The 144,179-nt window shown below is 30.0% G+C and overlaps 10 protein-coding genes and 1 long non-coding RNA gene across 17 annotated transcripts in view; 4 read left to right on the top strand and 7 right to left on the bottom strand.

Annotated features, from left to right (window-relative positions):
- Positions 1–13,432, top strand: part of LOC119667788 (protein phosphatase 1 regulatory subunit 3B) — a 24,871-nt gene extending 11,439 nt beyond the window's left edge. For 2 of the 3 annotated variants that reach the window (XM_038077103.1, XM_038077104.1), the window contains exons 4-6: positions 10,021–10,224; positions 10,680–10,854; positions 12,216–13,432. In XM_038077103.1, coding sequence (XP_037933031.1) covers positions 10,021–10,224; positions 10,680–10,854; positions 12,216–12,605 — 769 coding nt within the window. In that variant the 3' untranslated portion in view covers positions 12,606–13,432. The remainder of the gene's footprint in view (positions 1–10,020; positions 10,225–10,679; positions 10,855–12,215) is intronic. The other variant, XM_038077105.1, reaches the window with a different exon arrangement.
- A 3,609-nt stretch (positions 13,433–17,041) lies between these two features.
- LOC119667812 (phosphate carrier protein, mitochondrial) lies at positions 17,042–20,159 on the bottom strand. Of its 2 annotated transcripts, none has more exons than XM_038077140.1 (4): positions 20,052–20,159; positions 19,337–19,745; positions 17,476–17,816; positions 17,042–17,407 (listed from the first exon to the last, which is right to left on the bottom strand). In XM_038077140.1, exons 2-4 carry the CDS (start codon positions 19,718–19,720, stop codon positions 17,059–17,061), a joined length of 1,074 nt encoding a protein of 357 aa, XP_037933068.1. In that variant the 5' UTR covers positions 19,721–19,745; positions 20,052–20,159; the 3' UTR covers positions 17,042–17,058. The 2 variants fall into 2 exon arrangements, with proteins under 2 accessions (XP_037933068.1, XP_037933069.1); XM_038077141.1 differs by lacking the exon at positions 20,052–20,159 and adding an exon at positions 19,968–19,992.
- Positions 20,160–23,761: 3,602 nt separating this feature from the next.
- Positions 23,762–31,014, top strand: LOC119667807 (putative U5 small nuclear ribonucleoprotein 200 kDa helicase). The gene is made up of 8 exons (XM_038077133.1): positions 23,762–23,887; positions 24,004–24,461; positions 24,515–24,749; positions 24,808–29,554; positions 29,646–29,820; positions 29,879–30,161; positions 30,216–30,458; positions 30,518–31,014. The coding sequence occupies exons 1-8, from the start codon at positions 23,843–23,845 to the stop codon at positions 30,755–30,757; spliced, it is 6,426 nt and encodes a 2,141-aa protein (XP_037933061.1). The 5' UTR covers positions 23,762–23,842; the 3' UTR covers positions 30,758–31,014.
- A 34-nt stretch (positions 31,015–31,048) lies between these two features.
- On the bottom strand, positions 31,049–32,014 carry LOC119667808. Its single transcript, XM_038077134.1, has 2 exons — positions 31,646–32,014; positions 31,049–31,584 (listed from the first exon to the last, which is right to left on the bottom strand). The coding sequence occupies exons 1-2, from the start codon at positions 31,752–31,754 to the stop codon at positions 31,064–31,066; spliced, it is 630 nt and encodes a 209-aa protein (XP_037933062.1). The 5' UTR covers positions 31,755–32,014; the 3' UTR covers positions 31,049–31,063.
- Positions 32,015–39,005: 6,991 nt separating this feature from the next.
- LOC119668714 (E3 ubiquitin-protein ligase NRDP1) lies at positions 39,006–42,431 on the bottom strand. The gene is made up of 6 exons (XM_038078317.1): positions 42,317–42,431; positions 40,320–40,415; positions 40,106–40,248; positions 39,548–39,992; positions 39,300–39,465; positions 39,006–39,235 (listed from the first exon to the last, which is right to left on the bottom strand). The coding sequence occupies exons 2-6, from the start codon at positions 40,407–40,409 to the stop codon at positions 39,132–39,134; spliced, it is 948 nt and encodes a 315-aa protein (XP_037934245.1). The 5' UTR covers positions 40,410–40,415; positions 42,317–42,431; the 3' UTR covers positions 39,006–39,131.
- A 6,473-nt stretch (positions 42,432–48,904) lies between these two features.
- Positions 48,905–75,218, bottom strand: LOC119667813 (26S proteasome non-ATPase regulatory subunit 2-like). Of its 3 annotated transcripts, none has more exons than XM_038077144.1 (5): positions 75,127–75,218; positions 52,061–53,109; positions 51,028–51,994; positions 50,291–50,802; positions 48,905–49,855 (listed from the first exon to the last, which is right to left on the bottom strand). In XM_038077144.1, the coding sequence occupies exons 2-5, from the start codon at positions 53,099–53,101 to the stop codon at positions 48,920–48,922; spliced, it is 3,456 nt and encodes a 1,151-aa protein (XP_037933072.1). In that variant the 5' UTR covers positions 53,102–53,109; positions 75,127–75,218; the 3' UTR covers positions 48,905–48,919. The 3 variants fall into 3 exon arrangements, with proteins under 3 accessions (XP_037933072.1, XP_037933073.1, XP_037933071.1); XM_038077145.1 differs by lacking the exon at positions 75,127–75,218 and adding an exon at positions 57,902–57,975 and having other exon boundaries at positions 50,291–50,634; XM_038077143.1 differs by lacking the exon at positions 75,127–75,218 and adding an exon at positions 57,902–57,975.
- Positions 54,641–62,889, top strand: LOC119667815 (glutactin-like). Its single transcript, XM_038077147.1, has 7 exons — positions 54,641–54,893; positions 59,928–60,074; positions 60,134–60,646; positions 60,706–60,841; positions 60,931–61,121; positions 61,181–61,499; positions 61,557–62,889. The coding sequence occupies exons 1-7, from the start codon at positions 54,678–54,680 to the stop codon at positions 61,682–61,684; spliced, it is 1,650 nt and encodes a 549-aa protein (XP_037933075.1). The 5' UTR covers positions 54,641–54,677; the 3' UTR covers positions 61,685–62,889.
- Positions 68,508–79,518, top strand: LOC119667814 (glutactin-like). Its single transcript, XM_038077146.1, has 7 exons — positions 68,508–68,789; positions 77,678–77,830; positions 77,897–78,409; positions 78,477–78,612; positions 78,697–78,887; positions 78,951–79,269; positions 79,331–79,518. The coding sequence occupies exons 1-7, from the start codon at positions 68,562–68,564 to the stop codon at positions 79,456–79,458; spliced, it is 1,668 nt and encodes a 555-aa protein (XP_037933074.1). The 5' UTR covers positions 68,508–68,561; the 3' UTR covers positions 79,459–79,518.
- A 4,065-nt stretch (positions 79,519–83,583) lies between these two features.
- On the bottom strand, positions 83,584–89,188 carry LOC119667821 (Golgi apparatus protein 1). Of its 2 annotated transcripts, none has more exons than XM_038077161.1 (8): positions 88,293–89,188; positions 87,148–88,221; positions 86,952–87,078; positions 86,509–86,894; positions 86,008–86,376; positions 85,421–85,793; positions 84,122–84,228; positions 83,584–84,052 (listed from the first exon to the last, which is right to left on the bottom strand). In XM_038077161.1, exons 1-8 carry the CDS (start codon positions 88,980–88,982, stop codon positions 83,882–83,884), a joined length of 3,297 nt encoding a protein of 1,098 aa, XP_037933089.1. In that variant the 5' UTR covers positions 88,983–89,188; the 3' UTR covers positions 83,584–83,881. The 2 variants fall into 2 exon arrangements, with proteins under 2 accessions (XP_037933089.1, XP_037933088.1); XM_038077160.1 differs by having other exon boundaries at positions 86,497–86,894.
- A 2,519-nt stretch (positions 89,189–91,707) lies between these two features.
- On the bottom strand, positions 91,708–92,106 carry LOC119673513. The gene is made up of 3 exons (XR_005252063.1): positions 92,063–92,106; positions 91,883–92,010; positions 91,708–91,774 (listed from the first exon to the last, which is right to left on the bottom strand). It is a non-coding gene; the product is annotated as an uncharacterized LOC119673513 (long non-coding RNA).
- Positions 92,107–119,016: 26,910 nt separating this feature from the next.
- Positions 119,017–134,536, bottom strand: LOC119673277 (zinc finger protein sens). Its single transcript, XM_038084537.1, has 4 exons — positions 134,270–134,536; positions 130,168–131,201; positions 122,098–122,248; positions 119,017–119,279 (listed from the first exon to the last, which is right to left on the bottom strand). The coding sequence occupies exons 1-4, from the start codon at positions 134,439–134,441 to the stop codon at positions 119,065–119,067; spliced, it is 1,572 nt and encodes a 523-aa protein (XP_037940465.1). The 5' UTR covers positions 134,442–134,536; the 3' UTR covers positions 119,017–119,064.
- Positions 134,537–144,179: the final 9,643 nt, after the last annotated feature.

A 144,179-nucleotide genomic window follows, 5' to 3' on the forward strand; every position in this document is an offset into this window, starting at 1 on the left:
TCAATGCAACACCGAAAACCAAAAATAAACTGATACGGATTCACAATGTCATAATTACATTCTGTCTATATATTTTTGATTGCGGTCGATTTTTAATTTTTCATTTGTATACATATATGTATTAAGAAATGATACCATCATATATTTATAGATGTAAAAAGATGTATTTACAAAGTACATAGTAAATATTTTCACAATTTTCTTGTAAATCACCTTCTGCTATATTAATTTAATTTTTTAAGATTATGTATACTGAAAAAAATTTTTTTTTAATTATATTTAAAAACAGTGTATGAACTGTTAAATTTATAGAAATGGTAAAAAAATATTAATCTTATATAGTTTTAATTATTTATCACAAATAAGGGAATTAATAAGAGAATTTGTTAAAAGTAAAATAGTATCAAAAAAAAATTATATATAATAAATTTGACAGGATTGCAGAACAAAAACGAAGTATACACAATTAAACGAATAGTGTTTCCAAAGACCACTTAAGAAATAGCTGCACGACCAATTTTTAAAGTAGTATATTTTTTCACAGACCAATAATGTTTGATACTTAGCAGTATTCGAAACAGCTGTATCAAGAATCAAGAATTCACTTGATTAAAAATTAAATAATTATTTGGATTGAAAAATGTTCTCATTATTACCCCTTATTATATTTGAAATATCTATCTTACCTACGTTTTCGATTAGATATTAAATTATTTTATTTTACAAGCGAGCATTGTATACAATTGTAAGAAGAGTCTCCAATAAAACCAATATATTTTTTTAGAGACTATTAATGTAGGAAATTTAGTAGTATCCAAAACAGCTGTATGGCCAGATCAAGAATTCACTTATTAAAAAAATTAAATATTTATTTGGATTGAGAAATGTTCTCACTTTTTCTAACCCACATCGTTTTCTATTTAAAATAGATCCATATTATCTACATTTTCGATCACCTAATAAATTATTTTATTTTGCAAAGGAGCACTTTTAAACAGTATGCTATGTAAGAAGCGTCTCCAACAATATATATGGTTCAAGCCTACTAAAATTTTATTAAAATTTTAAAATATTGTATAAAAAACCTTAAATTTATTAAATTATATATATAAAACATTTTTATTTTTTTTGTTTTCATAAATTAATTTGTACATACAATGCTTCCCAAGGTTTTTCTGTATCTACATCTTTAAATATAAAGCACAAATAACATAAAAACTATTAATTATATACAAAACTAATAACAAAACAAATAAATACGTTATTGTAATTATATATAAAAATTATATAAATTATTATATAGCTTTATAGAAACAATTGTATAGAAGAGAAAAAATCAACTCTTTCACTAAGTAAAATTTTAGAAAACGTAGATCAAATAATCAATTAAATAATAATCAATTATAATTATGAGAAGACCTTCGCATAAACTGTTTAATGATCTTTAGTAAATATTTGACTGATGTGGACACATATATGTATATTACATTTAAGTATAATTCACATTCACGACAGAATTTTTAACATTGTCAAAGACAAACAAAAATAAATTGTTTAAAAATAAAATCGAAAATTTTAATTACAAAATGTCTCAGTGCCATTAAAAAAAACTTACAAGATCTCATGAAGATCACGTGTTACATGCATGAGTCTGCCTGTCTCTCAATCTGTTGGTCTTAGTTATAAATATTTGTAGTCTTCATTTAGGTGTATGTATCTTCAAATATTTATAGGGCTGTGTGCTACTTTTGCTTACATACCCAACAAGGGCATATTGCAGTTAATGATGGAGAGAGTGTTCAGGGTATGACATTACAGATAATGAAAAATTATATGCGCCACATATTATAAACCATTATATATTCTATTTTCTAGCTGTCACTCTCAGAGTTTTATATTTAATAAAATTTTGTTAATCCCCACCTTCCCCTAAACCATACGATTTTACATGATTTTACGAAATTTTTTAAATTTTTAATTTTTATTCGTAATAAATTAACTTTATTAACAAATCTTTAAATATTATACATAAATATTGTGAATATGTATTTTCATATACATATATACGATAATTTTGAAAATATTTCAGGGCAAGCACACTTTCTTCGCTATATTTTTAAAGAATTTTATAAAAAAAATATACAGTTTTCTTTAAATATTATTACTTCAGCCCCCGCATATTTTATTGATTGCCTGTTTTTGTTGTTGAAACACCCACGTATTAGCACTGTATTTTAAATTTTATTTTTGAAACAAAAAACAAATGATTTCAAAATTTGATTATATGTTCCAAAGTAGCCAATAAAAAATACGAAAATTATATATATATATTTTTTTTTTTAATGTTTTTAACATTATACATACATATAAAATAAATAAAAACAGATATAATAAAACACAGGGATAATATTTATCTAAGTTCAATATTGACATTATTTATCCAATAACCAAATTATTTACTCATGTTATTGTATTTTTATAGTTATCTGTTAATAGATAATTGGAGTAGTTTTTTTTTTGAGAAGTAATTATTTGGTACAAAATTTATAAGAATTAGTTGAAATTTTTAAATCTGGATACATCAAAACAATAATAATATTACGTATAAATATATTATATATATACATTGTAACTTGTTAATCAAAAAGTAGCTTGTTTATGGGATAAATAATTATATATTAAATTAAATTTAAATTTTTTGGGTGCATGTACCTCTTTCATTGGTCCAGAGCAGGGTAACAAATAGCTTCAAATAACAAATAACTTATTATGTGAACGGGAGAACAAAATCTATTTGAAGACTGGAGAGCCCGATCAGGCATGCAGTAGTCAAGAAGATTGAGCAATCAAAAAGATCTTTTAGGTCGGGGTGCATTCATAGCCTATTATTTAATAAAAATAAATAAATTTTAAAATATAAATAAATTAATATAATTATTATATGTCATAGAAATTCAAATTAGAATTTTACAAATTAATTTAGGTAATAATGAAATTCAAATTTTATTAATATTAATTTATGTTTATTAATTTTAGATCCTGAATCTCAAAGAGAGTCGAAATATAGAATATATTAAAAAATATTAAACAAACGTTTCATTATAATTTTAACAAAAAGGTGAACTTAATAAAAAAAAGTTGATATAAAGAAATGTGAAAAAATTTGGTTTAACCCGACCAAATTAGAATAAATGAAATTTTTTTAATTAAAATTTCAATTTTTAACAATTAATATTAAATTTTCTTTTTATCATACTTTAATCTAAACTTTGTGCGCATATACAACCAAACATTACAGCAAACGTAATTAGAAATTTTTATGTAAATTCCGTCATTACACGCAGTTAATGCTCAATTTAACTCAAATAAACAAATGCCAGATATCAGCACTAAAACGTCAGAGAAGATAAAAAATTTGTAAAAAAAATAATAATTTTAGATAGTAATATTTCAAGACTAAAAACGATTATTTCATATGTTTTTTTAATTCAAATTTGGAGAGAAAGATACGTAAATTCCAGTCTCCGCTGCTTTTTGGTGGAACTGTTACACTGTACTCACACTGTTATTATTATTAGAGACCAAGATGCACTACTAGCAGAATATTTATAATATAATATATAATATTATGCTTATATGGAGTTTTGTTTAGACATTTTTTAAATTTTAGCACATTAGTGTCAAGTAATTAAATAGTAAATAAACAATAATAATAAATAAATAATTATATCTACTAGTATTTAATAGTTCAGGTCGCAATGACCTGTAAAGTACCCGAAAAAGATCTTTGAGCCTATCCTACTTAACTAAAATTGCTTATTTTATTTTTCTTTCCCTGGTATGATTAATTATTTTGCTATTATTTTGCATTGGTCAACACTATCAAGAGTCATCAGTAAATTTATTTTCCTCCAACTTCTCTCATTTTTTGATAATTGCATTAGAGTGTTTTTTTCTGAGTTTCAAAACTTCATATAAGTGGATTGTTGTGAGTTCAGAGAGAATGGTTGTTTGTGAGTTTATAAAAAGGTTCAGAACCAATTAAACATAAATATTGTAAAATATTTGTTTAAATTATTTGATTGTAATTTGCAAGTAGTCAAAGTTGACTTCTTATGTTAAAAAAGCTGGTTCCTTGAGTATCTCTATACTTGAATCGATCCTAATGTATTAAAGTTGTTGAAGTAACTTTTCATATATTGAAAAAATAAATGAAATTATCATTTGTGAGATGACAGAATCGAAATACTATTATATATCATACTATTTTTCATAGGTACTTATAATAATAATTTATTTTTATTACTATTTTTATTTATTATTATTACTATTTTTATTTATCATATTATTATTTATTGATTCGAAACAGCACTTACTTATATTCTTACTTATTATTCATAAATTCTAATTTATAGAAACAAAAAAAAATTCTCAATGATGAAAGTACATTGAAATTCTACAATCTTTAAAGATAACTTTGTATATGAACTATCCACAGACTATCATTTGTGTTATATGTAATATTGTGTTATATGTAATATTGTGTTCCAAAGTCACGCCATTTACCGCAGCCGGTTTGGTCAGATAGACTTTTACTTGAAGTTACTTGAATATTGAAATAGTTTCAAAATTAAAATGAACACGGCGTTGAGACTACCTGAGACTACACGATATAAATTATAGACTGTTAAGATAATTAATGCACACTAAATCAGGTTGACAAACTTTATACCCATAAGCGTCATAAAGTGTTTCGAGAAAAAAAAACTGGATTCCGTATGCAATTATGTTGGTTAATATTTGTTTGTGTTTTAAATGCATAAATGCACACAACTCGCTTCCTAAAACATTTTCCAATTCAGGCAGTGCATGCCTGCAGTTTCGGGCACAAGAGACCACGCCTTAATAATGTACTGTTATATTTTTGTTGCAGTGATAATGTCCGATTAATATCTCTCCTTCCAAACAAATGCAAGATTGTATTAAAACTCAGTTTATGTAGGAATAAGAAACCGGCAGTGCTGAAAGTCACAAATTTTGTTCAACTTAAAAAACTGACATAAATTTAAATAAAATTAAATATGAAAAAATATAAATAAAATAAAAATATTAAATATGTAAGTGTAAAGTGAAGTTTTTAAAACAGACTGAAAAATTTCTTTAAAACTAAAAATATTTTATAAAAAAAAAAAACTACCGAACACTAAAACGTGTGCCGCTGGTAACAATGAAAAAGCGCACCGCAGTAGGTGGCGACGGTGACGGCGAAGGCAACGACGGCAACACCAACAACGCCAACAACAGCAACTACAGCAACAACAACAACGACGGCAACTGTGACGATGATAACAATGACGAAACCTGTTGCGTGTGAAAAATGCAGCATGCGTTCTTCGCGTGATCGATCGAAAGCTATAAAAGCCGCACAACCGACCAGATCGTAACTGGCTGTAGCTTGAATTGCTCGATCGATCGCTTGATCTAAATTTGTACCGAACAGCTCCATTAGCTCCCATCGCATAGCAACGATACACGACAAACACAAATTGTTTGCTTTGCTTGCATAAAGTAGCGCATAAATATATCAATTTTTTTTATTATTGTTGTTTTTATTACCATTTATTAACGAAGTTTTTATATATTTTTTTTTTGTTCTCTTTTATTGTATATAAACAAAATTATAAAATCGTTAATTTATTTATTTTAATAATTTCTCTTACCTTTTGATATAAAAAATTTTAACTTTATGCACTTTGCTGTGTTTGTTAAATTAACGTGCTACACGTTTTCGATTTTTTCACATTTATTTTTAATTTCTCAATTTTATTACACTTTATTTATATATATATATATAAATATATATCACGTACAAGCAAAAATTTAATTATATCAATTTATTGAATCTTCACAAAAAAAATTACCAAAATTCAATTTCGCATTTGAATGTGTTCTGGTAGCTCTTCTCATATTCGAGTCCATAATATCACTCCCCTGCTACCAAAACAAAATACTTACTTACTTTATTGAAAGAGTGATATATACATAACATATATATATAAGTATTTACCATATATATACAAAGATACATGCATTAATTTCAATATTGTGCGACTTAATTTTCTGAAATAATTTTATTATTGATTGAATTGAATCTTTAATAAATCTGACAAAAAAGTTTAATTGAGATTGAACTCTCTTTGTGGCCTGATAGCACACGAAATTCATTTGATTTGCAAAAATTTATATTTATTATGTTTTCACCAGTCTTTTTTTAACACAATAGGTCAATTTCAGATGACTGCTCAGATGTCTACAATCAAATAATTTACACAGATGTTCAGTATAACTATTAGTTCCAGTCATATTCCTATTCTTTATTATTGTAATTTAATTTTATTATTATTTTTTTTTACTTTATTTATATAGCATAATGAAACAAATTTCTCTTAATTAAATTATTTCTAGCTTGTGTTGAATTACAAATATCAACATTCATTAAAAAATTTTAATTGATATGTCTTTATGTGTCACTGTTATAATTATCAACATTATTAGTATGATATTGCGTGGGGGGCGCAATAGACTTGACTGTCGCAGTGCCACATCCCTTAACAATAATAATTAGTGTGATTATGACATTATAGGATGGAGCAATGCTTTATCTACAACTTTCTCTACTCTTGCAATCCTATATTCCTTGTGTTTAAGAGTAATAACAACAAAATCAAAATATTGTTTTTAGACATATATCAATATAATGATCTAATAAGATTTAAGATAAGATTTAAGACATAAGATTTATTGTATATAAAAATAATAATAAATATATGATTCTATATCATATAAATAATATATTTACTCGTAATTGAGAAAAATTTAAATAAATAATATTTCTTGGATTAATATTGTTTCCGATATTTTTTTGCCATTTCTGATATTTCAAATGCATTTTAAGTGCTTGAACTTATTACATAAATATATCACGTTTTTATTAATATACTATTTTAACAATCACTGTAATAAGTGAGGTTTTAATTTATATATATATGAATTATTTTTTATATTAATTGATTATATCAATTAAAAGGCATGCAGCAGTTAAAACTGCTTATTATCGTGAAATATGAAAGCTAAAGCTATTCTGAACTTAGTCAGTTTTGAGCCCTGAACACCTAGTTAAAATACGGCCAACAATAGTGACAAAATTCTTTAAAAATGTGGAATTAGACTAATTGGGTGAAACACTGCACAAAACATCTTTCAGGTCCCACAGCCTGTCCATAATAATAATAATGATATTAATTAATCCTATTTTCAGTAACGTCCATTTGTAGTCTTATATGTGCTCATTCTCTATTCTTATTTCTATAAATTTATTCCCTTCACGCTCTTCTATAAAATTATTCTCTTCACGCTCTTCACACATATTCCAATTTGCTTTACGCCTCTTTTTAAAATTTTATTGGAATTACCTGATCATGAGTGAATTGCAATCATTAATGTTTTAATATTGGCATATAGACTGCAATGAACTATAATAGCTAATTATGATATATGAATAGTTCAAATCCATAAATGGTTTTATTACCAATTCCTAATATTGTTATTGTAACCAGCGCAGATCTGCTGGTATAGTCCGTTTTAGAAGTGATGATTCACACTTGATCATTCAAATTGACGAGTAGCTCAATTTATTAAAGCGTTACCTTAAAAGAGAAAACCCAAACAGGTTTTCTATATAGGAATAGGAGACTAAAGAAACTGTTACTTATTTTTGGTAGTTTTCTAGTTAATCCGATTCCATTACACCAGTTTTAGCAATGTTTTTCTTCTTCCTGACCACTTTTCTTTAATATCCGGAATATATTGCTTATACGTCTTTCTAACCTTTTCTTTCTTTCTTTGTTAATGTTTATTATAAAATTTAACATAATCTCTACAATAAAAATTTAAATAGATGTAAGTATAATAAATAAAATGATAATTTGATTAATATTCAAAAAAAAAAAAAAATAACGGTGTATACATATAAAAATTATATAAACAACAAAATCATACGTTCCGTGAAGTTCTGTCTTACATTGGGGGTCATTTCATTTAATTACAAGTATTTTATTTGATATAGCAGCGCTTTTTTTACAGATTTTTGTTATCAGCTTGTTCCAAATTAAATTACTGTGAAATAATAAATATATATATATAATAAATATAAATTTAACAAATAAAATGAAAATGTATCTCATTAAGAAACAATAAAATTTGATAAACTTTTGCACCTACGACATAAAAACCCCAGCTAGCATTTATTATATTTTTTTACTTTAATTAATTATTTGTTAACATTTATGTATTTATATGTAGACAAGGTTTAAGATTAAATAGTATTCATACAAATTTCCCTTAAATATATATTTTAAAATTTGACTTATTTATAACATCTATTTATATAACTAAAATTTGGGTAGAGCTGAAATAGTGGAACTAGAGATTGAATTATCACAAAAAATTATCTCGGTAATAAAGAGTTTAAATTGTATATAATCTGTTTATCATTTATCAATATAGACTGTAAAACTTTTCTTATCGTGCAACTACTGTTCTTCAACGACATTTTTGCTCTCTCAAAATTTTATAATAATTTATTTAAATTAAATACGAAGTTACCATAAAAGTAAATAAATAAAAAAATACGTGATGTAAATAATATTTATAGATTCAAATGAAATTTTTTATTTCATTAAATTTAATCTTAAAAGAAAAAGAAATATTAAATTAAAAAAATAATTATATATAATCAATTGTAATTAATTAAGTTACAATTAATTCTAATTATATAAAAAGAGTTTTGTTGTTGTAGTTCACTACTTTTCGAAACCTCCCTATGATCAATAATTAAATTAAATTATTAATTATTAAACATTAAAATAATCTAAAATAAATTTTAAAAAATGTTCAAATAGTGTAATCATTTAAAAATATTTTATTGAATTTTCAAAATTTTGCTCATAAAAATAATATCCCTATGCAAATATATATATATATATATACATATAAATAACTCTAGACAAACATATAGAAAACTATTATTATATTAATATATTAGAATTATTTTATGATAAATATATACAGTGGAAAATATTCGTACAATTTTCAAATCTCGTACCGCACTTATTGGTCCAGAGCCCTTCTGAGGGTAACAAATAGCTTCACATATAAACATTTTAAAATCATTAAATGTTCAAAATCTTTTCTCATTACTTAATTTTATTAAGGAATTTTTTTTTTAATTCAAACTGTTCTAAAACGAATAAAAAAGCAAATGTCACACATTTTTAATAAAATCATTAAAATAAATAAACAACAAAAAAATGCATAGCGTTTTTTTTGCATATAAACTTGTGTAAAAAAAAATTTAAAAAAAAATGTTATAATATATTTTACTACTATACAATAATCAAGTAGCAATATTTTTCTTTACAATTCACAAAATCAGAATTTTCTCACTTTCTTTGTAAATTTATCTACAAATATATTAGCTGACTAGCTGACGTTAATGACAAATACAAACACTTAAATCCACTGCAAATATTTGCCTTGATAAACGTGAGTTCAATTGCTCATTGCATTTATAAAATACGGTCTCGTCCGCTATACGCCATACGCCATACACCGTACGCCATACGAGCAATCATCATACGCCATGTTAGCCGAATTGCGCATTATATAGCATTATAATGCTATTTATTTAAGACTTTTATTGGTTTTACTATTTATTTGCTATTTACTTTCTGTCTACATATGCAGTTTTTTTGTTTATATAGCATTTGTGACAATATTACATTATTATATTTTTGAAGCACAGATATTCTTCACATTTCAAGGTTAAACAAAATTTAACCTTGATCAGAGACGCTGAAATTAAATTTAATAAATTTTATATAAAATTATTTTTTTTATAATAAATTTATTTTAAAAAATTTCAAATTTATACAATATATTAAATTTTTTTTTTATTTTCAGTCGATCCCGTAAAAAGGTGATCTTTGCTGATGACGAAGGACTTTCATTAACGGAAGTACGCGTTATGTCCGAGCCATCAAATGTGCCACCATATTGGAGTATGAAATTCTTAGAACAAATTACTCAAGGCTTAGTTAGCCCACATCCAGCGGATCAATGGACGGTGGACTTTAAGCAACCTGCATCTGATTATTTGACATTTAGGTAATTTTTTATTTAATCCATTTTTATTTTTCAAATTAAATTTTAATAAAAAATAATTGAAAATAGCAATAAATATTTTAACATATTTAGTAGCAGTTTAAAAATGTTTACTTAAGTTACCCTTAATTTTTGATACCGGGCCTTAAAGTGTTCAACGACACTTAAGTGTGCATTGTAGAGTTAGCCCTTAAACTTTTTTATTTTGAATTGTTTATATTTAAAAAGATAAAAATAATTCATTAAAGAGTTTTAAATATTTACTTTAATTCTATTTAGTGTAATAATAAAATAATAATATATTTTTATTTAAACAATAAAACAAAATTTTTAACTCAATTTGTTCTAAATTTTTAGTTCTATTATTATATACATTCGTATTTATTTTTATTATTATTTTTTTATTATTTATTATTATCAAAAACTAATATTGAGTTCGTATTTTAATATATTTGTAGACAAAAAATTGACAGTAACTTCGTTTCTTTGGAGAATGTTATCGTGAAAGATGAGGAGTCAATTGTCGTAGGCACTGTTAAAGTGAAAAATATTGGCTTTGAAAAGGAAGTAATCGTTCGTGTAACGTGGGACGATTGGAAAAGTCAGCAGGATATATTTTGTACATTTGCACGGGTAAGTTTGACTGTCAGTACATTAAATAGGTTGAATGAAACATAGAATTATATGTTAAGTAAAAATCATTTTTAAAATATCATTAATTATTTAATAGTAATAATTTAACACAAATTTGTAAGTGTAATTTTTTATTTCAAAAAAAAAATATTTTTAATTTTTATGTGTTAAATTAACTACATAGACCCAGTAATAATAAAAAAACCTATTAAATATTGAAAGCAATAACAATTTATTAATAATAAATACAAAATCCATAAATTTTTAGAATAGTTTTACTTCTAAAAATTTACAATTATAACATTTAACTAATAAATACATTACTAAAAATAAAATCTAAACAATTAAAACGTTATAAATTATTTGCTTTTTTATCAAAAATTTTATAATAGTAAAGCAATTAATTTATTATAATTAAATATTAAATATATATATAAAAAGAAAAAAATTATCAACACAAAATTTTATAATAAAAAATTTATAATTATAAAAATAATTATAAAAATTATAATAAAAGCGAAAATATTTTTAATAAAATTTAGTAATAAATATTGTCATTGATATTAAAAGAAAATGAAAAAACAAACTTATATTATTAATTATAAGTTTATAAGTTTTAACATAATATTAAGCATATGTTATGCTGTTAATGTAATTTAAATTATAAATTATAATAAATTAATAATGTTTGTTTCATTATAATTTTTAAATTTAATAATTTAATTCTTATTTATTTATTAAAAATTCATGTAATTAAAAACATATTTTTATAATTAAAAATTTAATCATCATGACCCACTTTTCTCTTTAGAAATTTTTTAGTTTTTATTTAGATATAATATTTTAATGTTTATATTGGTGTCAACCTCAACACTAATAAGTGTTTAATTCTTCTAGACTTAAAGTCCTTTTTTTTTAAATTATATTTTTAAATAAAAACTTTTTGGGATTACTCAGCTGCTGTGTGCTCAGCCAGAAATTCATAATTTAAAATAATATAAAAATGAATTTTTGTTGTTGTGATTCACTTTTGAAAACCTCTATATAAAAATTTTTATAAATATTAATTTAAGATCAAATAAAAAATATCACCGTTGTTAATTTATTTATATATTTTTTAACGGATATTTCGGTCTACTTCGTGGACCATCTACAGTGTTATTAAAAATTTTTTTAATTCTAAAAGTTTTAATATAAAATACTTTATGTATATTTTTATATTTATATATTATATCGTTTTAAATTGTTTAAATATAAAATACTTTATATTTATTTTTTGTTTTTTTTATTATATTGTTTAAAATTATTATTACAACAATTTAATGTAATATATAATAAACCTTTTATATGCTTTATTGCAGGCTTATGGTCCATCCACTTGCGCTCATGTAGTTTTTGATACTTTTGCTTTTAAAATTACCTTACCCCCTTCATCCAAACGACTTGAATTTTGCATTTGTTTCCGTGCTAAAGATAAGGAATACTGGGATAACAATGATGTAAGTAAAAGATATATATTTACATTATATATTTTTTTTAATAAAATATTAATCTTTTTACAGGGTACAAACTACACCATAACTAAACGTTCTCCTTTCTACTACAATGCACTTTCTCCATACGATAAAAATCCTACACGTAATAGTTCCCAAAGTAATATTATGTCAACTTTAAGCGAAGCGCTTGCTAACAGTCCCGAAAAACAAACAACAAAGAATGAATGGCCACAAGAACCTAGTCCTTATTGGTAGATGAACGGACTGGAGTGAAGAATAATTGGTTAAACAATAGAAACAAAATTGGTAGAAATGACTTCGGTCAGCAAACGTTGAGGATTCAAAAATATCTAAGCAAAAAAATTTGCCTACTAAAGAACGCAGAGACCCGATAATGCCATAAGAATAGAAAAAAATAAAGAAAAAGGATTTATTAGGCAACTATGTATATTAAAACTTTAAAAATCCTTAAGTAATGGATGAATGCCATTTAATTTGTTATAATGTGGCCTATTTAACTGCTAACTATATAGGATTAAGTAAGCTCTTTATAACTAAGCAGTTTTAATGGTTTGCATTCATACAAATGCCATAAAAATATTTAAATATTTTATGTTTTCTGTTAATGACTTTATAAATGTTCTAAATGTTTGTGTTTGTTTTTGTACAATTGATTTATGAGAACTACTTGCAAACTGCAAGATCTGCAGAAACTAAAGATTTTTTATCCTATATTATAATTTCCTTTCTACTATTACTTTAGGCTATCTATATTCATTAGAAGAGAAGAATTTGCTTTGCATATTAAATACCACTAAGTCAAGCAATCAAATCACTTTGCTTCGAATCGCTTGTTCGATTTTATTGCTATTTAATTTTAAATTGTAGCCTTTTAATTAGTTTTAATTTGATATTTGATATACTTGAAATGTGTATGTCCTTTCAAACTATGAACTTCGTAATCCTTTTGTATGAGTTTTTATGATGGTCGACAAAAAATTTGTGGCCATTTTATTTGTTAAGTTTGTGACCATGTGCCTTACTATTTTACTATTTAAGTGTGACTACAGAGATGTTTTTTTTACCATTTAGACACTACGTTATTTTATATAGATTAGCTTAAGGATATAATATATAATAAAATATTTTGTTTCTTTTTTCAATATCATCTGCAAATGAAATTGTAAAAATTCGAGTCGAATAATGTTGCCATATATGTTCTTTATTTATCATTATTATTTTATTATTTTATTTTATTTAAAATTACTTTAATGCCAGTAGAAAACAATAACGAAAATTAAAACAATAAAACAATAAAACAAATTTAACAAATTTAACAACTCTAAAAAACTATTTGAATAATCACAATAAATATTACAATTGATATTGTGTTTTGAAAATTTAACTATTTTTTTTTTAAAATATTTGAAACTTGTAAGACTGAGATGGTTGTTGATCAAGGAAACACGAAAGTCCCCGACTTTCATAAAATAATACAAAAACAACTATAATTTTTAAACAAATGTGCCTTTGAAATCAAAACGTGAATTATATGTTCATTGACTATAAAATCTGAATCAAATTATGGAAATAATATATATAATAGTATATAGTAAATATTACTTCATATTTTTTAAATAATTTTAAGATAATTAATTTTTGTAGTTTTAAGAGAAAACGCAAACAATGATTTTAATTTTGTAAACAAACTAAGCTATAAAAATGTAAATAAAATAATGATTTAAATACAAAAATAATTTAGTTTATTATCTTTTATATATGTCTAAATGTTTTTTTTTTTTTTTGATAAATAAATTTTTTTTATTGATAAGGAAAGACAATCACTTCACAATAAAACCTTACTTAACATCGACGTAGAAAAACTACAATCGTTATACAATACACTTAAGAACTCTCTCTCTCTCTCTCTCAAGTATATATAAGTTACTATACGATAAAGACTTCAATATAAATACAGTCAATCTTCTATCACTCAAATCTTCTATAACTCTAACTAAAATGAGTGCAACAGGGTTTTAGAGAGCAAATTACATATAATTCTGCTTCCATAACTCGAACTTCTAAAACTCCAATTTCTCTATAACTCGAATAAAAATATTGTCGCTTGCCAATAGGAATATGGAAAAGTGCATTCTATACGTCGAAATTTTGTTTTAAGTATGAATCCATTTTGGTGTTAGAGGAAATCCTATGTTTCCAAAAAAAATGTTTCAATTTTTTCTTTCTTATGTTGCTTCTTTGTGCAAATGTCAGTCCTTAAACGAAAAAGACGACATTCCTTTAATTTTCTGGAATAACATTGATGAAGACAGTGATATGACGTAAAAGTAAAGTAAATAAAATAACTTCCAATGCTACTCTGTCCCATTATATTATGTTGAACTTGGCAATGAAATTTTTACATCAAGCTTTCCTACAGATGATGATATTATTAATGATGAAGGTTCGGTGGATGAAATTGTTCATCAGTCTTCCAAGAATGAAGTAGAAGACTTATTCAAAATTGTGAACTTTTATTTGCAAACGAATAATACTACAACTGATGATTACTATAACAGTTCGAATAAATTGGAATCTCTTTTTACTGAAAATAAGAAAAAAAATTAAAATCCCAAACCATAATTTCTGAATATTTTATTTCACTATAACTTCTGTGATTTATTTAATTGCAGATAAATAAATATTTTTGTAAGAAATATTTTGTATGGAAATTTGACGTATTTAATAATTGCCGAAGCACTTATAAACAAAAATAGCAATTCTAACAGCAAATTCAGTTAGAATCAAGAGTTGAGTTATTGAGTTAATAAATGAAATTACTAAATTTAATCAAGATTTAATCATGTATATGTACATATACGATACTACACAATAAAGATTTCAATATAATTATTTAATAATTACCAAAGCACCTATAAATAAGAACAACAACTCTAACAGCGAATTCAGTTAAGAGTTAAGAGCTGACTTATTGAATTACTAAATCTAATTATAAAATTTGATCAAAATTACAATAAGCTTAACATTATATATAGAACTTTCTATATATAATAATAAAATAAAGTGTTACCAAGCTATTATTAAAAAAAAATTTATTGTTATTAAATTTTTATATTCTCGTTTGATACCGTCGTAAGTTGCTTATCCACTGGCTATTTGTTAGACACGCTGTTAATGTGGGAATTCCCTCTCATTAATATCGTAGAAGTTTTAACAATGAGGTAGAGAAAAGAACAGTCAAAAACCTCTTCTACAGCTGCCCAACTCTAGTCATAAACGCAGCGAATTTCTTAGGTAATTATTACTTCGGCTTTCTTATAGGAGAATCAAACACAGAGGCAACCTGTGTTTTTTAGGGTTTTGGAATAGAACCATAATTAAGCTCTCATCCCTCACCTTGCAATGAGAGCTCAGAACACCCATGGCTTCAGCAATCGCGAATTTGGTAGAAGGATTTAGAAAAACACTGGCCTCTGAGTTATCAGCTATTATTTGTTTCCTTCTTCACACATTTTGAGGCATTCCCAGGCATATTGGCATTACATTAACCACTCTGCAGTTAGTCATTATTACCAACGCTCAAATGAAAAAAAAGCACATAATGAGGTGGGATGAGGGAAATAAGGTGATGTAAGACAAAAGTAGGGAGATCATAATGGGTGGATAGGTATATGTTATGAAATCTTTTCGCCTTAATAGGAGGCATGAAAATAAATGGTCGACGTCACGAGGAGTATAACTGCAGTTATAGCACACATTGTGAATAAACATTATGCGTAACAAGTAACTTTAATATATGATTACTCTCTGACTTCAGTTTAGCGAGAATAGTTCTCATTGTATGATGAAATCGTGTTTTTTTCACCTCAGTAGTTAGTATTACACTTAGTGCATAAATATTTGTTGTTACACATTTACTAGAATTGAATTAATGAAATACTTTAAATGCTTTAACTTCATCCCCATTTCTGCATATTACAAATAATGTGAATAAAATAATTCTAAAGTCATTTTTCATCAAACAATATTATATGCTATATACAATTATTTTAGTACTTTCCTTTTTTCGGATCATTTTTATCAGTATTATGTTTAAGAAAAATAATGAAATTTAAATTAATTTAAATAATTTATTACACACTTACAATTGGTATAATATACAATTGATCTTAATTTATAACACACAAGTAAAATATAAGTATCGTTTTCATAACCGAACAAAAGCATTTCATTAAAATATATAGACAGAGAAAATAATATATACATTAAAATTATATATACGAATATTTGACTATTTTATACAATATTTGTTTCATATGTAGCAGTTAAAAATAAAACTGGCAAAGAAAATGCATAAATATATTAAATAAAAAATTAGTTATTCACTGTATATGGAATGCCATTCAAAATGCATTAATATATGAAATTCTCTAAATAAAGAATTTCATTTAGATCAGAGCAAAATATACTTAATTACTTAAATTAACTAAAATGCCTTTGTTTATTCCATTATTTCGTGTTATTTTGCATAAATAACCAACTTGCCAATTAGTGTGTTTGTTGTTAAAGGTAATGCAGTATTCCGCTGTTGCTGTAATTTATCCGTTATAATCATTTTACTGTAGTTCGAATTTTAGCTCAATGAGTTTCTACGATTTAAATTTTTAACTAAAACTTATAAATTAATTTAATGTTGCTTCTCAAGTTTTTGTTTAAGAGAAGCTGGCATCTCTGGTGGTGGTGGGCGAGGGATACCCAAAGCTACTTTGACGCCATCATAGATAAACCATTGTAAGGCAGTGAGCGTACCAATCATAATAATACGTGGCATTAAACCATTCCACATGCCCATGAAGCCCAAAGATTTTGCAACTTGTACAGCAGAAGAGCCCTTAGCTTGATTCAATTTAGAGACAACAACATCAGCTGGATGTGAGACAATAGCACAAAAAACGCCAGCAATATAACCAGCAGCAAATGTAACAACCAACTGTTCACCTTTTGTACAATCAGCACGTGGTTTTGGTACAACATGCCTATAAATACATTTCATACATTATAGAATAGTATTTTAATTATTGGGATATAAATTTTAAATGCTTACTTATATAATAATTCAACTGTTTTCTCAAAGCAAGCGAACTTCATCATGGTATATGGAATCTGTCTCATCCATAGAGGCACTAATCCCTTGTAGAATGCGCCTACTCCTTCTTCTTTCATCATTTTAGGTACAGCTTCACGCATGGTATTAGCAAATCCAGGTATAGTTTGGATTTTTACCTTAGCAGCTTCAAGTGGTGCCAAAGCAATATCGGCGAAGAATTCAGCCGAAGCTGAAGCAGCCAAGTACAACCAAGTACGATACAAGTATGCGTTTTCTTCACCCAACATATCATGGTAGTATACTTTAAAGACTTCATAAAGACCGAATTTGCAGAGACCCTTTTAGAAATAAAAAGAAAATTAATTTGAAAAATTAAATTTTAAAAAAATATTTAAAATAATTCATGAAAATAAAAAACAATACATTACAGCTTTACATAACTTACATAAAATTTATAATTGTTTTGTATTTTTGTTACAAATCTAATTATTTAAAGTCATTTTGCCATTAAGGAGATTACAATTTCTAGACTGATAAGCATTTCATTACGTTTTTAACGAAAAGTTAATGCCACTATGTCAGGTATAAATAAGCACATAAATAAATAGGTATCCATTATATAGATTTGAAGGTATATATATAGATATATAGGTATAGGTAGATATATAGATCTATATGTCTACCTATTTTAAAACATGTCTACCTATATGTCTACAGTATGACCTGAATTAATGCAACCCTCGAATATCGCAACTCCTCGGTTATGGCAACCTCTTAAATTTTCCCTGTATTACCTTTGTAATGCGAAGAATGCAACTTTTGCTAATTATTTTCCTCTTTTGCATTCTTAATATTTAATTTATCATGTGTATTTATTTGGTCTCCTATACTCAATCATAAAAATTTGCGAACACACTCCCGGTGCATAAGAATGTTATGAAATCATGAAATTATTTCAGATATTTTTTTTAAACAAGAAATGGATGAGTGGATCAACGAATTTTCTATGGAAAATGTGTCTCTTGCAGAATAACTTGACATCGATTCCGACTTGGAAACTGAGGTCATGTATTTACACTTAAAATCAAAAATATCGTGCCAAAAAATGCACTTAACACAGGCATACAATGGGCTGAGGAAAATTCCATACCTCTTGTAATGCAGTTACAGTTACAATGAATCTTAATTGCAATAAATAGCAAGCTGAAATAACAATTATGTTGTTATAGATAAAAATAAGTAATCATATTATTTTCTAATAAACTTTGTGTTAATGTCTCTTTATTTGTTTTAACAGCTTTAGATGCACTAAATAAACTATACTCGATTATTGCAACAACCTCAATTATTGCAACACCAACGAATTCTATTAGTTGCATTAATCGAGGTCATACTGTATATATATTCCAATCAATATACTATGATTGTTTATTTTTTCTCCTTATCTTTTCAAAAAAATATATTCTGAATGAGAAATAATTATATATCATTCAAGTAAGATTAAAAATAATTCAATAAAAAAAAGAATATTCTCTCAGTGATACTTTAAAAAATTGAGTAATTTTTGGCAACAAAGCAGATTCCAAGTCTTCAGTCTTCACGTGACAAATAAATAAATTAGCTGAATCACGTTTTTTGGATTAACACAATAACATTTTTAATGATAAGAAAACCTGAACTTTAATTCATATATTAAAAATGTTATTTTTGTGTTTGTATTCAGGAAAAATTCAATTAGCTTTTCACTTCGTTTATCGACAAAAAAAAAATCAATAGTTTGACTGACAGAAGCATAAATTGATTTGTTGTTTTATGACGGATAATTAAATAAACATATTTTCTGATTGATTTTGCTTACCTGTGCAGAGTAACCGAAAAATGTTGGCGCCCAACCTTTGACCAACCCACGGGCGCCTTCCTCCGCTACGGTGACTTTAAATCCATGTACCAGATTCTTGTATTTCTTTGGGTCAACTTGTAAACGGCACTTCACCAAATCCAATGGCACTACAAATGTGTGTGTGGAACCGCAAGACAAAATACCACCAATACCGCACAGCATAAAATACTTCGCACTGCCGAACTCACAGGAATCTCCAGGTGATGCTACAGGAGTAGATGCAGCTTGAATCTCCCGACCCACTACTGGCCCATTACTTTTAGCAGAGTTGTCACATTGCACTTTGGAGAAAGGCGTCCGGAAGGGTGAGTTTTTGGCAGCTTCGATTAGTGATGAGAACATTTTATCAGCAAATTCTTGTCAAACGCTAAATTTTGAAATATACCAGAAATAAATACTTTTTACAAATTTTTATATTTAAATGTATGACCAAGGTCATTTATTTTCTTCGAAATCTAGAATTTTCACTTGCTGCTCAGTGCAACTGCATTTATAGGTTACATAACGTGGGAAAGATTTCCAATTTTAATTTACATAAAATTTTATTTTTTTTTTGCTTCATAGTCATAGACTTGTCAATTTTATCTACCTTTATTTTATTATAACAGATTTATTAAAAGTTGTTGTTTTATAATCAGTTTATTATGCAATAAAATTTATTTCGATCACTTACAATAAGTCGGCACCAGCGGACACGAGCAGAGGTCTACGAAAAGAAACACTTTGGGTATAATTTCTGATAGACAGAACAAGCGCGCTCTACCTGCAATTCGCAAAAATTAGTCATATGTCGTAGGGTATTGCCAGTTGAAAAATAATTTTCACTTTTAAAATTTTAAATCTTATTATATATTAATTATAAATAATATATAAAGACATATTTTTAAATTAATTTTTCAATGTTATAATAACTCTACAGACTACAAACATTGTTTACAAACCTATTGGTGTATATGTATTGAGTAGAATGCGATAGAGTAATATGGCATTTATACAGTGACCTCAAATGACTGATTTGAGTCAAAAATCACAAATGAGAAGCAAATGACTGATTTCCACACTCGCGCAATGGATCTCATTTTGTATAAATGAGTTCCAACGATTTTCAAATGAGTTACAAATGCAAATGAATACATTCCACATACCCTAAATAAAAGTTTTTCGTGGCATTTTGACAGCTAAACAAATATTTGATATTTGCATTTCTTTGAAAACGATACACCACTTTTTGGAATTTCTATTTCTCAAAAAAATACTTAAAAAATATCTTACCTTCATCTAACATTTTTTTGACACAAGGCGAAAATCAAATCACAGGCACGTTGTTAAATCAGCTGTTTGATATGAGAATAAATCAATAACAACGAATGTAAACACTTTCAAATAGGTAATTTAAAATAAGACATTTGCAGCCAGTGTAAACGCCGTATAAATGTACTATTAAAAAGAAACGAACGTATTGAAATTCAATTGAACTAAATTTATGTATTTTTTAATAAAATACATTTAAATATATTAGTCAAATACTTTTTATGGATATGTATTGATATTAGTATAATAATCTAAACGTGTACTTTTTTTGAACTATGCAACTAAGAAATGGAGTTAGCGATTAATAGGATATTACATATCAATCTTTACAATAAAGCAATGAAATAAGCAAACAGCTAAACAAAACGACAATAATATGGCGTTTACATTGGCCGAAAATGGCTCATTTTGAATGAGCCATTTGAAAGTGTTTACATTCGTTCTATTTCATTTGTTCTCATTTCAACAGCTGATTTTTTAACTTGCATGTTGATTTGATTTTTGGCCTGTGCCAAAAAAATGTTGCATGAAGGTTAAATATGCCTTCAAACCTTACATTAGAAACTTAAAACATATTTTTAACTTCGATTAATTCCTTTTTGGGAAGTAAAAGTTCTAAAAAGCAGTGCATCGTTTTCAAGAAAATGCAACCACCAAACATTTGTTTACCTTTTTTTGTAAATATGTTAAAAACAGCTTTTTCAAACTGTCAAAATGCCATGAAGAGCTTTCATTTAGGGTATGTTCAATGGATTCCTTTGCATTTGGAACGTATGTGGAATGCATTCGAACGTCATTCATACAGAATGTGAGAAAATTGCTCATTTTTGTGCTTGAAATTTTATATGCAAGAATGAGCCATTCGATACTCATTTTCGATTTTTGACCAAAATGAGCCATTTTCGGCCAATGTAAACGCCGTATAACAAAGCAATAAATAATATTATTTAAATTATATTAAATGTAATTAAGTTTTTATTCTTTGAAAATTAAAAACTATATAATATAAAGTTAAGTTCAAGTTGAAATAATTAACTACTATTATTTTTTAATGTATTTGTTTATTGTTTACTATATGTTTAAAAATATTTATTGTTGTATAGCTGAACGATTTTAATAAAATATTTTTACAGGCTAAATAGTGAAATTTTTAATAGTTGTTAAAATAAAAATTAAGAAAAAAAACTTACGATTTGTTTTATAAAAATTGTTATCATCATCATAATATTAACTTTAGACTTTACAAAGCTGATATATCAATAAAATAAAAATTAATGTAAAATAAATCGTGGTTTCGTTTTCTTTATATTTATGTTACGTGGATCGCGAGTGTGGTAAAAAACAGCATAACAATAACACTATTTTCTTTACTTTAGCACCTAGTTGTGAAGTGGTCAAACATTTTGGCAAGTAAAAAAAAAGTGTTACTAACGCAATGACCGAACTATTGTGAACCTTTATTGGAAATTTCAACGAATATTCCAATCTTATGTCAAAAGTTATATGTAAACAAATATTCAAACAAAATTCTAAAATTTAATGAATTTGAAAATTATAAAAATGAAATATCTAAAAATATGCAAAATGGTGGAAAATAAATATTTTAAAAATATGTAGTTACAAATATACAAAAATTTATAGAAGTGCACGAAGAAAATTTAATTGAAAATTATAAAAAATTTAACATTGCATTAAATTCATTTTAATTTTCAATTTTATATAAATTATTTATTTTTATGTAAAATATAATTATAATGTTTGCATTATGTGCACGTATGCAAGATTTGCTGATTACCAAAATTTAATATTGGACAGATTGCAACAGTGATACCAATGTCTCGCTTAGCGAATGCAGGCCAGCAACTTGTTTTATGTTACACTTGCGAGCTGCCGAAAGCACTTATTGTTTAATTTAAACTATGACCAAATGAAAACTTGAAAATAGTTACAGCTATACTATTTTGCACTGATACGAAATGAAATGTGCATATTTATGACCTCTTTTCAGAAATGTTTAAAAAAACGTAAGCAATTATTGTGTTTATAATTTCCGAAGTTAAGGACGTGTGCGAGTTAGGCTAAGTTAATGCTAAACCAAATGGGAAATTTTTTGGGATTTTCTGCACTGCACACATTTAGCCACTTATCAACACGTATCGTCATATCACTACATTATCGGCACAACTTAGAATTTCCCTCATTTAGAACGCAACTTAGCCTAATATGGCGTTTACATTGGCCGAAAATGGCTAAATGAGTAGCGAATGGCTCATTCTTGCATATAAAATTTCAAGCGCGAAAATGAGCAATTTTCTCACATTCTGTGTGAAAGACGTTCGAATGCATTCCACATATGTTTCAAATGCAAAGGAATCCATTAAACATACCCTAAATAAAAGCTTTTCATGGCATTTTGACAGTTTGAGACATATTTATAAAAAAAGGTAAACAAATGTTTGGTGGTTGCATTTTCTTGAAAGCGATGCACCTCTTTTTAGAACTTCTACTTCCCAAAAGGTAATTAATCGAAGTTAAATATATGTTTTAAGTTTATATTGTAAGGTTTGAAAGCGTATTTAACCTTCATGCAATATTTTTTTGGTACAGGCCAAAAATCAAATCAACAAGCAAGTTGAAAAATCAGCTGTTTGAAATGAGAACAAACGAATTACAACGAATGTAAACACTTTCAAATGGCTCATTCAAAATGAGCCATTTTTGGCCAATGTAAACGCCGTATACCTCGCACACGTCCTAGGTGGAATTAGGAACAATCTTTAGTATATCATTTATTATGTTCAATTCTAAGAACAATTTGTAGGACATGCAATGAAATATTCTATCAATTGCAATTAAATTTTGTATATCCTGTTTAATTCTATTTAATTAATTATTTACTATGAATAAAATATTTAATTCTATTACATATTGACACGAGATTTTGAGATTAAAGACAAATTTTTACCTAAAAGCATTTTTTACCCTCATTTATTCTTTGCTCGGAAATTTATAGCATCCCTGTTTCACAGAAAACGTGAAAACAGCGAATGAAAACAAAAAAGAGTTAAAAAGCGGGTGCGCTTTTATGAAAAAGTATATAAATAAATTATATTTAATAAATTTGTGAAAACTTAGTTTTGATAAGTTAAAACAATGGCTGATGCTGCTGCCCGCCAGCTGCAATATGAATATAAAGCGGTAAGTATAATATTTTTCTGGTACTTAACACCGTAGACAAAAGCAGCTTGGTGCAAAAATATAAATTTCACAATGTAATGTTTGCTTGCAGAAATAATTATATTGATCTATTTTAGAATTCCAATCTTGTGTTGCAAGCTGATGTACGTTTAATTGAACGTCCACGAAGAGATGAAGCTACCGGTGAAGTTGTGTCCCTTGTCGGGAAGTTAGATGGAACACGTATGGGTGATCGTTACCAACGCACCAAGCCTGAAAAGACAGAAGAACGCAAAGTAAAAAGACAGAAACGCGATGAAGCACAATATGATTTCGAACGTATGAAGGGTGCAACACTTCTATCGGAAGGTATTGATGAAATGGTGGGCATAGTTTATCGGCCACGTACGCAAGAGACTCGACAAACCTACGAGGTGCTACTAAGTTTTATACAAGAGGCACTTGGTGATCAACCGCGAGATATATTGTGTGGTGCTGCAGATGAAATTTTAGCTGTATTGAAAAATGATAAATTGAAAGAACGCGAACGCAAACGAGAAATCGATAGTTTACTTGGCTCAGTTACCGATGAGAGGTATGTAGTGAAATCAAGTTTTTATTTATAAATGCTTAATACTAAAATTCTAGATTTGCGCTCCTAGTTAATTTGGGCAAAAAAATAACTGATTTTGGTTCCGATGCTGTTAATGCTTTAAATTTACCTACCAATGATGAACAAATTGATGATACCTATGGGATCAATGTGCAATTTGAAGTATCAGAAGAAGAAAGTGATAATGATATGTATGGCGAAATACGAGATGAGGATGGCCAGGAAGAAGGCGAAGAAGCTCGTATTGATCACACGTTGCATGCTGAAAATGTAAGTATGAATTTCGCTTTTACTTTACAAAACTATAATATTCTTTGTGTTATTTTAGTTATTGGCTGAAGAAACTGCAAATGTCAAGAAAGAGCGCGGCCTTCATCCGTTAGATATTGATGCTTACTGGTTACAACGTTGTCTTAGTAAATATTACAAAGATGCTATGGTTTCACAGAGTAAAGCAGCTGATGTGCTCAAAATTTTGAAAGATGCCGCAGATGAAAGAGATTGCGAAAATCAATTAGTGCTTCTATTGGGATATGATTGCTTTGACTTTATAAAGCAATTGAAAATAAATCGTCAAATGATTTTATACTGCACAATGTTGGCTTCAGCTCAAACTGATAGTGAAAGGCAACGTATACGTGAGAAGATGCGGAATGACAGCCACTTGGCAAAAATATTGCGACAACTTGATACTGGTAAATCGGAAGAGGATGAATACGGTAACTCACGTGATTATGAAAATAAGCGTGGGAAGGAGGAGAATGAGGATAGTGGTCAGGGTATGGCTGGTCAAGTAGCAGGTGTTCGCAAAGTTTTGGAACTTGACGAGCTCTCTTTTACACAAGGTTCACATTTCATGGCAAATAAACGTTGTCAACTACCTGATGGGTCATTTCGTAAGCAACGTAAAGGTTATGAGGAAGTACATGTTCCAGCTTTAAAGCCGGCACCGTTTGATGACAAAGAAGAATTGCAACCAATAGATAAATTGCCAAAATATGTGCAACCTGTTTTCGATGGGTTCAAAACACTTAATCGTATACAGAGCAGGCTATGGAAAGCGGCATTAGATAGTGGAGAAAACATGCTTCTGTGTGCACCTACTGGTGCTGGTAAAACGAATGTTGCATTGCTTACAATGATGCGAGAGATTGGTAAACACATCAACGAAGATGGCACTATTAATGTAGATGAATTTAAAATTATATATGTTGCTCCAATGAAATCACTGGTACAAGAAATGGTGGGAAATTTTGGACGGCGTCTGGCCTGTTATAATCTAACTGTGTCCGAGTTGACAGGGGATCATCAGCTAACTCGTGAACAAATTGCTGCAACGCAAGTTATTGTTTGCACACCCGAAAAATGGGATATAATCACGCGAAAAGGTGGTGAAAAAACCTTCACCACATTAGTTCGTCTTGTAATTATTGACGAAATTCATTTGCTGCATGACGAGCGCGGTCCTGTGCTAGAGGCTCTGGTAGCACGCACCCTACGTAACATTGAAACAACTCAAGAACCTGTTCGTCTAGTTGGACTTTCAGCTACATTGCCAAATTATCAAGATGTTGCAATGTTTTTGCGTGTCTCACCGGATAAAGGTTTATTCTATTTTGACAACAGTTTCAGGCCAGTAGCTTTGGAACAGCAATACATCGGAGTTACAGAGAAAAAAGCATTAAAACGTTTTCAAGTAATGAATGAAATTGTTTATGAAAAGACAATGGAACACGCTGGTCGCAATCAAGTATTGGTGTTTGTGCATTCACGTAAAGAAACTGGTAAAACCGCCCGTGCTGTACGCGACATGTGCCTAGAGAAAGATACACTTGGCAGTTTTCTGCGTGAAGGTTCAGCTAGTATGGAAGTTTTACGTACTGAAGCGGATCAAGTAAAAAATCCTGAATTGAAAGAGTTATTGCCCTATGGATTTGCTATACATCATGCAGGCATGACACGTGTGGATAGGACACTTGTGGAGGATTTATTTGCTGATCGTCATATACAAGTTTTAGTATCCACAGCTACGCTTGCTTGGGGTGTAAATTTACCCGCTCATACCGTAATTATAAAAGGCACACAAGTTTATAATCCTGAAAAGGGTCGTTGGGTTGAGCTTAGCGCACTTGATGTGCTGCAGATGTTAGGTCGTGCTGGTCGTCCACAGTACGACACTAAGGGTGAAGGTATTTTAATAACAAATCATAGTGAATTACAATTTTACTTGTCATTGTTGAATCAGCAGCTTCCGATAGAATCGCAATTTGTATCCAAAATGCCTGATATGTTAAATGCAGAAATCGTGCTGGGTACCGTGCAAAATGTCAAGGATGCTGTTATCTGGTTGGGCTATACTTATTTGTATATACGAATGCTACATAATCCTACATTATATGGCATCTCTCATGACAGCATAAAAGATGACCCATATTTAGAGCAACATCGTGCTGATATCGTTCATACAGCAGCCTTGCACTTGGATCGCAGTGGTTTAGTAAAATATGATCGCAAAAGTGGTCATTTTCAAGTAACCGAACTTGGTCGTATTGCTTCTCATTATTATTGCACACACGAAACTATGATGACTTACAATCAACTTCTCAAACAAACACTTAGTGAAATTGAACTTTTCCGAGTCTTTTCGCTTTCTAGTGAATTTAAACACATAGCTGTTAGGGAGGAGGAAAAGTTGGAATTACAGAAACTTATGGAACGTGTGCCAATCCCAATAAAGGAATCTATGGAAGAAAATAGCGCTAAGGTGAATGTGTTACTGCAAGCCTATATATCACAACTTAAATTGGACGGATTTGCACTAATGTCAGATATGGTTTTCATAACTCAATCCGCATCAAGACTGATGCGAGCAATATTTGAAATTGTTTTATATCGTGGTTGGGCGCAACTAGCCGACAAAACACTAACTCTATGCAAAATGATCGATAGACGAATGTGGCAGTCTATGACGCCACTACGACAATTCAAAAAAATGCCTGATGAAATTGCCAAGAAACTAGAGAAGAAGAACTTTCCTTGGGAACGATTGTATGATTTAGAACCAAATGAGATTGGTGAGTTAATACGTGTACCGAAATTAGGCAAGACGATTCATAAATTTGTGCATCAATTCCCAAAACTTGAACTTTCCACACATATACAGCCTATCACACGCGCAACACTTAGGGTAGAACTGACAATTACACCAGATTTTCAATGGGACGAAAAAGTTCATGGGCAATCGGAAGGATTCTGGATTTTGATAGAGGATGTCGACTCTGAGATTATATTGCATAATGAATTCTTTTTGTTGAAGGAAAAATATGCACAGGATGAGCATCAAATAAAGTTTTTCGTTCCAGTTTTTGAGCCTCTTCCTCCACAATATTTTCTAAGAATTGTTTCAGATCGTTGGATTGGTTCAGAAACACAATTGCCGGTATCTTTCCGACACTTAATATTACCAGAAAAAAATATGCCACCAACAGAATTACTTGATCTGCAACCATTGCCTATTACGGCATTGAGAAAACCTAAATTCGAAGAATTTTATGTAGATCAATTTCCACAGTTCAATCCTATACAGACGCAAGTATTCAATGCGGTGTACAATAGTGATGACAACGTTTTTATTGGTGCGCCCACTGGGTCCGGAAAAATGACAATTGCAGAGTTTGCTATCATGCGGTTGTTTGCACAGAATGCGGATGGTCGCTGTGTCTACTTGGTATCAAAAGAAGATTTAGCCGATTTAACTTTCTCCGATTGGCAAGCTAAATTTAGTTCTATAGGAGTAAAAGTAGTGAAACTAACTGGCGAAACAGGCACAGATTTAAAATTACTTGCAAAAGGTCAGATAATAGTTACCACCGCCGATAAATGGGATGTGCTCTCTCGTCGTTGGAAACAACGTAAGAATGTACAAAATGTACATTTATTCATAATCGATGAACTGCAGCTTGTAGGTGGAGAAGATGGACCGGTTTTGGAAGTTGTGTGTTCTCGTATGCGCTACATATCCTCACAAATAGAAAAACAAATTCGTATTGTAGCGCTGTCCTCCTCATTGGCTGATGCACGTGACGTGTCGCAATGGTTGGGTTGCAATGCAAATGCTACTTTTAATTTTCATCCAAGCGTACGCCCCATACCATTGGAACTGCATATACAAGGTTTCAATGTAACACATAATGCAACACGTATAGCAACAATGTCAAAGCCTGTTTATAATGCTATCATCAAATACAGTCCACATAAACCCGTACTGGTGTTTGTATCATCGCGTAAACAAGCCCGTTTGACAGCAATTGATATTTTGACTTATAGTGCTTCAGATTTGCAACGTAATAGATTTTTCCACGCTGAAGAGGAAGATATAAAACCATTCCTTGACCGTATGTCTGATAAAACGTTAAAAGAAACGTTATCGCAGGGAGTGGCCTATTTACACGAAGGCTTAACTGCTTCCGATTCACGTTTGGTGGAGCAACTGTTCGATTCGGGTGCCGTACAAGTGGCGGTTGTCGCTCGCGATTTGTGCTGGGGCATGAGTATTTCTGCTCATTTGGTTATAATAATGGATACGCAATTCTATAATGGCAAAAATCATTCATATGAAGACTATCCCATCACAGATGTTTTACAAATGATAGGACGTGCAAACCGTCCAATTGAAGATGCCGATGCTAAATGCGTGCTTATGTGTCAGTCATCTAAGAAAGACTTCTTTAAGAAATTTTTAAATGAGCCTTTGCCAATTGAAAGCCATTTGGATCACCGCTTACACGATCATTTCAATGCGGAGGTTGTGACCAAAACCATAGAAAACAAACAAGATGCTGTGGATTATTTGACCTGGACTTTCCTTTACAGGCGTTTAACACAAAATCCCAATTATTATAACTTACAAGGTGTCACACATCGTCACTTGTCGGATCATTTATCTGAATTAGTAGAAAACACATTAACAGATCTGGAACAATCCAAATGCATTAGTATTGAGGACGAAATGGACACTCTACCATTGAACTTGGGTATGATTGCGGCGTACTATTATATAAACTACACAACTATCGGTTAGTATATATACTCAATTATTTGATAATTCATTTCTATTATTTAAGTCTACTAAATTGTTTTTTTTTAATATTTTTTTTTTATTTATAGAACTCTTTAGTTTGTCCTTGAACAACAAAACCAAAGTACGTGGTCTATTGGAAATCATATCTTCAGCAGCAGAGTACGAGGATATTGTGGTACGACATCATGAAGAAAATATATTACGCAGCTTGTCGCAACGTTTACCAAATAAACTAACTGGACCCAATGAAACTGCACCTAAGTAAGTTTATTGTTATTAAATTTTATCTAAAATTATTTAATTGATTTTGTTTTTAAAGATTCAACGATCCACATATAAAGACAAATTTATTATTGCAAGCGCACTTATCGCGTTTACAGTTGGGACCAGAATTGCAAGGCGACACAGAAATAATACTTGGCAAAGCCATACGCTTGATACAGGCTTGTGTGGATGTGCTGAGTTCTAATGGTTGGTTGTCACCTGCTGTAGCTGCTATGGAACTTGCACAAATGGTAACGCAAGCCATGTGGAGTAAAGATTCGTACTTAAAGCAGTTGCCACACTTTAATGCAGACATCATCAAACGTTGCACAGACAAGGTTTGTGAATGCATTTTTGGACCACATTCAGTCTATTTAATATTTTAATTTCAGAAAATAGAAACAGTTTTTGATATAATGGAACTTGAAGACGATGATCGTACACGTTTACTGCAGCTGTCGGATGCACAAATGGCAGATGTTGCAAGATTTTGTAATCGTTATCCAAATATTGAAATGGACTTTGAAGTTCTTGAGAAAGATCGTATACATTCAGGTTCAACAGTAAATGTTGTTGTGCAGTTAGAGCGTGAAGATGAGGTGACCGGTCCGGTAATTGCACCATTCTTCCCGCAGGTAATACGAATTCTACATTTAGTTATATTCACACTATATTATTTATTATTTGCTTACAGAAACGTGAAGAAGGATGGTGGGTAGTTATTGGCGACCCGAAAGCAAATTCATTACTTTCTATTAAGCGTCTAACACTGCAACAGAAAGCTAAAGTCAAGCTTGATTTCATAGCTCCTAGTCCAGGACGTCATGAGTACACTTTGTATTACATGAGTGATTCATATTTGGGCTGCGATCAAGAATACCAATTTTCTATTGAAGTTGGAGACTTCCAGTCAGATGAGAGTGACTCTGATTAAATTAAATATCTCAAAATATTGCTAGTGATTTTTGTAAATCACCAATGTTTTAATTTACATTTTAAATTAATGAAGAATTAATTTAAAATAAAAACTTGTTTAGCATTCACATAATAATTTAATTAAGCAGTAAGACAAGAATTTGTAAAAAAAGGTATATAATTCGCGGACGCGCGTAAAATACCGCATGTTTGAAAATGTATTTCGAAAGAAAATTTTAAGACTTTCCGAATAAATTTATTTTTTATTTTAGTTTACATTTCATTTTATTATTTTATGAGACATTAAATGTCTCATTTGATAGTTTTAGTTGATCGGTTGACTTACGGAAACTGAGCTTCCACGGCTGTTCGCATTAGCTAAAGGAGAATTAGCAAAACTGTTTGTCGATGCGAAGTTAATAGTTTGTCTATTTGGTAAGGTATATGTTTGTGCCAAAGATGCTCCAGCAGAGTTTTGTATACCGAACTTGTTGGCGTTCAAAGCTTGTGTGACAGAACCAGCAGACGAAGCACCGAAAGACCCACTAGGTCCTTGTGCATTAAAGGCTTGGGACTGTGCGTTTGCTTGCGATGCACCAAAACCGAAAGGATTCTGATAGTTATTGTTGGCAGCAGCATTCGCAGCCGCTTGAGATTGTCCGTATTCTGGTTGTTGGAACGCGTTGTTTTGTCTTCGAGGTATACGCTTCACACGTTTGTGCTCTATAAGCGAAGCTAATTCAATATTAGGTATGCTACGTATTCTTCGAACATTTGGTTTAGGCTTTGGTTTTATGTAAAGCGATGATTCAACCACAACCTCATCAACAGCAGCACCAGTGGAAGCTTCAATAAACAAACAAAAAAAAATTCATAAATTTGAAATGTTTTTAATTGTTGGACTTACGCAATGGTGCACTTGGTACATTTTCATCCTGACTAATCACACTCAAGTGTGCAGCTTTTGCTGTAGCCGCAATCAGCGTTATAAGTGCCAATTTAACAAATATATTCATTGCTTTGCTGTGCGACGTTCGATTTTTAAAATTGCTACTCTATTTCGCAAAGTTCAAATGAAGACTGTAGCAACAAGAGCTTTAAGTTTGATGAGATCGATGAGCACTCTTACTTTTTTGTTTGCACAAGAAAGTCTCAATTCGCACTCAATAATTGGCAAAAGATAAACTTCTCTATTCTTTACTCCGTACTGTTCGAAGCATACTTCTTAAATTTACTACATTTGGAAAATTCAATATTATTAGCTGGGAATCTAGTTTAGTGTTGATTCACTTCGACATATACCAAGCGTATGTATTGAAACACATCAAAAGAATATGAAGAGCATCTGATTTTCTTACCTGAGCTAGTAACTCTCATTCAAACAACCCAAATAGCGTCATTGTTTACTCAAACAATGCAGAACTGGTTTCTTTGAGCTGAGATTAAACTAGTTTTCAGTGAACGATTTCCTATCAAATTTTGTGCGTCATAACGCTGTTCAAAAACAGATGATCATTGCGTAGGGATGTGTCTCACAGCCAGTTTGAGTTACTATGGAAAAGTAATGTGTATTTACATGGTATTTTACAAGGGAAAGGAAGTCAAGCAAATGTTTTATGTTTATCATTTTAGTGGTAATTAAATTTTAAATAAGTAATGTTTTTAATAATAGCTAAACTCACATATGGGTATTTATTTTAGATGACTATTTATAGAATAAGAAAGGCGAATGATATGTACTTTGAGGGATGCAACTGATTCCTAAATCAGCATTTTTTTCTTTAAAATAAAGCGCTTTCTCATCTTAAAACAAAAAATTTAAAGTAACTAAGATAGCTTTTTGATAGAATGGTAGAATTGTCTATTAAGATTGCATAACTTGAATTACTAAAAAATCCCAAAAACCTGTAAACGAAGATATACATATGTATATAAATATAGATAGATAGTTGAAGTGGAAGGAGGATCGAATCATTCTCAATAAGCTAAACAAGCGCTTTTGATCGCACATTGTTCCTAATTCTGGATTTAAAGTTGGACATATTTAAAGTTGGATTTAAAGCTGGACACATGAAAAAATTCAAGTATCTGGCCAATATCAATGTTGGAAATATCGACGATTGAGTCAAAAAATGAGATTCCTTGGTATATTAGAACAATAGACATGTACACAGATCTAAGGATCGACTCAGTGAAAAAATATATCAAGGACAGAGTCCTAAAATTATTCACAAAAGTTGATACCTTGCTTAACCCCGCCCTAACAAACCTTAAGTCCACCTCATTTAAAAGATAAATAAATGATAATAATTCTAGTATAGTTAAAGTTTAGTGTGGGGCAGGGATAAGCCTCCCAGTCACAAAAGAGTAAAAGTGCGCAATAGCGCTAACTCAAATCACAACAACAAATATGTTGATTTTCCTCTAAGGAAATTTTCTTAGCTGACTAATAGTCCATTTTCTTCCGTAATTAAAGTTTTTGATTTCATACCTGAGATGTTGCAATTCATTTAATTCAGTTTTTATCATATTATTCAACTGGACTCCAGATATGACCTAGCGCTACATCAGTCATATATATATAAAATAAAACTCTACGAAAACAGTTAAAAATTTAATGTTCTATAGATAGAAGAACGCATAATAGTGCGAAAATATCGAATTAAAAAACTTTATTTTTAATCATTCTCTTTCTCTCTAATATTTCAGATGACTGACTGGTTTTTGGAAATATTTATTGGTTGAATTGTCAGTATTTAATTTTGGGGATTATAAGTGCCGGAAATTGAAGCCAGCCAAATTTAAACAGCAGTTGTAAAAAAATGGAGCCTGGAAAACGAAACTTCGGATAAAAGAAATTGTTTAACACATTTAATATTGATATCATTTCCATAAATTAATATAGAGTGGTTTCGAAAAGTAGTAAAGTACAACAACAGATCTTTTTATTTATTTTAAGTGAAGTTTTGGCTGACTATACAACTGATTCGAGTATTAATATATATAATAGAGTTTTTCTTAACAAGAAAAATAGCATCAAATATGGGAGAACATTTAGTATATAGTGGTCTAATTGTGTATAGGACAATAATTTACATAAAAAATTGGAATTTCTTATTTTATCAGGCCGGACTATAATATATCTCGTCTAAAAATTTTTAATTTCTTTTATCGTTTCTATCTCTAAGTTTTTATTTTGACTCTTTTTAGCGATTAGATGAACCAATTAATAGTAGAATTTTTTGAATAAATAACGATAATATCAAATACCATTTTTCTACTACAACAAATAGTATTCAAATGAATATACAATTGATTACCATACTTATTCTACAAGCATATGTTCTATGACATGTTAAGAAATGGTCTATATCGCATGATGGCTTAATCTTTCAGTTCTGTACTATTTATATAAATATAAACTGAACTAATTTGTAATATCAATCAATTGTATTTAATGAAAGCTGAGTAAGCTATTGACAATCAATACAACTTCAAAATGTTAGGATTTGAGACCATATAATTATAGCTTGTATATTAATATAAAATTGCTTTCCCAAGAGAGCAATTATAACTTTATAAATAATTTATTAATTAATTATTTGACAAGCTAAACAATCCATGCTGTAACAATCAGAAGCTAGAACTAGAGAGCTACTATTGCTGAAAACAAGTGGCATCCGACTTGTCACAGGGTTTCTCACTGGGCATTGCGGATTTGAAAAATTTTACTAGAGACGATAGCTGCAGACTTTGTTGCGAAGAAGAGAAAACAGCAGCACACATTTTGTGTCATTTCGGTACTTATTCACTATTTATCCACTTGTAACGGAATTAGGCAACATCTCTCCAAAGGACATAATGATGTTATTAACTGCTACTCGTCTATAGAACTGAAGTAGGTATGTCACAATAATCCTCAAAGGATGCAGTGACGTGGTGACAAGTTCCCAATCCGTTTTTAAAATCCTAAATCTAATTTACTTATTAATTAAGTAGTAAAACTGAGCACATCTATTGACGTAGAAATCACACAAAAATGATTTTCAAAGTAAAATAGTAAGCTACGCTTAAATTAATTAAATATTACATAAATTTTTAAATTTGTGCTCCAATCAAATCAATCAATTATTATTCATACAATTGACATGTGATGTATAATGAATTTTAAATCTTCTGATGCACCTCCCTAATTTTATTACAAACACAGTATTTAATATTCCAGACAATTTTTCTCATATATTATTTAATTGAATATAAACTATATTATTTATAAACTAGTCACGTATATCAGAGTAATTAAAATAAATTTTTGCAGTTTTGACATTTATGTATATATTAATTATTAAACTAAATTATAAAATAAACAATAATAATCAATTTAATGCAACAAAAGTGAGAAATAGTTTTCATCTTGAGATCGCTTAACCAACTCTGAGTAGTGAAAAAGGAAATGTTTATATTATAAACTAAATTTAACTTAGTGTAATTTGTTTATTTATATTAATATAAAAATGATAACATTGAAATACTAAAATACTAAAACCATATAAAAGCACTATAAAGAAAATAACTATCTTTGTAGTATAAATCATATTGAATAAGATATATGGAATAGAGTAAATGATAAGTGTAAAAATGACACATATTATGCCTTTTCGTGGTTGTTTATACCATGTATATCTGCCATGTATGCTCGGATAAAATAAATAAATAAATAATATATAAGTTTTAAGGTAAATAAAATAATAAAAATGGTTAAAACCGATTATGTTTGGAACTGCTGTTATGGTTGTAGCCTATTCGATAAGCATATGCCTGCTTGGCAAAGTAATGATGGAATGGTTTCGGGAATTGAATTTTGATACTCCAGAAACTACTAAAAGCAAACAGACAACCCGTCAAACAAGCATATACGTGTTTGGTAAAGTGATGACGGAGTAGTTCCTGGTTTCGGGAATTGGATTTTGACACTCGAGAAACTACTAAATGCATACAATCAAAGCCTGCTTGGCAAAGTAATGATGGAATAGTTTCGGGAATTGGATTTTGACACTCCAGAAACTACTAAGTAAACAGACAACCCTTCAGACAAGCATATACCTGCTTGGTAATGTGATGGCGGAGTAGTTCCTGGTTCCGGGAATTGGATTTTGACACTCGAGAAACTACTAAATGCATACAATCAAAGTCTGCTTAGCAAAGTACTGATGGAATGGTTTCGGGAATTAAATTTTGACACTCCATAAACTACTAAGTAAACAGACAACCCCTCAGACAAGCATATACGTGCTTGGTAAAGTGATGACGGAGTAGTTCCTAATTCCGGGAATTGGATTTTGACACTCGAGAAACTATTAAATGCAAACAATCAAGACAAAATTTTTAATTATTTTATTCCATGAAGGGAAGACTAACTATTATATGTAAAATTTAAAACAAAGACTTGTCACGTATTGAAATGTCAAAGAAGATTTTATGCAATTAACTAGTTGAGGAGAGTATTGGTATGGTTATAAAAATATTCTAAAAATATATAAAAATAGTTCAATTAGTGTTTATTAAAATATTCCATAATTTTGGAATATTAAGTTAAATCTCTTCTACAATTTGTAACAATTTTAGAAAAATAAATAAAATAGTTTGTTATATGTAATAAAATTGTAAACTAAGATCTAACACTATTTTCTTAGGCTCATGTGGATGATAACATATTAATCATAATAGTAACTTCCACTTACTAAACTAGAAAAAAGTTATTTATAATTATCATTAGCAAACTGAAGACACACTGCAACTAAAAAAATAAATGTTTAATATTGTTTATTGTATTCTTCACATAAAGGGCATAACTTCATCAAAATGAAATATGAAGAAGAAGACGGAGTTAAAAAAAATGTTTTTTGTTTTAATATATATTACAAGATTAAAAATTAATGCTTCAAATATTCCCCAATTTGATTATCAAATAGCTGGAATGTCTTCGAGCATAGCTCGAGCATTTTTTGACTCAAACAAAGAAAACGGTAAAGATGTAAAGCTATAAAAAATCAGCAGACCAGTTCAACTTTTAAAAAACAATACAAGTTAAGTCATAATTTCATAATCACAATTAATTCTAATTATTAACCCCCATCAATTCATAATCATACATAGACGGTCAGCGCTTTGCCAGATAATTTGTATCGGCAAAAATAAACAAAAACATCCGTTGGACAGTATTTTGTCTCAAGAATGCTTTTCACAAAAAATGCTTAAAATGCAATTTCAGATTTCTTTGCTTCTCTTTGAATTATGATTTTAATAATTTTGATTCTAAGTTTTAGTTTTTAAGTGATTCTAAAACTGAACAGACGTTCAGAAAATAAAGTGTTAAAAATTCAAAAAAAATTGTTTAATTTTTTTTAGTTTAAATACCAATAAAAATTATAATTTGTATTCGATTATACGCGCTAAAGAAAAATTACGGGAAGATATGAAAATCAATTGAAATTTTGGTTTTCATAGTAAGTGTAAGGAAAATCTTATATCAAGTGATACCAACATTAAGCGAAGTATTTAGTGATCGGGTTTAACTTGTGTTGTTTGTGTTTTTATGTTGTTTTGCGTTGCTTGCACTCTGTTATAATTAAACACTTTTCTGCATTTGTCTATTTTTATGCTCTACGTGCGCTGCATCTACAACAGCTAATTCTACCTTAATGCTAAAACAGCTTAAATTACTAAAAAAAATCAATTTAGCAATTTATAACTGTTTGTGTGTCGATTAATAATTGCTTAACTAATCAAACTTAGTACAGTGTCTATATCAAGGAACATGCATACGCGTAACTGTCCAAAATGACACATATACATAGTGCGTTGAATTATTGTCAACCCAGTTAAAAACAGATCAAACCGTCACCGAATACGTCATCAAGGTATAGGGACATACATAAAAATCGATTGATCCGAATGTTTGGCGGTTTTCAAAGACGAATTAGCCAAAACTTTTCCAACCGATTGTTAAGTTCGTGGTCGTTTAAGAGCACTACCCTGGGCTCTACCCATTACCTGAATTGTTGTTTTCCCTCAGGTGTGACGTAATACATCCATGTTTATTAATTTTCATTACTCGACGCTTACAGTCAGCTAGATTGATACATATATAGATACATAAAAATTGATTGACCCGAATGTTTGGTGGTTTTCAAAGACGAATTAGCCAAAACATTTTCAGCCGATTGTTGAGTTCGTGGTCGTTTGGGAGCACTACCCTGGGGCTCTACCTGAATTACCTGAATTGTTGTTTTTCCTCAGGTGTGAAGTAATGAATCCATGTTTTATTAATTTTCATTACTCGACGCTTACAGTCAGCTAGATTGTGCATAAACATTTTCAAGCAATGTTTTATATGATGAAGTTGTCGTATTTGGTCAATTGTTAGCAAACACCTATCTTGGCGAAAGCTTTTTCATACCCAAATATTCATGTAAAATATTCGACACACTTTCATTAGATATGTTTGTCATATCTGCTATCTGGATTTTTAAATATTTTTTTTTTAGTGGTGACCTCTTTTGGACGACCCGGACGCTCTTCATTAAAAACACTCGTACGATCACGTTTAAATGCAGTTTTGCAATATTTTATTATTCTTAACGATGGTGCAAAGTTGCCGTAATCAGAATTCATTTCCAATTTGATTGAATCACAATGATGAAATCAACAATCATTCATTTCCAATCTTATTACTGAACGATATTCAATTTTATCCATTTTATAAAAAATTAACAAGGTGCACTATTTGAATTATTTGCTTTTTCATACAATGCACTCTCATAATAAATTTCTGTTAAATATTTAGTTAAAATGATCTCGAATATCTACTGTATGGTTAAAGTAGACGTTTTGAAAGGTCATATTTTGTATCAACAGTCAACTGTGTCTAAAATATTATTTTGTTTCAATAGAAAATTCTACTTAGTATATAACATAATAATAATAAATTTTATATAGAAATTATATTTTAAAATTGTTAGCATGCGAGTTTCTACGGTTTTAGCTTGTACCCATATTATATAAAGAACAATAACTGGAAAAGAACTTTTACACTCAGCCAAATTAATTACTACATAACATAGAGAACTGACGTATGTTGCGTTTGTGCTATGGTTTTCGTTTTTTAATTATATTTCTTTTCTATTAAACAAAAATTATATCACAAATAGCGCTTTTTTTCTAGTTTGGAACCTTTTTGTACAAAACTGAATGAGAAGCCCTTTCTGTTTACTGTTCTTTTATATATATATATATTCAATAGAGTTCTTTTAAACTTGCAGATAAAATAACTTAAACTATATTACATATAATTAATACAATCGATACTCAAACAACACTTATTTCATATATTACTATTCAATGCCGTGAGCAAAAATCATTACTAAACCAGGCTCCACCATAACATCCTCTGACATATGCGCATTGTCACAACTTAAAACCAGAACGGCTTGCTTACCTGGAAAATTGAAATAATTGTTAACAAATATATAAAATATATAAATGTATATATAGATATATACCAGGAATGCGTCTACAAATATAGCTATCATATATACGTCTATTATTTTGGCGGGTTTCAAGTGAACTTAATCCACGTGGCCAACGACGTTCATGACAATTTTCCATTAAATTATCTAGAATGTGTGGGGGACAGCCTGATTCAGATAAAGCACGTTTGATCATCATCTAAATTATAAAATTATTCAAAAGTATATTACATTTTAATTTAAGTAAAAAAAACCAGTAAACAATGAATTGAGAAACATACCTGTAAAGCCTCATCAGGCGTAGAAATCATACCACCCCAGCGTGTTACTCTGGCACGCGATAATGTGCTACTCCAACGTATAACCTCATCTCTTTCCATTTGATCAGCAATGGCTCGGACTGCTGGATTGGAAACGCGCATAGCGCGCATAAAATCTTTAAAAAGTTGCAATTCACGTTTTAATTCATTAATTGTTAGATGATGATCAGAGATCTCGGTTTTAAAGTCAGTTAGTTTTTGTTGTTGCGCATGGATCATTGTACGTAACTCACGTACGCAATTATGATCTTTTAGTTCATCTTTTGGTATAACAAATCCGCAACCTTTCTCGCACGGCAAGGGACGTTTAGGATTATGCTCACATTCTTCTAAGTGCGAGTTAAGAGCATCCAATTTTAGAACTAATGTACAACCATAAGCCACATTCTCACAAGTTATAGACAAACTACAATTAAACACAAATAATATATATTAATTAATAATTTTAAAAAATAAAATTAAAAATCAGGTATAGATTTTGAATGTGATAGATCTCTGTTTTTTATTAAAATAACTTACCGAGATAACAAATTTCTTAAAATTCTTGGAACTGCACGTAAATTGGTTGGAGTTAGCGATGTGCGATCAACAGGACAGGTTGGTTGGCGGGATAACCATTCCGTTATACAGCCACGGCAAAATGCATGCTCACATATAGCAGCCTAGTGAAGAGTAATTATATATATTAATCGAGTGTATTTATTATATTAATAAGTTAATAAAATATATATACCTGAAGAGGTTCCTCGAGCACACCAGAACATATAGGACATGTCAACTCTTCATCTACTTCTCCAGTGAATCTATGTAAATCGTAACCCATTGATACCTATAAATTTCAAAATTTTTATTTATATATAAGTACAATAAAACTTTTAAAAGAATGTAAACTTTAGCAACATACTTAACAAGATAAATAGATAACCGAGTTTATGTATTATATGTAAACGGAATCAATTGAGTTCTTTTTAGAACTCATACTTATTCTAAGAATGAGCACAATATAATATTAACTCACGTAGTTGTCTAAATCATAAGAAGTTTTAAATTTCTACAAAGTAACTTTCTGCCATATAATGATACATGATCTATTTAGTTATGGTTTATTGAAAGATTGAAAACTGACAATAAATTGTGGGTTATTTGAAATGATATCTGCTAGAATTTTTACTTTCTTGTCTACTGTTCCTGTTCATCTACAATTTTATTCTGTTATTGGGTAATAGAGCAAATAATTCAAATAATTTAAATAAAGCGAACTGGGACGGTAAAGCAGAATACACTAATACCCGGATTTGTGTTGATTTGAATTGCGTAGCCAAAACAAAAAGTTTTGGTTTCATTTTGACCCATTTTATTTCTCGTAGGTCATATTTTGGCCGTAGGACCATAAATTGTGTGGTGAAATGGAAGTGCAAATTTTTGCTTACAATGTATAAAAATAAGTCAAAAGCGAAAACAAATTTCCTTGGATGAGAAGTTAGACATTTTAAAGCGCTTTAAACTTATATAAAAACATTGGGAGAATTCTGGGTTTAGCTCCAACTACTGTAAGAACATTTTGTTATAGTGATGCGGACAAGATAAACGACTATGGAAAAATTGTCACACATTTAGCCGAAGAAGTTACAAAAATTAGAAGTCCAATAATTGTAAAAATAGAGTCGCTTCTTTCCATTTGGATAGAAAATTAAAATCAAAGAAGAATGTCATTGAGCGAAATGCTAATTCAGAATAAGGCTCTGTCAATATTCAATGAGTTAAAAGGTAATTCTCCATTAACAACTGGTCAAACACCGGAATATTTTTGGAAATTAAATATGTGGAGCAATGTATCGCATTTTGTCGATCACAATTAACAACGCAAATCGGGGCATTAGTTCCCTCATTAAAGAAGGATCGGAACGCAAGTGTTAAAATATTTGAGAAACGCTAGCAAAACTACGACAATCTTTTAAATAGAAGTTTACGAAATAAATAGGTATGGTTTCTTTAACTTTGAATTTATCAATCAAAAGCCTTCCTGCTTGTGGCCCAAGACAGAGAAACTAACGTTTATTTACTTATTTAGAAAAGAGAATTAAAACAGAAGACTATACTGGAACAAATTAATAAGAGCGATCGCTAAAAAAATCGCTTGAAGGAACCTTCCATCTAAAAGCTTTTAGGATTGTATGAAATAAATTGAAACTATAATTAAAGAATAATTATTGGAATTCTGACAGATTAATGGAGGTTGAGTTGTCAGCTAACGAAGCTGCTGATGTTGTAATGGAGTTGTAAGTCTTATAGCAAAGATGATAGGACTTCGAAGCACATACTATTATTTATGTTCTTTTGGAGGAACAAATCAAACTGGGCAAAGTAAGAACACTCTTAATCTATACAAATGGCAAAATATACATTTAGGTCGCAGAGCGAGTTTTCTAATATTTAATATAAATAACAGAGTATGTTTTTTGTCATTGAGTTTCCCGATTCATGGGAATATTACAATACAATAACACAAGCAAGCTATATGTTTATCAAATGTAAATTCAACTTACTTTGCTGTTCATAAATGTATTATTAGTAAATTTTTAAGATTTGAGATTATATGTAAAAATTTAGGAAAGAATTGGCACACTAATTCTGCATAATAACATCTCCATATTTTGATGTTATGAATTTTAATTTTAAAACTTTACACAATCAAAATACATAATTTTGGATTTTTTTAATGTCACTCACCGGTTGTTATTAATTTAATTACTAAATTAGCAATTTCTTCTACAAGTTCTTTCACCAAAATGCATTACTTTAAAAAATAAATCAATTATTTATATTTTATTAATTATTCTTAAAAATTGATTTTTGCTGATTTAATTTTATTTTAAAATGCACAAATTTATGTGTAAATAATACATATATATATTTTTAACAATTTTTGTAATGACTTTTCAATGAAAAATCTAACATATTAAGCAACCAACAACAAATGCTATTTTCTACACAACGAGTTGTCAATCAAAATTTTATGTAGAGTTGTGAAGTGTCGATAACACAGTTTAATGTTGGAACTTGTTGAACATTTTGCAACAGCCGTAATTTCTTAAAGTCAGTTTTGTTTTTTAATAATTTAAGTTCATTATTTTAGATTATTATTTTGCGTATATTACTATATATATTTCGACAAATTCTAAATGAAGGCAAAAGCGAATTTGCCGAAATACGTATACAGAGATAACGATCGAAATAAAAGCTAAAATTAGGCCTTTTCGGTGGCTTGCAAGTATGGCAAAAAACAACAAGTTACTGGCTTATACTGTTCGAAATGTATGCAAAACAACAACACTATTTTCTCTACCTCGGCCAGTATAGGTATACTGGCCAAGCACATCGATCAGTAAAAAAAGTAAAGCAATAAGCGAACAATTGTGAACCTTCATTGGAAACTCCACGAATATTGCAATCATATGTCAAAAATTATATGTAAATAAAAATTCAAAAATTTCATAATTATGAAAATTGGAAAAAAAGAAAAATTTCAGTGTTTTATTTTGAAGTTTTCAACATTTTTACCATTCCTTTTAATTCTGTATTCAATTTAATTTTCAATTTATGTTAATTATTTATTTTTACACACAATGTAATTTGCTTGCATTATGCTATTTTTGTAATTTGTCAAAACATACTTTAAAATATTTTCGATGTAAAAACTTGTAGTGGTTTTTTATGTGGGGGTTTATTTCGAATTTAACACTCCGTATTGGTAATGGATAAGTTAATTTAACACTCCGTATTGGTAATGGATAAGTTTATTTATTTCTTATACTTAGTTATTATAAAATATTCTTAAAGTTAAGATTTATGTTTTTACGTCTTATTCACGTGCTGCTTTTTCTTTTTCCAAACTACTACTGGCGGGAACTGCGGCTATTGTTGTCTCCTTTGTGCCTTGTTGACAGTTCTTTTATTTATATTTTTTGGTGCTGCCACAGTACTCCCCCCTAAGTGATGGAGTCACTGAATTTGGTTGGAAAGCGAACGTTGCGTCCTGATTTTGTCAGGTTAGCTGTTGTATTTGGTCGCACAGACTGGTCGCCATTAACGTTGTTTGGAGTGTGGTATACCATTGATTTGTTGTGGATGTCAATGTCTGTATCGGGACATATGAAAGCAGCTTTAAGACGATCTATGCTAACTGTTTGTTCTTTGTTTTCGATCAGTATTCTAAACGTCTTGTCATTTCGCTCTAGTATTTGGTAAGGACCATCGTAAGGTTGCGTCAATGGTGGTTTTACCTTGTCATTTCGTATAAATACATGCGTGGCTGAGCTTAGAGCCGGTTGGATGTGGTAGCCTCGGTCTATATGATGCGATACCAACGTTGCCTTGACGCTCTGCATTTGTTCTCTTAGCTTGGTTATGAAATCGTGTTGATTTATATTTCTGTGGCTAGGGTTGCTTACTATTTCGCCCGGTAAACGTAGAGTTTGGCCATATAGCATTTCAGCAGCAGAAGCTCCAATGTCTGGTTTAAAAGTCGTGCGTAGACCTAACAATACTATTGGTAAAACTTCTGTCCAAGAAGTTGTTTGGTGGCACATTAAGGCTGCTTTTAATGTGCGGTGAAATCGTTCCACCATTCCGTTACTTTGAGGATGGTAACTCGTAGTTCGTAAGTGTTTGCAACCGATAACTTCAGCTAGTTGGTTGAACAATGAAGATTCAAATTGTCTTCCTTGGTCTGTTGTGATACGTAAGGGTACGCCAAAACGTGCGATCCATTGAGTAATCAGTGCGTTTGCGATGGTTTCCGCTGTTTGATCTGGGATCGGAATTGCTTCTGGCCATCGGCTGAAACGGTCGATGATGGTTAATATATATGTGCAGTTGTTTGATGGTGGTAGCGGGCCGACGATATCTATGTTTATATGTTCGAATCTGTGTTCAGCGAGTTCATATTGACAAATAGGTGAACGGTTGTGACGTTGCACTTTAGAACGTTGGCATGGGATACATTGTCGGGTCCAGTTTCTGATATCAGCATTTATAGAAGGCCAGAAAAATTTTTCAGCTATCATTTTTGTTGTGCCCCGAATGCTGGGATGAGACAACCCATGCGTAGCTTTAAAGATATGTAGCCGGTATTTCTGCGGAATGTAAGGACGAATTCGCCCAGTTGAAACTTCGCAATAAATTTTATCTGATATTGTTGGTAAAGATAAAAGTTTGATTTCGATGGAATTGTTGTTTTTGATATCTTGTAGTTGTGGGCAACATCGTTGTAATCCAATTATACAATCGTAGTCGATTTTTGGGATGCTAATACTATCTATCCGCGAGAGAAAATCTGCTGGGATGTTGTCTTTTCCGCTGACATGAACGATATTCGTTGTAAATTGACCTACATAATCAAGCTGACGGACTTGACGTGGTGAAGCCTTGTCGGACTTTTGCTGGAATGCGAACGTGAGTGGCTTGTGGTCAGTTATTAATACGAATTCACGACCTTCTAACATATGTCGAAAATGTTTTATGCCCTGATATGCGGCTAACAACTCACGATCGTATGTGCTGTATCGTTTTTGTGTATCTGTTAATCGTTTAGAGAAAAAACCGAGTGGTTGGAACGTGCTGTCTGTCACTTGATGAAGAACTGCGCCGAGAGCTTTATCCGAGGCGTCTACTTGTAATGCAAGCGTAGCAGTTTTTGACGGATGAACAAGTAGTGTCGAGTTTGTTAGTTCATCTTTACATTTTTGGAAGATTGTTTTGTTCACTTCGGTCCAGCATAACGGTGTGTTGTCGTTCTTCTTGTTTCCTTTTATCATTTGTTGAAGTGCAGTTTGAGAATCTACAGCGTTTGGTACGAACCTGCGATAAAAGTTAAGTAATGCTAGAAATCTTCTTAATTCTTTTGTTTTTGTTGGAAGCGGGTACTCGCTGATGCTCTTCACTCGATCTGGTAGAGGTTGAATGCCCTTTTCACTGATGAGATAACCAAGAAATTTTACTGTGTTTTGAGCAAAAACGCATTTTGATACGTTTATTATTAAACCATGTTTTCTGAATCGTTCGAATACTTGTTGCAAGTGTTGCCTGTGCTCTTCCTCGTTTGCTGATGCAATAATGACGTCGTCAATATAGGCAAAGGCAAATTCGAGATCTCGTAATACTTCGTGAATGAAGCGTTGAAATGTTTGACCTGCATTGCAAAGTCCGAATGTCATGTTAGTAAATTCAAATAATCCAAATGGAGTTATGATCGCCGTTTTTGGAATATCCCCCGGTTCAACTGGTATCTGGTGATATGCCTTAATCAGGTCGATGGTTGAAAAAACTTTTTGGTTATATAGCATGTGTGCAAAATCATGTATGTGAGGAACTGGGTAACGATCTGGGATGGTGATTGCATTTAAGCGACGGTAATCTCCGCAAGGTCTCCAACTACCGTCTGGTTTTTTTACCATATGTAAGGGGCTAGCCCAATTGCTGCTTGATGGACGGCATATTCCGGCTGTGACTAAGTTTTGGAATTCTTCTTTTGCTGCTGCTAGCTTGTCTGGAGGTAACCTACGTGGTCTCTCACATATTGGTGGACCTTTTGTTAATATGTGGTGAGTGACTTTTGTCACCTGGCGATTTGTCGGTGTTGGTTTAGTGATGTCGATGTATTCTTTTAGTAGATCTGCAATTTTGCAAGATGTGTTCACAGTTGATATTTTTTGCGCATTTACCTTACGTTCGCTTGCGGCTGAGAAAATCTTTGTTGATGTGTCGATCAATCGTTTCATTTTTATGTCTACTATTAATCCGAAATGATTTAAAAAATCTGCACCGATGATTGAAGTGTTTACATCTGCGATAATAAATGGCCATGTGAAATTTCTTCGTAAGCCAAGAGCTAGAGTTATCTCTATTTCTCCAAATGTTTTGATCGTAGAACCATTTGCTGCGTAGAGTATTCTTTCGTTCTTATTGTTTGTATTTGAATTTTTTTGTTTGGCGGCAATAAGTGAAACATCTGCACCCGTGTCTATTAGGAATGATTTTTTTGTCTTATTGTCATAGACGAACAGTCTTGTAGATGTTTCGTTTACAACTTCCTCTGCCGCCGTAGACGAAGTCGGTTTTAGTTTTTTGTGCCATATGTGCATGGCTGCTTGCAATTTTTTGCATTTGACCCATATGTTCTATGATACCAACAATTTGTACTGGTCTTTTCTTCACTATCATCATGACATTGCCGGTTTCTGGATGTTGAACGTGAACGTTGATTTGTTCTTGAGCGGTGTTCGGTTGATAATTTCGAGACCATTTTCGTCAGTCTGGTCACTTCTCGTTGAAGTTGTTCGATTTGTGCATCACGTTGAATATGAGCTGCTGCAGGGACGTTAGCTGCATTGACGTAAGTTCCTTGCATTGTTGAGTTTATACGGATTGTTTCGGTTATGTTGTCTGCCAATTCCGCCATCTTAGGTAGTTCCACTTGAATTGTGGCTAGACATGTCTGTACTTCTACAGGAAGACGTTGTAACCATAACCCTTTCAGTAATTGTTCGTCTTGTTTGCTTCCACTAATACGTTGCAATTCGCTTAAAAGATGGGATGGCTTTTTATCCCCAAGCTGTAAACCACTAACTAATTTTTGTATGCGTTTTTGTTCACTATCCGCAAAGTTTTTTATTATTGCTTGCTTGATAGCTTCGTACTTCTGAGCTGCTGGTGGATTCTGTATTGTGTTATAAATTTGTTCTAACAGCGATCCATCCAATGCTGCGATAACTGTGCCAAACTTTTGAGTATCGCCCTTTATGTTGTTGACTTGGAACCAGTAGTCCAACTGAATAAACCAAAGGTCAATGTTGTTTTTTATTAATGTTGGCATCGGCAGCTTTATTGCAGTGATTGTTGCGTTTTCATTGATTGGGTTAGTGTCTTCGGTTATCTTTTGCTCTTGAGTAGCCATTTTTTTTTTATATATTCGACGTCGGCTTGGTCACCAATGTAGTGGTTTTTTATGTTGGGGTTTATTTCGAATTTAACACTCCGTATTGGTAATGGATAAGTTAATTTAACACTCCGTATTGGTAATGGATAAGTTTATTTATTTCTTATACTTAGTTATTATAAAATATTCTTAAAGTTAAGATTTATGTTTTTACGTCTTATTCACGTGCTGCTTTTTCTTTTTCCAAACTACTACTGGCGGGAACTGCGGCTATTGTTGTCTCCTTTGTGCCTTGTTGACAGTTCTTTTATTTATATTTTTTGGTGCTGCCACAAACTCAAAGGTTAAAAAACAAAATTGCACATAGACTGTGTGAGAGCTCGAGTAAATTGATAAGTCTTAAGTTTTAGTGCAGCCAAATTCAGAAATCAGTATATTGTGAATGTTCACTGCAAATATAGCCGTAATTTTTTCTTTCAGAGTTGTAAATAAACAACATTAACCCTAGTTGAAGCAAATTAGCAAAGAAGATAGAGAAAAGAAACTGAGAGGAAATTTTGAGTAATTGTGCCTCTTTGTGTAATAACGCAAAAAAGTCTCTCTCACTTGTTCACCATACCAGAATTGTCGAACGAGAAACGAAATTTCTCAGAAAGTGCTCTTACTTTAGCAAATATCGTGGCGAGTAGGGACCGGGTGGGCAAAATAACAAGACCGGATGGGGAAAATATTCACGCGCCATTATGTAGCATTAGGTTTTTTGTTTTTGTACTGCGTGATATTTACACCTTATTACACAAAATTTCGAATATTATTTGAATAATCCAGTTTCTTTTCTTTATCTTCTTTGCAAATTAACACACTTTAAAGATAGGTTAAATGCTTTTCTTGACATATTTTTTTGTGCTGTGTATAATAGGAAATATAAGAATTCTAAACACTAAAAATTAATTAATTTAAATAAAAGATATATTGCAATTTATTATATCTGCTCATATGATATAAACGGATGACTGGAATTTTGTAATATATTTTCAGTAAACATTCACAATAGAGTAATTTTTAAATTTGGCTGTACTAAATCTTTAGTACACGATTATTTCCCCTAGTCCAATTTATTTGCGATTCAAATTGTAACCCGTTATTGTAAAAAAAGCAGATACATTGGTGAAAAACGGGTTGCAAATTTCCGCTTAATGGACACAAATCAACCCAAAACCGTTCAAAAATCATTCGCATAGTCATTCGATAAATCGCCTAATTAATATTCAGTAAAATATTTATACTTACCTTCTTAAAAAATTACATTAATATTAATCAAACAGTAATACTATATATTTATTATTTTTTTATTAAATTAACATATGAATTGTATGTAAAAATTGTAATAGAATAAATTATATATCCATATAACTTGGATTTTTACGTAAAATGACAAATCCTTCTAGAACTGCACTCAAAGATATATATTCATCTGTGGTAAGTTCGGCGCGCTCTCCCATTGATAGCAAAATTGGTGTGGTTTGAGTTTGAAAACCTGTAATTAACTTTGGATTACCGGCCTGACCAACTGTATCCACTGCTATCCCAACGCGAACTGACACTTGAAGTTGATTCATGTTTTCATCAAATGTCATTAACATACGGGATTGTATAGCAGGAACAAGTGCATACAGTAAGTAATGTGAGTGTCCCATTATCAAATTTTTGGTGTCTAATAAAGAAAATAGAATAGTTAATAAACCAGCTACAGCCATAGGATTCATTATTTGTCGATCGCTATGATACGGGCTAAGTGTTAGAGTTCCTTTACCAAGATGATTGAGTCCCTGTGCAATACGCACCATAAATAGGGTACTTGGTACTTTAGCATAATATTGAGCTAGCTGACGTAACATGGCAGCATTGCGTGCATTATTAGTTCCTGCGCATATAAGACCCATAGCAAAGATGGCGCTTTGTGCCACATCGGTATCGCTATCATGTGAGTATTTACTCAACATCTCAAGTATTATCATTTTAGGGTTTGATGCATATAACAATCCAATTGCAAGTGGAACGGCTCTTCGTACACATGGTTCGCAATATCGCAAAAGAATTCCGAACATACGGGTGCTCATTTCAATGCCGATATCTTCACCCATTGCAATTAAGGCTATTCCCACGACCGTTATTGATTGAGAAGATGAAAGATCGGTTCTGATCTGATTCAGTTTTTTGGCTTCATGTTTTTGCTTTAGTTTCTTCTTTTCCTCTATTGTTTTATGAATCTTATCTTCCATTTCTATTTTTTTCTTTTCATATACTTTCTTAATTTTTTCATCCAGTTTTGTCTAAGTAGCAAAAGATTCAACAAAATATTTTAGTAAATTAATATGTGCATTACTAATCCAGCAGCTACACTGGCAAGATTTTGGCAAAATTTTTGCATAACATACAAATTTTTTGGAACTTGCCAATGTGTAACGAAAATTTATAATGCAGCTTTTTAGTAGGAAAATACGAATATTCGAAACTTGCCAAAAACTTCCGGATGTGTATGCTGGGTAAAATGAACTACCAATTTTTAGTTTATCATAGATAGATTACGTTCCTTTAAAAGTGTTCAATATAAGAAAACATTTAAGAAAGGTGTGGATTGGACATTATAATATGTGGATGAAAATAGTTATTAATCAGGTTGAAAGAACTCGGTGGTGTAGTTTAAGAGAGATAAATTAATTAATTTGTTTTTTGAAGTTATTTTTTAAACTAAATGTGTAACTAACTTGAAATTTGTTGACGTCCTTTGTTTGAGGCATAGTTTGAACTCCTTGGTTGTTAACTAGTACAGAAAGCAAGGCTTTTTTGTTTTCTGTACATTCTGTAACGAGTTGCGCATTTTCCTTGACATTCTCCTCAAATTTTTCCATATCAGTACTGGCATTGACTTTCATCACTGTATCAGTTTGTGTACTAACTTCAATTTTTCTTCCACTATTGTCTTCTAAACGAAATTCAACTACATCTTCGTTTTCCTTAATAACGGCCACATTGTCTGTCTGTGTACAAGCTTCAGTTTTCTTTATAATTTTTTCTTTTGAACCTTGGAGTTCCTCTGTATCATTCTCAGCTGTAATAATTTCATATATATCATTATTTTCAGTTTCTAAACCAACCCTGCATTCAACTACATCTTCGTTTTCCTTAATAACGGCCACATTGTCTGTCTGTGTACTGGCTTCAGTTTTCGTTATAATTTTTTCTTTTGAACCTTGGAGTTCCTCTGTATTATTCTCAGCTGTAATAATTTTATATATATCATTACTTTCAGTTTTTAAACTAACCCTGCGTCTCCATTGGCTGTTTTTGGCAAGTTTTCTCCATACATTATTGCATTTTCACTAACACATATAACTTTGTTCACAGTTAAAATCAGAAAATAATGCATATATGTTTTCGAACAATAAAATCTTGTCAAAGTCTAGCCAATGTAGTCGCTGAGTAAAGTGTGCGCTTTTGTTACCATTATTTTTATTTTCCATATACAAAACATTTATGGTCATATCTATGAGGACATCATTTTTCTTACTCTGTTTCTTGTCCTTATCATGTCGTCTATGTTTAGTTTTAACTTTTCGGGCATCATGTTCAACGCGTTCATCTTTGTTGTCTGTGGGTTGTTTGGCGATTTTCTCTTTACAGGATTTATGCTTTGAGGGGTAGTGTTCTAAGCATATATGCAATAGTTTTTGAATTTTAAGCAAATTCCCGGTACCAGCATAAGCACAAATTTCAACTGTAGTAGTTGTTAGAGATTTAAAGGGTTGTTGTAATTTTTCTAATCTTTGTATAAGTGCGTCAGCAGATTTTTGTTTGCCTAAATATATTAAACCTAGAGCCAACCACAAAAAACGTGAAAAACTGTTTTCTGCTTCCCTGATCGGTAAATTACTTATGATACGATAGAGAAGTTCAGTAAGTTCCACATTGCATGAACCAACACTTACTAATCCCAATGATAAAGCGGTAATACCTAACACTTCCATACAAGGTTCCATCATATTTTCAAATACAGATTTCAATGTTTTAATAACTAAGTTGCGATTTGAACCAGCATAAGCAAGGCCTAAACCGAAAATTGCACTAACTTTTATAGGCTGTTCTTTTGATGCCACATGCTCAGATAACAGTGCATGAGCTGCATCTACTTCACTGTTTATGCCGCAATTTACAATTCCACAACCAAGTAACGCACCAGCCTTAATGTACACCTGTTCGCAGTACATATACTTATCCAGCATTGTCAAACCCCCTTCAATATCCCATAAGTATACCAAGCCATATGAAGCAGTTGCTGACAACATCGCATGATCCTTATTTCTATATATCCACTTGTTACCATCTTCTGAGAGTAATTTTTCTACACAAAAGCCGGTATTTACAAAACCATTCACGAAACTAGCAGCAAGATTTTGCTTAGCTGAATCAATCTATTTAAACAGAAATCAATTATATATATAATCAATTATGGAGTTTTGTTAACTTATTCAACTTACTTTTCTAACTTGCAACAATGTTCTGGTACTTTCCAAATTAGTTTTGTATATGTTATCAGGTGTTTTTGGTTCCATTATGTCAAGCTCGTGAGCAAAACTTAGGAAATATCTACTATAATTTCCATTTGACATAATTTCTACAAGTGCTTCATTATCCGATTCTTCTAAGTCCAAGTCTAGGCATATTTGTTGACGTGCCAACATTAAAGCCAGTTGTTGACGTTCAGTGTAGTCTTTAGTTTCGTTAAACACTTCCTTCACTTTGTCTATATCATTCAGGAGAAAGGCACAAAACATGGACTGTGAAGCATTTTTGAATTTACGAGTTAATTTATATAATGTATTTAGTGCCAGTTTTTTTTCCGGCTCTGTAACATAGGAATGACAGGACTGCAAATAAAGTGCAACGCGTGGAAATGATGAACTATCTACATAATCATGTAGAAGATGTAAATGATCAATTTCCATTAGGAGATCACATGTTTCAATCTCGGCATTATGTTTCAAATTATGAACTACAATTTGCTTAACCAGTTCTATAAGTTGTAAACGTTTTACGCTTGGCGTTTGAAAATAACCATGTGTAATTTGAAAAGATAAATGACGCACATATTCATGACCCCAATCGGTGATTCTGCTATTTGCATTACATTTCAGGCGATACAAAAGGCAATCTTGTTCACGTTTTGAAGTTATTGATAGAACGGATAAAATTTCAGCAAAAAGTTCACGACTATCTTGATCAATAATAAGTTCAAACACCGCCTTCATAGTCTCATAATGGGGAGCTAAATATTTTAGTGGCTTGGGAACAGAAGTCATCGTCACGGTAGAGGCGCGTATGTAATAGGCCAGTCTCTCAAGTAACTGCTTATATGATATATTTAATGGATTTTTCAGAGCTATTATAATAGATTCTAATTCATGTTGTAACAGCATCTCATCCTTCTCCAGTTCCATTGAGCAATTTTCCATTTCCACATCACCTTTATTTGTATGTATTGCAAGAGTTTCAACTGCTTTTTCTTCTTGCCAAGACATTTTTAACTCTAATGAAAAAATATATTTTATATTAAAAAGAATAATTTAAACTTATATTTGATTTTTTATAAAATGTTGATTTGATTGCAGTCGACTCTGCTTAGAAGCAGACGAAACTTCCAGTCACATTGTATGTGACGGTCCAGCCTTGATTTAGGCCAGGAGGAGGTCACTGGGTTGAGAATTACTTTCCCCTTTTGACATTAGGAGGTCTTCAATGGCTAACATTTTAGCTTTCATTCGAAAAGTGGAATATCTTCTGTTCGGTTAAGGTCTGTAGCAGCACGAAAGATCAACCATGGTCGCAACTATGGTTCCCTGTTTATTTCTATTCTATTCTAAATTCTATCGTAATTTTATAATAAATAATTTTAAGGTGAATGTCTGACATTACGACTGTTTTTATCAAAAATGAATACTAGCCATGCTATGCAGATAGACATATGACGAATGATCGAGGCAGTATAAGATTGTTTCTGGACGTAACCAAGAAAGAGAGTATATTCTGCACAGAATCACATCACAACTGTCAACTTCCTACTTTTATTAATATTTTAATACTTTATGGTTGTACTAAAATTTGAAAAGTTATGAATATTGAAATATAGCCCCACAATATTATACTTTTTTGCTTTCTTAAGGCGTAAATTCGGATAGTTTTTATTGAGCAACAATATTTTGATAAATGTGACGAGGTCATAAAATCTCTCTGACGTGACAAAAGTTCAATTAAAATTAATTTCTTGCAATTATTCCAAAATTTTTAATTTGTTAAAATGTTAGTAAAATAAAATGAATTAAACTTTTAACGTGATCATGACTGTATGCATAACATCAGAGACGACCGCCTATTTGTACCGCTTAAATTAAAAACGATAAATTGAAATATATGAGATGTCTTATTAATAATAACCATATTACATTAGGCAACAATATATTCACAAATATATAAACAAAATAAGGCATTAAATAAATTAAATTAGTAGGTTATATATATGCGTTACAAGTCTGCGTTACAAGTGTGCGGCCAACTTTTCCGCACGGCTCATCAAGTATGTATGAGAAATGCAAATAAATTGACGAACCAGTTTTGAGATACTGCAATTTTTTAAAATGAACGTGTTTTTTAAACTGGCTCATCTTTGATATCCTGTATCTCGACAAATATATAGAATGCATTCATCTTCATTTCGATACAATTATTCCCTTCCTCAAACCGAATTATCTTCTGACATTTTTAGGAAAAATTCTGTACTAAAGTTTATAAATATGAACATTATGAATATTAAGATAATACTTATAATATTTCAAATTATAAATAACTGCAATAATATCTACAAGACTAAAAAGTGTAAGTCATCCATCTGGTGTCATGTTATGATTACTAAACAAATTAATACACGTAACTTTATTGTTCCTACTGTGTCATTTATTAAGTAACGAAGTCTGTTGTAGATTATGAAGATAAAATTATTTTATTTTATAAATATAATATATTGTGATTATGATCTGAATTTTGATAAGATGTGAATAGCACGTTCAAAATAAATTTAGTTGCATTTAAATTCTGAATGAAATGAGAGGCCTATTCGTCGGATTCTTACTCGTCATATTCGTGATAAATTCGATTGCCGTACCTGCCCAATGGAAGAGACCGACTATAACTGTTGATATAAAGGGACAAGGTTCTGTCTTGGGAAATTTTGGTACGACATTGTGGACAAATCAAAAATATATGCGATTTCGCGGTATTCCATACGCTGAGGCACCTAGTGGAAATTTGCGATTTAAGGTAAACACTCATATTTTTGTTTTTGTATTTTAGTGTAATGTGAGCTAATTTTAAAATTGGAGCTTTATCTTAAATTTAAACAATTTTTAAACGATTTTTATAATTTTTAAGGAATTACTATTCATTTAAGTAAGTACATTACTTTGGACGATAATATATTTTATAATTGAAATTTCAGTTAATGTTGTTGTTGTTGTGATTTGAGTTAGTGCTATTGCGCACTTTTACTATTTTATAGCTGGGGGCTTTTATCCCTGCCCCACCGTAGATAAGCATATCTTACTGTGTGTTCTGAGGTGAAGTTAAGGTTTGTTAGGGCAGGGTTGGGCAACGTATCAACGTGAATAATTTTAGAGCTCTGTCCTTGATATATTTTTTCACTGAGTCGATTCTTAGATCTCTATGCATGTCTGTTTTTCTAATATACCAAGGAATCTTAATCTTCTTAACGCCAAATTTTGTGCTATTTGTAATTGTTTTATGACAGTATTTGAGGTTTTGCTCTATGTTACACATCCGTACAGTAGTGCGGGCCTAAATATTTGAATATTGATATTAACTTTAAGAAGATGTAGAATTTTAGAGCAATTGTTCCGTTTGCATTTCATATGTTTATACCAATTAAGCCATTAGTCAAAAGTGACCCCTAGATATTTTATGCTTTCCTCCCACCGTATCTCCGTGTCACCGACGCTCCCTCCTGAAGGACGCTGCCTGCTCTTTCGTGTTTTGAATATAGCCTTGGTTTTGTCGTTGTTAATTTTAATCTTCCATTTCTGGATGTATTCACCTATGAGGCCTATAGTTCTCTGTACATATATGGCATCCAGGTCAGAGTAGATCAAGCACGTGTCATCGTGTTAATGTTATTCTTTGATTTTTTACAAAATCCTTAATCACAGTTACCTTGAATTAATAGGAATTACACATGTCAACTCTTCTTTGTCACCCATCAATTATTTAACGAGTATATAACAATTGGTTCAAGGGCCTGTTGGGTATATACCCGTATAAAAGTATGTCCAAACAGTAGTGGTACGGTACAATATACGATATATATAACTATTTAGGTATATAGGATTGCGAAAACAAATGCGATACGTTATTTAATTGTATCACTGCAGTACTGCATTCAGGTGATGTTTTTGACAGATGTTTTTGTTAAAGAGGTGACTGTTTAAAATGATTATAAAAAGATTGTTGAACATGGAAAAAGTGATCTATATTATATAAAAAAAACTTATATAATTACATTTTTAAATGAGTAAAAGCCAATAATTAATTTAAATGAATTTATTTAAAATATTGCTAAATTATACAAAGCATAAAGAATTTTGAGGGTTATGTTATGTAAAGTGTCAAGGGATTGTCATTGAGGAAGAGAAAAACAAATTTGTAGGTTCTAATTTGGTCATGAGAGCTGAGGCTATCTGTGCCTCGTCATTTAGGCAAAGCATTGTTACACTCTACATAACATGGTCCTTACTGAGCCAATTTCACAGTTGTAACGTAAGTCTGTCATAAGTCCTGCTAGAGTCATTAACTTTGCGAACTTAAATGATACTTAGAGTTTTCAGACTTAAATTATGACTGCCAAATCGGCCCTTACAGTACTACACTGTTCCGCATATGTTTGCCATTCCTTGATTATATCGTATCTACAGAACATATGAGATTATATATGTACCGCGGTACCATACCGTACCGCATCTGTTTGAACGTACCTTAATACGTGTACTGTACTTTATTCAAATATATGTATGCGTATATTTGCGACTTATTTTGAAATAAAGCAAAATTTTTTTTTATCGTTATTACCTATTAATATTAAAATTATATTTACTTAATTATTTGTTACTAAAAAAGCACTGCAAAACAAATGTAAGAGATAGAAGGATTGTGTGAAATCAATGGAATTTGGTTTTATTATTAGTTTACTAATAGAGAATAATAGAGAATAACGAAAGACCTTTTAAACTTTATGCTATGGGCGCGATTGCGGTTATTAAAACAAGTGAAAGATCTCCACCATACAATGCAGTACTACTTTGTGGTTACACAACTAAAAATAATGTAGACTAAACTATATTAAATTGATGTAGTTATGCGAACGGAAGCCATTCCAGCTTTAACTCAATAACGACATCCGAGAATCGAAGGACGAAAAACGAACCAAGTCGTCACATGATCTACTTCGGCTAATCTTTTACTTCAGTGGGGCCACTTTTTGAACGGTGCGCTATCCCAACGTCCCACAATATGTATATTAATCTGGATGTCAGTAAGCTATACATAGGCTAACTGTCTATATAGATGTTAAAGATTGTATGACCAGGTTTCATTTCTTCAAGATACACTTCTGTTTGATTGTATTTCTGAACCATTTTTTCCATTTAAGACACGGAGTCATTTAGTCTATATAAGTTAGACTATTGCGCTATGTTTTGTCTATTGAGTTATTTTAAATTGTTCTAAGAGCAAATTCGCATGTCATCATCAGCATTCCCACATATGTTGCGAGAAGGCTTTTAACAGCAAGTTTGATATACCCTTAGGTATTATTGCCAGATCAGACATCGCAGTTGTCTTTAAAGATACCGTTGTGCAGAAAGCAGCGAGAAGTTGAATATTTTTTATTGATTTGAGATGTATCAATTTCCATATTGTGATCCACCACATCAACGCATTATAGACAAAGATTAGACTATAGATTATAGAGTAAGTTGTTGCTGTGTATCACCAATCTACTAAATCTGAAGATAGATTCTGACTAACACCTACCATTGTTTTATATATTTCTGGTGGTAATAATGGCCAGAGGTAGCTGTATGAATTCTCATAGGCTTTTAAACTCACATGATAGAGAAGATATTAAATCAAATGTTCTCAGTACACAATTTTAGAAAAATCTTAAGTTTTGATAAAAGAATTTATAATATATATAAATATTTTAATATATGACATATAACATTAATGTACAAAATAAATATAAGTAATATTTAACTTACAGACTGTTTGCTGATGATTATTAACACCTTTCCCTCAAATTCTTTTAAACACTAATAAAACTGATAAATGATTTGTAAGAAGAATAATATATTTTTGAATATTATATGATATTTATATGACATTTAATTTAATGACAGTTGAATCAAATATTAATGGACTTGAATATTTTAATGAGTGTTTTTAAATTGTAAATATTAAATCGTTATATGTCATACAAAGTAATTAATATAAGTTCAAAATCAATAAATTTAAATAAATTTTTGGAATAAAAAATGGCTATATTAAATTCACCAACTAATCGAATAATTTCATATATGACGACTGTATTTGCTTGTTTTTACATGGTGCAATAAATTGTATAAATTGTATAAATATGCCGCAATACTGGATTCACACGAGAGTTTTGTTTGTAATTTTAGCTGTCAAAAATTTTCATTCTGCGTTGAAAGCAAAAACAATTGAAAGCTAAAATTAGAAACATGACAGCTAAAGTTACAAAGAAAATTCTCGTGTGAATCTAGTATATAAGAGGAGTTCAAAGCGAAAGTTGCAGTTACAAGTTCGATAATAAAATTTTTTGTTATATCTGCTTTATCAACAAAGTAAGTTTAGTTTAATCTAAACGACTGCTTATTTATACATACAATTATCGAACCTCATTAGCATTGTTTTGTATGGATTTTAAATAAAAACTAGCAATTATTGGTGTTGGTGTGAACGTACTTTTCAAAAGGGACTATTGTAATATTTAGTATTTTGGATTTGGCTTTAAGTGAGTAAGTATTGGATATGAGACAAGAAGTTTTACAATAATGAAACAAATTATATGTGTGGCGACCTCACATATCTAGTCAAATTTTACTCAACTCACTCACATATTACAATATTACAATCTGTAGTTAAACGTAAATTTGCTATATTTGATTAAGTTTTATTATAGTAGAACTGTTTTCTGTTTTTCGATTGATTCTAAAAAATTTAATTTGCAGAAGTTGTTTAGCTTTTCTAATTGCTACCAAATAAATGATCATACACTACGTTTATTTGAACTACATTCCGAATTTTGTCAAATTCCGAATATCATGCAATTTAATATTGGAGAGCTTAAAAAAACGTTACCAGCTATAAATATATTATGTTGAAGCTGTTTTGAGCCAGTGCACTTAAACATTTTTACTCTTTCTTAACTCGAGGTATTTTCAAAACCCTCACTTTGACCTTGACCCCTTGACCTTGACTTGATAAAATTCCAATATTTTTTTCAGCCTAGCATTGACACGTATTAACAAACGTATTAATTTAAGCGTCAATCAACGCCACATTGGAATAGTTTGCTCTATTCCGCCGGTACCAATGAAGAAATTCATGCAAGTTATAACTTCCACCTTGGTAAGATGCGAGGACTACCTACTGACCTCTGCTACAATTTGGGCTGCAGCACCCGGTTTGAAACGCACACCACGACGAATGAATGACAAGCAAAACATTCTTCCCGCGAATGTTTGGGTATTAACCACAACCACTTGGAAGCCAACACCAATGGCTTCCAAGTACAGCCGAAGCTGTCGGACCACTGACCCCCGAAGTGCCAGATAGCATCATCTCTGGTCAGATGTCGCAAGTTGCCGCCCACAACTCACTACCACTGGCACTTCTTGCATAAGTGCCAGACTGGCACTGGGGGATTTTAGTCGCCTCTTACGACAGGCCATCCTAACCGCGGGAGTATTCTTTTCCCCTCTCCGCAGGGAACCCAACGAGTACAATACAACTATGCCAGTTTTTTATGTCCTCATAATCTGATAAGGTATGACTTTGAAAAGTTTTAACAAATGTTCTGTTACGGCTAGCTGACTTGTAAAAAAAATATTATGTTGATACATTTTATGCGTATTTTTTAAATTACTGTAACATAAGTTATATTATATTTATTATTATTTTATTATATTATGTAATTATTATATTATATTATTTATATTTTATTATTATTATTTAAAAATTTCTAAAAAACTTTATATTTTGTAGGCACCAGTTGCCCGACAGCCATGGAATCAAAAATTTGATGCTACTAAATATGGCCCTCATTGTCCAACAAAGAGCTACAAACATATTGGAAGGGATTCAATTATAGATGTTGAAGATTGCCTACATTTATCTGTATTTACCAAAGATGTAATAAATTTCTTAAAAGCATTTAAATGATTAAATAAAAAATATATCTTCATTTTTAGTTAAGTGCTAAGAGATCTGTTATGTTCTATTTACACGGAGGTGGATTTTATTATGGTGCTGCTGCCGATCATCCACCTCGTTATTTACTCGAAAAAGATATTGTACTTGTAGTACCACAATATCGTGTAGGTGCCCTGGGTTGGCTAACCACTTTTACACATGACATGCCGGGTAATGCACCGTTTATGGATATACTCTTAGCGCTACAATGGGTACAGGAACATATAAGTGACTTTGGTGGTGATCCAGATAATGTGACAGTATTTGGACAAAGTGCGGGAGCAATAATAACAAGTGCTCTACTTTTAAGTCCTAAAAGTACGGGTCTTTTTAAACGTGTCATATTACAGTCTGGATCTATAATGGGACACTCGTCAATAAAAAAGGATCCACACAGGCAATTTGAACGAATTTGTAAAGCTTTGGATTGTGGTGCATGTGAAATTAACAACGAAGTACATAGGTGTTTAAGAGAAGCAACGGTGGATCAAATACTGGAAGTAACACAAAAAGTAAATTTGAAATAATGTTAGAAGAAATTTGTTTTGGATAGCATTTTGTTTAATTTAAGGAGTCCTTTCGACCCGTCGTTAATGATATCAATGGCATTATACCAGAACAACCTGCGGAACTCCTACGAAAACTTAATAAATCGATTTCTGTTATGACTGGGTTTACAAAAGATGATGGTTCTTTCGTTTTAGCAAGTAAATATACAAAATATTTTACTTTTTATTTTATTTTAAAAATAAATTTTACCTACTTAAATTTTTGATGTCAATGATTTGTATTGTAGAATATTATGATAAAATGAAGAAAGTAAATGGTGACTTAAGTACAATAACAGTGCGCCAATTTGCTGACGGAATTATGAATTTAGTTAATGACAGGACACGTTTAAGTAATAATTTATTAACACGTCTGTTATTTACTCCACAAATTTTGAATGGAACTGCTCACAAAGAAGCACTGTCAGCTTATTTCGATGTAAGACTTCTATTTTTATATATATATAGTACATAACTAATCGTTATTATTGAAAATAGTTATGTACAACAATTTATATGAAGTCACCAATTATTGCTTTTGCAACCCAACTAATAGAGAAGGATTTAGCTGATATATACTTATATAGCTTTGATTATGAAGGTCAAAACACTCGATTTGGCTATGATTTGGGAAACGAGCATTATCCTTTCAATGGCGGCGTACATCATTCTAACGATAATATATATTTATTTTCCACTCATTCTTTGAATGATAATGACACACGTATGGCTCAAAAAATGGTTGAACTGTGGACTTCATTTGCTATTGATGGCATTCCTAGTAGCAGCGAAGGACCTTCTATATTACCAATGAGTTGTAAGTGTAGTACGGCAAAATAATTTAATTTATTTTATCTCCAAAATTTGTTTTTAGCTCCTAGTGGACCATATTTTCATATAAACAATGAGATCACAATCAGTAATGATGTTTTGGATGAGCTTACATCAACACTTGATGATCCAGATAACAACAAGCTAGATAGAATAAATAGAGAATTTTAATATTATGTATAGTTATTTAATTACAAATCGGGTTGTACTTTACAAAACTTGTTTTTAGATGATATCTTAAAGAAAAAAAGGGGAAATATTTATAGAAAGGTGCAAGGTTCAGATCAAGGTTAGTTAGCCTATTTACAAATTGAAACAAATTTGTGTTAAGGAATTGTTAAAATGAATGAAAACATAAAAATTTATTATACATTTTTTTATTAAAATATCATTTATAATATATATTATTGATATATATATTTCCTGGTTATTAATTTCAGCTGGTTGGGAAGTCAGCTAGTTAATTTTATATGATCTAGTTTGTTTGAAAAAATACTTTAATACAATTTTCTACGTTTAAGAGAATATTCTTCCCTTTAATAAGTTTTATAGAGTATATCCAAACTAAATTGTTTGCTGTGAAAATCTCAACTCATTAGTTAATCCGGTTAATCCGAATAGTATCAAAATTTAGACTAAGGTCATATGCAGAACATATCCTTAAAAAGCATCATCGGCTTTATTTAAGTTTTTAGACAGTTTTATATGCTTTGAGTTTTATGGACTAAGATAATTAAGCAATTATATTTAAGTGGACTCATAAGATCATCGTTATAATTTAACCTATCCTAAATCGATGTGATATGGATGATTAAGCTTTTATGGTAGTTTAATTAATTCAGCATTAAACTTGTGATCACAATTTGTAAAATATTTGAGAATAAATTATTGCAGAATTTATTTCAAAACTACTTGAAGAATATTTTGTTAAATTTTTCAAGAATTTTAATAATTAGAGAAGATATAACACCGCGATCTCAAAATCTATTCCGTATTAACTAATGAGTCAAGATTTTCGCAGCAAACAATTTAGTTGGGGTAAAAAGATGGAGTAAAAGGGTTAATTAGCTGTTGTAAAAAGATGGAGTAAAAAGGTTATAAATATTCTTGGTGTTGTCTGGATCAAAAGTAATCAACCTATTTTTGTTGAAACTATATGAGTACCAAGTCTTAATGGTATGGGTAATTGTATGTGATTAAGTTGTACAACTTGGTCGCATGATGATTGTCACATGTAATTAAATAATTAAATATAATAATTATGGCAATAATTAAAAATAAGTGCATAGATAAATATAAAGGGAAGCTATACTCATAACAAAACACAAGAATTTTTACTTCTTGTTTTTATATCTAATAGCCTTATAAGAAATCTTATATACCTGATAGCTTTTCACATTTTAATGGATTTAAAATAAATATTATTGTATATTTAACTATATCAAACTATATTGGTAATGTTAACATAGAATGTATGCTAAATTAAGTAATATTCATATTTGTGTATAGGTAGACAGAGATATTTCCAAAACAGATTTCAAACGTCTGTTTTAGAAAGAGGGGATTAACAAAAGTTTGGTAAGTTGACTACAAAAATAATTTTGATTTTATTTTCAATCTTCATTTTTTTCCCACAGAATTTTTATTGTTTTCTATACATACATTATTGAAACCGAAGAATACAATTTAGAAAACAGTCCTTAAAACAGGATTTTTTCAAGAGATTAACTGCACTACTTATCTCTTAATTTACTAATTTACTAAGAACCTTCAATTGTTTTATTTTTGGAAACAACCACAAATATATGAAACTAGTGGTACGGAATGTGATGTTTCTTGATTTTTTCAATCCCTAGTAGTGCAATGAAGATGCTTGTTTTTCTTCAACAATATGAACCGAGAGCATTCTCGTGAATCGCATCCATGTATTTGTGCTTATTTTAAAAAATAGAGCAATTAATCTCGAAGTTACAAACCTGGAAAAATCTGGTTTCGGGGACTGTTTTATAAATGGTAATAATTATAAATAGTTTCCTAAGAAATTCGAGTCTTTAGAAGAATAACAGCTATAACTAGTTTTTTAGTAAAGTAAATTAATGTCATTACTTCTGTTTCTGACCTCTGCTGTTTTAACAAGTAGATTAGCAATTTCTGGGCCTCATACCAATGACTGTTACGTACTTTTTAGTTCGTACTAATAGTACCAAACTACATCACCTGATCTAATTTTATTGAAGGTCGTGGACGCTATTTTTCTATTTTTGAAAACAGTATTAAGTAGAATGCATCTGCAATTCTTTTCAAGCGTCAGTCAAAATTAAAGAAGCTCATCGGTTGACTTCCTTATATATCCAAGGTTCTTGATTTATATGCACGATACAGTCGGATTTAATTTTGGATTTTCATTAATTACGAATTGCTTAGAAAAGGTTCCTACATCATCAAGATGATTTTCAGTCATTTTCACGAGATCTGCCTTCTTACTTCTTATATACTTTGCATATGCTATTTGGCACTCATGAAATATTTCAGCAGGCTTAAGTTTATCCCAAATTCTGTAAAAAATGGCAGGACAAAAAATATCCTGTGACAATTATAATTAAATTTTCGTTTTTTTATTTTCATTTGGACTACTTGCTATGCAATTTTAAAAAAAATGTCGCATTGTCAACTAAGGCCATGTGCGAATTCGAGTAAATTGATGGTAAATTTAGCGAAATAGTTAATTATGTCGGTATGGCAGCGAATGTTGGTATTTATCTGAATTTCGAGTAGGGTAAATTAGATAAAAATTATGTAAATCAAGCAGGGTTTGAATTGCTGTTGCTAATTGCATTGCTTGCATAATTGCTAACGCATTGCATATGAAAATGAAATAAAAATATGCATTAGCAACAGCAAAAAACGTAAACTGGTTTCATTTTGATTGCTTGCTAATAGTCAATTTTACATTTTTGACTATTATGCATTTGGAATATATGCAACTTGCTTGCTTATGCGTTAGCTGCTTGTGTTTTGCTATTAGCAAATGTATATGGATTTCTTCTTTTTGTTTTTTTTTTAAGGGAATGTGTACGCATTATTTCTTTGTTGGTGCATTGAATATAGTTGTGCAAAATTGTAAGTAATGTGTGTGCGTACAATTTGTATGCAATTAATATTATTTTATCTGTAAATAGATTATGCCTAAATTTATGTTTTTTTTAATTATTAAATTTATGATATATATGATATATATGATATTAATTATTAATTATTAATTTATATATATATATATATATATATATACAGTGTTGTGCATAACAAAAGCAACCAAAATTTGCCCATCAAATAAATAAGTTTTTTGTCTACTTTTTACTTTTCATTCAAAAATCTAAATACACAGTTTTATTTGTTATTGTATTAGCTATTATAAAAAAACAACAAAATCTACAATTCTAAATAATGGGTTAATTAATTCACACAAATAATAAAATATTGCGAAATGCGGCTGTGCAGAACAATAGCAACTTTATTTATTATATTAAATTTTTGTATTATTTTTCTAAATTTTGTATAAAGCCCTTTGCTTTTTATTACTTGGGCACTTATACGGGTCATAGGTGATATTAAATTGTTAATAAAACTATTTGGAATTTTACACCATTCATCTTTCATGACCTCAAACAATTGGAAACTTTTCGACCCCCAAAGCGACGTTTGAGAATACCAAAATGTTCTCAATTGAATTAAAATCAGGTGTTTGGGCTGGCTAATCTAAAATTGGAATTCCATTTTTCAAAATCCATTCTCTTATCAGCTTTAAGGTGTGTTTTGGGTCGTTATCGTACTGATATACCCGTCGGAGTGACATTTTTCATCCGCCATGGGGTACCATATGGGTCTCTAAAATTTTTTTGTACACATGTTGGGCTATTATTTGATGAATTTCATGAAAAGATCTTAGTCTAAATCCTGAAAAGAACGCTCAAATTATTACTGACCCACGCCCATGCTTCACAGTCGCTTGGCAGTTACGCGGATACAAACGTTTTTCTTTTTCGCGACGTACTGTGCACATCCCATCAGAATTAAAGATGTTAAATTTTGATTTATTGCTGAAAAAAATTATTTTCCATTTAGTAAAAGTCCAATTTAAGTGATTCCACGCGAAATTTGATCTAAATGAAGTATATTAATATTAATTAAAAAGCAAAACAAAAATCTGCCTCTTTTGCTAATGCTTTTTAGTCAACATTGGTTTTTTGACTGGTCTGTAACTTTTGAAACCGGCTTCGAGAGTAAGCCTGCGTACAGTATTAGAGTCAACACCTTGTTTAAGCTCGGCTACGACCTTTTTCAACGACACGAATGGTTGTTTTTTTTGTAATTCTTATGATGTTTCGATCAATTCTACAAGTAATCTTAAGAGAGCCTTCACCCAAATAAACCGTTTTAACGGTATTTTGTCTAATTATATTTTTTTATAAGCTGCGAAACAATAAATTAATTAATTTTAAATATTTTGGCTATTTCATTTGAGCACTGCCATTTAAATATTTTTCAATTCTTGCTTCTTTAAACTTCAAAGTATACGTGTCACGAGCCATGATAAAAACGTACTTCCATTACCTGATTTAATATTGAACTATTCTGTGTTTATGTTCTAATTTCCTTAAAAACATAAATCACAGCATAAAAATGCAAAAAATCAAAAAAATATCTTGCTAGAATGCACTTTGGTCATAGATCTATCATTGCTCTTGTCTCAGTTGCTATTGTTTTGCACAGCCGCATTTCGCAATATTTTATTATTTGTGTGAATTAATTAACCCATTATTTAGAATTGTAGATTTTGTTGTTTTTTTATAATAGCTAATACAATAACAAATAAAACTGTGTATTTAGATTTTTGAATGAAAAGTAAAAAGTAGACAAAAAACTTATTTATTTGATGGGCAAATTTTGGTTGCTTTTGTTATGCACAACACTGTATATATATATATATATATATATATAAATTAATAATTAATAATTAATATCATATATATCATATATATCATAAATTTAATAATTAAAAAAAACATAAATTTAGGCATAATCTATTTACAGATAAAATAATATTAATTGCATACAAATTGTACGCACACACATTACTTACAATTTTGCACAACTATATTCAATGCACCAACAAAGAAATAATGCGTACACATTCCCTTAAAAAAAAAACAAAAAGAAGAAATCCATATACATTTGCTAATAGCAAAACACAAGCAGCTAACGCATAAGCAAGCAAGTTGCATATATTCCAAATGCATAATAGTCAAAAATGTAAAATTGACTATTAGCAAGCAATCAAAATGAAACCAGTTTACGTTTTTTGCTGTTGCTAATGCATATTTTTATTTCATTTTCATATGCAATGCGTTAGCAATTAGTCGTTTGACAAAAATCGACTGGTTAATATTTATGCATTAGTCAAAATATGGTTGCTTTTGCTAATTTTCAGCAAGCAATTCAAACCCTGAAATCAAGTGTTACCATTGTGGAAATTTTATGAGATGTTTAATAAATAAATATATAAATATAAAAAATTTTATCCAAAAATAATAAATAAGTGCAATAAATAAATAAATAAATATTTACATAAGTGCAGTGCAAAACATCCCTAGAAAATTTTAATTTACTTTACCTCAATTTACTCGAACTCGCAAACGGCCTAAGCATTCGTTTGTTTTTCTCTTTGTAGTATTTGTTTGTAGAAATAATAATAATATTTATTTATTGAAATTTATTAAAATCAATAACGCAATAATTCCATTTCTACTCATTTAAATGTCTGGAAATTTTGACCATACAGACATATAATATTGTCAATAAAGGGTTTTACTACAGATATCTGTATTTGAAAAGTTCTTCCTACTTTGGATTCTCTCTTACACATACGTATGTATATTACGTTACGTGATGTTAACTTAACGTTATAAATTAGTAAATCATTTTTTTTTTTTTTGTGGTATCGGACCTGGGTGAAAAATCTTCAAAAGATACAAATGGCCCGTACCATTTGCATGCCCGATTCATGCACGACTCAAATTGAGTCATACATGCCTACGGACTAAAAAGTCCCCTACATTCTCAACTCAAAATCCTGAAAATCCCTGCAGTACGACCAGTTAAGGTATTCCTTCACAGGGCAGGTTAGAAGAGCACTTAGCGTGCATTCACTCCGATTGTGTACTAAGTATTTCGTCCGCTCTAACAGTATTTATTGTTCTAGAGATTATGCTCTTGTAAAAGCTCCATTCTTCGATGCTTGCCAACATCTGCATTACCATAGTAGAAGGGCTGGATTCCCCAATTAGTGTCTCTAGATTTTGTCTAATATCTACGAATCTTATACAGTCTCTAATTATGTGGTCAGGACTCTCAATTTTATCTGGACAAGACTGGCAGTACGGGTTACTTGCTAGCCTATCGTTTAATTAGTAAATCATTATCTTTCGAAATTAGTGTTCAATTGTGTTAAATTATAGTAAATCAAAGGAATGGACCCATGTTGCCTTAATAAACGTTTACGTTAAAAACAACGATGAAAACTTAATATGCCTTTCTATAATATTATATGTGAAAGATTAAATATAATAAAGTATAATATGTATTTTTTGAATAGATCACATAAGTTTTTTACTTTCCGGAAAAGTACTTTGAAAATATGTTATAACAGTTGTTACTGATTTTTTTTCAATAAATCAGTCACGTTTGAGTAAACATAACTGCATATAACAATAGTTATAAAATAGTTGTAAAATGCTCTATTAAAATCATAACTTCAATACATTCATTATTTGATATTTTTTTTAATTTAGCCAGCAATTAAAATGTGTAGATTTATTTATCGTTTAATTGCATACCAAGTAACGTAGGCTACTATATTGGAACAATTGAAACAAATAGTTTTTTTTCTTTGTAATATATAATATATTCTGATTATAATCTGTATGTAGATAAGATGTAGAAGTACGTTTAAAACAAGTTTAGTTGAATTTCATCAGTCAACGGGTTCGGTATGAAAGGTTTAGTTGCCGGTTTCTCTATAGGAATTTTAGTGATAGTCTGTATTGTTACTGCCGCACAATACACGACGTCGTTGAAGTACCCGTCTGTGACTGTAGATATTCAGGGGCAAGGTTCAGTTTTGGGAGACTTCGATACTACCTTATGGACAAATCAAAAATATATGCAATTTCGTGGTATACCATATGCTGAGTCACCTCGTGGAAAATTACGATTTAAGGTAAACACCAATATTTTTTAATTTTAAATAATTGTGCCATAGAAATCAATAAAAGTTTTTAATAGAATTCTTTATGATTTCATGTCAATTAAAATGACTTAACCAGTCTACACGTATCTGAATTAATTATTTCGCAAATCTTTTTTTCTTTGTTTTGAAAGGGAAATTGTTTTGTGATTTTTTTTTTGTGATTTTTTTTTAATTAAATTTATAAACGTGATAATTCCCATAGATGTTTACTGTATTTTTCTATGTTAATACACTTAAAATGTATAGTGCTCGTTTTTTAAGAACTGAAAGAAATTTAAGTTATAGTGAAGCTGCTAAAGATGAAACTGCTCTTAGTGTGAGACTATAAAGACATTTAAAAGGTATAGTAAGGAACCAGTTAAAAGTTTAAACTCTATATCTTGGTAGTTGCAAGAAAATTATCACAGAAGCAGGGTCTAAAACCCCAACAGTGCATCTCCCAATATGTACGATATTTTTTTAACATGAAATATGTGTTAAATAATGTTAATTTTTCACAAATGAATAATTTGCTTATATAGTATAGAATTTTTCTAAACGCCAGTTAAGCTTGGTTTAAGAATGTGTGTTAAAAATATATGCATTATATTATTTCATAAAATAAGTACTAGATAGTAGTACTCCAAATATATTTACAACAAATATAAAGTAATTTGAAAACTTTTAGTCAAAAGGGCCGTGGTTAATTTAATAAATGTTTATGAAAGCCCTGACTCAAACAGATGTTCTGAAGAAATTTGTAGGAGCAGGACCAAAAGCATGTAAATGTATGGGGTCCTAGGTTTTTAGTTTGGACACAGACCGGTTCTGGTAAATGATACAAACTACTTTAAACAATTCTATTATATTTATAAACAGATCAAAGATAATACTTTGTTAACTGGGTCTTAGGTCTTATCCTGAAAAACAATTTTCTTAAGATATCCAATTATTCACAATAATATATTGTCAAGGAATTGATGATTGAAGGTGGTACAATCGATATAATTACAAAAATAACTTTTGCCACACTGTTTCATTTGTTAGCCTGGTGTGAGAGAGATCAAAACAATAGTAAAAGATGCATATCCTGAACACCAATATAATATCCTAATACCATGAAAACCCTTAAATTTGCATTTTTATTATACAAAATAATCTACAAAATAATCTACATATAGTAAACTGTAAAAGCATGGACATAGAAGTCATCAAACTTTTTGTACTTACATGTTGAAAGACTGAACTATTATTTCAGATAAAATAACTGTTTTTGTATAAGTCAACGTTTTATTAAATTTTGATTGCTCAGTACTGAATCATCTACCTTATCTTATACATAAACTTTTTCACTGCATAAACCTATTTTCAAGAGATCCTGAGCTCAGTCCACTTGTACATTTCATAGTTATCTATTACATATATCTAAAACATGAAAGATTAAAACGGAAGAATCTCGCACACCTTCAATGTGCTAATAAGAAATGGTACTTACAAAAAAATAAATAAATATTAAAAAGACCCATTTGAATAAACCTACTTAGTTAAAGAAAACTGAATAAGAAGAAGGTGATCTGTCGAAATCTTGTGTTGTCATACCAGAAATAAAAACTGATAAGACAGACTTTAGCTAAATCTTCAATATAATAATAATAATAATAATAAGGATGATTATATTATTAGCTGAAGTTGTGTTTCAATTTTTTCTGTGCTGGAAAAAATTTTATTAAAAATTAAATTTAAATTTTTTTGACAGAAGTTTCAAATTTCCTACTCTATTAATTCACAGAAAAGATATTAAATACTTTTGACAATTAAGTTTACGAGCTCCCTAAGAACTCAAGAACAACTCAAGATTTTAAGGGCCCTCCCAAGTGGGAGGTACAATTGGATATTTACTTTATTGGAACAACAGTTAGAGAAGAACTAGTGACACCATGTCTGAAAAGGTTAATGAAGTAGATATATCAGAGCCCCCTGATATTCCTCTACAGGCTAATAGTGAAATCACAACTGAAATGGTCAACATCAGTGTGAAGGAACTCTTTGAACTTAAAAAATTCAATGAAATTCTACAAGCCAACTATATCAAACTTAGGCAGCAATTTCAAATGCTCCAGGACCGGTATTCTGATTTGGAAAAACAATTGAAGCTAAAAAACCCAGTAGCTACTGGTAATCAATTAAATAATAATAAAAGGAAGAAAGTTTCACCGCCTTCTCCAGTTAGCTCCCCCCATGACTCCGCTGGCTCTAATGAGGAAGAAATGGAGATAGAAATTTCTGTTGCGGAGCCTGACCCTTTTAAGATTGAAGATACTGAAATTGATTTCCCGAAATATAATCCAAAAGTCAAATCGACCAAACAGGTGAAATCAGTTGTAAAGAAAAGACTTCCTAAAACAGCACCAAATTCAACAGCAGTCAAGTCAATTTCAACAGGAAATTCTCAATTCCCAACTCCTGAGCGGATCTCTACGCCTGAAAACATCCATACTAATGGTATTGTTTCTGACAATATAACGAATCGAAATCTTTTACAACCTGTAACCTCAAATAAGAAAGTAGGCAAAGTTGTACCTATTGTACTCCGTCGAACCAACACGTGGAACTCTTTAGTCAAGCAATTTTTAACAAGAAACATTAATTTTAGCGAGGCAAAGAAGGTCCGTTTGGGCATACAAATAACTCCTGGCACCATAGATGACCATCGCAAGATAACAAGATATCTAAATGAGATTAGTGAGCCATTTCACACCCACTTTCTTCCTGACGAAAAACACCTCAATATAATAATTAGAGGTTTAGAAGGTCAGAGTATAGATGATATTAAAGAAGATCTTGCAGGCCAAGGATTTAGTATCTTTGAATGCCATTTTTTGAAAACTAGACAAGCTGCCAGCAATTTAGTTAAAATCAGACTGCCATCTGACCAGAAGAACATATATAATGTTTCCAGTATTTGTCATTTAAAGGTGATTATTGAAGCCCAGCGCCCTCTAAAAGGTCCCCCACAATGTCATAACTGTCAGCAGTTCGGGCATGTCGCTACTAACTGTAGAGCCACACCAAAGTGTGTTAAGTGTGAGGGCTCACACCATCACCAACAATGTACAAAACCACGCGATGTTGCCCCGATTTGTTCGAACTGTGGTGGTGGCCACCCAGCCAACTATAGAGGATGCCCTTGCGCTCCGCAAATGCTGAAGAAAAAGAATGTCTCCACACCAATTTCTACGGTCAGTTCTAAAGTGCAGCCTTCAATTTCTTATGCCGATGCTTTGAAGAAGGGAAGTACAGCTGAGCAAGTTTCGTCCAATTCCCACTTGCTAACCTCCCACATGGAGAAGCTTTTAAATAATATGCAGATACAACTTAGTACAATGATGAAAACTATGATGGAGTCCTTGTTACAAAGTTTAGTGCCAACCCTAGCTTCTTAATGAGTTTGTCATCATATCGACTTAAAATTGTGACGTGGAATGCCAATTCCATTATTAACAAGAAACATGAGGTCATCCAATTCCTGCATGATTTTGAAATTGACATTATGTTGATCCAAGAAACGTTTCTGAAACCTGCTATCCATTTTAAAATTCCCAATTATGTTGTTTACAGATCAGACAGAAACTCAAGAAGAGGTGGTGGCACAGCCATCGTGATTAAATATGGCATTAAACATCATGCTACAATTTGCAACCAACAATCGCTCGAAACAACATCTGTACTGGTTGAAAGCCAACTTGGTAATATAAATTTTGTGTCAGCATACAGGCCACCAAGTTTGCAAATTCTCCCTAATGAACTTGAGGTTATCCTCAACAACGAGACACCTACTTTCTTAGCGGGCGATTTAAATGCATATCATAGCAGCTGGGGTGACAGAACTTCAAACAGAGCTGGCAGGGATATTGATGGGCTCGCCACTGAACACTTATGGCAGATTCATGCGCCAGGTGAACCGACACATTATGGCAGAATCACAGGCCATGTCATTGACTTCGGAATTTCTAATAACTTAGAATCGAATGTGCACGTAGAGGTCCTTGATGAACTGGATTCGGATCACAAACCAGTTCTTTTTATTCTTGAAAATTGTCCAGCAATCAACATGAATCTCACGTACATAACCACTAACTGGGACTCATTTAAGAATCAGGTTGATATTTCAAATATAAATAATTGGCCAGTAACTTCTGAGGATCTTGATGACTGTATCCAAAAACTCACTCTCAAGATTAAGGAGGCATTGGATAATAGCTCCACCACCAGGACCAGAAAACCAAGTAGCTACTTTTATCTGCCGCATTACATCAAACAAATCATTAGACAAAGGAATGCGATTCGAAAATTTGCTCAAATAACTGGAGATCCTGTGAGAAGAAGAGAAGCCAATCGTCTCTCTAATGTAATCAGGAAAAAAATTGGCAAATATAATAATGATAAATGGTGCGAATTTCTTTCAGGAATTGATACAGGTAATAAAACCTTCTGGGCTTTGAACAAGTATTTTAGGCTTAAACGTAAACCGGTAGTGCCGCCTATTTATGTAGCTACCGGCATGGCTTTCTCAGACATAGCCAAAGCTGAGGCCTTTGCAGATTCTTTGGAGCTGCAATTTCAGCCCAATACTGATAGTGACTATAATTCTCTGGTAGAAGAAAATATTGCCGAAGAGGCTGCTAATCTTAGGAACCTGATGTCAGATGAAAGCATCTCACAGTGTTCCAGAGATGAGATTAAATGTATTATTTCGAGTCTAAAGACCAGATCGGCACCCGGATATGATAATATCAGTAACAAATGCCTACGTAATCTTCCAGAAGATGCAATCCAATGCATTGTTAACATCATCAATTGCATGCTTAGGCTTGGCGAATTTCCAAAGGCCTGGAAGTTGGCCTCAGTCGTAGTGTTTCCTAAACCGGACAAGAATCCTTCATTTCCGCAGAACTGGCGTCCTATCAGTCTGCTCCCAACTATGGGGAAATTGGCAGAACGAGTAATCCTGACTAGGCTTAAAACAGCGGTAAATGCCCTAAATATACTTCCTGACGAACAATTCGGGTTTAGGGATAATCTCTCCACGGAACTACTACAACTAGCCAGAACTGCGCAGCTGATACAAACCGCTCTAAGTAAACGGGAGTCAACCGGGATGATTATATTTGACATAGCCAAAGCTTTTGACAAGGTCTGGCATGATGGTCTAATAGTCAAATTAGCCCGTTTTGGGATCCCTAGTGGTTTGACTAAAATCATTGGTAGCTTCCTGCAAGAAAGGTCCTTCCGTACTAAAATTAATAGCACTCTTTCGTCCGCCCGATCAATTGTAGCAGGTGTACCTCAAGGGTCGCCTTTGTCTCCCACATTGTTTAATGTATACACGGCAGACATCCCCACCTTAAGTCCCACATCAATGGCGCTTTACGCAGACGACACATGCTTGATCTACTCGGATCGGGATGCCATAAATGTGAGCAACACGTTACAGGGAAATATAGACCTTATGGTGGAATACTTCCAAAAATGGAAGATTAAAATTAATAAAGACAAAACCAAGGCTATATTTATAACTCGAAAAAGAAGACAGCATCCTCCAAGAGTGAGCGTTTGCGACACGGAGATACGGTGGGAGGATAACATAAAATATCTGGGGGTCACTTTTGACAAACGGTTCAATTGGCTTAAAAATTTGAAATACAAACGGAATAGCTGCTCTAAGATTCTACATTTATTAAAGCCGCTATTTAATAATTATCACTTCAACTTTAAAAACAGAAAGTTACTTTATACGCAAGTAATTAGACCTGCACTTCTGTACGGATGTGTTACATATAGCAAAGCCTCAAATACCACCTTAAAGCAATTACAGATAGCTCAAAACCTGGCCTTAAGAAAACTGTTTAAGATTCCATGGTACATTAGATCTACGGATATACATAGAGATCTTAGGATTGACTCAGTGAAAAAATATATCAGAGACAGAGCTTTAAAATTATTCACTAAAGTTGATACGCTACTTAACCCCGCCATAACAATCCTCAAGTCCACTTCTGGACTCTCAGGAAGATATGCTGATTTAAGGTCCGTCATCAACTAAAAGACAAATAAATGATATGATTTTTTAGCCTAGTTAAAGCCTAGTGTGGGGTAGTGATTAACCCCCCAGTCATTATAGAGTAAAAGTGCGTAATAGCACTAACTCAAGAAGAAGAAGAAGAAGAATAATAATAAGTAATAAAATTGACGTAAACAGATAACACTTTTTAAAGTTTGAATACTTAATTATATTCTCCATAAAGTGTATTAAGAATATTTTACTTACAGATTTTCTCTCGAAATTTCGCTTTATCACTCTTAAAATTTCCTTAGAACCTTTGATATAAACTTGATTGCTTTATTATACAAAATTGATGATAAAACTGAAATCAAATATATTTTTGAATATCTTATGAACGAAACTTAGTTTCTTTTGACAGCGTTATCTGATGTCAAACGATATGAATAAATTTTTTTTTGTTTTATTGAATATTAAACTTTCGATTTCGATAAAGTGCTATTTAATTTAATTTAGATAACAATCAACGCAAGTAGGAGGAATAATTTTTGAATAATATTTTAATTATAATTAATTTGTTAACTTAGTTTCTTTTTAAATTGTATAAATTTAAGTTCTCTGCAAAATATTTTGTATCTTTTACAACTTATTATCTTGGCTTGAGTACTCGAGCTTTTAAGTACTGTGTGGTTCAGTCTGTAAGAACACAATTATTTACAGCTAATTGTACTTTTACAATAATAATTTTATTATTATTATTTAAAAGAAGGGATAGTGCACTACGACCTAAAAGATCTATTGTGCATATCTTTATAGAGCATATCTTTCGTAGTCTTGAATCCTCATTATCCATTAAATACCCTTCTAGGTGTTTCTTCAGCTTGTGAATCAGTGCCGAGCACTCCCCAAGCACGTGGTATGTACAGTATCTGCAGTCTAAGTTGGATTGAATTCCTAAATGCGATAGGTGATTATTCTATCTACAGTGACTAATCAATAATCCCGCAATAAATCTTAGGTTATTTTTTGATTGTGCTATGTAATCTTTGAAGCATTTTAAGTTGTAAGTCTCTAAAAGCATTTTGGATTGTGATAGTCTTGGTAGCCTTTCCCCATAGAGTTCTCTTTCTTTCTTCTCTGCACCGTTCATAAAAATGGATAGATTGCCTTTGCCTACACCACAGAATGGTTCTGGGCCTATCATTCTTTAAGACGCGCCTTTTTTTGTAAGTTTGTCTGTCATTTCATTGCCTTACATACTAGATGTCCCGGAATCCATATTAGATGCACCTGATTGTTTCAGCTGAGTGTGTTTAGCTTGTCAATGCATATCCATATAATGGATATGAGTGTCATTATAGCTGCCAGCCGCCAATAGTTAATTTCACTATATAATAATAAATATGAACACCTTTTGGCTCGATTTATCCATATATAAGCTCAACACCTAAGATGGAGTTATGTTAACATTAAGAAATTAAGGTTCAATTCCATCAAAAAGGATTGATATATGTTAAAGTTAATTTAACCATAACGTCAAAGTTAAGATATCAAATATTTATTAATGGAATTGAATGCGGCGCATCTTAAATGCTGAGCATGTATATTTTTTTCTTTTTTTTAATTATTGAATCTGACAATAATTACTTAAATATTACATACTAAAAATATTCATTCAAAATTCATTTCACTACCTAAACTTTCCTTGTTTAAAACGTAAGCATTCTTAATTTTTGATTTCTAAAATTTTTAACTTTATGAGCATATATGGAACTAGTATTACAACATAGACATTCGAAGAAGGTACTTCAAAAGTAATGCTCTTAACTTATTGTTTGACATGCAAAAATATATTTACACTCCATATAACACTCATCGCCAAATCCTCATCACTTTATTAATAAAATGTAAATCATGAAATTAACAATTTTTCACTAACGTGTCTGATCACGTTTTTATTAGAAATCTATTTTTACACGGTCTTCACTGCTGATTTAATAAAAACTTAATTTATTTAAGCATTAACTTTATAACATATGGTAGTGTACACATATAATAACGATTTAAAATTTATTTTTTGAAGAAATAAAATATCCCCATGTGAACAGGCTAACCCGATCAAACAATTTTAAAAATTGTTTCGAGTCTCGAAACATAGCGCGTAAATATAAAACAAACAGTGTTGCAAAACTTTATGGTTTTGAAATCGTTCTGAAAGCTTAGCTAAGAAATATCAAATAAATCATATAACGAATCTAAAACTGAAACTTAAAATTTGAAAAAAGGACACGATTGTTGGATCCTAAAAACAAAAGAGCAATTGCGCCTAAAGAACGAAACTATTTTCTTAATTTCCTAAATTGCACAGATCAAACTGATAAGGTTATTCAAAAATTGAGATCTAAAAATAAATATAATTGTGACGGTCGATGATTGCATTTCGTTAGAGTTCTTGAATCGTGATGTCGCCGCAAGCCGCCAATAGAACTCAAGAACTGTTAAATTAGTTTATTTATTTAATGTGAAATATGGTTGTATTAATTAGTTACAGTAAAACAATCACACATATTATTCAACAGCTTAATAATAATAATGACTCATTAAGCTAAACTAGCAACATAAACATACTATAGTAACACAACAAGGGTCGAATGTAATATCTTAATATTGTTTCAGAATGTAACCCCAAAATTCCCTAATAGAAAATAAACAAAATTAATTATGTTTAAAAAGTTTTTGATAAATAATTCGAGTCTTCAAAATAAAAGTTTAAAAATATTAACATTTTTTTATACCTTTAACATTCTTTCTATTACAGGCACCAGTTGCTCGACTACCATGGCGACAGATATTTGATGCTACCAGATATGGACGTCGTTGTCCAGTTATCACAACAGTTTCCAATCTTACTGCACAAGAATTAAAAGCAGACTTAGAAGATTGTTTGAATCTATCTGTGTTTACCAAGGATGTAATAACTTTTCTTAAAAAATAATTTTACACTATTATTCAATAATAACATACATTTTCTTCTAAGTTAATTACTAAACGACCTGTTATGTTCTACATTTACGGAGGAGGCTTTTATAATGGATCAGCATCCGATCATCCACCTAAACATCTACTAGAAAAGGATATTGTACTTGTGGTATCACAATATCGTGTGGGTGCATTGGGTTGGCTGACCACTTTTACACATGATATGCCCGGCAATGCACCGTTTATGGATATACTCTTAGCACTGAAATGGGTACAGGATCATATAAGTGACTTTGGTGGTGATCCGGACAATGTAACAGTATTTGGACAAAGTGCTGGAGCGGCAATGACAAGTGCTTTACTTTTAAGTCCTAAAAGCACAGGTCTTTTTAAACGTGTGATTGTACAGTCTGGCTCTATATTAGGACACTGGGCTATAAATAGTGATCCGCGTAAACAAACTGAACGAATTTGTGAAGCTTTGAATTGTGGTGTGTGTAAAAGAAACGATGAACTATATGATTGTTTAAGTAAAGCAACAGTTCTGGATATATTGGAAGTAACTCAAGCGGTAAGTAAAACAAAAAAAAATAATCAAAATTAAATATTTAATTTTAAAATTTGTAAACATTTTAAAGGAGGATTTCGCCCTTGTCATAAATGATGTGTATGGAAATTTACCAGAACATCCTATTGAGTTAATGAAAAGTTATAATAGATCAATACCTGTCATGACTGGTTTCACAAAAGATGATGGGTCTTTCGTTTTAGCAAGTAATTATATATAAGAATTGTGCAACAATCATTTATATAAAAAAGTTTACCTTCTGTCTTATAAAATCAATCTGTCCTTTGCAGCATATTATGATGGAATGAAAGCGGCGATAGGTAATATGAGTTTGGTAAAAGTGCGCCAATTTGCTGATGGAATTATGAATTTAGTTAATGATAGGACACGTTTAAGTAATAATTTATTAACACGCCTATTATTTACTCCACAAATTTTGAATGGAACTGCTCACAAGGAAGCACTACCAGCTTATTTCGATGTAAGACTTCTATTTTTATATATATGTATATAATACTTAACTAATCGTTATTATTGAAAATAGTTATGTACAACAATTTACATTAAGTCACCAGTTATTGCTCTCACAACCCAACTTAAGGAGAAGAATTTAGCTGATATATACTTATATAGCTTTGATTATGAAGGTCAAAACACTCGTTTTGGTTACGAATTAGGAAACGAGCATTATCCTTTCAATGGCGGCGTACATCATTCTAATGATAATATATATTTATTTTCCACTCATTCTTTGAATGATAATGACACACGTATGGCACAAAAAATGGTTGAACTGTGGACTTCATTTGCTATTGATGGCATTCCTAGTAGTAGCGAAGGGCCTCCTATATTACCAATGAATTGTAAGTGGTAGTAGTACGGCAAAATAATTTAACCTATTTTATCTCCAAAATTTGTTTTTAGCTCCTAGTGGACCATATTTTCATATAAACAATGAAATCACAATCAGTAATGATGTTTTGGATGAGCTTACATCAACACTTGATGATCCAGATAACAAGAAGATAGATAGAGAAAATATAGAATTTTAAATAAACAATTTCTTGATATAAATATCAGTATATGTAGTACATATATTGTAATGTATTGAATATATATAATTGTATATACTCATTTGTACTGTGATATATAATAGGTCTGTTCCATGAGCTACTCGTAGTAACTTTGAGTAACACATTGTGTAGACAAGTGTGTTCCACCAGCAAATTTTCGTGTAAATTTTATTTGTGTTTTACTTGAGTTTTACTAGGAGTAGCTCGTAGAACAGACCTAATGATAAATTCGAAATGTCACTCACGCAAATTTATTAAATAAAAATAATCAGAAAAAATTTAATTGATCTTACCATATAGTTTCTTTTTCGATTAAGAGAAATTCGTTATTGCAGAATTTTTTTTAAAAATTATTTATGATTATGAGAGCTGCGTATATTGAATTTTTTAATTAAATAAGTACACGAAATAAATTTTGAATTTTAAATTAATGAATAAGCTACTAATCGGTAAAAGACTTATCGGCTTTTTGTTTTACCTATTTAACTATATTGTGAAAATTATAAATTCTATGTACTGTTATATACAAATAAATATATAATATTTAAATCGGAAGTATTAAAAGAAGTATGTATGTATTATGTGTATATAAGTATTTATATTTATATTTTTAATTTTAATTTGAGTTAACTATAGTATTTAATATCATAGACAAAGACAATCAAAAATGTTTTTATTGGTCGTGTAGATCGAGATACCTGAAGTTAAATTTTATTAATTAAGTTTAGGTGCAAATGATTAAACTTAATCACATGCTTTTGTGAACTACTATTCCAGAATCTAGCAATGGAAATTTTAGCATCTGTTCGAGTTTTCTCTACTTTTCCAACTATATCCTTGAACTCATAACTGTTTCTGTTATGGGTACGTATTCGTATGTATACACGAATATTATTCAATGTTTTTGTCTAAATTTAATATGCATAAATATATTTAATTTGTCTAATCATATGCTTTCTGATTCGGTAAATATAGAATTTTCTTATGTCATAATGAATAAGCTATTTTTCAATTCCTTGTCAATCCAAAAAAATTATAAAATTGTAGACTAGAAAATGTATTGGTCTCCACTAAGAAATTGCAAGATCATATACAAATATGGTAGAATGCCAAACGCTTTCAAAGTTTAGAGGCATGTAATACATCAACCCACTCTTCATATGCTCAGATCTGCCTCCTGCGGCTTAGCCCCTGTAAACGTGTGTTTCAGATTTTAGTTCTATGAGTTTAGAATTTACAGTTCGTGTACTTACTGGCGTACTAAGGGAAAAAAGTGCTATTGCACTAATTCTCCAATGGCGACGTAAAAGTTAATTGTGCAGAAGTTGCCATGATGAAGAGGATACGAAATCCATTAATCAATCACTTTCTGTTTATTTGTTTGTGACTATATGTAAACTCCGTAAGTCCGACAGGAGTTGTAAGGTTTTTGTTATCGGTGATTACTGCAATGATGTTTTTAAGTATTCCTAGGTATGAATAAAGCATCGATGGTTTCCCTATGACACGCAATGTACAAAAATACATTTACTTGGTATCGTAATAATATCGATGGTTGATTCCAAAGTATCGATCATCATCCCTGATGTATCGATTCTTTCGCCCGCTGAGATTCTAGTAAGATATGTTTAAGGAAATCGTAAAGAGAAAACAAAGATATGTCAAATGAAACAGAAAACTGCAAGGGGCGAAGTAAATGAAATGTTAATACAAACACAGGTGAAAGCAAAGTAAGGTACGCTACACAAAAGCTCGGCTGTTGAGTGCCCAAGACAACACTGTCTTGCTTAGGACAGTGCGGTTTTTTGTCTTAACTTGCAGAAAGAACATACATTATGTCAAAAATGAGTTTATACATTGATATAAAATTCAAATTTTTAACTTATATCGCAAAAATACTGCTTCTTGTTTAAATATAAAGATTTTTGATGAATAATTTTTAATAATTATTGTATTAGGAATGTAAACATAAAAAAGTCAGTAGTTTGTTGGGGAACACATCTAATATAGAACAAAAAAAAGTCCCACATCATTTATTGACTGTCAAGTAACATTCGTGATTTTGACGTACTCTCGTCGTATAAGACCTTCTATAAAATTCTGAATATTTGAATTTTGCCTCAGATGACGCTATGTTTTATAAATGAAGTGACGCAATAATTTTGAAGTGTAGTAAATAAACATTTGTGAAATAAATATTAAAAAAATCAAAATGAATAAAGAAACAAAATCATTAAACTATGAAATATTAAAAAAAAGAAATTAAATCGAAACAAATTAAATATTGACTTAGTTCCTGGAAAATATATTTGATATTAATATTGAAGACAATAATTCCAGTGAAAGTTGTTTAAGAAACGAAACAAAGGATGTTGAAAATAAAAAAACTAAAAACACTTGTGAAAAATTAGTTGTTATATTTAAAAAACACAGGATTAACAGGCGTTTTGGTAATGATATTTTAGAACTCTTAAGATCAGAAGGTTTAATTGTACCAAAATTCTTTTCAACGCTTTTGAAAACATATAAAACTTCAACAATTGATGATAGCGAAATGCTATAAATTATTTTATATTAATTTTAGTTAATTTTAGATATGCTAAGTTATATTAAGTTAAATATTTAAATTAATTTTCATTATGGTTTCTTAGTTTTTAAGTTTTATTGTTTAATTTAATTTATTTTTAATGTCTTAATAAAATTTATAATTTACTTTTAATTTTGAATGTAATATAAAAAATTATTATATAAAATAAATAAAAGTACAAAATACAACAATTTCTTTCTACTTATTTAAAGAGAAAATTGAAATTTATTTAAAATTTAAAGAGCGCAATAAAAGAGTAGAAATAAAAAAAGGGTGAAAAAATTTTATGAGCACTGCACTAAGAGCGCACAACTTTCTGTCGAATGCGTCCGTTATGCAAGACATGGTCTTCGAGACGGTCTTCGAGACATGTACGCAAAAATTCATTGAAGACATTTGGCTAATTTGTATGAAAGTGTCTTCGAAGACCGTCATACATTTGGATCGATCGGTCTTCATGTATGCATCCATGTCTTGAAGACGTCTTCGATGACGGATCGATCCGTTTTCTACTGGGATATGATTGATATAACATAACAGTTTCCAATTGTTGTAACCCATGGGGATCTGCTTGTAAAATCCACTTGGGTTTTGAACGGCACTTATTCGTCGAGATTGGCGTGTGGGTCCGGTATGTTGACCCGATCGTTCTTGGAACCTTATTGCTTTCAGATAGTTACTGGCAGTCTAACCAAACTAGTTGATGAAACTGATTCAAATATCCATTAGTTTTCATGTTTCAATTGGATCCACAAGAAGCTCAGGGATACCCGAGCTTTTTAGACTTGCTAAAGAAGATACAGTGTAGAGTGAAAAGTGTTATAGAAAGAGAACACTTGTATGGTAAGTAAGCATAATAATCTATATAAAAATGTTTACCAATTTTAATAATACTAATTTTTTGTTTAAATTATTTAGATTAAAACACAATATTATATATTTTAAAAATAATTACAAAAATTTGTTGATTTATTCGCGTCCGTTTTCATTTTTTGTAAAACTATATTTAACAATTTAAATTTATATATAAGTAAATTTTTTTTTGGTGAAGTATATAATCTATAAACAAGTTTAACATAAAACAAAACAAGTTGTAAAGAAGAAAGACAATTGAAAGAAAATAGTGAAAACGATTGTTGTAGAAACTTTAATTGAAAGCATATTTGACTAAAGAAACAGAACAAACGGTGGGAGAGGAAACATTGATATAAACTTATCTATAATTAATTAATTTAAAGCTACTTTTGCACTCTAAATAGTGTAAATATTTTTTAAGCACGATATTTTTTACAACACCTAAGTCAAATAAAGAAAATTACCTAAAGCATGGAGAGAGTATTTGCCATAAAAGTACAGTAATACCCCGCATAAACACGTGCAAAGTATGCGTTATATGGATATCGCGTTGTAGGGGGAATTACCGTATATTGCTTTATTAAAGCGAAAACTGTAATTTTTATTTCCTAAAGACTAATCAAAATATAATTTTTAAAATTATAAATTAAAAGTCTGTATTTTAGTAAAAGATGTAAATATTATATACACCTTTAAACATCAGTCAGAAAAAAATAATAAATGTTTTTTCTTTTTTGGCAAATACTATTTGACTAACAATTTTGAAGAGCTTTGCTGGTCAAGTTTCTAAACATGGATGAGATTAGAGGGTCAGCAATTTGGACTGCTCAACATTTATTCTGTTTCTTAATGTTTTGTTTTTAGTTTTTTTTTTCTTGTAGAAAAATATTATTTTATAGTTAACTTAGCGTTTGCTGCAATTGTGTAAGACTTGTCAGTCACTTAAATGTATTATTGTTATTATTTATTTTTGATATTCATTGCACGTTTTGTAACTCTACCCAAGAATATACCCATTAAGAAGACCATACCCACTGCTGTCATTAAAATTACAAGGAAGAATTTTTTAGCAGGTGACGTCACAACTTGTGTAACGAGTTGTTCCACATTTTCTGGTGGCTGCGCCAATACCTTAAGATAAAAATATAATATTATATCTCAGAAATATTTCAAGTAAAATTCATTTTATATAATACTTACAGTATCGGCATTTCTGAACATTTCAATACGACGTTTCAGTTTAAGTCTACAATCTTCTTCGAGTGCTGTTGACTGATCTTGCAGGAGTGTTTGCAGACATTTCAGTTCTATAAAGTAAACAAATTGTATTATTTTATTCTTACATCTTTTTATTATGATTTCAAATATATCAACAATATAAAATAAATGCTAATAATTAAGATTATATTATTTAATTAGTTTCAAAATTGAAATTACTGAAAAAAGTTATTTATCTTTTATCCAAACAAAATGTTGTGGTTTATTTTTTTTTAATGAGCTGACACTTAAGATATTTTTTAAAATGACAAAATGTATGATAAGCATGGAGAGAACATATAATGTATTTTTATATGCGTATTAAGTAGCGTAATAATGCTGTTGTTATATAAATAATTCACCGAATTCAAGGTTTTGTGAACCGCTGTCTCTGCCGTTTGCTTAAAGTGATATGATCTGAAACAATTGCCAACGACAGACTCTGGACACTAAGAACCAACACAAATGAACTGAAGTGAAGATATTATCGTCAGATAAAGACAGATGAAAGCAATTCATATGCTCTACCTGGAAGTGACAGGAACCAATATATATATATACCATCAAGTTGTTTACTTGTAGTTGCTTTAAAATGTACGATCACTCGAATTTACTTGAATTTGAACATTTCTATCGAGTGCTTTAAATATTTGAAAATATTTGTACTGTTATAATTGCTGATTTGTTCTGTTATATATATTAACGTATTAATACTCGAAAACCATATAAGGTTTGGAAATAAAATATTCAGGTACAAGCAACTTGGCGCTTTAAAAAGTTTGAATAATATTGCAAGGTCTAATAGAAATAGAAAAGAATATTATGAATTCGGAAGACAAGCTTTAGTGGCTTTAATGAGGTTAAGTTGCCCACTTGAGCATAAATAATGTGCCGTTCTGATATCACAGGGTAGAAAGTTAAAACACTAGAATATCCAGTGTCTTAACTCTACGATAATAGTAAGTAGTTGTGGTAAGGATTTACAAGACTTACTTAACTCAAGATTTTAACTCATTTAGTATAAGTATGTTTTATTATAGGTTGAGTTTTAGCCTGTGTTAGCTTATTAACATATAGAAGTTATTACTAGTCTTACGCTCTCAATGTAAATATACGTATATATCTATAATACATTTTTAATAGTAATATGGATACTGAAAATGCTTAACCGTTCCAAGTAAATAACTTAAATCATATTTTAACAAACATATCAAATGGTTAAATTGAAATAAAATAACTTACTGCGTCCATTCCCACTTTTGACATTTGAACAGTATCGAAGTAAATCAACAGTGCATGCTTCTTCCAACATCGGATCAACATGTATATCCGCTTTGGCTTCTGCAATTAATCCTGCGACTTCAATTTTGCAATCGCGATTTATAATTTTTTGATTCAGAAAAGCAGTTTTTAAACATTCTTCAATCAGACCGTGATCTTCTTTAATGTTAAGACTTTGTTTGCATAAAACTTCTATTTCGGATTTGCAGAAATTTTGCAAAAGCGGATTTAATTTGTAATTCAGAGCTTGTTCCTGCAAGATTTTGATCATTTCTTGTGCGCAATCATGATCAAGTCGAGATTCTCGGAACTTATCCTTTAAGCAGTGTATAACCTGAAATATATACATATATCAGTCAGTTCAACCAAATTGTTAGGAACACTTAAATTTAAACTTTGGAAGATAAGGATTGTAGGTATACTAATTTGGGTAGGAAAATCTACTATAATTTTTACTTTAATAATAAAATATACTAATTGTGTAGATTTGCAGATTAACAATTAAATTATTACAGATTGGTAATTAAAAATTAATTATTTTAACTAACCTTGCCATTAAGTTCTTCATTAGGTTGCGCAGTAGCTATGATATCCGAACAATACCGATCAATATTTTGTCCACAGGCTTGTTGGAGTTTTGGATTAAATCTAAAGTCTGTATTTTGCTCAATCATACGATTAACAACAACCAAATGACAACGGGAGTCGAATAAGGGATCATCTTTATATGTCTTAAGGCAGTCTAGTATATGTATTGAATCAGTATTTGGACAGAATTTGTAAATCATTTCTTTGCAAGTATTTATTAAAGTATAATCCGTGTCGCTATCACCTAATTCAGACTTTTTAATCATAAATACGGCATGATGACAGGTGTTGCCTAACTGAGGGGTATGCATTGTGAGACATTCGACTGCCTATAATTACACATATATTAACATATTAAATTATTATATTGTTAAATATATAATATATATAAAAAAAAGCATGTATGCAAAAGTATGGAAAAATTTTATGAAAAAATTGAATGAACTTGCATTTATATTCACCTGACCAGGACCCCTTTCAGCTGCACAAAACTGCTCGAGTTCATTTTTACAAGCACGAGCCAATTTCGGATCCAAAGAGATAGATTCCCGTTGTTGATACAATTGTGATTTTACTTGTTGTCTGCATTCTTTTGTAATAGAATGTTTTTGACCACGAATTGTATCATTACGCATTACCTCGCTTAAACAAGCCACCACTTCGTTCTTAGTCGTACTAGCAGCACAAAACCGTTGTACATTTTGGCGACATGCTTGCTTAAATTTATATGTAAAGTGATAGTTTTTAAGTGATATTATTTGAAAGTGCTCTATTGCTGCTCGACATTTCAAATCCTGACGTAAATCTGCATCATTTTTATGATATATAAGACATTCCATCATATCACCTAATTTAAAGTATTATTGACTAATATAGACTTTTTAATTTAATGAACTAAATTTACCTTTATCCTTGCCTCCTTTAATGATATGCTCACAATGTCTTTTCATTGCCTCTGAACAAACAGACATAATTACGGGATTAAGTTCTACATGTGCAGCTTCTTCTTCGGTGTAAGCAGAAACAGCTTCCTTAATAAGTAAAAATATAAATTTTATTTAAAACTACAAACATATGGTACTTAATTTTTTTTTACATACTTTACACTTCGGTTGCAGTTTTTCTAAATTATCCTGCAAGCACTCCATTTCAGCACCTTTTTTTGTATCGTCTATGCATAGACTTGATAAGTCCTCAATGCAAACGTCTTCTACTTCGGGTATTAAATCAACTGAAATTGCACGTTGTCGCATTACTCGTTTGACTTCCTTGAAACAGTCCTTGCGTAAGCTTTCTTCTGCATTATCACTGTAAGCAATTCTATGTAAACATGGTAATATAAGTGGCGCTCTTTCGGGATCCATTTGGGCATCAGTAACGTCATCCCAAACATGCTTGGCATTGCAATATTTTATAGCATCATCATGGCAATGCTTATAAAGTTGAGGATCCAATTTAAAATTGCGTGCAACAAAATACTGTATAAGCAACAATGCTTGCTCACAATCGGGTCGCATAACTTGTGTACCAATATTTTCCATTAGACAAGAAATAACTCGTGCGTCACCACCGTCGATATCTCGGCAAGCAATATCAACAACTGGCTTGCAAGCGCGATGTAAAACTGGATCGACTCGCCAATCCTCACCAGCGTCGCTAACTTTAATAAGTGTTTCTAATGTGCGCTGACACTGTGCTGTCACATGACGCCGTTTTGTGCGCGCATTTTCCATTAAGCAGTGTATAATTTCACCACCAATACTACCACCTACAACATTTTGTCGCTTATCAATCTGACCACAAAATTTTGGAATATCGTCAGCACAATCTGTCAGTATTTCTGGAGAGAGTTGATAATCCTCTAAAAGCATGCGGCGATGATCAGCGATTTCAGCGTGGCACTCAGGAGCTAATTTTGTGCCATTTTTGGTAACTGATTCAAGGCATAGTAGAATTTGTGCAAGACGTACTTGTTTATCGTCTGACACTCCACGACGACAGTGATGAAGTTTTATATCATCCTTGCAAGCCTTTGCTAGTCCATGTGATACTTTATAATCTTTACCAATTTCTCGATCTCTTAGAGAAATTTGGTCAGCACATTGCCGAGATAAGGAGGGGTTACTTTTATTTTTTACTAAGCACTTAAATGCCGCTGGTGTGCCAGGATGTTCCTAATTTTGTTATGTATAAAATAAATTAGACATATAATAAAATTTTCATATATTCATATATTTAGACTTACCTGCCCACATAGCCTCTGTAAATCTGCCGCACAAATTTCGAAAAATTCATATTCTTGTCGTTGCATTTGTATGCGACTAATTGCTTTCTTACAACTGTCATCGATGACATCAAAACCAGTCTCATGCAAACATTGCACAGTCTCCCATTGTGACATGCTTCTGTGTTCGATATTCAGGCGACCGCATTCTAATTGTTCAACATGCGTATCGCAGGCGGCAAGAAAATCACCAACTACGTCATAATCGGGAAATAGCAATCTATGCACATGTCGCATATAAGAGCGACATTTATTATTATTTGGCAATTGATCGACCCGTTCCTTTAAGCAACTCCACATATCAACAGCATTTAGACATGGTGACAAGCGATCACTTTCATTGGTGCAATTTTTGGTAAATTGTTCATTTAGCCATTGCTCGGTCAGCAACATGCGTTGTTGGTGCCAACATGAGTGTTGACATTTGTCAGAGAGTGTTTCTAACTGACTTGGTGATAACGCATTCACACAGTCCAGCATGGATAATTTATTAGTTTTTATATCCACATAATTTCCACATAGTTTCTCAAGTTCAGCACAATTATTTAAAATATTCCCTACTGGATTAATAACGGCTCTAACATTTCTTGCATTGCAATGCACTTGTGTTAGGACACCGGCTATCACAAACAAAAACAACAACAACTGCATCTTTGTACACGTAAGTAATTTTCTCAAATATCTTCTTAACTCTACGACTTTACTTTGTACGTGTTATTTTGCATCTTCTCGTCACAAGTTATACAAAAAATCGTTAACGTAGCGTAAAAAGCGATATAAGTATATTTTGCACTTGTATTAGCAGTTATTTAGTTGGTCGTGAATTTGTTATTGCGATGAATGTAGTATAAAATGATGTTGACATTACGAGTTCACCACACTGTGGTAAGACCATAGAACAACTAAACAGTAGGTCGCACCAAAAAACATTTTTGTGTCTATTCTACATTTTATAATTTAATAAACAAATAATTGGCAATTAAATAAAAATAGTTTGTTTAAAGCAAATCATGTATTCTTACCATAGAACAAAGCTAATATTCAATTGTTTTTTTTGTGTAATTATAGAAGGGTATTTACTATTGTATTAATGGATGTTTATTATGGCCGTGTGCGAGTTCAAGTAAATTGATAGTAAATTGAGGGAACTAGTAAATTATGCCATTGTGGAAAATTTATAAGATGTTTAAAAAATAAATAAATAAATATAAAAACTTTAACTTTAAACTTTTACATAAGTGTAGTGCAAAAAATCTCCAGGAAATTTCAATTTAATTTATCTCAATTTACTCGAACTCACGAACGGCCATAGTAGAATATTTACTATTGTTTTGGTGGGTTTTTATTGTATATATAAGGTCTGTTCCTTGTGCTAATCGTAGTAAAACTCAAGTAAAGTACAAACCTAGAGCATAACACAAATAAAGTGCCAAATTTCGTTCTTTGCGCAGATTTTCATGGAACAGCTTTGTGTAAAGCCTGGTGAGAACACCAATGCCGCGCAAATAAACAATACAAAAATTTAAATGCAAACCAAAACAGCTGATTCACACATCAACACAAATTTTACTTAAAATAAAATGTACGAATAACGTCTGTATAGCATTTTTAAATTTAGACAGGGATGTTACGGTCTCTCAGATGCCCTCATTTTCTTGAAAATTTTCTGGTGGAACGCATTTGTATATACACAGTGTTACTCAAAGTTACTACGAGTAGCTCGTGGAACATACGTATTATGTCAATGTACTTTTTATTTTTATTTTATTATAATGTTTACATTTTTATATTAAATTCAATACATTGGGTTAAAATATATGATATTGATCCCATATTATTTAATTTGACAAAATCAAAGACAGAATATATGCGAAATGTATAATGTATAAGTAGTTGATTCATAGTCAATTAGTGCCAAATATGTTTATATGTTATGTTTACATTTAACTGGATTGTATTGTTCTTAACTCGGAAAATATGCAGCTACATGTGCCATTTCTCATACAAAATCTATATATATAACATCCATACAAAAATATAGGTCTTATATATATGGTCTAATATTTATGTTTATAACTAAATTTTATTAACTAACTTATCAAAATGGTCTAATATTTATGTTTATAACTAAATTTTATTAACTAAAATTAAATGAAACACAAAAGATTATATTAAAAATGTTCTGTTTTATTTCAACATTTTAATTGTCATCGATAGTCATTGTAGAAGGTGTTTATCGACATTAGTTGAAATATTGGAATAAACAAAGTCAGCTCTTTATATAAACTTATTTCTTTTATTTGACCAATCTGCCCATATTAAAAAGAAACACTATTTCTAGAAACTTTAATCTGATACAGAAGTAGATTAATGAAATTTACGTATATATATTTATTTAACATACATATGTTATCTCAAAAATGTCGTTGTTTCTTTATATGATAGTAACTGAACGATACAACACATATAAATCAATTATTATTAATAATAAATTATAAGAGGTTTTCTAGAAGTACAACTAATCATGTGAAATTAAAAGATGAAATAAGATTTTAAAAAAAACTTATTTTAGCGATTAAAGTGGTTCATTTTAAATATTAATTTTAACCTTTTATGTAGACATGGCTGTGATAATAATAAACTAGACTTCAGTCGAGACTAACTGTACATGCAAAAGACTTTTTAAGAATTATACGGATTCGAATAGCAAAGAAAAGACAAAGACAAAAATTTTATTTAATTTATTGAAATTCAAGTATTGCACTGTTTCGAGTATTGCCAAGTACTCATCATCAGTGGTCTTAGGAAATATTCGAATTTCTTAATAAGTTTATAGTCCATATATAATTTGTTTGAATTGCAAGTGCCAAGCTTAGAACTCGTGCCTATCAAATTAGAAGCGATGACTAATCGTGTTTTTCCACAAGTAGCAAAGGGTGCACAAACTCTCAATGCTCAAGTTCCAGGTTTTTTGAATTTTTAAGAAGTCAATATTACAACTAAAATAGTAATAGATGTGATTTGTGATCGATCTCAAAAGAGCATTATTACTTATGTTACTTAATATTAGACAATTCATATTGTATTAGATATATTTTTATATATCGAAATAATAAAATTAAGCAAGTTTATATAGAGCAAATGTATTGAACACACATTTCTGTGTACTTTAATGTTTCTATAATTTTTCAAAGAATAGTCGAGAACTTTGATATCCATTTTACTTTTATTTAATTAATATGGTAAATTTTTGGAACATAATTTAATATTATAATTCGAAATAATAAAAATAAATAAGATCTGAAAATTTATTTTAGAACGTCCAGCGAAGTTGTACTACACCAAAAGCATAGTTTTTTTAAATAGCGCATTTTTCAACAACTTCAGGCAGGCTTCATCATGGACTTATGGTTCAAACTTGACTTTACCAAGAAAATAGGGAACTATAAATAAATCAAATATAATTAAATGAGCAACATAATTGACTATTACTTGATTTAGTAAATAAATTATATTATTTTTAAAATTTAATTTTAATTAAAATAACTCACTAATCTTAATGATCCCAATAGAACATATAAAGAAAAGAACAGTATTTCGCATCTTTACATATGTATGCTCCTTCTCCTTGTCTGGATCAACATTCACTGGTAGAGGAAACATTCTAATAATTCTGAAACTAATTAATTCAATTTATTTTGAGGTGTAGTTTTAAGAATATTAAAACTTACATATCGTTTATCACCGAGAAGCAGCAGAGTTCAAAAACTTCACAAACTTTTTATTAATAATTTGATTTGAATGTATATTTTTTAACCCTATCTCAAGGCCTTCTGTGTCAGTAAAATTATTATTAATTAAAATTATTTTTAATTCCTTTGCTTTGTTTTTGTATCAAGTGATAAATAAAAATATAACTTTCTGTAAAACGAAACCTTATGTTGAATATATTTTTGACGCCAGAAATGATTGAGAACATTAGAATAATATTATATCTTTAATCTTAAAACAGGTTTATGTATTTAACCGGCAATATAAGAACAAACAATGTCATAAAAGTAGTTGTATCGATAAATCGGTAGCAGAATCAGAAAATGTCGGAAATAAGTTATTGTTGAAGTTCCATATGATTCTGTTTTAACCCTCCTGATTTTTAATTGGACATTCCTTTCCGTCCTCGCTACGTTAAGCAAAAATCTTTTGCTGAGGATTGCCTTATTTACGCTAAGTTTAGATGTTTCTTTTGCTAGGCATTATATAGAAAACCAAATTCAAATTCAAAAATTTTGGCAATTGCCTTTTTTGGCGGGTACTGCAACAGCACCGGGGGTTATTAATCCTAATCCATAAATATTCGACTTAAGAGTATTACTTATCGATAGGCTAAAGTACTTGGGAGTTATTTTCATTTTCAAACAGAATTTAATACCGCACGTCAGTCACATCAATAAGAATTATCTTTGATTTCTCGAGTTTAGAATGCTCTGCGTCCACACAATCTTTTTAATGTGTTGTGTTACAAGTAACTAAAATGGCATATTACTTCCCTAATTGTCTGCTTGAAAGAAATGATTCGGGTCTGCATTTATTCCAAGCACAGATGTAACGTAAGATACCGCGATCTACAAGACTACTAATAACAAGCGATTAGACAACTTAGACATATGCTTAGATGTATGAGGAAAAAGCTATCTCAATTTCTGGCCCTTTATCTAGACAACACCGTCTATATGTTTTATGTAATGCTGCTTCAAAATCGGTGTTTCATTAACTCATTGTATAGAATTTACTTTTAGTTACCCATTATTAGTCAGAAATATCATTCGCTCTTCTTTTGCTCACTTAAATATATTCTTTGCCTAGAGTTTTACATAATCTAAATTTTTACATAATAATACATGATATATATATACGTTTTTATATTTCAATACATTTGTTAAACTTTTGGACAAAAATTTATTTAAAAAACCGATTAAATGATGGTACACGACAACATGCAATAATCTAATTATGGTTTTTCCTAAAATCTGGTTTTGTATGACGTATATTCTAACTCAAAAGTTTAATCAAGACTATATATTATTGGTTAGTGAATATTTGGCTTTTCGGTATGAGTTAGAATAAATTAAACCAATTAGACCATTCAAAAAAACAGAGTGTACAACCTTGACTTTCAAAGGCCTTTCAGGTAGTTTTTTGGATTCCAACTCAGTTTTTGTATGTCTTTCTGATAACGGTGAACGGAGAAAAAGGTAAAGAGTGAGTAAAAGTTTGACTTTTCAAAGAATTTAAGGTTTTTTTTGGCTTCTAGATCAGGTTTTGTTTTCCGGTCTAATGACTGATATGATAATCATCGATTTCCGATTTCTCGGATATAATTACCGATATGATACGTTTCATGAATGTAGAAACACTGAAGACTTAAGGAAACATGTCCTTAACAAACGATTTCCTAAGTTACTTTGTAAAAGTTTGTTTATTCTATGTCTCGCTGTTAAGCGTGTCATATGCAAAATGTCAACCAAAATTGTATAAACTGATTTCTGAAACATCTTAATGTCCTGTTATAACTCTGTTGTAGGTATTCATATGTCTGCATACTATCAAAAAATACTATTTTTGTTTTCTTTAAAATTCATATATTGCGTGCATAACGCCTTTATTGAGTTATTTTTTAAGATATATAATAGAATTTAAACAATTTTCCACTTCCCTTAAAGATAGTTAGAACAACTAATATCTTATTTCAATTTACTGTAAGTATCTCTAATAATTATGGTAAACTTTGACTCCAGCTTTTCTGATTTAAAAACTTCTATTAAATTATGTACTTACCTTCTTACGAAACTGGGTATATATACGCAAGTAAACTGTAGATTCTGTGCTGTTTGAATTCCCTGCACTAATGCATAAACGGAGTAGACCTCCTCCGTAAACGGAGTAGATAAACGGAGTAGGAATGTATACCCTTACGAAAGAGCAAATAAAACTATATTAAGTAGGTTCTTTACTACTTTTTATCAACACAATAGGGTCTAGAGAACTACTCTAAACCTAAAAGGGGGCACAATAGACCCAACGGTCACAGTGACACATCCCTTAACAATAATTATAATGTACTTACCTTGATTTCATGTGCACGCCGATTTCATAACAAATTTCAGTAGAGTCAAACCTTTTTCACTACGTTATTGGACTAACATAATTACTTTTTGAGATATTAATTTATGGATTAAAAGTAAAATATTTATTATGGCCATTCATTACTGTTGTACATAAGCACCTTAACTGAGTATAAAAATAATAATGTATTGATCTCTTATCAATTATAAAATATGAAGCAGCTTTTTAAAACTGATTAACTGTTTATTTAAAAAACATTTATTTATTTATATAAAATTTAAAGAAAATGACACGTTTAGACTATAAAAATGTCTATAATATTGTAGTATATGACATTTCATTGAGTTTTTTGAACTCAAATAAAATCAATTTTAGATTTAATACTCAATCGTTTAATACTACGCTCTAATGGACTCACCTCTGCGCTTTTTAGTTCGTAACCTCAACCTCATCAGCCCATTACCAATACATGGAGAGGGTCTTAAATCCTATAATCAGTATGGATATTTTCACTTAAGCCGTTTAAATAGATTTCTTAATTCGACTCCTACATAGTTTGTTGGTTTAAGTTATTTCTTGCCTTTTTCCACTAACGCCTCCCTTAGTTTTTACATTTACTTGGATTTGTCTTGTCAAGTTTTTGTTGGCCATTTGACCAATAGGTTTTTTATGAACACGTTTATTGGTATTTTCACTTTTTACAAGTTTAAATCGAAACGGATTAAGATTTTGCAATGTTTCACTAAGAAAACCGTAAGAAAATTTAATCACTCACAATATGCAACTTGTGCGGATTCCGATTGATGGAATAGCTTGCAGGCGAATGCTTAATTAAAAAACTCACAACTAACCCGAGATAGCCTGTCAATAATTTTAAAAAAGCTATTCGTACAAAATAATAGGAATAAAAAAAAAGCAAAGAAAAAATTGTCTCGTAAAATATAAATCAAGTTAACCTAAGGACAAAAATAAAAATGTCTTAAAAAAGTATTGAAAAAATTAGAAAACTTTATTGAAAAATGAAGCATATCAAAAGAAGAATTTATTGATATAAAATGCTATATTGCAACACTGGTGGTAATGCCGTAGCTATGATACACTGGAAAATATTTTTTTGGCAATGTTTTTGCGTTGTATTATATGCAGATTATATTATTGAGCGGGAAGCTTTCTCTTAATATCTCCATTATATTTTTTAAATATATGGAAAGAATCCGCCTGTTTGAGCGGAAACTTCTCCGTGATTGCACCAACTATTAGAGGAAGCGTAATGGCAAGCACTTCTCTATCTCCACTCTGTATGACAATGCCAAGATCACTCGTATTGATGAGTACCTTTTAACACTCGCCCGTAGGTATCTCACCCGGCTCCACGACGTCCCTTCTGATGTCTCTTGTCCAGATACCCTCCCAGTAGACCTTGTTCTAGCTTTACGTTTTAAACCTCCGCAGTAACTTATCCACTATTTTGATGAGCTGGATCAAAATCCTCTCGCTATTCCTCTTTTTAGCCGCGGCTTTCTTGACCCTGGTCACAAAGGACATCACTAGTCTCACCCCCGCTAACTAGCCGTAAACCCACCACCTTCATTATTATCCTTCCTTCTTAATTCATGCCCTTGCTTTCTGACTTAGATGAACCTAGTTCGCTAGGTATTAAGTCTATCTACTTTTTCTCTCCCCTGATTACTGGAATGAAGTTCCCACATTGCTGTCCATTCATTCCTAAGAGGTGGTTTTAGTGGGTTCAAGTCTCACACTGTGGCTTTCGACGCTTTCCACCACTGCAAAAAAAAAAAAAAAAAATTTTAATTAATATAATGATCAGATTTACTGTACTTATGACACATCATCTGAGAAAAACAAAATGTGGACACAAAATAGAGAAAATAGAAAGATAAACATTAAAGCCTTGTTGATCCTGGATTAATATATATATATGGTATGTAAATGTCTGCCCATTAAAAAAAGGTAGGCAATATTACTAAGTTTCCTATTTATACAATAATAAAATTTGACACCTCTGAGATATGATTTAATTTGCTAAATATAATTTAGCAAATCATTATCAATTTTTTTTAATTCAAATTTTTAAATGCCTAATATCTGATTTTGAATAAGTAATGAAACTTTTTTTTTGTGTTTTTAAATTAACTTTAAACCGTTTACACACTCCGAATATCAGACCTTTTGTGTTCTGAGTTAACTGATAGTTTCAATTATTTTTGGACGTTTATGTCTTCTATATTCCTATCAATCTTTGGCTCATTAACAATACTATACAAGTCTTCTTAATCAACTTAAACTTTTTTAAATCTATAATTGTTAAAATGAAATCAATGAACATATTCTAAAGTATATATATATATTATATTCTTATATGTATTTTTTGTTTCAAAATACAGTAATTGTAAGAAGTTGTGAAATAAACTACTCAAATCTGTTCTTTATAGATGACAAACTCATTATCAAAGTTTACCTTGAAGTTAAAATAACATCATCAAAGGTCCTAAGTGCTGAAGATACCGCCCAAACAAACAAAGGGACTAGCGAAATAAATATTTAAGCGTAAGAGGAAAAGTCTATGGTATATATAAAACGTGCGTTAGACCTATATCGACTTATTCCATGGAGACAAGGAGACATCGCCTGGCCAAGATTGTAATGGTAAAGAAACCAACAGTCGCGAGATTACTCGGTCGACCGCCGAAGAGATAGCGTGAATGCTGGACGTCTGGCTCTACAGAAATATAACATAATCATTTGATATGTCATAATTTTACATAAATATATCTAATTCCATGTTTGTAACAAAACAGGATTTAATCTCTTAATAAACAATAAGAGGTTGATAGGTGATTAAACTGGAGAATATTACGAGTATAAAAAACATCTATTTTAAAATATTTCATTAACATGAGCAAATCTGTTAAGATAATACTGAATTAAATGCAATATGTATTAAAGTCAATATAGTAATGATCTAAAAACAACTGCAATTTGTTTATTCTATAAAAATAATAAAGAATATTTTTAATTTATAATTTTCTAAAATATTTTTGATATGTCCGTAGACTCAAAGATTCTTATTAATGGGTCTTTCTTAATTCATGTGTATATAATGTAGTAATATATGATACATTCTTTAGATTGGAGATCATTCTCAAGTTAATGTATTTTTTGTGAATTAAGCAATATACAAGGTGAGATGAAAAAACTGCAACCAACTTCAGACTGCTGTCATTTCTAAACCGCTCGTCCCACAGCTGTCAGATTCTAGTGACAGCTCATTATATTGTTTACAAGCGCACAAAAGCATTTTGGTGGGAATTTTTCAGAAAAAAAGTTATTTGTGATGGAATTCAAGCGTGATAGTGTGATTGCTTTGCATTTGGCTGGAAAACCACAAGTGGCTATCGTTAGAGCCCTCCAGCATTTAGAAGTGAATAAATGTTTTGTGTCTCGTACCATCGCTCGTTACCATGATACTGGTAGCGTAGCCCGACGTCAAGGAAGTGGACGAAAAAAAACAGCAACATCGGCAGAAATGGTTCGAAAAGTGAAAAAGCGAATTGAACGAAATCCGCGTCGCAGTGGACGAAAAATGGCTCGTGAGCTGAACATATCGCAATATGCCATTCGGCAAATATTGAAAAATGAGCTTGGACTAAAGCCATTCAAGTTCCAAAAAGTGCAAGATCTTACTGATGCGCAAAAAAAAGTTAGACTCGAAAAAGCTAAAGAGTTGTTTCGCTTGGCCGAAAGTGGTGAACTGCCGAATTTGGTTTTCTCCGATGAGAAACCATTCGTTATCCAGCAGTTTGTAAACAAACAAAATGATCGTGTTTACTTGCCAGAGAGGTCAGCTGAAAATTTGCAACTTCGGTTGGCCATCACAACTCAAAAGCCGGCCATGGTGATGGTGTGGGCCGCCATAACAGCCGATGGTCGCTCGCCGCTCGTATTCATCGACCGTGGTGTCAAATTAAATGCGCAAATCTATCGCGAAAATATTTTGGAGGGAGTTCTGAAGCCCTGGGCACGCAAACATTTCGGCCGCAGACCTTGGACATTCCAACAGGACTCAGCACCATCGCACTCAGCACGCGCCATCCAAGAATGGTTAAGAAATGAGGTTCCTCGCTTCATTTCCACCGCACAATGGCCACCAAAATCTCCGGATGCCAATCCGTTGGACTATTGTGCCTGGGGTATTTTGGAAAGCAAGGTTGGAACTAAAAAATACCAAAGTGTCGATCATCTCAAGCAAGCGCTTCGCCGAGAATGGGACAAAATACCGCAGAGCCACTTTCGGGCAGCGTGTGATGGTTTCATTGGCCGTTTGAAGGCCATAGTTCGTGCCAAAGGTGGCCAATTCGAACAAATCTAAACCGATTCTCAAATTTGATGTTATTTCCGACATTTTTTGCTTTCATTCAATAAAATTTAAAAAAAATGAAAAAATTATGGCGTTTTACTTTGTTGCAGTTTTTTCATCTCACTTTGTAGAACATTAAAAATATTCTAAAGTAATTTTTAATAATGCTGAACATTGATTTATATATACCAAGCTCTTATATATATTATGTAAGTAGTTTTAATGTCTCAAAAATTACAGTAATATACAATAGAATAACATATTGTGACAGACCTAATTAAAGTAATTAGAAATAAAAAACAATGTAAATACTATACACAAATATTCTTATAATTTTTAGAACTTATAAATTCTAAGTTTTCAACCTTGAAGCCTTTAGCCTCTTTGTAAACTTAATGGAATAAAGAAACAAGTTTACAAAATTGGGAATACCTATAGTAGATTTGTTTTCAAATTTTTTGGTAAAAGCGACTCATCCACTTAACTACTATATTACGGATTTATATTAGTATAGCTTTCACATATATATTATGTAAAACATATAGCTTTTTTATTATAAATATTTTCAAAGTTCACAGTTAACAATATTTGTTAACACTACCACTAATTAGAAGAGAACTAACATATATTTTTGCTGATATTTTTAAAATTCTTATATATTATGTAAAATATATAGTTTTTTTTATTATAAACATTTTCAAAGTTTATTTTCAAAGTTCAAAATTAACAATATTTGTTAACACTACCACTAAATACAATAGAACTAACATATATTTTTACCAAGATATTTTCAAAATTCCTCCTTTAAATTAAATGACTATTAGATCATATGGCTTCTTACGATGAAGTCGTCGAAGCAATCTATATTATTGAGATGCTTTTTTCTTTTATTATTTATATGCTTCTAGAGTCAATTAGAATGAGCTTTCGCATGTGCTTGTAGATCTGTTGAACTGTCGAGATCTCTGTGAAAATCGACATTACGAACGTATCATGGGGAGTTAATAATATTTCGGAAAATTTTATTTAAAAGCTGTTATGTTGATATTACATTGATTGACATAGCCCCAAATTCGTACACCATAAGACCATATTGGCTCCACAATTTGTTTGAAAAAATACATAAAGTGTACTTTTTATAGTAGTTTACTTTATAAATAATTTATGTAAATATTAGTAGTACATTACTACCACACGCAACACTATTTTAAAGAGATTTTCAGTTAAAGAATTTTTTTTTTAACACTTAACTAAATAATTACAAAATCTTTGAGACTTAGTGTAATCTTAACCCTCTATAAACTTGCCTATATATAAATTAGTTCTTCTGTCTTAGTATGATATTAACCCACTATAACTGGCCTACATTTAAATTAGTTCTTCTGTCTTAGTATGATATTAACCCTCTATAAACTTCCTACATTTAAATTAGTTTTTCTATCTTTTGTTTAACTATTTTATTTATATAAGAATGTAGATTTCAAACGTCTACTTATTTACTTTAACAATAATTGATTTTAATAATAATAATTATACTTAACTTCAGCTTGTGAGATGCAGCAATTATTAGTAGTATTTTCAAAAATTTTTTTATTTGATTTTACGTGGAATAAAATATATAGTGAATTTTTCACTATGCGTCAAAAAGGACTAAATCTTAAATGAGGCTACAAATTTTACCTGCAACGGCCAGCATTTAAATCTTATAAGTATCCAACCATAATGAAACGGTAGGAAAAATCCTTGTTTTATATACACATATCCACATTTTAGAGTATATTACAATATTAGTGAGTATACGTCGAAGTGAAGAGCACCTTTTATGCGACAGGTGCGCTACGCCTTACATTATTCACAGAAATCTTCGTTTTGGTTTTCGTCATCGTCGTCTTTTTCTTACTCTCCTTCGTCTTGATCTCTTATGTGCTTCTTATTCTATTTATTACGTTTACGAGTATCGCTGAAATATGTGATAGTCACTTGAGTGTCCTGAAGTGTTTGTTTCTCGGTTTAAAGTCAGGATTGCCGAAGTCTACATGTCCTTAACTCAAATTCATGTGTTAGACAACAATGCAAGTATGTGGAGCCTCTGATCCTTGCGTTTTGTGGAGCGAATGACTTGTACACAGCAGTACACGAGTATAACGACTATAGTTCGGTGTTTGTGCAGGAATCTCCTTAATGGTTAAATTACTTGGTTGTTTGTCGCACGTCGTTGCTATTGCATGTTGTGTATGTTGTGCATGTGTAGAGATCCGTTCCTTGGCACAGGTTGCAATTTAGCCGTGGACAAAATTAATTCCTGGCAATATTTTAAAATTCAACAGATGACACGAGCCACAAGGCAACAAACCAAACGATCGTTGAATTCAGTTGCCGCTGATGATTGCATGAATGTTTGTGGTTACAACAGACACATGCCGCACAAGTTGTTCGCATATAAAACGCAGGGTTTACCGCTTTTGTGTTGGGCATCTATTCTTGGGTCAAAGGATTCTTTAAGGCAATGCATTTCGTTTTTAAGTTTTCAATAGATTAGTTCATTTAGTTGCGAATTTTTATTTCATAAGTTGTGTTATAAATTTATATAAGAACTTCGTTACAGTTTGTTGAACCTAATTTACAATGACAATGACCCTCCGTACCATGTGGCAAGAAGTGTTTTTAAGTCAAAGCCTTAGGGTAAAAGAGTTCAAAACAGTTAGTTTACATTTTGGAGACATCAAGAAGTTATGTGAAGTATATAACCATAAATTAATACTTCAAATTATTGAAAATAAATAAATTAAATATGTTCCGTTTGACGGTTTTTTAGTAATTCGTTTTAATAGTTGGTGTAGGAATATTATTTCTGGAAACTAAACTAATTCACGACCCTTAGTAGTATTGACTGTTTAACATTTTTTTTGAATAACTTTTTTACTTTGATAAATGGAGCAATGTAAAATATACAATTATTATAATTAACATACATAATTTCTATAGTTATAGAACTATGGTTCACCACTTTTTTAAACCTCTCTATTATTTACACTAGTGTTTATTAAGTAAAATAGTCAATACTGTCATATGTCCCTCCTCGGAGACTGCCACCTTTGATGTGGTGAGGAGGCCCAGTAGTTGCGTAGAATCTTCGAGCGATGGCGGCGGCAGCATGCTACTGATAGGGCCTGCCTTCCCTGTAAGGCCGAACGAGGAATAATGAAGCTAAGCACAGTCTACAACGAAGCGTCAGCACTCACAATGAGCGGCTGCAAAAGTCGTCTGTTCTCCAGGTTATGAGCGGGCTATTTAAAAGTCAACTATCACTACGTGCAAAGCTTACAGGGCTTTGCTCCCGTCTTTAACTATTTTCTGGAAATAAAACATGAGTCTAAACCCAATGGATTTATAGTTTCCATGTAATTCCCGTACATATATGGCGAATTTACTTGCTTAGGCATCACGCACAACGAATTTAACAGAATCTCTTCGTTAGATGCAATTCTAACGACACGACCCAATGTTCCTCTGGAAACACAATGGAATGAAGAAGAAAACTGTTATATTGACGTTAAAATCACATTTAATATGGAATTATAACAGAAATAAAAAATATATTCAATTTCCAGTCTCGTATTTCGTATCGTAGAGTAATATTATTTTCTCCGTATTACGTTTCTAGATTACGTTCTATGCACAAGAAAAAATAAAAATCATACAAAAAAATGTCTCCACAATAGAATAGTATTAATATTCAACAATTAGAAAAATAAAATATAATTAATTAATTCAATTATTTTACAGTTGGTTTATGATTTCCTTCTAATAAACCACAGCAAGTGAATTTGTTAATGAACTTTCACAGCAAATTAACAAAACTCCAAGTTCGTACATCCAAGTAAAACTTTGGATTAGTTGGCTAATTAACATTGACTCTGAGCTTCAAATATGGTAGAGCACGAGCTCGATAGTACTTGCAGTTTTATAAATTATTTGGGAATAATTAAATATAAGAAATAATTCCAGAAAGACCACTGATGATAGCTATTTGGCAATACTCGAAACAGTTGCATGGTCAGCCAAAATTCAATTAATAAAAATAATATTAAAATTAATTTTTGATGTTGTAGTTATCTACATTTCGAAACCTTTCTATTAAATATAATAGTTTCTATTAGGTAAAAATAACGGTGAAGAAACATGCCGTTTAAGTATATTTATTGAAGTCTATGGATTTGTAATTTTCAAGTAATTTTAGTATTTCTGTATGAAATGCGATAATTTAATATATATATTTCTGATTTATGCGCTACCCACATCATTTTAATCAATTTATTCTCTTTAAGAAGTTTGAGATATTCTTGTTCTTTGAATAAGGAGTTTTCAAGAATTGCGTTCTTGTGAGAGTTTGATAGTTATTCTTTTTCTATTACAAGAGGCTGCAAAGATTTGTGCTAAAAATATGAAGAAATGAAGTTAATAATGCCGCTTTTAATTAATTTAATTAATTTATTAATAATTTATCCGTACTTAAAATTAATTAAATATATTATATATTAATTGTATTAATCATTTTATTTAATAATCGATTTTAAAAGTAAATATTGTATAAAATAAACAAATTGAAAAATATCATATCATCTTAACAAAGAAGCTGAATGTGAACTGCGTACTTCTTAATTAAACAGAATTCTTAAATGACAAAAAGCAGAGGTACTTGGTCGAGCAACAGTAAATGCAGATATACCCAAGTAACATTTATTGCAAATGTAATTCATTTAAATAATTAATATTTTAGTAGTTCGAAAAATTTTACTTTTTAGTATTTAAACTAATAATACTTAAATATATAAAGTGATTTAAATTTTTATTTTATATGGAAATTAAAAAAAAATATGAAATAAATAATCCAAAAATAATTCAACTTTACTGGTATGATGAATCTTATATTATTACTCTTATATTATTTCCACTGATATCCAGATGGCAGTGCTATTGGCAGTAGCGTTTAGCCTTTAATGTTAAAGGATACTGTTAAATTAATGTTTAACATTAATGTTAAATTTTTTTACTTAGATATCTGCAATTTTTTAAATTTAATTTACTTTAACATCTTCAAGTTATAGTTTAAAAATAAAATTTTATAACTCGCTTAGAATTTCTTGATTAAAAATCACGTTCGCACCACAAAGCAAATTCTCCACATTCTACTCCACATTCTCCACAAATTCTCTTGAGAACAAATCAGGATCTCCACATTACATCGTATACCAATTCCTAGAAAAGCAACCTAATATATTTTTAAAAGAATTTTTTAATTTCAAGTTGAAAATGGGTCCTTCTGCAGGAGCTCTCAATAAATATTGCTTAAAAAAATTAATTGTTTTAAAATATTAGTTTTTGAAATTTAAGTTTATAATAATTAATATATTGTTGGAGCTAAAGACGTTCTTACAATTAGTATATTAGTATTAGTATATTCTTTATTGTCATATTCCTTCTAAATACACAATGTCTTTATAATTATTGAGTATTACTTTTTTTATATTATTTATATCATTATATACTAGTATTTTCATATGGTATAATTTTTCACATATCAATTGCGCATCTACATGTTTATATTTTGAGATTAATCTTAGTTGTTTTTTTCAAAATTTTTGTTATTACTAATTAAAGCTTATGTATGATCTAATAATATTGATTTCTTATAGATAAAACTAATTTTTGATAAATTATTTTACTCTGTTCTTCAGATTAAGCAAACATTACAATATTATGTTTTTAATATAGTATATTTGTATTAATATTCAGTTCAGATGATATATTATTATTTTGTCCATCAAAATGTTCGTACAATTTTTCTAAACGGTTTTTATAACTAAATAGTATATCTTTCATTGACAAATGGATATTTCCGTAAAGAAAGAGCGCTTATACGAGTACTCTTAATATATTAAAAAAATATTTGTACCATATTCTGAAATTATATTATATTAAATAATTTTTATCTATATGCTGAAATTATATTATTTTCTGCTTAATTTTTTCTTTTGTTTAGTTAATTTTTGAATGATTTATTTTAAACTTAAATTTACTAATATAACAACCCTGAAAACTCTGCCATATAAGCAAAAAAGGAAAATTTAAAAATAAGACAAGCTTTTTTAACTGTCAAATCTGTTTTGTCGTTATTTTAATAAGTCGTGTGTGAGAAATAGCGAAATTTCAATTTTATTCGTTCGCATTATCTTAAATAAATATTTTCGTTTAAATATTTAAATGTGAAGCTTTCAAACAAAAACGATTAACTTTGATTTGTATAATGCAAATAAATAACATAAACAATTTATTAAAATAATTAAAAATTACTGGTATGTTTTCAACACGCCATTTTTATATTGGCTTTTTTCAATATTTCGTGTTACTAAATAATTAAGTGCCTAAATATAAATTGCTTTGTTTATGTTTTAAAAATGTGTGTTTTAATAAATATGACATACAAAATAGTTTTCTTATTATTTCTGATCTTTTTTTTGTGAGTAAACGCTATTTTTTTATACACATTTGGTAAGTTAATGAAGTTTTTATTTTTTTTTGCTTTTCACTTTATAAAAAACAACAACATAAATATATACATTAAACTTCAATACTTTTATTATTGCCTATTGAAGTTTTTCCTTAACCCTGATATGGCATTCCATATAAAATAACTCTATTAGTGTTAATACATTTTATTAGAAGAAAAAATCATTATTTTACTAAAATTATGTTTAACTTAATTGATTATTTTAAACTACAACATTCAAATTATTAATGTATTAAACTGTATAAAGTTTTTAATATATTAAAATATGTAATTAAAAAATTTAATTATATTAATACAGTATTGCCAGTAACGTTCTATAATTTTAAACTTCTTTATTTAAACTTAAACTAACTTTCTTAATTTTAGCTTTCGAATTTAATTGCATCTCAAATTGTTTACATAGAGAATAATTTTTAAAATTTATTTTGTAATGATAGAAGTTAGATTGATAAAATATGAAATTTTAATAATTAAATAAATAATTATTGTAACTGAAACATTTAAAATAATTTATTGTTGAGGACTTTCTTACTCTCTCTGCTAATATATTTATTATTATATTTATAATAAATGAATATATTATAAAATTCTATTATATTGCTTTAATTTAATTTACTCTAATCACATTATCTTAAATTAACGATAGAACAGATTTGCATAAACTGACTTTATAGACAGGATATCTATTGGCAATTACATGCGTCGTTAAGGTAAATCCTTCACTTATGTTATACCTAAATTTTATGACGTTTGGAGTAAATTGAGTAGTGAATAGATGGTGTCCCTACAAATATTACTTTTTCTGAAGTTCTATATATTTTGATTTATCCTTCAATTCAATTTTTAATTAAAGTTTAAAATTTCTGAGATGTACTATATAACCATCAACCATTTATAACCATATGGTTATAAATTTATATTTATAATAAAGTTATTTATGATTATAAAAAAATTTATAATAATATATAAATTCAAAATAATAAATAAATTATGTTTCTATAATGAATAATAAATAATTATAATAATAAATAAATGTATATATTATAATATAATGTAAATATTGTATTAGTTAAACAAAAATCTACCACTCCTATCACTTATTTTTTTGCCGGATGACAAGGGCTCATGTGTAATCCTGTTAATTTTTATAAGTCCTTGCTCTGATATTGTTTTTATGTGGCATTTCCTTTGTCCCGCTTTATATACATACGTTTATATACTTAACTAAGTACAATATTGGTTTTTAAATTAAATGTTATAATGTAATAATCGTTTTATTTTAATTGCTGTGTTCATATTAGTGTAACTTACAGTAACGTCCATTTATTGGATTTGAATAAAATAATTCTTCATAAAAAAAAATTTTTTTTAGCTTGACTTTCATAGTCGAATGTTACGCGTCTTATGAAGAAAAGAAACTAGTGGGGTTCGAACAGTAATAAAGAAACAACAATAAAAATTTGATTAATTTATTGAAATTTTACTGACCATTCAACGCCGTTTCGAGTATTGCCAACTACTCATCATCAGTGATCATAGAAAATATCCGAATTTTTATTTAATTAGTTTATAGTCCGTATATAAAAAATTTATATTCTATAATATGATTATAATTAACACTTATATTACATGAAAAAAGTACTTTAAAGTAAGCAGGAGTTTTTGAAGATAGGTATTTATAGTGAGGTCATCTATTTGGCATTACATGTGTCAGTAAGATAGATATTTCATTAATGCACTTTCTACGTTTCATTATATTTAAAAAATGGATGTGGAAATAAAAATAGTATGAATGCATTTGAAGTCGTAGTAGAATAGTATTGTTAGTACAAAAGTAAGCATTGAACATAGAACTAATACTCATACTAATTTTTCTTATATAGAATAAAATTTTCACCTAAACATATCAGTTTAAAAACTATACATATGGCGAGGACTGTTTATCCTGTCTTAGAATTTAGGAATGGTAAATACGATTTAAGAACGATTGTGAAGACATATATCATGAACAATTTGTTGACCCACCAAATACCGTGATCATCATATATTTAATTGAAACTGTAGTTTAATTTATTTAAGGTTGGCAATCAAGCAAGAATTCATCACATTTTGACGACAAAGAAGGCAATGAAAACTACTTATAGATAGCCTATACCAAGTTTAGGAGGCAAATCGAAATCAACTGTTTCATATTGAGTTTAATAAATAATAATAAATAATTTGGCGATAAAGGAAATGGGTTCTGTTCATGAAGAGGTCATCCAATAGCTTGTACCGACATGCTGAATGATTGCCAATCCAATGCAATACCTTCGTTTCTATTAATTCAAATGTTTATAAAATTTTTACAATAGATCTGTGATGAAGCTACTTTTTTGACACATTTTTAAAAAATAGCTTTACTAACAAATAGACAGGACGATTTTAAATGCTTATTTTTAAAACGTCCTGTTTATCTTGGAATGCTCTAGGCATGTTTATAAGAGTTTGTATGTATTGTTGTTCCTTTTCATACTTTTTTAAAAGACAAATATTTCCGTAATACTTGTTAAGTCTCTAATTTCATTACTTTTGGAGTCTGAGGTAGTGTTTATTTAAACACAAATTGATAAGAAATTGAGTCCAGTCTAAAAAAATATCGTCGATTTTATTGAATTGTTCTTTAAGGAAACGAGTTTGAGAAATCAAAATTTGCCAAAGAAAAAAATTGATATAAGAAATTGGGTCAAAACAAAGGCAAGTGAGTAAGTGCGACAGGTGCAGTGCATTGGTGTAAAGAGCCATACAAACTTTGGTAATTCTATTTTTGGGTTATTCCTCTTTGAGCCGTGTTCATTAAGCACGATTGACGGCTGCAGCAGCAGCTAAGACCGAATTGATGCACTTCAGGTACATAAAAAAGTGATAAAAAACACTTAAAAGCAAATATCGAAATCTTAGCCTGCGCAATTTTTCTGTCTGCTGTCTGCTATCTGCTGCCTGCCGCTTGCCGCTTCTGCCAAAATCGATAAAAATTCTTCGAACCAAAAGTAGCTACAAAGGGCAACAGTTTCATATTCAAATGCGTGCAAAGCAAATTCTTGGCTTGTGCTGGCAATTAATTATGATTGTTTTGGTATTTTTATCTATAAGATTTCATAACTGAAATATGAACGCAATCATTAACATATGAGCATGTGTGCCCGATTCTCTCCTAGCAGCTCCTCCTCGCAACCGCACTTGTAAGTTAACAGCTACGAACGCAAACTGTTGTAATTTCTGTTCAAAATGTAAAACAGATTAAAAAAAGAGGCAGGCTAGCATATGTTTTGTATGAAACCGGCTTATGTATTGTTGCGGCTGTTGAGCCTTTATTGAGTGCGGCAGCTCAATAATTTTGCGCCTGCTGCCAAACGACAGGTTCCAGGATTCATTTAAGATAGCAGGTGCGGTGGCTGTTGAATTGACTTCACTTGACTTTTCGATCTGTTTTTTATTTCTTTTACTCTTGTGTGTTTTTTGTTAACTTGGCCTAAGTTGGCTTCCGAAAGAAATAAAATATACGTGCACACATTGAGTGGACCCACAAATTTGCTTAATAGTGAAATCTCTACGTAAAGGACATGCTAGTGAATATAAAAGAGTGTTGTCATTAAATAGTGTAAGGATTTGTTAGTGTGTGTTTTGTGTTTTGTGTTGCTATGTATATGCTATCTATGTCTTGCCTTCTGCATCCTTGTTTATTACAGCAGATTACAGGTGCCTCTGCAGCTCAGTAGATCCTGCGCGCTTACATCAATACAAATTCCATTCGAATGTTTTTTACTTGCCCTTTTCGTTGCCCTTTTTTGTCTGTCATTTTAATTGTTTTTGTATCTTTTTGGTAATTTCGCGCGCGCGCTCTTCTTACTCTCTTCTGATGCTCCATCACCTGCTATGGTCCTCTGCAATGCATGTAAGCATACAGTTTTTTCAGTTTTTTCAGTTTTTCAGTTTTTTCCCCTTTTTTATTTTAGTTGTTCGTAAATTGAGTTGCGTGCGCAGTCCTGACCTAAGACATCTTTTTTTGGATAGTGAATATGTTGAAAATGATGGCCTCCGCTTGAATTGACTACGCTGGTCTTATTTTCGTTACTTAGCTGGAACTATTATTTTTATTAATAGCTAGAGTCAAATTTACAGGCGGGCTCAAAATCACCTGCACATGCTGCCAACATTTTTGTGCTCCTTTGAATGCTAGTTTTTATGACGTTCGTAGTATGGCAGGATAATATGTTTTCATAAAAAATGGAATAGGCACAATAACCCCTAAAATTATATCTACAACTTTTACATTCATAGAATTTCCTTAACAATAGACAAGAAATTAGTTTTACGTTAAGTTTATTATATCTTTCGTATTAATTGTTATTTTATTCATTTCCTTCCGCTCTTGAGTTTTAACATTTAAAGCTGATTCACTCTTCACTAATCTCAAGCATTTTTATGATTTTATAGGGGCGCTTACGTGAATGCAATTATAAATGGTCGAGCCAAGCCCAGCTTTGAAGTGGTTGACAAATTATGTGGGTTCAGGTGTTCTTTCAATTATGTATGGATTATACGTAGGGTGAGTTTAGTTATTACATTTTTGTAATATTCATCGAAGGGATAATACATCTACTACATCTTTTTCAAATAAACAATAAACATAATAAACTGAGCTAGAAAGGAACTTTCTCAACACTAAAGAGTCTCATACGAAAATAGGTTGATCCCTCATACTGCAATAATTTGAATTTTAACTGCATTTTAAGTTACTATCAAGGAGTAGGTTTCTAAGTTATTGCGGCCAAAAAGAAGGGTAAATGAATACTTAACGATAATCGCTTTGAGTTCCTATTATTTTATTGTGGTATTCATATGAGTACTGATAGGTTGAAGGAAAAGAGGTTATTTAACGGTTAGTCTATGATTTCTATTCTTAAAATCAAAAAAATTAAAGAGTCATATGTATCTTTGAAAAAGTTGAGTTTAACTGTGAACATAATTCGCGAAGATTAAATTTAAAGACCGTAAACTATAGTCGAAATATACGTAACAATGAAATATTTGCAAAAACATTTTTTGTATTATTTAACATTTACTAATTAGCCAATTATAACCAATTATAGAGTATAATCTTTGTTTGTTTATCTATTTAAAAAGCATAGTACGATCCTATGCTTTCGAAACATTTGAATTGTGAAGCTTTTGTGCAAGTATACCGATGCTTTCAATCCCCTCAATAAAGTATGGCGCAACATAACTATATGTTTCCCTCTTATGTTGTTATATACCATATAATATCGATGTGTGATGTCTATCACGATTATACTGACAAATTTCATGATGAAATTATATTTATGTTGAAAGTCTTGAAAAGATCAGAATTACTGATTTTATTTGATCACAATATTTTTGTGTTGCCTTGAGGACTACTGCCAGCAAAGGCTTGTGGTTTACAAAAAATTTTATCAATTGCTTTCCAGGTCTTATACCGTATAAAAATACCGACAGCACATTGGATTTAAAAACCGAAATCACGAGGTTGAGAAATGACTCCAATTGCCAAATGAACTCTCAGATGTGAGTTAGATTTTTCGGGCACACCAATTTGACAATGAATCTTAGTAAAGTCAACTATGCTAATGTAGCTTATTTTTTGAGATACCAGGTTTAAAGTTATGAAGTTCTTACATTAAATTTTCTAGCAATAAAATTCCATATGTTATTTATCGCCAACTAGTATATAGAATTTTAATATCAATATCGAGTAACAACAAATTGATGCGCTAGATCTGATACAGAAATACTTTGAAAAATCAGCGTTTCCGGGAGATTGGAATCGAGCATCTCAAATATTTATTTGGCACTAAATACGTTGATCTCATAAGCTATTTAATATATCTTGTTGGCTTAATGACTGTTAAATTTTTCATTTCCTCTAGTTTTGGTAAATAAAATTAATAAAATTTGAAAAATATTTTAAATGCTTAGCATTATATTGTATAGTAATTGCAGCCAACACTCAAAAAATTCTGTTTATTTGATCAAATTGAATGAAGTACTATTGTAGGTTAAAGATATTTCCAGTTTGCAGTTCTGTATGTGCTGTCATGATATTAAATGATATGGTGGATATTTTATTGTATTCCAATGATGGGAGAAACCCAACTTATGCCATCGAAAAGATTTTTGTTAGGAAATTTATTTATATTAATTTTATTTACTGTATATATTAGTAAAAACACCGGTATACGGAGTGTATTGACTTTGTGTCCAGTTCTTCTATTATAATTAATGTAGTCTCGTGACCACTATTTCTGGAAGTTTTTATTTCACTTATTGTAATATTGTGAGTTCTTCTATTATAATTTTATGTAGTCTCGTGACCACTATTTCTGGAAGTTTTTATTTCACTTATTGTAATATTGTGGGTAAATTATTGATAAATACATATTTTACAAACAGAAAGCATTTTGGGTCTTATTATTGCATTTTTATTGATCACTTTGATATTAGTTAATCGAAGATGTACTGTACTGATATATTCAAAAAATGTTTAGTTTTGTTGACGAACTTTCTTGGCATAAAACGTAAAGGATATAGTACGCATATTATCACGTGCAACTGATATTCATGCAATAAAAAATTCAGCTATTAAACGTGCACCGACGTCTTTGTCGGCGTTTACAGATGTGATCGCGATCAGCATGGCTTATAAAAACTTGGCAAAAGTCCTTGAGGATCATGTAAAATATTTTACAGGAGAAGAAATGAACGCTTTTAACCGCCGCTGCAGTTCGAACGTAATTAGCACAAAAATTTTCAATTGCATTTTTTTTGAAATTAACTTTTCGAACCCAGCTCTGCAGTGCAACTCACCGTCTCAGAAGCTTTCGGCGGTTGTCAATATTTGATCAATTTGTTGCATTCCACATTTTTTGTGGAAAATTAAAACAGGAATCCGTTCACACTTAAATTTTTTTTTAACTCCGATACGAGTGTTAAGCCTTGCATTGAGCGATTTTGGAGTACAAGTGCATTTGGCGTAGTTGTTGTTGAGGATGTTCTAGATTTGATTTCGTAAATAATTTCTTATTACTTGGAAATATTTGTGATTCTCCTGAGAAAGGAAAAAGAAAAAAGTTGAAAGGAGTGTCGAATTGAGTGTGGTTCATTGATTTCTGTAGTTGGTTTCTGAACTCGTTGGGTTAAAAGGCTTATTACCTCATCAGCAGCAGCAGCTCTAATTATTGTCATCGATAATTGTTTATCGGCAGTTTTTGTCGATTGTGTGATTTTTACTTTAAGTATTTGGTACTTTCGTGGATTTGGGTATTTTGCTGATTGCTTTTAGCCCAATTTTTATTACTTTGTTTGCTATTTTTTGCAGCCTTTGGATTTGTAAAGCGGCACTTTACAAAGCCGCATGTACTGAGTTTAAAATAGTTGACATCAAAGAGTTACCGCTTAATTCTTACATTTTATTTTCCGAAACAGGGGTAGGGGTGAAATGTTTAAGTGCCGTCCAAATTATTTTAAATAAGTGAAAAGTTCATACGTGAAAATATTTATCTAAAATCAAGTTTGCAAATTTTAGCTTGAAAATATTTTGGAGTAATTTAAATTTATTTAAAGTTATATTTATTTTATAATATAAGCATTGAAATTATTGTCGTAATTCACGACTAAAGTTATATTTTGCAGGTGGACTTAATACACTGATATATTTTTCTTTTGTGTTTCCAACTATTTTAGATGTGGATAAGTATGGAACTTAAGTCTTAGAATAAGTTTAAAAAATGAACATTGATGAAAAATTTAAAAATTTTGTAACAGTAATTTAAAACTAACTGATTATTTAATTTTGAATTTATTTCTCGACATGACTTTTAATAATGCTTTTTATATACGAGAGCTGCTATATATATTTCTGGCCTAATAATGAAATTGCGAATATTTATCATCAAAAATTGTTTTATTGTTTTTCAAAGTATTCTCCAGCCTGATTTATACACTTTTGCATGCGCTCAAACCAATTGTCGAAGCACTTTTTCCACTCCGATTGAGACACCTCCAAAACATGGTTTTTAAACGCTTCAACAGCATCTTCTGGCGACGAAAATCGTTGACCACGCATTTTTTTTCTTGATGTGCGGGGATAAAAAGAAGTCATTGAGTGCCAAGTCAGGGCTGTACGGCGGATTACCCATTAATTCGACGTTTTAGTCGATCAAAAAGGCGCTGGTTTGAGCCGATGTGTGAGAGCTCGCGTTGCCATGGTATACAATGATTGGTGTTTTATTGTTCGTTTTTCGAATTTCTCCGAAGACTTCAGGCAAACAAATTGTGGTGTACCACTCAGAATTGACCGTCCTTCGTTGCTCAAGCGGAACAGCCACATGATCAGTTTTGCCGAAGAAACAGGCGACCATTTGCTTCAAAGTGTTTCTTCCACGAACAAGTTTCGTTGGATTTGGCTCGTCTTTGAAGACCGTGTTGGTCGGTTGTTGTTTTGTTTCGGGCTCATACGCATAGATTCATGATTCGTCACCTGTGACGATCTTATAAATGTCTTTTGAAGCGTCACATGACGATCTTGCATTATCAGTTCACGCACGGCATCAATGTTCTCTGGCACAAGCGTGGACAACGGCCAAATTCGTTAAGCGAGTGGCGGACACGATTGAATTCATTTAACCAGTTTTTCACAGTGCTATAGGATGGTGCTTCATCACCATACAAAGATTTTAGTTCATCAATGCACTCCTGTCGTGATAATCCACGTCGAAAGTTGTGAAAAATGATCGCACGAAAATGTTCACATGTTAATTCCATTTTTTGGCCGGGATGAATTTTTCAAGTCTCTGTAAATAAAACAGTTCACAATTAAATGACAACACGTTCTGAGTGATGTTGTGCTAAAAAATGTCAACCTTTCCAATGGAAATGTCAGATTGCACCTGGCAACACTTAGCGTTGTTTAAGCTAGAAATATATATATCAGTCCTCGTATCTTATATCCACCTATAGGTCACCTTTTTGTTAATATTTTCCAAATATTCTGTCCAATACAGATACAGAATCAAGAACATAACGTTTGCATATAGATTTTATTAATATTAATTTATGTTCATTAATTTTAGATCCTGATCCTGATGATCACTCACTAGGAAAGTCAAAACAGAGAATATATTAAAATATATTAAACAAACGTTTAATTTTAATTTTATCAAAAAGGTGACCTTTAACCGGATATAAAATATATAATAAACAATATTTATTAATATTATTTTTCAAATTTTTTTTTAAAATTCTAAACTATCATAGGATCAAATTACCATATTCATTTGAAAGTGTCGATTCAGAACTGACAGTGTAACTATCAACAAATATACCAATAGTAAATAGTATAAAGGAAAATATATGTTTTTTAAGAGATGAGAATGTTTTAATATGTATTTTTACTAGATTACTAGTAGAATCTAGTAGTATGATAGTGTTTCTTGTCACAGCTTAAGATAATTCTTCAAGTTTCAGTAATATTTGTTATTTTAGATTCAGAAAACATTTTGGTATTTGTAAGTACAAATATAAAAAAATTACAAATAGATACATATTATACTATACTCTTAATTGAGTTTGTTAATAATTTTCACAGTAAATTCACAAAATTCAAATCTAAAACAATCAAGTATATATTTTATGGTATGAAAAGTGATATGAGATGTTATGCTTCCGTTTAAAACATATTAAGTTTCATTATGCATTACTAATGCATATTCAGATTATGTAATTATACAGTAAAATAAAGTAAAAAATCAAATCATATAAATCTTTGTGCTTAAAATTATACTGTTCGTTTGTAATATATCACTTTATTATAATTCTCATTGAGTTTATATATAATTTGCAATAAATATATAAATAAAATGTTAGTTTTTGTGTGTGTTTTCATGTTTCTCATTTATATTAAATGATACTATATTGTCGATCAAATATTTAAGTCGGTTAATTAAATGAGAGAACAAAGATAAAGCTAACATAGAATATCAGAATATTTAAATAAGAGTATCGTAAGTAATATGTCATGGGATTTCCACATATTATTTGCACTTGCTAAAAAATAATATAAACGTATATCAAAGTTTGTAAAGTAGAATGGCAGAATTCTATTGAAGATAACATTATTATATATCTTTATATCACCTTTATGTAAAAGTAGCCGAGAATCTGCAAGTTAATTAATTTGTTATTATTGTTATTTATTAGTAGTTGCTATATTTAATATTAGTATTGTTTTATTAAATATTTAACTTACTAAGTAAATTTCATCAACCATACAAAGAGCTTTCGTGCTTTTTAACGTACTTGAATGTATAGTAAGGAAAATTAGAACAAAAATGTCGAATGCAACTCTTAAAAATAAATTTCCCATAAGGGAAATGACCAAAATTTCAAATATTTGCTTTATGTTTTATATATAAAGTGTAAACAAAGTATTTAATAAAATCTTTGTTTTCATTAATTGATTTAACTAATTAATATGATTTAATATATCAATTATATATTTAATTTTTTGTGTGATATTTTATTAAATGAAAAAACAGAAGCTCTCTTAGAACATTCATGACGTTTCTGATCTATAAAAGCGATAATTAACTTATGTAAAATATTGAAAACAACATAATCGTTAAAATACTTAAGTAACTTACTAAGTAAGTAATGGAAACATTATCAGGTTCAATATTTAAAGTTATTCCCATACACAAATTATTAAAATTGAATTTTTTTCAATTTGGTGAATTGAATTTATTCTAAAAGACCCGTCAGGTGATATATAGAACAAAATTTTCAGTATGTGAAATTTCATTTGAAGTGTATCTAAATCGGTGTCGGTTTTGTTACTTATAAATCAATTAAAAATTTTGAATTGTAAAGCCGAAATACCACAAACGCGTTGACATACCTACACCACATTTCTTCCTTTTCCAGTATTTCACTATATATTTATAAGTTACATTACATAAAATACAAAACTATTGAAACACATTCCTCAATACTCAACTAATCGGTGATTTATTATAAAAAAGGGACATGCAATTGATCATTTTAAAGTTACTGGTGTTACTAAAACTAAAACAAACGTAAAAACGTCACCTTAATACTATGTTTCCACTGCTTACTTAGTAAGCTGCTTAAGTAACTTTAAAATTTTGTCGTTTTCATTGATATAAATTACTTATTGCATGAAAAAGAACTTTAATGTGCCAGAAAGATCATCGAAAGTTTTAAAAGAGCGTCCGATTGTTTAGATCTAGTTGATGTATTGATAATTAATAGATGACTTCATTACAACAATATATTTTTAAAAAGCCCAAGTGTTGATTACCAAATTTTTGCGCTCTTTTGAAAAGCATTCAATCTTTTATTATATAGTTATAGATTACATTAGATAATATTATAAGTATCTTTGCCTAATAGTACAATATAGCACAATCAAGTAGATATGAGAATTGGGTGACTATTGAGAGTTTTATTTGAATTATGTACTAAAGTTATTAAAATAGATATTGAAAAATTACTCATAGACTCACTTTCTTGTTGATGTGCTCTACATAATAAGCTTACAAAATTTCAAATTTGAATAATATGGTTGGAATAGATATACAAACTCCTATTATACTCAAAACTACATCACTGTTGTTGTAATTTTGTTAGTTTTTGTATTAACATTGATATTTTTTATTTTTTTTTTGTGTTTTCCAATTCAATAAAAAATTGCAATTAGAATTGGTTAGGTCGATATGCATAAAAAAAGCGGTCTTTACACAGTCAATCATCATCATACCGCATTGTATATACTTTAGTGATATATGAGAGTACGTGTGCACACTTAGGAAACTCATGTTATGTAGAGTGTCATGGGCTCGTCAAAATTGGCTCTTTAGGGCAGTGACGAATATGTATGTTATGTTATGCAAAGAGTCACAGAATTTGTATTAATTTGTTACTAAAAGAGACAAATTTTGACATTCATTACTGAATAACACTGCTTTGTCTAAGCAACGGGGCATAGATAATCTCGGTTCTCAACATCAAATTTGAAACGACAACAAAAATTGAAAACAACAAAAATTTTGCTCATGACGTGCCCATGACACTCTATATTAGATTGCTCTTACTATCCTAGATGACTGCTGTATGAAATAAAATTTTTTTTTGATATTTTACAGTAAGATGATACATAAAATATTGTGTATGAATGGTCGACAAATATTCACAGTACAAAAAATTTTGTGAAAGAATATCGCGTCCGTTACTTTACCTTGGTTGTATATTATTATAAAATTTTCACATGCAGAGTATACGAATGATAAATATCCACACAGCTCTAAAACTTAAACAAATTGAATGCTTGACTGCTTGATATATATGGTATATGAATGGGTTAACATACAACACACCTACAGGAAATGGTTTACTATGAAGCTTGACCATGAAAAGCCTTTATAATTGGAAAATAAAGCAGTAGTTAGGCTTGAACATTTTTTTAAGAAAATCTCTATGCGATTAAAAATATTTTTAGAATTAAAATTGCAATTTTACTTTTTTCGTACATCCGCACGAATGACATATTAAGAGACCTTAGAATAGATCCGGACAAACAATATACAAGGGACAGAGCCCTGAAGCTAACATATATGCAAAAATCGACAGGCTGCCCTAAGCTTATGAGAAATACACAAATTAGTCAGTGAGATTGGTGGGACTCTGCAGAAACCCCCCAGCTATCAAAGAGTAAAAATGCCCAGATGGACTAACTCGAAAAAGGGTCAATATATGGTATATATAATAATAAAACAGAAAATTTCATTTATTTTGATTTCTTAAAATTCTTTATTTCACAAATGCTTAATAAATAAAATTAAATAATAATTATTAATTAAGAAAATTAAATATATCTAGTAAATTATGTTAAATACTTAATAGAAATTAACTAAAAACTGATTCATTTAGTTAAATTTTATAAAATTCAAGTTAAAAATCAATTTAAATCTAAATTTTTTGTAGGATTTTGTTTTTATGTTAAAAATAAATATTCTTTGGTTCATTTAGCTGCAATGTATCATAAAAAATTGGCAAAAAATTTTGAAAAAAAATTATGCAATTTAAGTGAATAACGAATTAATATAAAATTTATTTACTAATTTAAAATCTACATTTTAAATTAATTTCAATACAATAAATATTTGCTTACAATTTAAAAGTCTTCCAAAATTTTGTTTGTCAAGTAATTATTTACAATTAAGTTTGTTTGCTTTGCTCTTAATTTAAAAATTCCTTATGCTAATTTAATTAATTGAAAAATTATTTTCATTTAATAATTTAACAAATTTAATTGGTCTTTGAAATATGTTTTTAAATTTGGGGTCTTAGTACTTTGGCTTAAGCGACTTAGTATGTGCAGACCAACTGGGACGGATTCTTTAAGGCTACATACGTCATTATACAATACATTTATAACTTAATTCTAAACAAATTTCATAGCAAATTTAAAAAAAATGTTTTTTTTTCTAATTAACTTAAAAATAATAAAATCTTATTAATTTATAAAATAATTTATTGAAAAAACTAAATATCATCGAAGTATATTTTCAGCAGCTGCTGCTCACCTCCATTTTCACCACTGCTAGGTTCTCTTCATGACGACTTTCACGATGTCTACGCAAATCCACTTTACGTTGAAACGATTGATCGCATAGGCCGCAGCCGAAAGGCTTATAGCCGGTGTGCTTACGCATGTGCGTTATCAGGTTTGAACTTTGACTGAAAGCCTTTAAACAAACTGTGCATTTGTGGGGTTTTTCGCCTGAAATTAAAATAAAAAATATTTTTAATAAAAAATTTAACAAAAATGTCTAAAATCAATACAAAAGAGGCAATACAAAACTCTAAGTAGTAGTAAGTCTATGAGTCAAGCCAATTAGTGTTATTAGTGCTTAGTAATATGACAACAACATTTTTAACCTAAGTCTGTATAATTATATATCACAGATGTGTGGGGCCAGAGGTGTCTATAGAAATTTTTTCTTCGTGAAAGGGAACATCAATTTGAAATCAATTTTTTTTTATTTGTTTTTAATTTTTTTTGAAGGATAATCAGTTTTTTTTATAACATAAAACATAAAAAGTTAAACATTTAAAAAGTTCATTTCTTGCATAAAAAATTAGGTCTTGATTTTATAAACCTGTAAAATTACTTTAAAGTTTCGCAGAAAAAATTATTGAAGAATTAAATAATTGGCAGAATTTTAAGTTCCTAGGTATACTCGTTTAACAACCGATTTTAGTAATAATAACTATATTGTAATGCTACCATATGTTCAGACAGCCAAATTTCTTTCATATCGTAAAAATGAAATTAAGTTAATTTCGAAACTGTTCATACTGCCCCAAATTAAGGAAATCATATATTTTTTGTTTACAAATCGAATGTTGTTTCAAACACAATTTGTATCTGGGAAATTTTAAAAGTTGATTATTATAACTATAAAGGATAGCATTCAATATTTGTATTAGCTTTAATGGATTTATTCTATTTTAAATTAATAACAGTTATAGTTTTTTCTCAATATTCAAATATAAAAATATGCACTATTTTCAAAATATTTTCGCGGTCTTATTAAATTCAACTGTCACTGACATTTATTTTAAAAAAATGTCACTTTCTCGTTATCTCAATTTTATCTTTTGCTAAAAATTTATCTAACGCATAGTTGCATTCGAAATGTCGTTTAATTTCAAAGTTCGTTTCAACGAAATTAAGATCATTTTACTTAATTTCGTTGTAACCTCAAAACTGTATTTTGTATTAAGGTATTTAGGTATATCTGAACATTGTATAAGAGTAACTTTTTCCACTATGCTACATGTTATTGTATTTAGTAGATGCCATTGTAAAGACTACGTGAAGCTCTTTATTTATTTTGTTGTTTTTTTTATCCTAAAGTACTTTTTTATGGAAGTGAAATAGTACGTTCATAAAAAGTACACTTTTACTTTATTTTGTAAGTGACAATTTGTGTAATTCACTAGTAAGTATTTCATTTATTGACTTGAAGAAGTTGTTTACATGTTATGATATCAGACTTTGAAGTCCAGCATACTTACAATTGGTCACAAACAAATTAGTAGATTTAATCTGCATTGTAATGACAAAGAATTTAATCTCTCTATATATAAATATACAGATAGCATATATTAGTCAGCGCGTAATGTTATGTGTACTGTTTTTTGTTATTTAGAGTAATTAATTTAAAAAGTTTTTAACTTTTTACTTCGATATATCGGGTACCAAGTAACATCAGTAATTAGCGGCGAAGGGAAAGTTGCTCAAAATAGCTGAATCCCCTCAAATCTGATGTCAAATTACTGTGTAACGGATAATCGCAATCATGCTATATAAATAACTTATAAAAATCTCTTATTACAGATTTTGTTTTAATACTAATTCAGATGTTGTACACTATCTTCTGCGAGAATGGGTACCAGTAAATCATTAAAATACTCTGTCATGGTGAATGATTTCACCTAAAAGTCCTTTTTCTGTACCTCACTGTTTACATCACATATATGTACCTGAATGTAAAAACTTAACATTTCATGTTTCACACTATACACTTTATAGTAATTTTTAATAAAAATAAAAAAATCACGCAATTAGTAAAATTAAATCAGATAAAAATTATGTTTCTGATTGAAGTTGTTGTAATTTTAGTTGCAGTGGTTGTTAAAGGACACAAAAGTGATTTAATAATGACTGGAAATTGCATAATAAAGGTGTTATTTTTATTGTTTACTTTGTTGCCACGTGATAACTCTTAAACTACTTCCCCATTTTAAAGTGTCATTGTGGACTAAATTGCATGTAAGCCATTGAAAAAGTTACCGGTGTGGAAGTGACCACTTTACTTCACTTTACATTAGTTAGGGAAAAAACCGTTGGGATTGCAAGGTTGCATGTTTGACAAATTATGACTGGGAATAGTGATTGCAGGAACTTGAGGTTATTATTTGTTTAATGCTTTCTAAAAATCAAATATTCGGTATTGTTTGATTTATTTCACACTTCGATATTTATTTAAGTTGATTAATATACAATAGTTAAAACTAAGAATGCAATATTAAACAAAAATATTGATAAAAATAAAACAAGAAATCGAGCTTAAAATTCGTGAGAATTTGTTTTTATTTGGCGAAATTTATTAAAACTACGAGTGGAATATTAGTGGTAGTGTGAACTATATTAAATTATATAGCTGAATATATTATTACAGTACAAAAACACTTTTAAGTAACTTAAGTAATTGAAGTAGCCACCGAATAGTTAATATAGGGCACTAAAAAATTAAAGATAAAGTGTGTAAACACAGTTAAATAAAAATTAAAATCAACTAATAATTTTTATAAAATATTTTACTGAAATAGTGCAATCACAAAATGTTAACCACAGATCCATTAAAAATCTAATTTGATCAATGAGTGTGTTTTCCATAAAATTATTTTACTAAAACTCTATTTTATGATAGATTTGATGTATAAAAAATTATTTTATGAAGTTGCTTGAACATATTATTTTTACAAAAGTTATTAATATGATATAATTAAAAATAATATTTAAATCTTACCGGTGTGTATATATGTGTGCTTCTTCATATCCGATTTCTGATGGAATCGTTTGCCGCAGTACTGGCAAGGATATGGTCTTGTATCACTATGAATGAGTAAATGTGTTGATAATGTTGATGAACGTTTGAAGGACTTTCCACACTGTTTACACTGAAATGAAAAAAAAAATAAACATTTCTTTAATTTATTAAATTTAAATAAAATTAACTTTATTGTATAATTGTAAGTATAATAAATTTAGCGATGCTAAATTTTAAAAATGAAAAAAATTATAAAAAATGAAACTTGTAGTGTTTAAAAACTTGTTTAAAATTTCAAATAAATTTTTTAAAATATTTTAAAAGTTATGTTAAGTATAAAATTTTTAAATGAATATTCATCTTTAACTTATATCTTGTCAGTGATAGATAGTGAGAATAATTTTAAAATCATAATAAATTATAATAATTATATATATAATAATTATATCATTATATTATAAAAATTGTGATTTGCAATATAGTAATCAATGCAGTTCGAAATATTGCCTATGTATTTAAAAACATTGTCAATGTACTTAGAAACATTGGCAATGTACATAAAAACATTGTCAATGTACTTAAAAGTATTGCCAATGTACTTGGAAACATTGTCAAAGTACTTAGAAACATTACCAATGTACTTAGAAGTATTGTCAATGTACTTAGAAACATTGGCAATGTACATAAAAACATTGTCAATGTACTTAAAAGTATTGTTAATGTACTTGGAAATATTGTCAAAGTACTTAGAAACATTACCAATGTACTTAGAAGTATTGTCAATGTACTTAGAAACATTGTCAATGTACATGGAAGCATTGTCAATGTACTTAGAAACATGGTCAATGTATTTAAAAATATTGTTAATGTACTTAGAAATATTGCCAATGTACTTAAAAATATTGTGGAATCCATACCAGACTCATGTAGGCCCTATCGTTGTAATCAAGTTAGTGTGAAATTATAATGTTATGGTATTTATCATAAGCTAAAAAAATGTTATAAGATATAACATATTAATAACCATCATACAATATGGCGTCATACAATAAGCCTTAATAGCTTAGAATGCGCACCTGAGTGCAAATTTTTTAAAAATATTTAAGAAACCAACTGTAAAATATGAACTTATTTATTATTAAATATGATATTATTAAAAAATATTTAAAAAACATCATAATTAATATTTGTATTTGCAAGGTTTCTAAAGTCTTATACGACACCAAATTCAAAAAGTACAACTGAATATCTCAGAAATCAATTGTCATCTGATAAACTTTTTCCTTTTACTTGACTCTATTATTCACTGAAGTCTAGAATGTATATAATTAAAAATAGAATGTTTTACTATTTTAATATATGACATATGTTGACAAAGCTCTATTAGATAATAAATAAGTTTCAAAAAGTTGTCTTTATATATACCATCAAATTAAAATAATATTTCTAAAATTGCTTTTATTCGATTTTATATAATATAAATGTTTATATTTATATACATTTTCTATGGGTAGGAATTGCCAATGTTTGCACAGCTTGATAACTATAAACCAACGGAATTGCCAAAATTCCAATCTGCTTTAAATAAACGAAATCACACTATTTAAATGAACCAATTTTTTATGAATTAATGTATTTATATTAATATTATTATTGTGTTTGGGTATATATTAGTCAAATATCTGCAAATATTTGCATGCTGATTAACGTCATTAGAAATATTCCACAGTTAAATATATTCGTAAAATAAATTTTCATATGGATTAAATTTTTACATTTATAATTTACCACAAAAAATCAAATAAAATTGAGTTGAAACAATTAAAACAGCTAAATAAATAATAACAAACCGAACTTTTGAAAACTCCAAAAGGCACTTTCTGAAGTATAAAAGTATCTACAAACAATCGACTTGATACATTACTAATATGTAGAAAAAGTGTAATATTAGCGTGCATTTTAAAATAAGTGAGTTTTTATAAACAATTTCATTATTATTATTAATACAGCTGAGCTAATTCTAAGAATTAAGTTCATTTACTTCTTTCTATCCATGATATGTAATTATGTGTATCGTATACAGTGATATGTGTTCCAAAGTAATATTTTGATATACTTGTGTATGTACATATGTACAATCAAATGTGATTACAGTGATCGAGATGTTGATTTGTTACCCGCAAGAGTAAATTAAGTTTCAAATAAAACAAAAATAAAAATCAAAATGTTTAAACAGTTGTTGAGAACAATGCATTGGCAACATGTTTCTAAACATTTTATTTACTTAAATTAATGCTTGTGTATTTTGCTTACGTGTTGGTAATTAATAATTTTTTTTACGCTACTGATCTCGACTGCTTGGCATGCTTGACACAAGTGCGCTGCAGCACGGGACTGAGTCAATTGGTTGGAACACGAGTACACGAGTAAGACGAATATGTTGACATATCCACATATCTATACTGAATATGTGTTATCGGCAGTTCATTATTGATATTGACCGATCTACTTCTTTTTTGTATAACAGTGCTGTTTATATGATATTGTGTCAATAATGTCAACAACTTCAAATTGCCGACTAATTAGTTGCAATTGTTTAGTTGCAGGGTTTGTGTTGCCTTGCGAATACACTTCTTATGACAGTTTACGCTAAGTGAAAAGTAGACTTTACAAAACGGAAGTAAATTCGACTGATGTTGATATTGTCACCTTAGTATTTACCATTGGGAAATACCCATTTATGAATCAGAAAATTTAGGCTATGATTTAAGTTAAGACTCCATCATAAAATTACACTGAAAGTAACTGAAATTTTTTGGTTATTTGACACTATTTTCAGTATAAAGCTTATCTTATACTAATAAATAATAAAATAATTTCACAGATTTATAAAATGAACTATTTATTACTTGCAGACGGTTATTGGTTTAATATAATACAATTTAAAAATATTCTAATAAAAATTAATTTGAATTTAATTAATATCAAATACGAACTAAATATCATCACTTAACTCGATAGTATAATCAGTATAAAATAGTATAAAACCAACAGTACTAAAAAAATTTTATTTATTATAAAAAAAAAGGAAAACAAAATCTGAGAAAATGCCATTTAATAGCACTAAAAGGAGATTTAAAATGATTTTACAAACTGTTTAGAGAAATCCTTATGAAAACCTTTTCAATATTAAAAAAGTTTTCTCACATATTCCATTCATGTCATTTTTATTTATTCTGTAATAACTAGAAATACTATAAATTATTGAACTCATCAAGTTCTAGCGTCTAAATTTTAAAAAAATTTAGAAACTATAAGCAGTTTAGTAATAAGATCTATATAGTCTTTAAAAATCAATTTTATAATGGACTAGGGAAATCGAACTACAAAAGAAATTTTATAGTTTTTATTTTGATTTTTTCTTTTCGACATAAAGTGAAAGTTCTAAAATTTTCAGAATTTTGATAATTTCTCTCTAAAGTTTACACATTCAGAGCCATCAAAAAGTAGCTTTTCTATTTTTAATCAGACTTTTATAAAATAAAAGGAAATAAGAGAAGTTAATGTAATCTCTCAATTTTTCTTAAGCATTAAAAATTTTGAATACATAATACTAAACTCGAAACCTAATACGGTCAAACTTTTCGAAAGCCATACAATTAAATATGCTACGCAACACTACAGTGAAACCCCCAAGGTAACAGACACAGATGAACATCATGTAACACCTGGAGAAGAACGATAACAAATGAAGCCGACAAATTTTTAAATAAATTAAATTATATTACGAGAGATAGAAATAGTTGGAGATTCTATGTAACAAGTTTATGCTCCTGATGGAGTACGGTTAATAATAATAAATACTAAAAAACTTATGTTCTTATGGTTTAGCATCGAATGGTATCGCACTTAACAGAGTATTCTAATACGATCTACAAGATCTATTGTTCTGTCACAAAAAATCATTACAAATTTATACTGGAAGTAGTATACCTAAGTATAAGGCATTACAAACTTCCAATATTCAGTGTCATTTGATTCAAGTTTTTAAACATGTTTTCTTTTAATTTGAACTAGATAAATATTAAATTAATATCTATAATAATAAACACTTTTCATTTTAATCGCAGGAATCTACTAAAAAAATCTTGGTATTGTTAGCCATATTAATAATATTTAGTATGGTTCAAAGTTCAGTCTACATATTTTTTTATAGATAAATATATTCTTTTGTTCAAAGTAAAACCTGATGCGATATATAAATTAACTAAATTACAGTTCTGAGTGTTGGTATTATTGTTTTTAATATAATTATTTTGAATATTGTCAAATATTCATCTTTAATGATCATTTGTGTTGTATTTCATTGCTATTTACAAATTATTTTCTGTCATATTTGACTTCAATAATCTTAATTCGTTTGTTATAATAAAAACAAGATATCAAGGATCTCTTCAACAGAAACTGAAATCGAAATCATACTTGATCGAAAATAAACTTGATTCTTATATTTCTTTTGGGAAATTTTGTTTTAAATCTTATGAACTATCTGAGAAGACTCTTTAAAGTGTCATGAAACATCCGCACGAATGACATGCTAAGAGACCTTAGAATAGATCCGGCCAAAAAATATATAAGAGATCTGCCCTACTTAGCACTATTTAATCTCAGAGTAATCACTAACCGCACGGAGCGGTACGCAGATTTTAAATTAGTCATTGAATAATCACGAAGCTTATGAGGAATATATAAATTAGTCAATGGTATGGATGGGACTCTGCAGAAACCTCTCAGCATTCAAAGAGTAAAAGTGCCCTCGGAAAAGGATCAACATAGTAATGTGAAAATCCTATCAGCATTATGTATCAGTATTACCTATTACGAGTAGCACTCTATCAGCATTATCTACTAATATTTTTGAATTTTGAAGAACTTGGCAACGTATATTGTTTTTATATTATTATGTTGAGGTTAGTTGAGTCAGTGTACTTGAGCACTTTTACTCTCTATTAACTGCGAGGTTTTTTCATAACCCCCTCTCTACGTCTTGACTGGAATATTGTTTATCACTTCATCAGACTAAGCAATAATTAACCTCTCATCTGCATACCTCCCCCAGGAGCCTATAACCATTCTGAGATTCGATAACGCGGTGTTGGTAAGTCTGTCAGTTTTCGTAATAAAGGGTTCTATTCTGTATGTATTTTTGTTATCGTTTATAAGTATAAATAATTATGAGTATATAACATAATTTTTGATATCAAAAATAATTCATAACAAATATAAAAATATTTGTAAGCATTTACTCAAACTTCGTGATTTACATATTATATATGAAAGTATTCACATGCATTAGTTAATATGAATAAATTTCATATACGTGGAGAAAAGGAACTGCCAGATGCTGCGCTACTGGCCTGGTATCCGTGATAAACATCTTGCACAATTGTGATTTAAAAATTTATTTTTATGAAGAAAATATGGTTAAAGTTGCATTTTGGTTAAAAAAAATAAAAAGCCAGCGGTAGGTGGTCTATACGCTAATAACAGATGTAAACTGTTTTTTTTCGGATCTCCAAAAAAATGTTAAAATACTTGTAGAATTAAAAAAAAAAGTAAAGTTAAAAAAAATTTATATGCATTATTAATAAAAACTAAATGTCGTTAAATAGCGTTTAATATGGCCATATGCGCCATGGAACGCATGTAACGAAAACATATACGTAGCGTTAGCGATATCCAAAAAAGATTGTTAAGGAAACCCTTCAAGCGTATCATGTTGCATTGTTTGTTTACTTGTCGTCCGTATGTACTTAAAAGGAAAGCGAGGATGTGTGAAAAGGCGTATAAAAATATTAATAATTTTTTTTTTGATAAAAATGTAACTTGACACACAGAGTAAGCGTACAACCAACCTGGCGTGTGCCTCCTGCATTAAGTCGAGTACCAATAATCCATGAACTTTGCTTCGCCGTAATTGATTAAGTTTATAGGAAACTTGTGATTCCATCAAGATATTTGTATATTGGATTTAAAATATAAATTTTAAAGTTAAATAATTTATTTCTAGGACTTAAATTTTCTTAGTCTTCAAAATAGTTTCATTGAGGCTTTCCCGGTTATGATGAATTTTGTATATAAATATTCCCTATCAATTCACTTTATCGGCACCTATTCCTGCTTGTATTGGCATATTTTGCTATGCGAGTATTGTAATTATTAAATATTTGATTAACTAATTGCGTGATTTCAATCGCTTTTAATTGAATTCTTACATCAACAAAATATTTGTACCACAAATTTTATTAACAAACAATTTTTGTATTTTATGATAACAGAAACAGAAATAGAGTTTCAGGTAGTACCACCGAGGGGTCAACACAGAGATATTAAGCAATTATGTTAGCTAGCAAAAATCGAAAAATATTGACCAATTAACACGAGTACGTACTCATACTTCAGTCCTCCGCACAGACATATATTTAAATGCAACTAATATTTCTAAAAGGGTTTACCTATTTCGCTATTGTTTTGTTTTTTGGTTGTGTTTTTTTTTATTAATTATTAATTATTGTATTGAAGCCTTTGCCTGTGGTGGGTCGACTGACACGATATTTAACAATTAAACGAATGCAAAAGAGATTTAAAGCAGTGGAAACTTAATTGAATGGTGGAAGTGGTGACCGTGTCAGTTGATTTTTGTTCTGATAATGTTTATAAATTCAATATTTTATATAATAAAACTAAGGTACGGGTACGTAATACTGTAATGTGTTTCGATTTATGTATGTCCTTTTTGTAGATATTTTTAACTATTTTTAATATTGCAGTACTCGTGGTTTATGATCAATTTCCATTACCTTAATTTATTTAATTATGAATCTTTTTGCGTGTTTTTTTTTTGTTTTGTTTATAACAATTTGTATTAAATGAGGTCAAATTTCTATTTAATTTCTTTTTTATTATATTTTTTTATTAGTGGATAAAGGCATCTTTATAGTCAGTCGAAATAGACCTAGAATAAGTATGAAAACTATTATTTGTGTTTAATTTATTTAACTTTCAGAGAGTGCTGAAACTGTTAAAAACTTTTATTATTATTATATTGAGGCTAGTTGAGTTAGTGCACTTGAACACTTTTACTCTCTATTAACTGCGTTGTTTCTTCATAACCCCTCTCTACGCCTTGACTGGATTATTGTTTATCACTTCATCAGTCTAAACAATAAAAGACCTCAGATCTACATACCTCCTCAAGATGCCTGTAATCACTTTAAGATTCGATAACGCGGTGTTGGTAACCCTGTCAGTTTTCGTAAATAATTTCAGGGCTCTATCTTTTATGTACTTTTTAATCGGATCAATCTTGAGATCCCTGAGGATGTTAGTGCAAACATGCGTATAAACTATCTTCAGAATGTGTTTTACTGCAAGTACACGGAGTTGCATCATGCAAATGCTTACTTAACCATATGATATGCTTAACTATAAGATTTATTAAATTTCATCAAGATCTTTACTATCCAATCATTACAATTTTTTATATGATTTAAAAAATATACAAAAAATATATAAGAATATTATACATTAACTCTTCGATATCTCAAGGATCTGCGAAGTCATTAACTTATTTTCAGTTTGAAGGCTTATTGGAAAATTATACATGTTATATAGGGAGGCCAAGATTAAACTAAGATCGTTACGGCATTAATGATGATTATATAAAATTATATATATATTATTATATACATATATTATTTATAATAAATTATATATAATATTTATAATATTATTATTATTTTATAGATATGATATACATTTATTTTGCATGCTATGAAAATAAGTTAATGACTTCGCAGATCCTTGAGATATCGAAGGGTTAATGTATAATATTTATATTATTGTATGTGATTTCCCATATACATTATATATGTAAATAATTTTAGTTTTCTTTATATCCCTACCATATACCGCAATGTATTTATCAACATAATAAATTCAATATACATAACAGCCAATTTGAAAAAAAAAAAAACAAAAACTGCTTACCTGAAAGTTGCGTGTACTGCGCTTCTCATCGCCCTCACGATATGGCCGAACATCTGTGCCACTGCTTATGATGGCAGTGGAATCAGGATGTTGATGTTGTTGTTGTTGCTGCTGCTGCTCTTGTTGTTGCTGCTGATGCAGATTTTGTTTGAATATCTCAGCATCCTCTTCGGTTTTGAAATTATCCTGTTCAAAACTAATTGAATTCTTGCTTAACAAATTTTCGTTGTTGTTGCGCAGAAGAATATCCTGACGCTTCTGGCACAGCAATTCCAGTTCGCGTTGTGTACTGACTTTCAAGTGTTGAGTCAGCATCTGGAAGTTGTTCGCTGTTAGACCAGCCATGAAAGCGTTACGGTGTGCATATAATTGTTGTTGTGCTGCTTCAAATTCCAGATCAGCCTTGAAATCAGCACGTACTGTGCTCTGTGCTGTGGAAGATAATGGAGATTGTAAGACTGTATTTGCTTCACTATTGGTAGCTCCAGTGTAACGTGGAAAGCTTGCGCGGCGTTCATATTTAAATTTCCGTACTATTGGATCTACAGCATAATTATTTGTGTCTTCATTTTCTTCCATTGTTTTTTCGCACATACTAGCTGGAGACCAGATTATTGATCCTTGTGATCTACGTTTTGTAACTGGTTCATTTACAATATTCTCCTCAAAACCTATATTGGCTTTTAGATTAACTGCACGCAATGGTGGAGGAGTACTGGTATTTATTGAATGTTCTTCGCTTTCATATGCTGGTTCTGGACTGCAACTTTTTGATGGTGGAGTACGTTTCGTGGATAGATTGAGTGGCATTTCCTCGTTGCTATTGTCTTGTGAGGTTTGATTCAAACTGGAATTATTTGAAAATTCTTCTTTTTCTGGCGTTAAAGCGTAATCACGATTGTTTACAATTGATGCAGGGGATTTGGGTGTTGTGGGTGTAGTTGGTGTACCCAGTGCGGAAGCAGATGATAATAGAAATTGTGGCCATAACAATGCACTGGAGTATAATAGTGGATTGTATAAGAAGGGAAGGTCTGAAATGATTTTGGTAAATATTTTTTATAAGTATTATGAAAATAATTCATAGCATATGATTAAATATAAAAATTTTAGTGGAAGGTTTTCTTACTTAATGTTTATTTGATTATCAATTTTATAATAATAAAAATGGTTTATACTTTCTTATTATAAAAATTTCAACATACACTTGTTAATTTTATATATATTAATTATATTAGACATATGTTTTGTTCTTATAACAGTTTTGTAATTTATTTTCAAGTTGGTTTTTTAATACAGATCTATAGTACTATATATAGCTATAAAGTATACTTTATTATAAAATCAATACATTCTAATTATTGTACTAACATAATTTCTTTGATATATAATTTCACATACTCGATATTTTATTACACGATTATACTAATTCATAATTTATATATACGAGTATTTTTATATTTTCGAGTATTTTTAAAATATTTTTTTTATAATATAATTTAATAATGCATATATATATAAATTACCTAATATACCTATAAATTACCTAATAATGCATATAAATAAATAAAATTATCAGGATTTAAAAGACACACTAATATGTTTATATGTATATATAATATAGATAATATTTTAAAAGAAAACTGCAACTCAAAAATCAATAATATATTTAACGAGTATCTCAAATTTAATTAATCGCATCTAAGCCATTTTGTTATATTGGGGAAAATCACAGGTACTAGAGATTTCTAGTCAAATTTAAGAACCAATGGATAATCTGTAAAAGCCAAAGGCAGTATAAAAAATAATTTAACTTATACAAGTCAATTATAAACAGACTGTTTGTACTAAGTTGATAGAATATTAAAAGTCTTTTAAGATTTCTGAAAAAAGTAACCCACATTACATATAAACCAAAATTAAGTAATCCTACGTATTCATGTTTATTCAAAGCATAAATATCGATTAAGGGTTAACACAATGGCTCAACTGACTGACGACGCAAAGTATTCCAGAGATGAATGTATAATTATATAGCATTTAAAATATAATTTCAAAGATGAAAATAAAATTATTTTAATATTAAACTAAATTACTTTTTTGATATAGCTTCATATTTGCAATCTATTAATAAATAGTGTAAATAATAAGCATATTTATATAATAAGTAAATTTATATAATTTAATATTGTAGAATTTAAATGTATTGTAAATATAATATTAGATATAAGGCTATAAATAGAATATTGCATTAAAAATAAGATTTATAATTTATTTAATTACTTATATTATTTTTTAATTATTACGATCAATATTCAACATAATTTAAAATTATATACAATAAAAATAATTTTTTAAATTATGAGTTTTTAGGATTTTAGGAATTATTTTTTTTTGCTTATTTGCGTGATATTTAGAATTTAGTTTAGTAATTTCTTTTTTGCAAAAAGCATATAAATGTTACTCCATTATGGTATATATAATTTTTTTAAGGACAATGAAATATATAACAGACCATACAACAATTTTTAGAATTTGTTTTAAGTCAAAATTTATTTGTTTAATCTATGCTTACAAATTTTATTTTTATTTTTCAATAACTATCTTAATTTTCTATTTTGTTTATAAATAGCAATAATTTTCAATTAATAAAATATATTATCAAGTTTCTTTTATCTATTCAAATTTTCTTTTTACAATTTTAGTATAAATTTGAGGAATCTTAAAATAATTATGTTATTAAATAATTATGATAAGTAAAGTTTTCATTTGAAAAAAAATTTAATAAAACTTTTTTCATATTAATTTAATTGTAGAATCATTATAAATTGTTCTACAGTCTTATTGCTTTTCTCTTAATTAATTATTAACTATAATCAATATAATTATTATTATGTATAATAATATTAAAATATTATTAATATTATTATTATTATTATCATAAATGATGAAATTGTTTTAAACTCTTATTGCTTTTATTAAATTATTAAGTAATTAATATTATTAATATTTATATATATTAAAATATTATTAATTACTTATTATTATTCATTAATTAACTCATTGCTTTTCTATTAAAAAATTATTAATATATTAATTTGCGCAACGTAACGTATGAGTGATGTCGATAACCGAAATTTTGTTTCAAATTCAGTTTTTTTATTGATACACAAACAAAAAAAATAAAATAAATAAAATTTATTAAATTTAGGTATCTCTCTAAACAAATATTTCTATTCCATAAGATAGATATAAATTATTTTCTATTGGAAAGTACTATAAAATTTACAAGTATATTTGCTCTTTATATATGTTACACAACTTTTTTCGCCAAATAATTACAATTATAATAATTTATTTTATTATTTTGTAATATAATATTAAATTCATAAAAAGAATTTGTGTAAAAATTTAATAGTTTGTCGTCTTTCCGTTGGAATATTTTGAGAAAAGAAACTTTAGGAAATAAACTCTACAAACTCTACAATGAATAGTTAAAATGATTTTTTTGTAAATAATACATTATTTATTTATTTCACCTTAAAAAGTATTAACTCTGTTAAAAAAATAATAATATATTGTTTATAATAAAAACATAAATCAGAAGTAAATTGAAAAAACATTCTTGTCATTATCACAAGTTTTCTGTTTTAAAAAATTCATATTTTGGTTATTATTATTTTTACAGTAGTATCATTTATAATATATAAATTTTATATATTGAATTTTATATATTGAATATACTTGAATGTAATTCTGATAACTAATTAATCAAAATTCAAATCGTAGATATCCAAGACTAATATTTATAATATTTAATTTTATATCAAAAAATAACTATTTTTAAAATTATTCTTTTGGTTAATTTCTTTCTTCAATTTCCCTGAAGATGACTATCGAAGATAATTGAAATATTGGAAAAATATTTTAATAAAATATCAACTGTTTTTAAATATAAATAATAAATTATAGTTTTTTCATTTCTTAATTTCTTAATAAATTATTTAATTAAAAATAATATAAAATCACGAAACTAATTACAAACCATCTTAAAAAAAATACATTTTTTTGCATTTTGATTCGTTCATATCTCAAAGCTTACCTCTTGTGTTGAGTTTCTGCGCGGCAGCTGAAGCAATGACTGTATTAAACGCCGAAGCACGCTGTATCCAATTTTTAGATGAACTAATATTCATTTCTAAGGCGGGATTATTAAAAGCAACCAATTGCGTTTGTTGCGAATGCGGTGAGGGTGGCGGCGACAAATGATTCATTTTGTTTAACTTAATTTTTAAAAGAACACAAATTATGAAAAAACTTAATTGTTCACAAATACGACACTATTTATAATATTTTAATATTTATTTAGTATTTTTTATTTTATTTGCTAAGGAAACATTTATTTTAAATGTTTAGTATAAATTTTGTACTAAATTAATTATCCTTGGATAAAATTTTTGAATAATTCTGGTTTGAAATTTTTGAACAATTTTTTTGAAAGCAAAATAATTTGTTAATTTTTAAATATTCACACTTCAAAATTTTTCATTTATTTGTTTATTTGAATATACATTTTAAATTAAATTTTTTACAAATTTCTTAAGCGACTGGGAATTTATTTGTACACTTGACTTAAATTTAAATTTCTTAACTTGAACACGTCTGCGTTGTTCGGTGCTTGGCACCTGACTGAATATTAAACCGATTGCTCCGTTCTACAAGAGTCTGGTTCACTGTGTGCAGAAGTGGTTGATTTTTTATTCTTCTCATTTTATTTTTTGAAATTTGGCCGAAATCGTAACAAAACCAGAGCCAAATGTGAAACGAATCAAAACGGGGCTCAAACTGCTGTTGTTATTGTTATTGTGTTTGTTTTTGTTTTTGTTGTTGCTGTAATACATAAGTGCGCGTATGTTGCCTTATGTTATCAATTGTGTATTTTGTCTTCAAAATGCATTGGTATAGTTAGTATCCGTATTGCATTGCCTCGTATTTGCTTTTTTCACCTTTTATTCTGTATCGTTTTTGTTTTTGTTTTTGGTACTTACTCTGTAGTTACTGTTGCTGTTGTTGTGGTTGTTGTTGTTGTTGGTAAAGCAGTTATTGAAAAGTCCTTAGCAAGGGTCAAAACTCACAGTTATGCGCATGTCTATCAGTTAGTTAAATTGTTGTTATCTTTTTTTTGTTGTAATTGCTGTAATTGTATGTGTTGTTGTTTGGACGTAGTTGTCTTCATAGTTGTTGTTGGCAGCACGCGTTCACAACTAATTGGTATTAAGTTTGGCGGGCGTTTGAGTTGTTGTTTTTTTTTGTTTGTACATATTCTGTTTTGTTGTTCATTTTACGTTTGTCATTGTTGTTGCATTGTTGTTTTCTATTCTGGTTAAATGCACAACTGACGCTTCTGTGTTGAACATATCAGTTATATCAGCATTTGTACATGCGCTTCGCGTTTATTAAACAGCCACCAAGTGAGTTGAATACTGTATATGTGGTGATATAGGATCTGTTCGATTGCAAAGCAGCTCTAGTACGAATTGGACGTTCATAAAAATTGTACTTTTGCGTATTTAAAGCGCACCGCATGTGGTGAGTGCAAGCAATATAATCAATTTTATTGGAGTTATGTAATAGGTATATGTTTTTTTGAATGAAACTTCGTTTCAAATCTTCAACAAATATTGTTCTGTCAAAAATTCTGATTACTAGTTTACTTTTTTTTCAATATTATTTAAAAATAACATTTTAGACTATATTTCAAAATGTTCAAATTAAAGTCAAACAAATCAGTGTGTGTATGACTTTTATTATTTTTATCAAACAATTTTTTAATATTTTGATTTATTTTTTATTCTAATTACTTTTATTTGATCAAATTTTATATTCTTATTTCTATAAATAGTTGAGGTATCAGATTCAACTATTTATATGTATTTCTTTTTTGCCGGGTTTTACGTTGCAATTTAAATTTTTTAACACTTCTAAATAAGTATTTAAATTAATTAAATAATAATTATAAATGCAAAACGTATTGCTATTAACTAGTTTTAATTTTAAGGTTGTTAGATTTTAAATCCGAATTAAAATTCATAAATGTAAAACACTACATTATTTAATTTCATATAGTTATTGTAGTAATAATTATTATTTACTTTTTGTTTAATTATTGTTATAAAGAGGTTTTTCGAACAGTAGTGAACTACAACAACAAAAATTCATTTTATATTATTTTATTTAATTTCGAGTATTGCCAAATACCCAGCATCAGTGGACTTGGAAATAATTCTTGTATTTAATTATTCCTAAATAATTCTTTGAGATTGCAAGTACCACGAATCAAACTTGTGCCCTGCCAAATTTGAAGCTCAGAGTTATATATTATAGTTATATATTATTATATTCTGTTTTATTTCAATTTATTTTACTATATTTTTTTTTTTTTGTTTATTATAAATTTGATACAATTGCATATTCCTTTAGTTTTACTTAATATTATTTCTTTTCATTATTATATTATCTTCTTTTTTTCAATTATATTCTTTTCTTTTAATACATACTTTATTATTTAAATCTATATTAGTTTACATATTTATTTATTTATGTATACTTTCTTTATTTTATAGTATCATTTCATTAATTTACATTGTATTTTATTAAATTTTATTTTATTTCGTATTTTGTTTTATATATAATAATTATATTATTCTTTTTATAAAATAGTCCTTCAAAAAATTAAATAAATACAAAATACAATGCGTAAAATTTTAAGTTCTACTCTCTTTTACTTACTCAAACATATATCTGACTAACTATAAAACTGAATTATTGAAAATATTCTAAATATATAATATAATAATCTTGCATCTAGTGACTTATTATCTGGCAGCTTTGTAAATTAAACTCTTTTATCACCTGCCTTGAACCGTTTTTATCTGGAACCTAAGAAAATGCGCAGTGTCCCTTGTGATAAACTTAACATTTTTCACTGCTATCAATAAAGAGTATTTTAACCCCAAAAGAGACTGAAGATATGCTGGTTACTTTTTAAAAGTAATAAAAAAATTCTCCATTGCACATGTACAGCAGAAAACATTTAATTTTGGCGCGTTTCTTAACGCTTTTCTCTTTTCTAGTTTAAAATTTTTCTACATAAAAAACGATACGAAATGCAAATGAAGACAAAGTAAATTGTTTTTGTTTTTGTATGCAGAGTGTCACGAGCCTATAAGTCAAATACTCGGTTTTTTTTATTTCTTTTACGATTGCCACGAGCTTCAGACTCGAGCTCCTCATTATGCTGGCACACTTCTGCCACTTAATCAAGGGGTGATTTCTACATTTGATTATTGTCAGCCAAAAGTGATCGCAATAGTTCATCGCCTCCCTACTTTAGCTGTTCTGCTTCACGACACATACATGAGATATTCTCCCCCATTTTATATTTATCTGCGGTGAAATGTGTAAGCAAAAAGCAAACGTTCGTGTTAGGGACAAATGGCAGATTAAAACAAAGCGATCATATATATATTATTTGTAACGGATTCACCGTATGCCACTGACGTATTTACCGCACTCGTCCTAATTTGAATGTTGCAAATACTGTTAACAGGTAAAAACAATGCAATCGTCCTACTAACGGCATGCATCGTTGCACCCTCACGTTGTATCGTCTGTACGTTAACAAACAACATTTTACTATAAATATTTTGGTTAACACTGCAGTGCTGCTATTATTCACCACTCTACTGAATACCTATACAAGTTTTTTTGGCTCTCTGTTTTGTGATTGGTTGGTTTTGCAAAGAGGTGTTTACCTTTGTTCAACCACATTTATTTTGGTATTGCATTGTATAAACGATTTTTCACCACTTCAAATATTTTGGTGAGTTGTGCGTTCAAATAAATGAAATAAATTCAAAGATGTGTTATAAATTTAAATTAATTATAAATTTATATATATAAATAAATAGAATTAAAATTGTTAAAAATGAAGAATTTTAGTTAACATGTGTGTATTGTAGAGAGACATTAAAAATAAAAAAAGTTACTTAACTCTTGTAACAGAAATATTGTCATTGAAAGTATTTAAATATAAAAGTTTTATTATTAGATATAATTAGAAACAATTATTTTTAATTTTTTGATTAAATTTTTATTGTTTTATATATGCTTATAATAGCAAATGTCAAGAAAATAAATCCATAAATTGTTAATAAAATTACAGAATTAACCTAGGCAAAGACATAGAATTTAAAAAAATATAAAGTATCCTAAAGATGACTATAGTCCACAATTTAAATTTCGATTATAAACATATAATTTTTTTAATACCTAATTTTGAGATATTATGCATTAGTTAATATTAACTAAACCTTCATAAATTTATAAAAAAAATTCATAATGCCTAATTATACCGATTCAAAGAAAATATATGGTTTATTAAACCTTTTTATATGTTAATCTGATAATACTTAATTAATGTACGACTTTGATATATCTTAAGATTTCATTTTTAATATTTTATTACAATTGCGATAATAATACTTCAGTCTAAAAACTGTTAACTGTAAGTTCTGTCGAATTTGAAGTTATTTAAATATTTAAAGCTTAATTATTTTTTGCTTAAACATAAAGATTATAAAGAAATAAAGAGATAACAAAATAAATATTATAAGATTTATATTTTGCTTTTATTTAAAACATTTTTTATTTTTGGTTTTATGATCATATTCAGTAAGAAAGTTCTATGAACTTTATTACTTACAGCAAAAGCATTGTTAAGTGTTTTGATTATAATGCTGAGAACAGTCCTCTACTATGTTATATATTATTCATGTATAAGGAATTTCAATATATTGACATCTGCACAATCGTACACAGCCCCTCTTAAACTTGAAAAAACATAGCAATCTACGTCTATTGGAGATATGTGCAACCAAGAGCTAGATAGAACGACTATTTAAACTTGATACAATCAGCAAGTTCATTAAAAAGCAGCGTTTAAGGTGACTCGGTCATGTTATGAGAATGCCAGAAATAAGAGCGTAATACAAGATATTCAGAATGATATCAGAAGCAAAATAAGAAGAGGAAGGTCAAGAAAACGATGGAAAGACAGTGCTTAGAATGATCTAGAGGAGATGAATATAAAGATCTGGTGAGAGAAAGCAAGAAACAAATAAGAATGGAATGTTGTTATAAGACGGGCCTACGTCCTATACGAACTGTCACACCAACGATGAAGTTGATTGGAGATATCAGTCTAATAATAGGTTCTTTAACGTGTCAGGAGCATAATATTTGATTTTCAAGCGAATACGTTAGTTTTAAGATATGTCTTTGTTCTATTATAAGTTAGACGTATGTAATTTTAGATTTTTCATATACAGTAACATATGGTCTCAATAATTCGAATAAATCAGGTACATGAGTTGTGTGGATTAATGAGATTTTTATTTTTATCAATGATGCAGAAAACAATCATATATATGTTATATAGTCGTTAGGCCATTATTTAAGATACCTATAGGTATATCTATCATTCTATATGAACGGTTAAAGTTTGGCAATTTTAATAAAACTGTTTGTAGACTTATACTATAAATCTGGAAATCGCTGAATAAAGTGTTGACATAATTTAATATTTCTTCTGAGCATATCCGAACAAGTGCTGAGAAAGTTAAAACAAGATTCGGGAAGACTCAACGATATGCAGGCATCTATATGCAAGTTGTGTGCGTTCTATTAAGAAAAAATCCAGCACTCTCGCTGAGATGCCCTGTAAAGAAATAAGATTGAGTCTCCTATTTAATCTTTCCTACCGCAGTTGTGGAGACGACTTGAAAATATCTCACATCTGGTTGACTATATTACGGGACTCCTTTTTTTGGGGATTTTGGCCAGTTTTTGCAAATTCTGGAAAGTCGTTGCAAGTTATCAACTCCTTTTCTGTTGACCAATTCAAGTCACTTTTCTTTGATTGATTCGTTCAAGTCACCGAGATGTGAGCAGTTCGTAATAGGCAATTCCTTTACAATCCTATTAAACATTCAAAAAAACCTTGTTTGGCAGCACTTCAAGTTTTGAAGTCGTATATGGGGTTTCACCGGCTTTTGATCATGATTATTTGATTCACCATAACTATGACAGTGATTTTTTTTAAAACTGGTTCGATTTCATTGCGATTCAGCAGCGTTCTATTGCTGATAATTTGGTCAATCACACTTCTTTGCGTTAATTTAAGTGGTGCTGAAACATCGAGCATATTTGATTAGTTTGCTGTTTTTAAATGATTTCACAATGTTATTTAGAGCCTTTATTATCTCGCATCAGCTTGCGTGTAGGTGTTGCTCCACCTGTTGCACAATATCAACGGCTTTTTTAGTGACTGGTCGAATGAAGCGAAGTGCATCGACTCCCGGGTCGATTTATAATAATAAGGTATCATATTGCGGATTTCGTCAGATATTTTACTCATTTTGGAATCAATTACACAAACGAAGAATTACACAACAACTATCTTAACAAAAAAATGTTGCCTGAAATGTCACCTTTCAAACATATGTTTATTTGACATAATCGGATTAGTTTTGCCAGAAATATGGATAACAACACCATCTAGTGACAAAAAACGGGGGATACTTTTTATATAACCTAATATTTGCATTTACTGTCATTAACTGGATACTAATATTAACTACGCAAATCGAAATGTGATGAATCACATTTTTTTAGAGAAGTAAATCTGCTGTTTGCTTTAGCTCTTATATATTTTATTTATAGTTTGATTCGACTAGTATAGCTAAAAATTTCAAAAAGATACAAAATATTTCCTTAAATGGTTAAAGTCGCTGTCATTTAACAATTAATTTACAGACTAAGTGGCAGCAGTGGTAACTTTCCTTGCCATTCAACAGTATTTCTTACTTTAACAAGACCTGCACTAATTTCAGTTACTGAAATTAAGTAACTGTGACGGGAGACCTGAGCCAGATTCACTGTTGTCACGTGGAAACAAATGCGAAATGCCTTTTGTATCTTGTATCTTGTATCTTTCTCAGCACTGCGATTGTAAATGCGTGGCTACATGGTGTTTAAGTGTTTGTGGTGCCTTATTTGTTGCAAATTAGTTATTGTTGTAACTGTTATTGTTGCTATTTAAGCATGTCTTAAGGCGCCACCGACATGTGAATGGGTGAAAAGCAACATGCGCATTACCAAGTAAATTTCTTGACTAACTCAGCGCTGCTCTGCCCCATTTGGTATAAAATTTCTTTGCTAGCGATTTTATTTGATTTTAAATGCCCAGCATTCATACCGAAATGTTGCACGCAGCGCAGTAGACAAACCTATATGAATGGCGCATCGATATGGGCCCATACAGCTGCTCCATTCCAAAATATTAAATAGGATGCTACTGTGCAAATCGTAACCATAAGCACTCCTGTATTAATAGCAATTGCGATACGATTCCGCACCATATCCGAGAAAAGTAATCTCGAAAAAGTTATTCGCAATTAATATCAAATAAAATTGAAATAAATTCACTTTGAAATGCAAATTATTGCGATTTGTTTTTTGTGCCACGAACAACAACAAACATGCTGAAATGGTCCAATTGCTCTAATACAAGTACTAAGCCACTTAGGGCAACTTATGGATTTGGCCACAATTCCGAGCAGCGCCTATTGCGCACAGTTGTGCCTCGTACGCGTTTGCTGCTTTCTAGCTTCTGTGGAAATGCGGCTACTGTTCACTCGTTGGATTGTTGGTTTGTTGGATTGTTGGTTTATTCGTTTGTTTGCTTATGGACTCGTTGCTGCTGTTGATTTCAATCATGCGTTGCCCAGGTCGAATGACGTTCATGGATTTCAAACAAGCGACCACCACTGCATGGGGTCTCGGCACAATGTTGTGCTAACCTTTTAGCCAAACTGTTGTTGTACTTAAGACAATAATTTTATCAATTGCTCAGCATATGCAGCTTTCCAAAAAAGCAAAAAATAAAAAAAAATTATAAAAATAAAATAAAAATTATAGGAAAAATCTAAGGCATCGAGTTGCGAATTTGGCGGGTGGCGCAGTAAGCGATTCGCAGATTCATTGCGGGCTTAGAGATCGTCTGGGTACGTTGTTAGCTGCTCAGCGAAAATAGCTTAACTTGCTTTAAATTAATGCCAAATTGTCAACAAAAGGTAAAAATAAAAATATTTGCTGAGTGGTTTGATAAGCACGTATCCAGTGGTTTAACAAACAAGCCCATTTGCTACTGTTGCCGCTGTTTCAGTTAATAATTGTTGTGAGGCTTTGCCATAGGAATTCGATGGCCGTCATATGATAGCCAGATTTGCGCAATTATCATTTTAATAATTGTAAACAATCTGCACGATATTTCGATATATTCATACATAAACGCGATCCGGGCATTTTTCAATTTTTGTTCTTAGTTCGAACGATTGGTGGTTTCCTAATGAATATGGTGCTTTGCGCTTGATTAATAAGTGATTTACATAAAACATGTAATAATCTCGCAAGCTGCGTTTGAGATTGTCTTTTTAATTTATTTAAATATATTTAAAGTCTAAACTATTAATTACAATAGGAGATATTAATAGGTTTGTCGTCTAGTCTGCATATCACAGCAATGCAAATAAATTTGCAGGATTAGTTTTAATACCTATGGTATCGTATTACAATTCCTTTGATTTAGTAGTGAATGAAAAATTTAAGATGAATTTAAATACTTTTAAAAAAAATAATTCAGCGTGATTTTAATTTTCCAGGCACACCGATTTGAGATTTAATTTCGGAAAAATTAGCTATTTTAAAGAATTTTTTATTATTATTATTATTTATTAATGAGTTAACAATAAAATTAATTTTAAAGTTAACTAAATAATAAGGAACTTGACTATTAGGTCATTCGCCCTAACTTTCTATAATTATAATTTAAGTTGAATTTAAATAAATTTTATTATATTTTATATCTATAAGTAATATTGAATGTTCTTAAACAGATTGTATTTACAAATAATAAATATAAAAAAAAATAAATAAATTTAAAAAAAAAAACTTTCTTACTTATTTGGCCATAACAACCCAAGCGCCTCCGCCGCGCACATCATGGTGCTTCCTCAACTTGATTATTCCTTCGAAAACACGGTCTTTCCCTACGGATTCTTCCTTCAACTAGTGCTTCAAACACCTTTTTCACTGAAGCATCTTCATCCATTCTTGAGATATGACCAAGCCACCGAAGCCGCTGGATTTTAATTTACTGAATTATATCAATATCGTGATAAAGCTTGTACAGCTTGTAATTCATTCGTATGCGGTAGTCATCGCCAACTCGTAGAGCACCTAAGGTCTTACGAATAACCTTTCTCTCGAAGACTCCCAGTACTGCTTCATCATACTGTGATACCGTCCATGCTTCTACGCCATACAGAGCGATCTATAGAGCGTGAGTTTCGTTTGTTGAAAGAGAACTCAACATTCCAACTGCCAACTGATCCCATAGTAGCACATATTAGCAATGGTGACTCTTCTTCCGACTTTCAGGTTGACATTAGTGTTGTGCGTTACGGCGATGCCAAGATAGATCGCTATGCCCATTCTTGACAATTCCTTTGCGATCGAGACCTTTTCGAAGATACTCGATTGTACCTTGACGAAGCTACGGGTATTACTCAACGTCATTTTGCAGAGTCCCTTTAACTTTGCAGGTATACTAAGCACAGACATTGCGGCGTAAACGCGCAAAACTCATATTACGTTGTTATGGTGTTCCATTTGCTTTAACAACCGATGGTTGTTTCGCAACTTCATAAGCATTCTAAATGAATTACGCTTTGTTCTGGTATTTTAGTTTGTATCTATTGAATCGACAAGCTTACTTTAAAAGTGAACTAGTTCGTTCCAATTCTAAACGCTTATTAAATTGTTCATCAACCTTATTTCTCCTTATATTTATATTACTACTTTTTTCATAGCACGCTTTTAATAATTGTTTT

The sequence above is a fragment of the Teleopsis dalmanni genome, chromosome 1 (genome assembly GCF_002237135.1).
Source record: "Teleopsis dalmanni isolate 2A chromosome 1, ASM223713v2, whole genome shotgun sequence".
Taxonomy (NCBI): domain Eukaryota; kingdom Metazoa; phylum Arthropoda; class Insecta; order Diptera; family Diopsidae; genus Teleopsis; species Teleopsis dalmanni.

What these genes read in the sequence shown, in the direction of transcription:
- LOC119667812 (XM_038077140.1), bottom strand. Translation starts at nt 19,720, where the DNA reads ATGTTCTCATCACTAATCGAAGCTGCCAAAAACTCACCCTTCCGGACG. An exon ending in TTTTCGGTTACTCTGCACAG is followed by an intron (nt 17,817 to 19,336) that starts GTAAGCAAAATC and finishes TATTTCTAAAAG; the next exon opens with GGTCTCTGCAAATTCGGTCT. An exon ending in ACAGTTGAATTATTATATAA is followed by an intron (nt 17,408 to 17,475) that starts GTAAGCATTTAA and finishes ATGTATTTATAG; the next exon opens with GCATGTTGTACCAAAACCAC.
- LOC119667807 (XM_038077133.1), top strand. Translation starts at nt 23,843, where the DNA reads ATGGCTGATGCTGCTGCCCGCCAGCTGCAATATGAATATAAAGCG. An exon ending in CCCAATGAAACTGCACCTAA is followed by an intron (nt 29,821 to 29,878) that starts GTAAGTTTATTG and finishes TTGTTTTTAAAG; the next exon opens with ATTCAACGATCCACATATAA. An exon ending in TCAAACGTTGCACAGACAAG is followed by an intron (nt 30,162 to 30,215) that starts GTTTGTGAATGC and finishes TTTTAATTTCAG; the next exon opens with AAAATAGAAACAGTTTTTGA.
- LOC119667808 (XM_038077134.1), bottom strand. Translation starts at nt 31,754, where the DNA reads ATGAATATATTTGTTAAATTGGCACTTATAACGCTGATTGCGGCTACA. An exon ending in TGTACCAAGTGCACCATTGC is followed by an intron (nt 31,585 to 31,645) that starts GTAAGTCCAACA and finishes TGTTTATTGAAG; the next exon opens with CTTCCACTGGTGCTGCTGTT.
- LOC119668714 (XM_038078317.1), bottom strand. Translation starts at nt 40,409, where the DNA reads ATGGGTTACGATTTACATAGATTCACTGGAGAAGTAGATGAAGAGTTG. An exon ending in TGCTCGAGGAACCTCTTCAG is followed by an intron (nt 40,249 to 40,319) that starts GTATATATATTT and finishes ACTCTTCACTAG; the next exon opens with GCTGCTATATGTGAGCATGC. An exon ending in TTAAGAAATTTGTTATCTCG is followed by an intron (nt 39,993 to 40,105) that starts GTAAGTTATTTT and finishes GTTTAATTGTAG; the next exon opens with TTTGTCTATAACTTGTGAGA.
- LOC119667813 (XM_038077144.1), bottom strand. Translation starts at nt 53,101, where the DNA reads ATGTCTTGGCAAGAAGAAAAAGCAGTTGAAACTCTTGCAATACATACA. An exon ending in CATTGTTGCAAGTTAGAAAA is followed by an intron (nt 51,995 to 52,060) that starts GTAAGTTGAATA and finishes CTGTTTAAATAG; the next exon opens with ATTGATTCAGCTAAGCAAAA. An exon ending in AGGACGTCAACAAATTTCAA is followed by an intron (nt 49,856 to 50,290) that starts GTTAGTTACACA and finishes TTTGCTACTTAG; the next exon opens with ACAAAACTGGATGAAAAAAT.
- LOC119667815 (XM_038077147.1), top strand. Translation starts at nt 54,678, where the DNA reads ATGAGAGGCCTATTCGTCGGATTCTTACTCGTCATATTCGTGATAAAT. An exon ending in GTGGAAATTTGCGATTTAAG is followed by an intron (nt 54,894 to 59,927) that starts GTAAACACTCAT and finishes TATATTTTGTAG; the next exon opens with GCACCAGTTGCCCGACAGCC. An exon ending in TACTGGAAGTAACACAAAAA is followed by an intron (nt 60,647 to 60,705) that starts GTAAATTTGAAA and finishes GTTTAATTTAAG; the next exon opens with GAGTCCTTTCGACCCGTCGT.
- LOC119667814 (XM_038077146.1), top strand. Translation starts at nt 68,562, where the DNA reads ATGAAAGGTTTAGTTGCCGGTTTCTCTATAGGAATTTTAGTGATAGTC. An exon ending in TGGGTCTTTCGTTTTAGCAA is followed by an intron (nt 78,613 to 78,696) that starts GTAATTATATAT and finishes TGTCCTTTGCAG; the next exon opens with CATATTATGATGGAATGAAA. An exon ending in CACTACCAGCTTATTTCGAT is followed by an intron (nt 78,888 to 78,950) that starts GTAAGACTTCTA and finishes TATTGAAAATAG; the next exon opens with TTATGTACAACAATTTACAT.
- LOC119667821 (XM_038077160.1), bottom strand. Translation starts at nt 88,982, where the DNA reads ATGCAGTTGTTGTTGTTTTTGTTTGTGATAGCCGGTGTCCTAACACAA. An exon ending in ATGAAGAACTTAATGGCAAG is followed by an intron (nt 85,794 to 86,007) that starts GTTAGTTAAAAT and finishes TATATATTTCAG; the next exon opens with GTTATACACTGCTTAAAGGA. An exon ending in CAAAAGTGGGAATGGACGCA is followed by an intron (nt 84,229 to 85,420) that starts GTAAGTTATTTT and finishes TTTACTTTATAG; the next exon opens with AACTGAAATGTCTGCAAACA.
- LOC119673277 (XM_038084537.1), bottom strand. Translation starts at nt 134,441, where the DNA reads ATGAATCATTTGTCGCCGCCACCCTCACCGCATTCGCAACAAACGCAA. An exon ending in GCAGTACACGCAACTTTCAG is followed by an intron (nt 122,249 to 130,167) that starts GTAAGCAGTTTT and finishes TTTTCATTTCAG; the next exon opens with TGTAAACAGTGTGGAAAGTC. An exon ending in GCACACATATATACACACCG is followed by an intron (nt 119,280 to 122,097) that starts GTAAGATTTAAA and finishes TTTTAATTTCAG; the next exon opens with GCGAAAAACCCCACAAATGC.